The following is a 144,179-nucleotide window of genomic DNA, read 5'->3' on the forward strand; positions in this document are numbered from 1 at the left end:
TAGAATGGCAATCATTAAAAAATCAGGAGACAACAGATGCTGGAGAGGATGTGGAGAAATAGGAAAACTTTTATTACAGTGTTGGTGGGAGGGTAAATTAGTTCAACCATTGCAGAAGACAGTGTGGCAATTCCTCAAGGATCTAGAACTAGAAATGCCATTTGACCCAGCAATCCCATTACTAGGATATACCCAAAGGATTATAAGTCATTCTATTATAAAGACACATGCACACATATGTTTATTGTGGCACTGTTCACAATAGCAAAGACTTGGAACCAACCCAAATGTCCATCAATGATTGACTGGATAAGGAAAATGTGGTGCATGTATACCATGGAATACTAAGCAGCCATAAAAAAGGACGAGTTCATGTCCTTTGCAGGGACATGGATAAAGCTGGAAACTATCATTCTTAGCAAATTTTCGCAAGAACAGAAAACCAAACACCACATGTTCTCACTCATAAGTGGGAGTTGAACAATGAGAACACATGGACACAGGGAGGGAACATCAAACACCAGGGCCTGTCGGGGGTAGGGGGCTAGGGGAGAGATAGCATTAGGAGAAATACCTAATGTAGATGACAGGGTGATGGATGCAGCAAACCACCATGGCATGTGTATACCTATGTAACAAACCTGCATGTTCTGCACATGTACTCCAGAACTTAAAGTATAATAAAAAATAAAAATAAGTACTTTATTTCAGATTGCTTTCAGGAAGAGGAGTGGCCATCAGCCAGAAGCAGAGGCACTTTTTTCAAACAAAAATGATTTAGACCAGGTCTCCTACTCTCCTACCTAAAAGAAGCAGGTGAATCCTTGAAATCACAACTTCCTCAGAATCCTTAGGCAGGACTCCCTAGACTCCAGAGTCAGAGAGAGCAACAGGATAGTTTATTCCCTACTTGTCCTCGGCAAGCCACAGGAGCCTGGGGGAGAAAGATGTCTTCCTAGAACAGAAGCTCCTTGAGGGATGAATTTAATGTTGTATAGTATTTTTTGTTTAGTTAATTGTTTTGTTTTAGAACTTTGTCACATTTAATTTTTTTTATTTCAGTATGTTTTTGGGGAACACGTGGTGTTTGGTTACATGAATAAGTTCTTTAATGGTGATTGCTGAGATTTTGGTGCACCCATCACCTGAGCAGTGTACACTGTACCCGGTGTGTAGTCTTTTTTCCCTCACTCCCCTCCTATCCTTTCGCCCAAGTCCCCAAAGTCCATTGTATCATTCTTATATCTTTGCATCCTCATAGTCTAGCCACCACTTATGAGAGAGGACATACAAGGTTTGGTTTTCCATTCCTGAGTTACCTCACTTAATGTCTCCAGTGGTCTCCAAGTCCATCTGGGTTGCTGCAAATGCCATTATTGTGTTTCTTTTTATGGCTGAGTAGTATTCCATGGTATATACACTACATTTTCTTTATCCACTCATTGATTGATGGGCATTTGGGCTGGTTTTATATTTTTGCACTTGCAAATTGTGCTACTGTAAACATGCATGTGCAAGTATCTTTTTTGTATAATAATTTATTTCCTGCTGGGGAGATGCCTAGTAGTGGGATTGCTAGATTAGGTAGATCTATTTTTAGTTATTTATGGAATCTCCACACTTTTCTATAGTGGTTGTGCTAGTTTACATTCCTACCAACAGTGTAAAAGTATTCACTTCTCACTATGTCCATGCCAACATTTATTATTTTTAATTTTTTGTTTATGGTCATTCTTGCAAGAGGTATTGCATTGTGGTTTTGATTTGCATTTCCCTGATCATTACTGATGTTGAACATTTTTTCATATGCTTGTTGGCCATTTGTATATCTTACTTTGGGAATTGTCCATTCATGTCCTTAGCCCACTTTTTGATGCGATTGCTTTTTTCTTGCTGATTTAAGTTCTCTGTAGATTCTGGATATTAGTCCTTTGTTGGATGTATAGACTATGAAGATTTTCTCCCACTCTGTAGGTTGTCTGTTAACTCTGCTAATTATTTATTTTGCTGTGCAGAAGCTCTTCAGTTTAATTAAGTCCCATCTATTTATTTTTCTTTTTGTTGCATTTGTTTTCGGGTTCTTTGTTATGGAGTCTTTGCCTAAGCCAATATCTAGAGGGTTTTTCTAATGTTATCTTCTAGAATCTTTATGGTTTCAGGTCTTAGATATAAGTTGATTTTTTTGTATAAGGTGAGAAATGAGGATCCAGTCTTGTTCTTCTACATGTAGCTAGCCAATTATCCCACCACCATTTGTTAAGGTGTCCTTTTCCACTTTATGTTTTTGTTTGCTTTGTCGAAAATCAGTTGACTGTAAGTATTGGGCCTTATTTCTGGGCTCTCTATTCTGTTTGATTGGTCTATATGCTTGTTTTTATGTCAGTACCATGCTGTTTCGGTGACTGTGGCCTTATCATATAGTTTGGAGTCGGGTAATGTATGCCTCAGGATTTGTTCTTTCCGCTTAGTCTTGCTTTGGCTATGCAGGCTCTTTTTTTAGTTCCATATGAATTTTAGGATTGTTTTTTGTAGTTCTGTGAAGGATGATAGTGGTCTTTTGATGGGAATTGCATTGAATTTGTAGATTTCTTTTGGTGGTATCATCTTTTTCACAATATTGATTCTACCCATCCATGAGCATGGGATGTGTTTTCATTTGTTCGTGTCATCTGTGATTTCTTTCAGCAGTGTTTTACAGTTTTCCTTGTAGGGGTCTTTCACCTCCTTGGTTACGTATATTCCTAAATATTTTACTGGTTTTCTTTTTTTTGGGGGGGGAAGCTATTATAAAAGGGGCTGAATTCTTGATTTGATTATCAGCTTGGTCACTGTTGGTATGTAGCAGGGCTACTAATTTGTGCACATTAATTTTGTATTTAGAAACTTTGCTGAATTCATGTCCCAGTTCTATGAACTTTTTGGATGAGTCTTTAGGGGTTTTTAGGTATATGATCATGTCATCAGCAAACAGCGACAGTTTCATTTCCTCTTTACCAATTTGGATGCCCTTTCTTTCTTTCTCTTGTCTGATTGCTCTGGCTAGGACTTCCAGTACTATGTTGAATAGAAGTGGTGAAAGTGGGCATCCTTCTCTTGTTCCAGTTCTCAGGGGAAATACTTTCAACTTTTCTCTGTTCAGTAAAATGTTGGCAGTGGTTTGTCATAGATGGCTTTTATTACCTTAGGGTATGTCCCTTCTATGCTGATTTTGCTGAAGGTTTTAATCATAAGGGGATGCTGGATTTTGTCAAATGCTTTTTCTGCATCTATTGAGATGATCATGTGATTTTTGTTTTTAATTCTGTTTATATGGTGTATCACTTTATTGACTTGCAGGCGTCAAATCATCCCTGCATCCCTGGTATGAAACCAGAGATTTTGGTTTTTAATTTGGCTTATGTGGTATATCACATATTGACTTGTAGATGTTAAACCATCCCTGCATCCCTGGTATGAAACCCACTTGATCATGGTGGATTATCTTTTCGATATGCTGTTGCATTCTGTTAGCTAATATTTCGTGGATAATTTTTGTATCTGTGTTCATCAGGGATATTGTCTATAGTTTTCTTTTTTTATGTCCTCCCAGTTTTGGCATTAGGGTGATACTGGCTTCATAGAACGATTTAGGGAGGATTCCCTCCTCTATCTTTTGGAATAGTGTCAATAGGATTGTTACCAGTTCTTTGAATGTCTGGTAGAATTCAGCTGTGAATCCATCTGGTCCTGGATTCTCTTTTTTGTTGGTAACTTTTTAATTACCATTTCAATCTCACTGCTTCTTATTGGTCTGTTCGGAGTTTCTGTTTCTTCCTTGTCTAAACTAGGAGGGTTGTACATTTCCAGGAATTCATCTGTTTCCTCTAGGTTTTCTAGTTTATGCATGTAAAGGTGTTCATAGTAGCCTGAATGATCTTTTATATTTCTGTACTGGTTCTGCATTTTGTATTTCTTTTGTATCGATTGTAATATCTCCCATTTCATTTCTAATTAAGCTTATTTGGATCTTTTTTTTTTACCATTGGGTTTGCTTTTTGAGATAGAGTCTTACTCTGTTGCCAGGACTGGAGTTCAGTGGTGCAATCTCAGTTCATTGCAACCTTTGCCTCCAGGGTTCAAGTGGTTCTCCTGCCTCAACCTCCCAAGTAGCTGGGATTAGAGGCACATGCCACCATGCTGGGCTAATTTTTGTGTTTTTAGTAGAGATGGGGTTTCACCATGTTGGTCAGGCTGGTCTCAAACTCCTGACCCCATGATCCACCTGCCTTGTCCTCCCAAAATGCTGGGATTACAGGCATGACCCACCGAGCCCAGCCGGATCTTCTCTTTTCTTAATCTCACTATTAGTCTGTCTTTTTGAAGAGCCAGTTTTTTGTTTCATTTATCTTTTGTATTGTTTTTGTTTGTTTCATTAAGTTCTGCTCTGATCTTGGCTGTTTCTTTTCTTCTGTTGGTTTTGGGTTTGGTTTGTTCTTGTTTGTGTAGCTCCTTGAGGTGTGACCTTAGATTGTCTGTTTGTGCTCTTTCAGGCTTTTTGATGTAGGCATTTAATGCTATGAACTTTCTTCTTACCACCACCTTTGCTGTATCCCAGAGGTTTTGATAGGTTGTTTCACTATTATTGTCTTCAAATAATTTTTTAATTTCCATCTTGATTTCACTGTTGGCCCAATGATTATTCAGGAGCAGGCTATTTAATTTCCATGTATTGCATGGTTTTGAGGATTTCTTTTGGAGTTGATTTCCACTTTTATTTCACTGTGGTACCTGCTGTAATTTTGATTTTCTTAAATTTATTGAGACTTGTTTTGTGGCCCATCATATGGTCTGTCTTGGAGAATGTTCCATGTGCTGATGAGTAGAATGTATATTGTGCAGTTGAGTAGACTGTTCTGTAAATATCTAAGTCCATTTGTTCTAGAGTATAATTGTTAAGTCCATTGTTCCTTTGTTGATTTTCTGTCTTGATGACCTATCTAGAGCTGTCAGTGGAGTACTGAAGTCCCCCACTATTATTGTGTTGCTGTCTATCTCATTTCTTATGTCTAGGAGTAATTGTTTTATAAATTTGGGAGCTCCAGTGTTAGGTGCATATATATTTAAGATTGTGATATTTTCTGGTTGGGCCAGTTCTTTTATCATTATATAATGTCCCTCTTTGTTTTTTTTTTTTAACTGTTGTTGTTTTAAAGTTTGTTTTGTCTGATACAAGACTAGAATCCCTGCCTCACACCATGTTGTTCCTACACAAAAATCAAGCATAGTCAAGTCAACCATTCCTGGCTCCAGCTTTACCCAGGCTGTATAGGAGGGATGTCCAGTGCCAGCAATTCTGATGACTCACAGCCATCAGCACCCAGGGCAGCCCTTCTCACTTGGCCAGGAACAGGGCCCTGCTCTGGGGGGAAGGGTACATGGTAATCTCTTGTGCAGTGAGGGGATATAGCATTTAAAAAATCATAATGTTGTAATTATCAATTTTGTTTTACTCATAATGGTAATATTGAAATTTCAAATGACATTATAGAGGATATAGATATTTGCATTTATCAAAGGGCAATACAGTGTTCAGATGTAGGGAAAACTGCCCTGGGAAAGATTGTGAAGGTGATGGGAAACATTTATACTTTCTCTGTAGCCTGCCATTGTAGCTGCATTTCATAAGGATCTGTTTTAGCCTTGGTGATGGGCTTCGTATTTCTGAAGAATGGAACCAATCCCCTCTGCAGCCACCAGGGGTCCTTTGATGCCTGAGTGCCTCCTTTACCTTCCCAGGTGTGCAGAAAGTGGGTGCAGAGCTTCTCTTGGCAGAGAAGGAGCTCACCCTTTGGCAGCTGCTACTACTCATCCCACTTTCACTTTCCTTGTGGCCACTGACAGTGTTTTTTTAGATTAAAGGTGATTCTCCCTTTCTAGTTAAGAGTAATGTTTACTAAGTTGTGCTGAAACCCTGATTTGGGCAGTGGACTGTCTCCTGCATTTCATTTAGTAGGCTGCTTACCTCACCCTTTAACTTTCTAAACTGAATTTCTTTCTCAAGCCACAATGAAATTGTGTCCCCTCATATTCCGTGAGTCAGGACTCCAGTGGGAGGCTAGACACTGTATTACCTCCGACCACCAAGGAATCTTTCTCAGATCACCATCACTGTGCCACCCCAGCTAACACTTACCATGTTGTTCCTACACAAAGTCAAGCATAGTCAAGTCAACCATTATCCTTTTAGAGACTTTTTTACTTTGAGGGAGTTTATTTCTATTCTTTGGGCATTTAAGCTTTTGTGTCATGCCTTGATCTAACCAAACTGTCAAGGTTTCAGTTCTTGGATCTGTAAATGTCACCCAGCCATGGCTTACACTGAAGGAACCTGTGGGGGTTTCTTTGGAGCAGCCGCTTGTGCTTGGTGTCCACTGGCTTGGCCATGCCTTCTCTCCCAGCCTGAACCTGAGCCCTGGCTCTCTAGCTATCAACTTGGAACCTGCAGATAAAAGATGAGGGCTGGTTAGATGGGCATCTTGGCCTTGGATGGTCACAAACCTCTCTGGTTCTCATCTTCCAAGGGCCCCAGGTGACTTGTGTGACAACACAGGGGGCTCCCTGGCCTGTGAAAGAACAATGCTGCTTCACTTCTTGGCTCCAAGAGCTTCCGGACAGGAAAGTAGTTATTCCTGAAGGACTTGGCACCCTTCCTCTCTAGCAAGGAGGAGGGAGCGCCTTCCTGAAGAAGGAATGCTGTGGGCCCCGTGCAGGGGCTCACACCTGTGATCCCAGTGCTTTGGGATGCCGAGGCAGGCAGATCACTTGAACCAGGAGTTTAGGACATGCCTGGGCAACATAGTGAAATCCCAGCTACACAAAATATACAAAAAACTTAGCTGGGTGTGGTGGCACACTCCAGCCTCCCAGCTACTCATGAGACTGAGGTAGGAGGATCACCTGAGCCCGGGAGGTCGAGGCTGCAGTGAGCTGTGATGGTGCCACTGCTGTCCACTCCAGCTTGGGTGACAGAGTGAAACCCTGTCTCAAAAACAAGTAATTTCATTTTTTTTTTTTTAAAGAAGTGATGCAGTGTAAGTCTTGTCAAGGAAATATGTCCTCCAGACCAGTTGCTCTTGGTCATCTAGATGACCTGAACAATTGGGACAATGTCCTAGGAACATCACTGAATGTGTCAGTATCATAGGGCAGAGGATAATAAGAAGATTGTAGATCTTACTGGCTTCTGAAACAGCTCACTACCATATTGCAGCAAAACCTGGGTGGAAGATCTCCTCTTTGCACTTCTGTTTGCAAAGTAACATCACATTTGTAGATCTAGGTACAGTGAAACTAGAAAGAAGCCATGCAAAGTCATTTTTAAAAGAAACTTCGTTCTTTGCCCTATGATTTGGAGGCAAACTGATTACATGTTATTTTTACATTATTATTTGGAAAAATATGAAAATTTCCTCCCTTTCTCAGAATTGGTAACACCTTCATTTGTCTTCTTGGTCCTTCCATCTGGGGACATCACTCTGTGTCTTCCTCACTCTTTGTTGCTCTCTTACCTATGTTGCCATAATACACATAGTTGATGGTCATTCCAGAAGTAATTATATTATTTCCTTAAGATTAATCATAGTTTGCTTTCAATGTTAGGAACTTTGATTCCTTTTATTTACAATTACACCTCTACTTTACAAGTGTCAAAATACTGCCCCCATCTCAGCCTCAGGCCACTGATCTAGTCCCCTTGGTAGATGGCCCCAAGGTACCCCCAAGCCCACCGTTCTCCATGCTCATATCGGGATGTTTCGATAAACTGTCCATTCAATTCAGCCTTTTAAGTAACATCTGTTACCAGCTTTTTCTCTTCATCTAGTGGAGACATGGCTTATTTTAACCTTTCTTGTTCCTGAATAATTTATTAATGTTTCTGTTCCCTTTTATGTGTTTAGTAAACTGCAGTCCCTTGTAGATTGAGGTTTCTAATTCTCCTGTGCTCTTTGTTGGAGATGTTCTTCAGCAGCTCTCCATCACCAACAGTTGGTGACAAGAGGCCATCAGAACACATCTGAGGCACACACAGCACTGAACCACCAAGGGACTGTCTTTCCATTCTCTTTCTTCCAGGTCACACCTTTTAATGGGGTGCAATTAGTAATAAGTTGGATAATATTTAAAGCACATGCCTGTTTTTTATTTATTAAAAATATTGAATATGACAAAGTTCTAAAAACAAACAAAAACACTCAAACAAAAAATATTATACAGCATTAAATTTATCCCTCAAGGAACTTCTGTTCTAGGAAGACGCCCTTCTCCCCCAGGCTCCTGTAGCTTGCCGTGGACAAGTAGGGAATAAACTGTCCTGTTGCTCTCTCTGACTCTGGAGTCCAGGGAGTCCTGCCAGAGGATTCTGAGGAAGTTGTGATTTCAAGGATTCACCTGCTGCTTTTAGCTAGGAGAGTAGGAGACTTGGTCTAAATCATTTTTGTTTGAAGGAAGTGCCTAAGTTTCTGAGTTTCAGCTGCTCAAGCATTTGTGATTTTGCCAACTGTTTCACTACAGTTTCCACATTTTCTCATTCTTGTTCCCTTTAGAAGCCTTTCTTTGTGTGTGTGTATATATATATATATGTATACACGTATATATACACACACACAGATATGTATATATACACATATATACGCACACGTATATATACATGTATATGTATATACATATATGTGTATACATATATGTGTATATATGTGTGTGTGTATATATGTGTATACATATATATATACATACACACATACATATATATATATAATCAAGGACTTCTGGATATTTTTTAAAAATTGATTTTTTTTCTTGAGTCAGAGTTTCACTCTTGTCACCCAGGGCTGGAGTGCAATGGTGCATTCTTGGTTCACTGCAACCTCCTCCTCTCGGGTTCATGCAATTCTCCTGCCTCAGCCTCCTGAATAGCGGGGATTACAGGTGCCCATGCCTGGCTAACTTTTTTGTATTTTCAGTAGAAACGGGGCTTCACCATGTTGGCCAGGCTGGTCTTGAACTCCTGACCTCAGGTGATCCACCAACCTCAGCCTCCCAAAGTGCTGGGATTACAGGTGTGAGCCACCACCCCCGGCCAAAAAATTGATTCTTAAAGTTTTAAGCACTCTTTAATATCTTGCTAAGATGTGTGCATACAGATCAGGATAGGGTTAACCTGATGTATCTGGAGCCAGGCTGCCATGGTTTCAGAGATTTAGCAGAGACAGAAAATCTGAGCCAGGTGTAACAATTGGATACACACCAATAAGGCCAGGCGTGGTGGTTCAAGCCTGTAATCCCAGCACTTTGGGAGGCCGAGGCGGGTGGATCACAAGGTCAAGAGATCGAGACCATCCTGGTCAACATGGTGAAACCCCGTCTCTACTAAAGCTACAAAAAAAAATTAGCTGGGCATGGTGGCGCGTGCCTGTAATCCCAGCTACTCAGGAGGCTGAGGCAGGAGAATTGCCTGAACCCAGGAGGCGGAGGTTGCGGTGAGCCGAGATCGCGCCATTGCCCTCCGCCCTGGGAAACAAGGCAAAACCCCCGTCTCAAAAAAAAAAAAAAAAAAAAAAACAATTGGATACACACCAATAATTCAAATATACTTGCAAGACCTGATGGATGGGAAGTATGATCCAGTTGAATCTGAATCTCAAAGCACAGTCAACCCCAGTGGATAGTTGGGTGATATTATTATAGTACAAAAATGAAATGTCTAGATCCAACATCAGGGCAGGTCCAGGGCGGCCTGAAGGTTAGGAGCCAGCTCTGGAGCCAGACCTGCTATAACTTGGGGCAAGTTTCTCAACCTCTCTGTGCCTCTGTTTTTTCTTTAAAATGTAAGAGTATGTCTCTCATAGGGTACTTATAAGGAGTAAATCATATGTGCATAGTGTTTAGAACAGTGCCTGGCAGGCAATATGATATAAGTGTTGATCTCTATAAATTTAAACTACACACAGGTAATATAACAGATATGAAAAGTTATGTCAACAAAGGAGGTAAAAAGAGGTTTTTCTGTACAAGAGCAATTAGAAATGCAGGAAATGGGGAGGTAAGTAGCCAAGATTGGCATTAACCTGGCACCGGGAACCCTGGGAAGCATAGGACTGATGCCCAGACCCACAGGCCTGAGCCCCACAGCCTGGAGAAACCATCTAGATGGGTGCGTTCACTCCATGCTGAAGCCTGAGGGTTCTGCAGAAGAGTCTGTTAGATTAGTTGCTAGGTGATTTCGTGTATGTTTGGGGTATCCATAACTTGGAGAAAATATCAGTGCCCACTGATAGAACATGAAAGAACAGAGGTGACGAGCAGCCCTGATGAGGACTCACTGTCCCTGACCACGTTTTCCAGACCCAGGGAGGTGGGTCAGTTATGCTTGGTCATTTTGTATTAGCATCCAGCTCTTTCTGTCCATGTGTGGAACCTCATGGCCTGTAGCATTGGCAAGTGTGTGAGGATTCCAACAGCCCAGACTTGAGAGGCAGCTGTAGTTAATCAGACATGAGTGGCTTCCTGTTCCAGAAGCATCAGAACAAGTGTGTGCCTGAGCATGGCTGGAATGCAAGCCTCTGGCTTCTGTGGGATCTTCACTCTCCATGGGAAGTAATTTGCAGTCTCAAAATATCTACTTTCAAAGTCCTTTAACTTCTGTTTTGGGAAATTTTGCTCCGAAACCCAGATGTGCAGAGAAAGCAGGGCTCAAAGATCATTTGAGAAACAGACATTATACCTTTTTTTCCTCTTTTTGAACTGACATCCACCCACCCCAGGGTCAGCTCGTTCAGTTAATTAACTGTGTCATAGGCACCCGCACATGTCTCCTGTTGTGTGAGCAGGAGCCATTCTGGAGTGAGATTTGATTTTCTTGGAGGAGTCTTTGTTTCTAGCTGGGACCAAGCTGATAATTTGGCACCGTCCTCCTCCCACACGACTATAACTGCAGACCACCTTTCCCTTCACCAGAGCCACACCTGAGCATGCTAACCATCATTTCTGTCACACTCTTCCCCCACATCCCACCCCTGACCCCCACCCAGCTTGAGCTTGTTAACCATGATTTCTGCCACCCACCCCCACCAGCTTCTGAGTCAAAACCTTAGGCTGGGGCCCAATCTGCATTGTTACCAGGGCAGGTAGCTGTTGGGAACCCTGAAACCTGGTGCTTCTGGCATAAAGCCCATGCTACTGTTGTGTTTTCTATGATCCCATACATGGGATTGGCAAATTTGCAGGCCAGAGAGTGATGTTGACTTCAAGAACTTGACTATGTGTTACATGAGAAAAGAGACTTTTCTCTTTCATGAAAAAAGAGGCTTGACAAGTTCATCAGAATTACACTGAGGTAACTGGCTGAATTAGAAATATCTCTGGCTGCTACTGCAGATTGCAAGCTGGTCCGTCTTCCACGGCATTCATGGAGCACCAGCTCGGTGTCGGGCACTGTCATAGGCCCCAGGCTCTAGTCATGGCCCTACTCTCTGGAGATCACATAACAGGAAGGATAGAACATATAAGACAGAAAAAAAAATTGTAAAAAAAAAAAAAAAACAAAACAAAGAATAAAGCAAATGGTAATCAGAGGAGTACAAGAATTGAAATAGAGGGATGTGATGGTGACAGGGGAGGAGGAAATAGAGGGATGGGGAAGAGACAGGCTGAGGACTGAGTGGCAGAAAGCAGTTGCCAGCAAAACTTGGACAGGGCAGGCAAGCCTGGGTGGAGGGAGCTGGTGGCTGGAGCAGAACCAAGGCTAGAGTGAAGGGCAGCAGGGGACGAGGATGACAGACAAGAAGAGGTGAACTGCAGTCCACAGTGTGATGGGCACCTTTGAATGACATACTCAGCCCCCCATTTAAAACCCTGCTTGGACTGCTTTGGGACAAGAGTGGGACAGTCTGGGACGTGGTCTCAGTGCAGGCAGGGGCACAGGCTTGAGGAGGGAGGCAGGAGCACTGGGTGTATGACAGGTAGAGGGGCTGGGCCGGGGAAACAGAAATCTGCAGAGATGGCTGAAGTTTCCATGGTCTGAGATATTGGCTGGTGGTGGCACTGCTTCCTGAGGTGGGCACGACTGGGAGAAAGGCTGGCTGGGGCGGGAGGTGGGAGCAGGAGCAGTGGTACTTGTGGTTGCCGTCAAGTCTTACATTTTTACGTTTTGTCCAGTGTTAAAATGAAGCAACATCTTCAGAGGGAGAGGTAGGCATAACTCCTTCCAGGATTGGTTGACGGGCTGCCGCAGGTACCTTCCTGCCCCTCTACCCACTACTGTTGTGGCTGGTTAGAGCCATATGGCATCACCAAGGCCAGACAGACTTGGACTTTTTAATCATTATGATATTTTCGTAATGATTTAATCATTATGATATTACTGTTTCAGGTAAACTTTCCAATAGAGATAACAAATAAAAAGTCTTTGTGAAAATAGGTGCTTGAGAAGCCCCATTCTTTACTTTCCTTTTTCATCTGAATTGTCAGGTTGTTGCTTGATTTTTGCTCTGACTCTAACTGCATGTCCTCAATAAGCTGCTTATCCTTGTGAGTCCCCAGGGCCACGTCAGTGACACCTGTAGAGAAGCTCTTGCTTGTGGTTGCAAGGTGTAAATCAGGCGTGCTTACACAGCTTGAGTGGAGGAGGCTCGAAGTTAAGCCTCCCTTATTCCCCACCATTCCCCTTCTCAGGGAGACTTGGAGGATGGCTTCCTTTCAGGCAATGGCTCTCCACCTCAGCTGCATGTTAGAATCACTTGGGGAGCTTTGAAAAGTCCCTATGTCCAGGTCACATATAGATGCATTAAATCAGACATTGGGTGGGGGAGTAGGATCATGATGCTCTGTTCTCAGGCCTGCACACCCAAGGCTGAGGTGACTCAGGGGAGCCAGGTGCTGCTGTTGGGCTGAACTGGCCTGAGAACTCCATTCCTAGACATGCTGTGTGGCCTGCAGCCTCGTTCTATCCCAGCCACTGCACCCTGTACTCAGAGGACAGGAGCCTATGAGGCCACTAGTGAACGGTAACTGATGATGCATGGGATTTTCTATCCTTCAGCCAAGGGCTGTAGGTTGTGGTTTGAGAGTGGGGCAGGGGTGAGAAGGGAGTAGATTTCAAATTGAGCAGGAGATGTAATCTAATGGTAGTGGTTCCCTGAATACTATGAATGGAAGGATCCTAAAGTTGATTGTGGGCTCAGCCCAAAGGAGTCTCTGCTACAAGCCTAGGAGGGAGAAGGGGCCATTTGAGGTCCGTGGTGCCCACCATGGTTATCCAAAGTCTATGGAGTCCACCATGGCCATTCCAGGTCTGTGGGAAGCGTTACAATTCTCAGAAAATATTTCTGTACTTCTTCACAGAGAAAATGGGGTCTGGTCACACAGTCTTCCTCAGGTCAAGCTGTGCGTTTAGCCAACACAGTTAATGATTAGGTTCCTGTTATAACCGTTACTAATAATGATGCAAAAAATTTGTCAGTGTTTTTTAAAGAATAATTTGGAGCATGAGTGTTTTAATGAGTCACAAGTTAGGGGAAAATTCCATTCTCTCCATTTTGATACTTTTTTGGAGAAGTCGTCAGCTCTATTATCTTGCTTATATTTTTATGAAGGTTTTAATTTAAGTGTCCCCAAAGAAGCCAGGTTTTTTTAAGGGGATAATGTTGCTCCCTCCCACCCCACCCACCCTCCAGCCAGGTTTGTTAAAGAGAAGAAGCTGAAGAGCTGAGCTGCCAGAGGCAGACTTGTTCCTAGGGACTGTCCCAGCCCACTCAACCAGAGCCTGCAGTGTGGCCTGGGAGAAATCTGTTTCACCCCTTGTGGCCCCAGCTTGCTTATTTGTGAAACGTGACAGATGACAAATCAGACACTTGCAATCCTGGCGTGGCCAGTGGAAGAACTCAAGTGCTCGTTAAAAATTCAGCGAGTCTAGAACCCACTACAGGACCTGCATTTCACCAGGTCTCAGGATTCTTAAGTGGCCATCAGACTGACTGTTGGTCAAGGTTCCTTCCTAATCATAAATTCTGTGATCCTGACATCACTTCTGCTGTTGCTCACCACTTCCCCTTCGGGGAGGGTGTGGGAAGTGCCTTGGGCCAGGACTGTGGCTAGGGTACTTCACCAGGAGGGCAAGTTTGTGTAACAGTCACTACATGGAAGACAAATGGGATATTCTTGTTGCAAGTCACATGACCCCCATACTGAGGGTTGCAGACTCATGAGTGATAGATAGAAATTGGTTTACCTAAGAGAAGGCATCTTAGGGCCAGCCAGCCAGTAACAAGTATCTGTGGCTCCTGACTCCATTTGCAGCAAAGGGAGGTGGAGGCCTGCCCCATTTACACAGAAAAAGTGTAGATGTCAGCCACTGACTTCATGACAATTTAACTCACCTCAGTTTTTGCAGCTCATTTCCTCCAGATTGCTTGGGGGTTTTTTTTGGACTTTAGTTGCAGGTTTTAATGTCTGGTTCTGCCCTTGGCTCAGAGTCTCCCAGATGGGGATTGTGAGCACAGGCAACCCAGGGAGTCGAGCTGAGCCCCCTCCATACCATGGCCCTGGGAGGGAGAGTATCCTTGGAAAGAAATCACCTGGTCCACCACTGCCTTGTGGAGGCCCTGGAAGCACAGCCTTCCTGTGCCTGCTGCTCTCCTGGCTGCCAAGCTGGCCTTGAGACTCTCATATCCCTGGGCCAACTCAGGGATTACTGAACTCCAGTGAGGTTTGGTCATTCGTGGCTTTTAAAGAAGCTTTGCTCTAGGACAGGTGAAGGAAAGAGCAGAGATGTGCAAACGGCTCCTGCCTGGCCTGAGGCAAGGGAGTAATATAGGGTCCCTGGCCATTCTTTCTACCTTTACCACCAGCAGTGCGGTTCAGTGCAGATGACCTTGTGACCTCATGGACATCCTCAGGCTCTTAGGCGCTGCCCTGAGCAAGGCAGGCACTGCAGGTGGGAGGAGCCCAACCAAGTGAGCTCTGAGTTCCTTCCCTGAACTTGGGTGAAGCCCCCAACCCTGGGCCTGAGAGAAGGGGCTGTGGACACTGAAGAAGCCCCTCATGGGCACATTAGTTATAAGGACAAGTTGGGGGCTCCACAGAAGTAGCCCTGGGAAACGAGACAAAAGTCACGTCCGGCTTGTTCATTCGGAGGAGAAGGCCCATCCACTCTGGCTACTGTGGAGGAGGGGGCCCCTCCGAGAGAGCTGCTGGATGCTTCTGTGTCTGACTTCATGGGGCTTCCAGCCACACATGCCTTGAAAGGAGCCTCAGATGCTCTCATTTTGATTTTTTTCCTCATGTGTAATGACAGGGAAATGTGGCTTCAAGATTCCGTGACAAGCTGGGGAATGTTCTGTCTTCATTATTGTTTTAGTTTAAATTTACTGGGTGCAGTGGCTCGTGCTTGTAGTCTCAGCTACTCAAGAAACAGGTGGAAGGATCCCTTGAGCCCAGGAGTTTGAGGCTGCAGTGTGATCATGCCTCTGCACTCCAACCTGGGCAACAGGGCAACGGAGTGAGACCCTGTCTCTTAAAAAAAAAAAAAAAAAAGAGAGAGACACATTTTAAAAGTCCCGAAAGTATTAAATGATAACAGCTAGAAGAGTCTGCAGTGAACCTGGGCTGAAATATTACAGTTTTTATTTATGGTGATATTTTATATCTTTAGTTAACAGGCATCATGGGCTTGTGAGAAGACCTAAAATGTTAGTAATGGAAGAGGTAGCAGATGCAAAAAACTGGGGAGACTTTTACGGGATGTGGCAGTTCAGCCTCTCTAGGTTTGTGAGCTATATTTTTCCATCTCTAACATCCTGGCAGGATGAAGGTTATAGAAATCTTGCAGCTGTGGGTCAGTTGGACAGGGCATGTCCCTGGGCCAGTGTTAACGCCTGTGTCTACCCCCTACTCTGGGCCTGTTAAAATGTTGTGGCTCCTGCAGAAAGAACCCTCCCACCCCCACCACTGGTAAACTGATCACCTTGACTCTCCCTGTTCCCCTTTCTCATCAAAAGCCATCTCCTAAGCCTTGCTTAGACATGGATGAGCAAGGGCCAGGCAGCCCCCTCCCCAGGCCAAATGCAAAGAGCTCAGCTTCTAGGAGCCATCACTGGCTGCCCCATGGGAGACAGGTTAGGCTCAGAAAACATGAGAATGGTCAGGGGTTGACAGCACTTTCCTGAGGTACTTACAGATCTAAAAGATCCTTAGGAGGATAAATTAAAGCAGGAGACAAAGGCTGTTGATTGGCAGTCTATGAAAGGGGCTTCTCCACTGAAAGCCATAGGAAGCCATGGTATTGCTTCTAGCCCTGTGTGGCACTGGGGCTCTCAAGATGAGTAGCCAGGTACTGGGGGCCCCAGCTGTGTTTGTGCTCAGTTTTGTTTTTCCAGAAATGAATCTCTGTTATTGAAAATGTATTTGAAGCCAACTTCCACAGTATTATAGTTATTTATTTATTCAACAAATAGGACAGAGCTGTAGTGGTGTTTTCTAGCCACGAAACAAAAGTGGCTAGGAGCTTCGGGGCTGGGGTAGGGGAGGGTGAGAGCAGCAGGACTGCCCCACCACGCCACTGCCTGACTTGTGGGCACAGGCTCTCCCTTCTGACACCTCCCTGGAAGTGTTCCATCCTGTCCTCCAGGAGGCTGCCTCTATCTTGACGTCACCCTTGGGAGCCTTCATGGGTTGTTCTCAGTGAGGATGGGGGCAGAGGGGTGAGGGTAAGTCCTATGGCTGTCCTAATGACAAAAGTCTGGTGAGAAACATCTGATGATTTGAGGACATCTGTTCTGGGCCAGGAACTTCATGGACAACAATTCTTGCAGCTGCCCTGCAAAATAGGTACCATTGCTCTCACTGCAGATTTGGAAACTCTGGCTCAGTGAGGTCAAACTGCCAGGTCCGATCAGCGCACAGGGGCAAAGCAAATACTTGGTCCCAAGCCTGTGCCCTGTCCTCTCTGAGGCCCTGTCCCGCTATTCCCCTCAACCTGGCCATCCAGGGAGGAGGAGACACCAGCTGCTTCTCATTTCAGTGTCCTTAAAATCCCTGCTTGTCTGGGCTCACACAGTGAAACACTGCATTTCCATCCACACCAACGGTCTCCCATCTCCTCAGAGTCAGACCCAGGGACTTGCAGGAAGCTGCAGGCAGCATCAGAGAGCCACCACTTCCCTGGGGTCAAAACTGCTGCCCAGGCTTCCACAGAGAGCGGGGACCTCTGCCACTACTTAGGTGCTACTTCTCAGACTTGTGTGGCTCACCTGGTGTCCTATTTTCTCTTGACAGCAAATGAAGCTTGTGACCGAGAACCTGAAGGAGGAACCAAAGGAAAGCGGGAAGGAGAAGGCAACCTGAGTGCCCGGTGTGCCCAGCTGCCCCTGTTGACAGAGGCCTGTGTCTGTGCCACACCTGGCATGGTGGCATGGGGGGTACCCAGGGCGGCATCGTGACTCCTGAACCCAGACCCAATGCTTAGCCAAATGAAGTGGCTCCCATGTAGCAAGTGCCCTTCTCAGTGTTGCAGGGGCCCGGCTCAGTATCCCTGGCAAATCCTGGCAGTTCCCCCAGCCACGCTGTGTCTGCTCCTTCCCAGTTCCTTCCCAGGACCCACATGCTGCTCCAGCTGCCAACTTTGCTGAGAGCCACTGCTGCCCTTTAGCCTCTCACCATGAGTGAGCCACCAGCTCTCCATGTTCCCTTCACAGTAGTGTCACTCCTGACCCCGCCATGGCCCAGGGACCCATGGACAGGTTGAGGATGGTGTGTGTGCCCCCTGTACTCATCACAGGCGCCTCAGTTGAGAGTGAACAGGGCGCACCCACACTGAACCTCTTTTCTGGTTCTCTTTTGCAATATGTTAACAAACCCTTTATCAACATAAACAGTAGTAACTGAGCTATTAAAGGCAAACTCTCTGACTCCTACTGCCTGCAATGGGGACTGTGATGGGCTGCCCTGTTCTGAAACAAGCACTGGGTGAGGTCACTGAAGGTGGAGCAGTGAGATCAGTAGCCCAGGATGGGGGGCTTGGCTGGAGGCCAGGTACCAAAGCTTGTAGCTGAAGCCTAGGCCATTTTCAAGAACTGCTACTGCTGGTGGTGGTGCCCACCTACAGGGACACTAGGGCTGCTTTCACATGCACGATGTACCCATGGTGCCAAGCCAAGGGCTAGCAGCCACTCCCGGTGCCCTGGCCTGGGCTTGGGCTTGCAGAAAAAAGGGCCCTCCTTGCCCAGTGGTGCTACCCACCTCCCTAGCTGTGTCCATGGACTGTCCTGCATTCAAGGCACAAGAGTGCCATGTAGGCCAGGTCTGCCCATGGGGACAGCCCTTCCCACCAGTGTTGGCTGTTCTGATGTAGCCAAGATGCCACAGACCTGTGGGCACCTCCGCTCAGACAGCAGCAGATGCCCTGGCCCACCTGGAGAAGATGAAGAGCTGGGAGGGCCACCGTGCTTCCTAGTTGGCAGAGGTTTGTTTCCCTCAGCTCAGGAGCCAGGCACCTTGATCCGTCCCCCACCTCAGAGATGGGGCAGCCTCCTCACGCCAGCTCAAGTACCACTTGTCTTTGGAGGCCCCGACTCTCCCTGTCTGCTCCTTCTTGGTTGTTTGTGTCGGTCCTGTGAGCCCATCCTCTTTTCCAGAGTGGACATGTGTCAGTGAGCTTTGCCCCTGCCCTTACATGGGATGAGCCACTCCAGGGCCTTGTTATTCAGTGTGTGTTCAGTGTTTGACAGTTTCTAGTTATAGGCTCATGTTTTGAAATGTCAGTGAATGGCAGCCACCAATATAGGCCTAAGTCCTGAGACCCCAGGATCTTTCCTCCATTTCAGCCTGGGTGCGTGTGTTTTCTGGGAAAGGAGAAAGTTGAAACGGTGCCCTTGGCACCAGCTCTTGGTATCCCCCCAGCCCCCAGAGCCCAGCTTTGAGAGTCAGTCACATGAATGCAGTTGGTTGTGAACCAAATGGGTCTTGAGTACCTGGAACATGAAGCCACCAAATCACCTGCCACCTGTGGTGCCGCTGAGCCAGGCAGCCTCATCCCAGTACAGTGACTGTGCCCTTCCCAGAAGCCTCCCATCTGCCCTTCCTCAGCGTCTGATTGGGCACAACTACACCACTTAACTAAGCCTAAGTGAGTCACTGCACAGGGGAGAACGGGACCCTCCAATGGGGCCAGACCTCAGGCACAAGGCCACAGGGGAGGGTGGATATGGAACCAGTCGGGTTCTGTCAAGTGGGAGATTGGCAGGAGAGGGAGGTTGCAGCAGTTTGCTAGGCTCTAGCAGGCTGGAGCTGTGGTGAGTTCCTCACTGTATCCCCAGGGTTGTCGTGGTTGTTATCTAGCACACCGCAGGTGCTCAGGACTCAGTGGCACAGTTGAAATAGTAGGGGTAGAGGACAGCGTGTCTGCTGCTTCATATTCTGTAGCTCCCTCGTATCTAAGTTGGACTGAGAAAGACATCTAGGCCGATGCTGTCCCACTCACACCCTTGTCTCACACAGCCCTTCCCTGTGGTCATGGTCTCTGCCTGGAACTCTGGCGGGCCACCTCTCCCTGTACTTCACTTTATCCCCCAGCTCTTCTGGCCACTGACTCACCCACTGTTCTCTTGATGGCCTCACCTCAACCTCAAATCCAACCCAACCACACCCCACGAGCCTCTTGCGGTCCCCACTCTCCCTGGCGGTGCTGCCTTAAGGGCTCCTGGTGACTTTGCCCAAGAGAACCTACCCACTGTGCCCTGCCAGTTCCCCAAACACCCCTGAGGACTCCAGAGGGTGACCGCCCCACTCCCTATCGACGGATTCAGCCTGAAAGAGCTAGGAGGCACCTGCTCATGTGAGCAGACGTGGACACCAGAAGTGCCAGCCCCCAGCCTGGACAAGAAAAGTGCCCAGAGGCAAGGGCGTCAAGAGTCAGGAGGCCGACACTGCAGCTGCCCCTGAGGGACAGGCAGAGCCAGGTGGGAAAGGATTTGGAACCCCGGTCCAAACCTCTCATGACTCAGAGGAGGGAGGTCCACGCCAGGGAACCACAGGAGACTGAACCCAGGTCTTTGGACTTTAGGCCCAGAGCTCTCCCGGCAATGGACAGCTTCCAAGGAGGACAGCTGGAGAGCAGCTGTGGGGCAGGGCGTGAGACAAGAACCTCGGCCACCCAGGGGAGGCCCCAGTGAGGTAAGCGCAGGCCCCATTCTCACACAGAAGCCCATCCCACCTGCGACCTTGGAGAAGGGTTCCCAGGGAGGCCCGAAGCAAGTTGCTCAGACGGGCTCTGTGCACCCCACGGCTCCTGGGGTATCTGCACAGATGGCCCTGCCAGAGCATTCTTGCCTCACCTCAAAGGTGGCTAGGGACTGGTTTCTCTCACAATTGTTGCATGCGTCCCTGACTGCCTCTCTCAAGCCATGAGATACAAGCTGTCTCCAAGTCCCACAGATTGTCACTGGGACTTTACCCCAGTGGGAGTTTGGCCGCAGGCCCGAGCCGCTTCACAGCCCAACTCTCCTGTCTCACACAACTAACCCAGACCATGTTGAGCCCTGTGCCGTAACACTTCCTAGGTGCCCTCTCCATAGGTGAGGGCTGTCCCACTCCTCACAGGTGGCTCCTCTCACTCTCTGGGGCACAAAAGCCCCACACAGAGGCCAACAGAAACCCCACAGCATCCCAGGGCTGCAGCCTCAGGCAGGGGGATCAAGCGGTGGACCCTTCCCCCAATGGTGGCCACACTGCCCTAGTCCCCATCAGCAGCTCAAAAGCTCAGACTTGAGAACAAATCTTTATTTTAGCAGCTTCACTAGCAAATAAGAAGCGAATGTTCATGGCCAACCAGCTCTGCAGCAAAGCTGGACAGCCAAGAGCTCTCTGGGTGACAGTTGCCTCACATTGTCCCCATTTAATAGAAGAAGCTGAGGCCTCCAGGCTTCAAGTGATTTCTCCACAGCCCACGTCTACCCACATCTGTCCTTTGCCACCTGTGCCACGCCCTGTTACCCCAAAGTCTCTGCCCAGCACCTGAGACCTGTCTTCCCAGCCTTAAACCCTGCGGCTCCTGCCCTTTTTCCAGCAGGAAAGTAGCAACAGGAAGGAGGAAGGCTGAAGGCCACACACCGAGGATCGAAGGGTCCAGACTGGTCTTTACTAAGTTTTAAGAACCCTATGGCCCTGCAAGGTCAATGCCTGGCCAGTGCCTTGGTAAATAGCCAGATAATGTGGGCCTTGGTGAACTTCTTGCCATTAGCTGGGCCTGCAGAGCTGCCAGGCTCCAGGCCTCCCTGCATGCACTCCACACCCCATCCAAGGGACCTGACAGAAGCTGGAGCCTCCAGCACCTCCAGGAGCCCGAGGACATAGCCAGGGAAGCTATGTCCTCAGGCTTGGGAACACCCTTCTGTCCCGACCACAAAAGAGGCCATAGCCACTGCAGGGGAAGGAAGATACTTTCCTGGTCCTGGGAAGGGATCCAGTCAAGTAGGTACCAGGAAAGGGTGTGGGGAGCCGCTCATCCAAACTCTCTAAGAGTCAAAGTTAGGAGGTCTTATGAGCTCGCTCAGGACCCCAATCCCGGCCTGCACCAGGGTAGGCCAGGAGCCTGGAATCAGGGCCTCATGACTGGGGCCAGGCTCAGCAACAGGGCCTCACGTTCCTCTGAGTGTGGCCACAGACCCCTGATAAGCGTTGCCTAGACCTTGTTCTGTGCAGATGCCCATTGCCACTACCCAGGCCTGAGAAGCCACATGGTGATGGTTTGGCCCAGGAATCTATATCTTTGACAATGCCTGCATTGGATGCTGTTGTACACTGAAATCCAAGAACCACAGCAGAGTAAAGGGCCTTGCTGGTTTCTGCCCAGGAGCAGCTGATGCTAAAGGCCCCTGCAGAGCCAGCTTCCTTCCCTGCTGACTTGTCACCATGGGGACAGGTCTGGGTGCTTCTGTGGGCCTGCAAGGGATCTAGAGCCACAAACATCCTGGGCCTGAACAGGATCCAGGGCAGAGAGGAGCAACAAGGTATGGGACCCAAGAGACTTCAGTTTCCTTCCCACCTGGTGTTGGATGACCGACATCTCCCACCACCCTCTGTAAGCCTTGGAGATTCTTGGGCAGTTCAGAGGTGGCAGCATCCTCCACTCAGGAGGGAAGATACCCTTGGCTTCCTGCTGATTGGTATGTGGGGGCCTCACATAATACAGAAGAGAGATCTGATGAAGTTTGTCCCCTAAGTTTGTGGCACAGATCACCCTGATTGCATTTGGCTCAAGAAACGTGGCCTCCTCACTAGATCTTACCGTGCTGGTGAATTTCTTCAGTGAAAGGGGAAAACAATGGCACAGAGCATGTGGATTATGAGGCTCCTTCACTTGTATTATTCCCACCCACCTATTATTACTTCCTGGTTTTTCACCTGAGATTCCCACGGCCCAGTGGGTAGATAGATGCAGTCACTACAGGAAGTAAGGGCAGAGCTTCAATAAATCCAGCCCAGCTGACCCTCTGCAGGAGAAAGGAAAATGCACCCTCAAGTGTCCCAGGGCACAGGCCTGGGCAACCGGCTGAGGCGTGAAGAGCTTTTGTCCACATCATCAAAGTGTGCTCAATATAAGGAAAATCATTGCAAGTTTCTAAAAAAATAACCAGCAGGAGGTCAGGCACGGTGGCTCACACGTGTAATCCCAGCACTTTGGGAGGCTGATGCAGGTGGATCACGAGGTCAAGAGATCAAGACCATCCTGACCAACATGGTGAAACCCCATCTCTACTAAAAATACAAAAATTAGCCGGGCATGTTGAAAGATGCCTGTAGTCCCAGCTACTTAGGAGGCTGAGGCAGGAGAATTGCTTGAACCCGGGATGTGGAGGTTCCAGTGAGCCAAGATTGTGCCATTGCACCCCAGCCTGGCGACAGAGTGAGACTCTGTCTCAAAAAAAAAAAAAAAAAACCAGAAGGGCAACAGTAGGGTAGACATGGATATGCACCTCCCTTTACATAACTCTCTGGCTCAGAAAACAGAAACCAAAGGTATCTCCTCCCTAAGGGAGACTGAAGAGCCACTTACCATCACCTCTGCCTCCCTTTCGCAGAACACAGGCACAAACTGGCACCCAGAGTTGGTCCTTGCAAGTGGGGTCAATGAAGACAGGAAGGCCGATAGTGTGGCACAAACAACTGCTTTTTGGGACTTGCCTGCCACCTTCCTGGAATGCCCTGCCTGGTCATGGTGCTCTTGTAAGCCATTTGCTTCAGGAGCTGCTCTCCAGCTATAAATGGCTATGTAGCTGCTGCCATTTGCACCACAGCAGAAGGAAGGATGCAGGCTGGGATTTGCAGTAATAATCTGAATCAATCCAGTGATATGGCAGGCTTCCACCTAAAATATGTTCACCGGTGCAGGATTTTGCTGTGATTCTTGCACAAACATGTTGAAGACATTGATTCCTAATGGACAGAAGGCATCTTGAAGACCAAGAGACACTTCTTGCCTAGTCCCATTTTCCTCCCAGACAGCTGGTCCCAGGAAATGGCCATCCAGACCAGGGAAGCTTCCCAACGCTGGAATTCTTTGGGAAATGTTGTGAGTCCAGGTCTTAGCCCCTGAATCCAAATGGTCTCTCATCATGAGGTGTAAAAAGCAGCTTCACCTAATTTCATCTACACACCTACAATCTCTTAGGACCAGATATGTCATGGAATTTTGACTTGTTCAGGTATTAGAAAGGTAACAAGATGCATATACATCTGTTATGCAACAGCTTGAGCGTGGTATAAAGTGGACTCCTGTAGTCAACTGCCTTAATATTGCTTTGCTCAGCCCTCTTACTAAAAGGTCAAAGGAAAAGTTGAGATAGTGCCATCTTCCCACACCTCTCCCCGCCCACCCAGCTGGGCAGCCTGAAGAGTGGGCTGCCGGGTCAGGTTAACAGTGCATCCCTGGCCAAGACTCTTTCCCTTTCTGAGCCTCATTCCCCCCTGCAAATGAAATGCAAACAACACCCTGCCCTGACCATCCCTTTCTGTGGGAATCCATCAAAATAACATCCACATTCCCTGGCTTTTTAAGCCTCTGAATTCTGCCTTCGAGAAGAGGTTCACACCCCATGTCTCTTCTGCCTAAAGACTTTTTTTTTTTTTTTTCAGGCAGTCTTGCTCTGTCACCCAGGCTGGAGTGCAGTGGTGCAATCTCGGCTCACTGCAACCACCACCTCCCGGGTTCAAGCGATTCTTCTGCCTCAGCCTCCCAAGTAACTGGGTTTACATATTAGCCAGGCTGGTCTCAAAATCCTGCCCTCAAATGATCTGCCCACCTTGGCCTCCCAAAGTGCTGGGATTACAGGCGTGAGCTGCTGTGCCCAGCCCTCCCCAGAGACTCTTCATGGCACACAGGTCATGAGTCAGTGGAGAAGCAATGAGAATTTTGGGTTGAGAGCAATATGGGTCAGTTGGAGAGAGCTGTAGACAGGAAGGTGTCCAGGCAGAGCCAGGGGCAGGAGCAGGGTAGCCAAGAGGGAAATAATTCCCATTTCCCAGACTCTCCATTCCATTCTTGAGCACCCACCTGGGTTCTACCCCCGCTCCGTCCTCACACTTCCAGAGAGGCCCCCCCACAAGACCTACTTCTAGGGTTTTTTAAAATTTCCCTCAGCCTCAAGGTGATCTCTGGCTCACAGGCTGCAGAGCCTTTGTGAGAATTCTCAGGCTGACCTGCTGGTGTCCCACTCTCTGATCCTCTACTCCCATCCCCACATTTGAGTGGCCCCTGGGCTCCTGTCTCAGGCCTTTGCTGCCTTCTCTGGGGCTAAGCTCTCACCAAAATCTCCCATTCTCAAGGGTGGGAGCATTTCCTCCATACTTGCAGAGCACAGATTTACAAAGGAATGCCTCGGCCAGGTGCAGAAACCACAGGTGCAACATGAAACCACTAGGCCAATGTGGTGGCTCACACCTGTAATCCCAGTTGGGAGGGCCGAGGTAGTCCTCCTGGCCAGGAGTTCGAGACCAGCCTTGCCAACATGGTGAGGCCCCATCTCTAACAAAAGTTAGCTGGGTGTGGTGGCATACACCTGTAATCCCAGCTACTCAGGAGGCTGAGGTGGGAGAATCACTTGAGCCTGGGAGGTGGAGATTGCAGTGAGCTGAGATTGTGCCACCACACTCCAGCCTGGGAGACAGAATGAGACTCTGTATCAAAAAATAAAATTTTATTTTATTTTTTAACTTTTAAGGAGAGGTACATGTGCAGGTTTGTTATGTAGGTAAACTTGTGTTGTGGGGGTTTGTTGTATAGATTATTTCATCACCCAGGTTTTAAGCTTAGTACCTATTATTTTTCCTGTCCTCTCCCTCCTCCCACCCTTCACTTTTAGGTAGGTCTCAATGTCTGTTGTTCCCCTCTTTATGTGTTCTCATCATTTAGCTCCCACTTATAAGTAAGAACATGAAGTATTTGGTTTTCTGTTCCTCTGTTAGTTTGCTAAGGATAACAGCCTCCATCTCCACATTGCAGCAAAAGACATGATCTTGTTCCTTTTTATGGCTGTGTAGTATTCCATGGTGTATATGTACCACATTTTCTTTATCCAGTCTATCACTGATGGGCATTTAGGTTGATTCCATGTCTTTGCTATTGCGAATAGTGCTGCAGTGAACATAAATGTACATGTCTGTTTATGATAGAACAATTTATATTCCTTTGGGTACATACCCCTTGGTATGTTGGTAGTTCTGGTTTTAGCTCTTTGAGGAATTGAACTTTCCACAATGGCTGAAATAATTTACACATCCACCAACAGTGTATGAGTTCCTTTTTCTCCACAACCTCACCAGCCTCTGTTATTTTTTGACCTTTTAGTGATAGCCATTCTGACTGGCATGAGATGGTATTTCATTATGATTTTGATTTGAATTTCTCTAATAATAATGTTGAGCTTTTCTTTTATATGCTTTTTGGCCGCATGTATGTCTTCTTTTGAGATGTGTCTGTTCATGTCCTTTGCCCACTTTTTAATGCAGTTGTTTTCTTCTTATAAATTTAAGTTCCATATAGATGCTGGATATTAGACCTTTGTCAGATACAGAGTTTGCAAAAATTTTCTCCCATTCTGTAGGCTGTCTGTTTACTCTGTTGACAGTTTCTTTTGCTGTGTAGAAACTCTTCAGTTTAATTAGATCCCATTTGTCCATTTTTGTTTTTGTTGCAATTGCTTTTGGCATTTTTCTCATGGAATCTTTGCCCATTCCTATGTCAAGAATGGTGTTGCCTATGTTGTCTTCCAGAGTTTTCATAGTTTGTGGTTTTACATTTAAGTCTTTGACCTGTCTTGAGTTGATTTTTGTATATGGTGTAAGGTAGGGGTTCAGTTTCAGTCTGCATGTGGCTAACCAGTTATCCCAGCACCATTTGTTGAATAAGGAGTCCATTTCTATTGCTTGTTTTTGTCAACTTTTTCAAAGATCAGATTGTTGTAGACGTGTGGACTTATTTCTGGGATCTCTATTCTGTTCCATTGGTTTGTGTGTCTGTTTTTAGTACCACACCGTTTTGGTTACTGTAGCCTTGTAATAGAGTTTGAAATCAGGTAATGTGATGCCTCCAGCTTTGTTCTTTTTGCTTATAATTGCCTTGGCTATTCAGCCTCTTTTTTGGTTCCATGTGAATTTTAAAATAGTTTTTTCTAGTTCTGTGAAGAAGGTCATTGGTAGTTTGATAGGAATAGCATTGAACCTATAAATTGCTTTGGACGGTATGGTCATTTTAATGATATTGATTCTTCCTATCTATGAGCATGGAATGTTTTTCCACTTGTTGGAAAAACTCATTTCTTTGAACAGTGTTTTTGTTGTTGTTTGTTTGTTTGTTTTTTTGAGACGGCGTCTCGGTCTGTTGTCCAGGCTAGAGTGCAGTGGCACGATCTCGGCTCACTGAAACCTCTGAGCAGTGTTTTGTAGTTTTCATTGCAGAGATCTTTCACCTCCCTGGTTAGCTGTATTCCTAGGTATTTTATTCTTTTTGTGGTGATCGTGAATGGGATTGTCTTCCTGATTTGGCTCTTGGCTTGACTATTGTTGGTGTATAGGAATGCCAGTGATTCTTATGCATTGATTTTGTTTCTTGACACTGCTGAAGTTGTTCATCAGCTGAAGGAGCTTTTGGACCAAGACTATGGGGTTTTCTAGATATAGAATCATGTGTCTGCAAACAGGGATTGTTTGACTTTCTTCCTATTTGGATGTGCTTTATTTCTTTCTCTTGCCAGAAATTGCTCTGGCCAGGACCTCCAATACTATGTTGAATAGGAGTGGTTAGAGAGGACATCTTGTCTTCTGCCAGTTTTCAAGGGAAGTGCTCCAGCTTTTGTCCATTCAGTATGATATGGCTACAGGTTAGCCATAGATGGCTATTATTATTAGAGATAGAATCTCATTCTGTTGGCCAGGCTGGAGTGTAGTGGCATGATTTCTGCTCACTGCAACCTCTGCTTCCTGAGTTCAAGCAATTCTCCTGCTTCAGCCTCCTTAGTAGCTGGGACTACAGGCACGCACCACCACACCCAGCTACTTTTTGTATTTTTAGTAGAGATGGGGTTTTACCATGTTGGCCAGGCTGGTCTTGAACTCCTGACCTTGTGATCCACCTGCCTCAGTCACCCAAAGTGCTGGGATTACAGGCATGAGCCACCATGCCGTCAGATGGTACTTACTATTTTGAGGTATGTTCCTTCAATATGTAGTTTATTGAGAGTATTGAGCATGAAAGGATGTTGAATTTTGTTGAAAGCCTTTTCTATATCTATTGAGATAATCATGTGGTCTCTGTCATTAGTTCTGCTTATGTGATGAGTCACATTTATTGAGTTGCATATGTTGAACCAACCTTACATTCTGGGGATGAAGCCTACTTGATCGTGGCGGATAAGCTTTTTGATATGCTGCAGGATTTGGTTTGATAGTATTTTGTTGAGGATTTTTGCATCAGTGTTCATCAAGGATATTGACCTGAAGTTTTCTTGCTATCTGCTAGGTTTTGGTATCAGGATGATACTGGCCTCAAAGAATGAGTTAGGAAGGAGTCCTTCCTCCTCAATTTTTTGTAATAGTTTTAGTAGGAATGGTGCCAGCTCATCTTTGTACATCTGGTAGAATTCAGCTGTGAATCCGTCTGGTTCTGAGATTTTGGGTAGGCTATTTATTACTGATTCAATTTCAGAGCTCATTATTGGTCTGTTCAGGGAGTCAGTTTTTTCCTCATTCAGTCTTGGAAGGGTGTATGTATCCAGAAATTTATCCATTTCTTCTAGATTTTCTAGTTTGTGTGCATAGAGGTGTTCATAATATTCTCTGATGGTCATCTGTATTTCAGTGGGGTCAGTAGTAATATCCTCTTTGTTGCTTCTAATTGTGTTTATTTGGATCTTCTGTTTTTTGTTTATTATTAGTCTAGCAGCAGTCTATTGTATTAATGTTTTTTAAAAACCAACTCCTGGATTTGATCTTCTGAATGGTTTTTGTGTCTCATTCTCCTTCAATTCAGCTCTGATTTTGGTTATTTCTTGTTTTCTGGTAGCTTCAAGGTTGGTTTGCTCTTGGTTCTCTAGTTCCTTTAGTTGTGATGTTAGGTTGTTAAATTGAGATCGTTCTGACTTTTTGACAGGGGCGTTTAGTGCTGTAAATTTCCCCCTTAACATTGCCTTAGCTGTGTCCCAGAGATTCTGGTATGTTGTATCTTTGTTTTCATTAGTTTCAAAGAATTTCTTAATTTCTGCCTTAATTTCATTATTTACCCAAAAGTCATTCAGGAGCAGGTTATTTAATTTCCATATAATTGTATGGTTTTGAGCAATTTTCTTAGTCTTGATTTCTAATTTTATTGCACCATGATTTTTATTGCTATGATTTCAGTTCTTTTGTATTTGCTGACAATTGTTTTATGTCCAATTGCATGATTGATTTTAAAGTATGTGTCATGTGGCAATGAATTTTAGAACAACAGCAGAGCATCAAACCAAGTACGAGATTCTTCTAAGTGTGGTGCCCCCAAATGAGTATACAGTTTGTACACACACATGAAGCCAGCTCTGCCAGTAAGACATTGACTCAGTCTCATGCTGGAGTTCCCCTTAGTGACTGTTTCAACCAGTGCCCTCCACCCCACTCTTTTCACCTTCTAATCCAGAAACCTTGGAGTCCTTACAAAAGGATAAAGGATTCAAGAAGCAAAATGAATTATTCTCTCTCAGCAAAGCCCACTGCTACCTCCTGTGGTTCACACAGGGACCTCCAGATGATTGGAACCCTGCTCACGCTCTCTGCATTCTTCCTCCCTGCTTTGCCCTTCTTAGAATTCCCTGACCCTGACAGCATTGCTGTGCAGACACATCACTACGTCTGATCCATCATCTCATACTAATTTAAATGACTATTTTCTTCTCCAAAGGCATTATGAACTGGCAAGAACCATGATTCATTTTTTTCTCTTCTGATTTTCTAATCTGTAACACCTTACTCAGAATGAGGTGTCCAGCAAGTACTTAGTCCTGGATTCGGGGGTCCTGAAAGATACAGCTCCCTCCCTAGTAGCCACAATGTGCTTAGGCCCTTTTAGCTCAAAAAGGGCTACAGTCGTTCTCTCCCTGGATCCCAGAAGTCTTCTGAGAAGACTCTTCCCTGCTGAGCAGCTGTAGGGAGCAGAAGGGCCATGGATTAACAACCACCCAAAGTCTGATGTGTCCTATGTTTGGCCTGTTCAAAGATTAGCAAGGTTATTGCAACCAGAGCTTAATGAGCAAGTTGACAGGAGGAGATGTGATAATTGGGGCAGAGGACAGATTGGAGCCTTGTGGGCCACCACACAAGGAATAGACTTTTAAATCTGAGATGGGAAGCCATGGAAGGATTTTGAAGAGGGAGTGACCCACGATTTAGACTGCTGTTTCTGGCCATGATGAAATTAGAGGAATTTGATTGACCCTCTTGCCTTAAACAACTAGGAAACCAAACAAAATATATGACGCAATGGTTCTCAGACATTGAGCAACAGACAGCATAGGGCAGTCATCCCTGAGAGAAGAGAGGCAAATGAAGTGAGCCCTGTGAGTTGAATGCCCCAACTCACTGCCCAAAGGCAGTTACCAGAACACAGGGAGGGAGAGCCTAAATAGCCTGGTTGAGTTGAACAGGTAGTTTTAAGTTCAAGATCAATGTGCAGGGCAGAGAGGAGGGAGCCGCACAGATAATAATGAGCAAGCTCCAAAAGAAAATCTGTGTTTTTTGGTTAAGTACTGATCAGTACCTATGAGAAAACTACCTTAGGCTAGAGAAAGAACCACTGGAAAGCTGTAGGCTGAACAATGCTCAGAACTTACCCAAGGCTGGGAATAGTTCATGTTCCTACCAGCCAGAGTGGAAAAACCTCACTAGTGTCTCTAGAGAGGTATTGCCTCAGTAGTGGGCCAAATCGGCCCTAAACTGAAGACTGCTCAGGATCTGCCCTAACAGTTTAAAAGCGAGACATGAAGGATCCAATGACTTTAAGTAACTGCATTCCGAAATGAAATCTGACACTTCTTACATGAATACAAAAAATTCCAGCATTCAACAATGTAAAATTCAGTGTCCAGCATTGCAATAAAAATCAATTAAGAATTTTTATACCCAATGAGAATATCCTTCATAAAGGAAAAATAATTTTTCAGACAAGCAAGAGCTGACAGAATGTAATGCCAGCAGATCTGCATTATATAAAATGTTAGAGAATGTTCTACACACAGAAGAAAAACCAAAGCGTGGCTCTACACAAATAAGTGAACAGTGCTGCAAATGACAAATATGTAGCTAAAATACTCCCCCCCATGTTTAATCCCTTAAAAACTAGTTAAAACAATATTTATACATGTGCAAAAATAAAATCTATGACAACAATCATATAAAGAACAGGAAGAGGAAAATAGAGGCATACAGTTGTAAAGTTCTTATACTCTACATGAATGATATATTAAGATAGACTGTAATATAATACACATATTGCAAATCTTATAGCACCCACTGAAAAATAAGTGGTACAGCCAATAAGCCAATAGTGGAGATAAAATGGAATAACAAAAGGTGCTCAGTTAAACCAAAACGAGGTAGTAAAAGAGGGAAAAATGACAGACAAGACAAATAGAAAACTAGGTAGGTTTATACTCAACCATATTGACAATTACACTAAATTAATACATCTAAATAAAAGACATTTGCAGATGAGATTTTTTAAAAAAGCAAGTTCCAACTATATGCTATCTACAAAAAACAAACCTTAAACAAAATGACACAATAGGTTAACTGTAAAGAATAGAAAAAATATATACTCTCACAAGTCAAAGCTGGAGTGACTGTATCACTATCACATGGAGATTTCAGAACAAATAATTTACCAGGCATAAAGAGAGAACATTTCATAACGAGGAAAGGGATCAATTCATCAGTATGACATAACAATCTTAAATGCATAGGTACCAAACAACAGAGCTTCAAATTTTATACAATAACACTGCTAGAACTAAAAGGAGAAACAGACAAATCCACAACCATAGTTGGAGATTTCAACACTCCTCTCTCAATAATTAAGAAAGTCAGTAAGAATACAGAAAACTTGAACGTTCATTATCAACCAGCTTGAACTAACTGACATGTACAGGACACTCCACCAACAGCATTTTCCAATCACTCAGGAAACATTCACCAAGATAGGTCATATGCTGGGCCATGAAACAAGTTTCAATAATTTCAACAGATTTAAACTATACAAAGCATGCACTGATAAAAAATGATATTAAACTAGAAATTAGTTATAGAAACATGGAAATCCCCAAATATTTGGAAACTAAACACCTTTCAAAACGATATGATTTAGGCTTTAAAATGATCTCTCATACTTACTGCTGAATGGAAAATAAATGAGAAAGACAAGGGCAAATACAGGGAAACCCTTTAAGAGGCATTTACAGTTCAGATGAGTGTCATGGACTTGAGTGGTAGTGGTGGTGGCAATGAGAAGCAGTCAACTTTGAAAGGTAAGTTCCTAAGATTTGCTCATAGACCGAATGTTGGGATGAAAAGTGAAGGATGACACCAAGATTTCCAGCTTGTATCAAACTATTGAAGGCCAGAAGTTGCCATTTAAGATGGGTGCACTAGTAAAAAGATTTGAGGGGAAATATTAGAAGTTTTGAACTTGTAAAAATTGAGATGCTGTAGATACATCCAAGTAGAAAAGTCAAATAGGTAGTTGAAATCCAGTGTTCCTGGGATATTGGGCTAAATGTATTTTGGGCTTCTATCAGCATCTAGATATTAGACTAAATGAGATCATCAGGTGACTCACTGCAGATAAAGAAGGAGACCAGAATTGAAACTTGGGACATTAAAAGTTTAGAGATTGGGATAATGAGGAATGGTCAGTGGACTGAGGAGCAGCAAGGCAGAAGTGAGATACTTAAAGATGGGAGGTTTATACGGAAGAGAGAATTAGCAATTCATCAAATTCTAACATGGGACTGAAAATTGGTAACACGAAGTGGTTGCATGAGGCTGGAGTAAGGTGTGTGGAGGACAAAGGTAAACTGTGCCAAAGGGCACAAGATTTCTTTTTGGGGGTGGGTAAAAGTTGTTTATGGTAATGGTTGTGTGAGAACTGAGTAAGAGTAGCTGACTGACTTTGGAATCACAGTAACAGGAGGAAGGGCAGAGCACGTGAATACGTATTAAGGAAGGGAGGAAGGCGGAAGTGGGAACTTGTGGCAGTTCTCATTGCTTCTGTTTATTTAATTAGGCAGCAGAGTGACCAAAGTAGATGAAACAGACAAAGTGTACTTAATGGGCAGCCGTGGGCCCACCTGATATTTGTGGTCATGAGTTTAAAGTAAATGTAGTCATGACTGTACTTTTTCAGCCACATCTGGTGGTACAAGCACAGAACATGGTGGAGGCTGGGTCTAACTGAGGTGGGACCACGCAAAGCTGCACGCATGAGAAGCAATACAACAAGGGACACGGTTTATATTGCTGAACACCAATATGTCACTTTATTATTTGGATTTTTTCCCCATTTGTCACACACCTGTCAATGTTTACACAATGAGGGAAATCAACCAGCATTGGAAGCAACTGACCAAATCAGTTGTACCCTCTTAACACACAGCAATTTTCACTTGGTAGGGATATCTTTAATTCAATTCGGTCTCACAGCTATTCTTAAAATTGGTGTCAAGATTGTCACATCTTTAAATACAGATAGAATTGCCAGAAGTACATAATTATATATATACACACATACAGAAAAATACAGGACTGTTTTTCCACAATATGTAATTTATACACTACTGTAACTATATGCAACTTTTGAAGACAGGTTAAGGAGTACAAGTAATTGTTTAGAGCAAGTAAGTAGTTTGGTCCAATATTATCTTAACGTAATGGTCTTTTGCTCCCTCCCTTTTATGTGACGACATACTATGACATACAACACATGCACAATCATTCACTTATGAACAAAGGAGTAAGACACCACTCAGACTGACATTTGTATACCCAGAGGGTCAAACAACCACACACAACTAATAAGGCTATAATACAGCTATGCAGCATAAATGGTCAACACTGCTGATCCTAAAGTGAGCACCATATATACATCTGAATATAAAAAACCATTGAAAACCAAACACATATGGGTCAGTTAAAAGGTGCCATTCCAAGGCTATACATAATCACAGGAAAAAGTATTTACACTGCTTGGAAAACAGCTGCAACAAAGAGTTTATTGCCAATGCCCTTTATAAACTTCTCTCCTACGTTTAATACAGATGTTACGCTCACTATCTATGTGAACCACACATCTTATTTCTGGCCCTTTATAAGATCCCTGCTCAAGAATTTCAAGCAAATATGTTCTATGGCTTCACCCACACATCTATTCTCATAGCTTTCAAATTATAAATATCACAATGAACTAGAGCTGTAGCTTAAAACATATCTAGCCTAGGTCTAGAAAGTAAAATAAGTATTTTAAGTATCATTTTTACTTAGTTTAGTAAGTATACTGTGAAATTCAGAGTTCTCAGTAAAATATATTTATCCTAAAGTAGCAGAGTCAGTGTGTACTTGAAGAAACAGTGACCACAGCAGTGCAGTTCTTTGGTGATCTGCCCACTCTCCGAATTACATGACCAGATACGTCTCAGTCCGTCACCTCAGATATGATGGGGGGCTGAAGAGTGGGGAAGGGCCCTGGGTCCCAGCCACATTCTATCATCACCAATGTTGCTAAGCACTGCTTTTAAGACTCCCAGGGCACTGCATGAAAAACAGCAACTGGCCCCTTCCATAATTAGCAGTTTGCAATATACAGTGTCCTACAAGATAAAATGCCATGACAGATGATTATCTGGTCAAAAGCGGTCTTTGTACAGGAATAGGTTAAAGCAAGAGTTCTTTGATTATTGTTTTGGCAGGAAAAGGCAAAGTGAAAAACACTTCCAGAAAAAATGTTACAAAGCAGGCTTTGTGCATTTTTGTTTGCTGTATGTGTGAATTTTACCCTTGTATGTATATTTTTTGATCAGCCAATTTCATAGCTAGCTGAGCCAAAGGATATAACTCAATGAAAATAACAAGAGTTAATTTAATTACCAAACTCCTAAAAAACACATCCCAGTAAGTTTTGTTTTAATTCATGGGTTGTGACTTTGCCAACATTTGTGTGCACCTTCAGTACTAGGCTCTACACTTTTTCTATCTACATGGAAATCCTGTGGTGTGCCCTACAGGAAGGAATTTACACAGAGCATCTTTTTGTTCTGTTAGACAGACATACACTCTCTAAGTAGAGTTAAGACATCATCACTTCACATTACAAAATAAGATTGTCTGCTTGTAATTTATCACTACAGGGGAAGCTGCCTTATAAATCTAAGTACTTTATCTTACCTATTACAAAAACAAGGAAATCTTTTTCAGTTAAATTTTAAGAGCCCAAACTTGGTTTTATACTATAGCTTAAGACAAACAGGTGTGGGTATGTTCAAATTGTGGTTTTAAGGTTCTCAGTGCAGACACTCACTGTCCTCTGCTCTGCACAGGCCATGGACGGCTGGGCGGCACAAGGTCGCTAGCTGGCTCCAGGCCTGTGGGTATCACGTTATTGCTTTGGTTCTGTCTCAGACACCAGAGTGTGTCTCAGAGCACAGAGTTTCCACATCACAGAAGGTCAGGACAGGAATTCAGATTTTTCACAAAGAAAAGCATTTTTTCTCTCTCCAGGTTAAGTGCAGAACATCAAATTTCTAAGTGCTCCATTTATATTAGGTTCCAAATATACATCTTAATTTAATCCTGATCATCCACATTAAAATTATGAATGTAAAAATTACATAATAGGCTTTTCGGCTGGAAAAGAAAAGTGTCTAGCAGCATGCACAAAGACCATGCATTGTCACATCATCAGGCGAACAAATGGAAAGGTAATAAATAATTGCTCCTAACGCCCACTTTAAAATAGTAAAAACAAATGGGAACAGTGAAGTGAGCCGGTCTTCACTGCTCTGAGCAGGAAGCGTGCAAGCGGCCAGATTGGGCCACAGTCAGATGACGTGGCAACAGCTGGCTGGGCTGGACGCGCACAGCAGCCCCTCTTTAGGGTTCCGCTGGATGTTCACAGAGATGGTCTTTTCGCACAGAGGTAGCTGGAGCACGTTATTTTTCAGGTTCTTGCTCTTTATCCGTTCCAATTCAGTGGTGGTATCTGCCATGTGGTCAGAGAAAAACTTTATGCCACCCACTGCAGGGGCCTGCCCTGCATTCCCCGTGGAGCTGATGCACATTTTCCATGTAGATTTCTCTTGGACTTTCACACTGGAAAATGACAGGCCATTCTGTGGATCAATAATGTACTTCGTGCTCCCATGAAGCTGGGAGCCAAGGCAGAGGCTCATGAGTTTGAGGCTCTCAACGAGCTCCCCAGCACTGCGAGAGGCCAGCTGCATGGAGTTGCTGGGGCCGGCACAGCGGCGTGTGGTACCCGATGTATTGGTGGGGTTGCCACCCGAGCCGCTGGAGGGGCTGCCCCCACCAGCATTGTTCTCACTGGGGCTGGCCTTGTCCGCCCCTCCACTGCCATTGCTTGGCTTGCTTTGGCCCCCACCATCCCCCTCACTGCCAGGGGGCCCCTCGCTGCTATCCCGGCGGTGCCAGGAGTAGGTGAACCCACTATCTTTATCGAGCCGCCGCCGGCTTTCAGAATCATCATCACTGGTCTCCGAACTACTGCAGCTGGAGCCCCGGCCCTGACTTTTCCTCCGGTGGTACCGTTTGTGAACTGTACCCGGAGAAGCTATATTCATCTTTAACCTGCTCAACTTGGGAGGCAGATTCTCATCCATGTCAAATTCGTCATCAGATTCCCCTTCCTCAAAGATCTGGTTGAGGACAGGAGCACTCTTCCTAGATGTCAGGCGATTGGTCACAGATGGCTTACGGCGCAAAACCACTTGTGTTGAGAGGGACATGGGTTTCTTGTCCTCCTCATCTTCCTCTTCATCTTCTTCCACCCTGAACAGACACTTCCGCCCACTGGCTGTGGGTTTTAAGCTCGTGGGTGGCACTGTAGAGAGTGCTGGTCCAGCCAACTCGGGAAGGTCGTCTTTCTTAGCTGAATCACACAGGCCTTTGCTCCTATGGCCATTGAGGACACTGTCAGCAGCCCGAGCAGGAGACTGAGGGACAGTCGTGTGAGACAGAGGAGTGGCCGTGAGGTCATCCTCAAGGTCCTGGGGTACATCAATTTTAGTTGGCCATGACTGCCTATGTAACAGATTGAGGGGAAACAAAAGCCATATAATCATTATGCAGATGATAGTAAAGTATATCACACTGAACTTACTGGGACAAAATCTACAGACTTAAAGAAAAAAGCAGTAGCTTTGCGAAGCCATTCAACATCATGTAAACATCAGCAAGGACACCACGAGTGTAAATGTGGTTTTGAAACACGGTTCAGTTGGTGGCTTATTGGCCAAATGACAACTTCATCATAGCTGTCAGAAAAGAAAATGGGGCAAGAACTACTCCATCTTTTCTATACAAAAGCTTTATATTACAAGATTAACATTATTAAAAAGCACAATAGAGGTTATTGGCAAAGAAAAACCTGAACACCACACATGTCTTGTTCCTTTGGTTCTTAGATCATAACCTTTAAAGGTGAATTACTACAATAAAATTCACCTGAAATTTCCAGGGCTCCTGATTTTAACATGGGGTAAGAATTTGGTGTTTATTAAAAAAACAATGGAAACAGTTTAATGCATCTGGAGAGAAACAAAAGCTATATGTATAACACATATACATCATGCAAAATCATATAAAAATATCTTCTCCAATTAAAAAACTCACTAAGTTAAATATAAATATCTATCTTTTGAGACAGGGTCTCACTCTGTTACTCAGGCTGGACTGCAAGGGCATGAATGTGGCTCACTGCAGCCTCAATGCTCTGGGATCACGCAATTCTCCCACCTCAGCCTCTTGAGTAGCTGGGACTACAGGTGCACATCACCGTGCCAGCCTTAAATAAGCATATTTTAAAATGCCCATGAACAGCAAAACTTGCCACTATTTAAACTTTCATTTTACCTCCCAACCTGGAGTTGCCCAAGTAACAAGAATACTGCTTGGTAGCCAAAGATGATGAATTTTTAAAATGAGGCTCTCTAGCTGCTATTCTAAATAAACATCTCTGAATTGTCAACTATCCTCTCTCCCCAGGGGTACTGTGATATAGTTATAATAATAAAGCAGGAACAAAATTTTACCAGTGGCCACTGTATGTAGAGTATCTACTAGACTTGCTATGTGCAAGTTTTCTTTTGTTTTGCACAGGTTCTCCTTTAATAAAATAAACCTGTCATTAAAAAATTTAAATTTGAAGCTAAGAAGCAGTATTCCCTGAAGTGGTCATAACCACACAATGACTAACACTGTGTGGCCACATCCTGCTTCTGGGTTAACTTCTTGGTTTTCCATTCCAGAACTATCTGGCTGCAGTCCATCAGATGCCTGCCCTGCTATCTGGCTTCTCCCTAGACAGTTCCAACAGTGTGTCCTCGGCTCTCCAGGGCAGGCTGGAGGAAGAGTCTCTGCACTCTGCATACAGCCCTGGACACAATCAGTCATAAGAGTTCTCAATCTGAAATAAATCTAAATGCCTAGGCCCCTCTCTCAGATCTCATGTTCTTCCATACGAATGTACTGGGGCAGCCCTACATTTATTCATATTTTTAATGAAGTTAATGCTACTATATCTGAAACAGAATCTGTTCTAGAATTTTAAGAAACTTTAAGCTACTTGATTTGACAACTCCCATTACCACTCTAGCTTACTGCTGCAGGATCCTATCTGTACCAACACCACTCCTTTGAGCTAAGCCATATATTATACCTACATTTCTGAGATGGCATCTGGGTCTTCATTCTCTAGTGGAGTCCCTGTGTTCTTACTCAATTCCAGATCTAGGACTCTGCCTCTGGACTCCAGAACCTGCAGGCCAAATCCCTGTTTCTTTCTGCCTACCAATCTGCTTGCGAAAACACCCAGCCCAGCTAGGAGGCTGGATATCAGTCTCCTGTTAACCACCCATCTCAACCGGCCTGTCACCAATTCTTCTGGACAACCCACTGGCCACACAGCATGTATCTGTTCTTTGCGGCTGTGGCTTTCACTGGCCTGACCCTTCCTCCATCCTTGCCCAGCCGGCTGCCATTTTAAATACAGTCTCCTGACTCAGTTCGGGTTTCTACCTTCCAGCTCATTCTGACCACAAGGCATAGCCAGCAATGGAACCATGGGAGGTCCAGGGTCTTGTCAATAAAGTTACAGGGACAACAAAGAGAAGACAAGTCAGGAGACATCAATCTGCTAGTGGACCCTGTGCCATAGAAGAAAAGGCACTCATAGCTTCTCCACTCTAGAGTCCCTATGACCACAGCAAAAGGAAAACAGCTCAGAAAGTTCTGGTATTTAAAAAAAATTTTTAATTTTTGTAAAGAAAGAGTCTATGTTGCCCAGGCTAGTCATTAACTGCTAGGCTCAAGGGATCTTCCCGCCTTGGCCTCCCAAAGGGTTGAACCACTGTGCCTGGCCTAGTATTCCTTTATAGCTAATGCTGGTCTCATATATACGATCAGCTTTAGACTGAGTTCTGGTATGTTTCACTGAACAGAAGAGAGTTCAAATCTAAATATTCTCTCCTCCGGACGCCTGGTGGTAGCTCCAGTCTTGGTGCACCTGGCGAGTAGTGATGATCTGTGTTGGGGTTACTCTTTCTTGGCAGGGAGCTCAGGTCAAGACTAGGTTGACCATAACCTCTGAGCATCAGTCTATAGTTTATCTCATCCCCAAGAATCCCCTCACTCCCTGAGTTCAGTCCTTTTCTAAGCAGACACTAGACAGTGTGCCTAGTTTTTATTACAGAGGAATACATTCAAGATACGAATAAAGTTACTAAATTCATGTTCTAGTTAAATTAGACTTCCAAATCTTTACTCTTTGGTAAGCTGGGAATGTTCTCCTCTCTCTACTCTGCCACTCCACCCAAGCAACAAAGTGCACATGGCAAGCCAACTGCAAGTAACTTAAGATCGAAATGGCTTTCTTAATCTTTTACAATCATATTATTATTACAATAATATTCACACACATATATTCACATATATTTGAGGTACACACAAATTTACTCAGAATCAGGAGTACTCTTCTATTACTGAACTACAGTTCCATGGGTTACCTTATCTGAATGCATAAAGATAAATTAGAAATAAATTTCATAATGATAACGAAAAAAGTAAACCCTTTCCATGCTTTGATTTTAAGCGGAAAGTTACTCTTGCAGGAAAAAAAAACAAAGTGAGAAGGCTGGGGGAGGGCGGGGAAGGAGGAGAGAGGTGAGGAAGAAAAGGCCTGGAGAGCAGCAGGTTCGTGACTTTATTGGATGATGGTGGTAAAATATTCCCAGCAATGACAACAAACATACAGATCCCTGGTCTAAGTGCTTTACATGTATTAATTCATCATTCCTTTCCACAGCCCCACGAGGTAAATAGCATTGTTACTTTTGTTTTACAGATAGGGCAGCTAAGTCAGAGAGAGGTTAAGCAACCTCCCAAGGTCAAGCAGCTAATCAATCAACTAGCTAATGTGATTATCCAATCCCAGAAATGCTGAGAGAACACTGTGGCATAGCAATACTCTATTTAATTTAAAAAATTACTTCAGATAACTGAGGGAAAATTCAGTCTTGTTCCTAGAATGAAAACTAAAGAAAATAACAATTAATACATGTTGGATTTGGAAGAATTTAATGAAAATAACTGGCAAGACACTGGCTTAAGGCTGCTTCTCCAAACATGTTTTCCTGACCATGCCAACAGACACAGCCCCGTCCCCACTAAGCCCAGGAGGGGACGGCATCCCTGGTGATGAGGAACCCAGACCTTCTTATACACCCAAAGAGCCCATGTGTGGCCTCTCAAATGAGGCCGTCCTCACTGTTTATACTTTCTTGCCTCAAAGAGTTAGGAAGCATTAAAAAAAAAAAAATGTTCACTATTTCAAAATGTTAACTTACTAAAATCAGTGAAGATTTTTTTCTCACCTAAACTGGGCCTTGATGTTGCTCGGGCTTGCAGATCTGGTCTGTATTTCTTTCTCTTGCTTTTCTCTCAGGATCCTTTCAGCCAGCAGGAAGTATGTAGCTGTGATATGGTTATACCTGTTGGTTTCCAGGGCTCTGAGGAAAACAAGGTGAGAGCAAACGTCAGCCACATCAGGAGGTTTTTTACAAGAAGCAGAACTGATTTTTAAAAGTAAAGCAAGTTAAATTCAATGGCTGGAATCTTTAAAATTATGCAAAAATGCAAACCAGAAAAAAACCAAACTAGTAGTTATTTAGGTCACTCTTGAAATTCTAAAAACAACTGCATAAATATGTTCATATTTTTATGAACATTTTTCATAAATGAAAGAAAAATCCAAAATGCTAACAGCAGCTGAGTTAGACATCAGTTTTAGATCCATAATGCATGCACGCATTATTCAAAATGAATTTGTGTGTACAGTGTTTGTATTTGTTCACGTGGCTTACTTGCTTCCACTAGAAGTATGAAATGAAGACAAGGTACGTCTACGTTACATGAATGTGCAATGAAGTACTATTATCAGTAAAAAAAATTAGAAAATGTTTTTATTTTCACATTCCCTCTGCATTTACTGGCAATTTAGGCACTACAGAATTATTAAAGAAATTGAAAGCATGTCATCATCATCACTTTGAATAAAATCAATGTACTCATTCATCCATTTAAAAAGTAATGCTCACCAAGTACCTAGTCTGGCTAGGCACGGTGCTGGGACACAAGGCCCAACAAGGACCACAGCCCTGCCCACTCTTTTGTAGCTGGCCTGTCATGGGATATACTGGGAGCATGCTTTGGGGCAGATCCCACAAGGCCAGGAAATACATAACTACTGTTTTCAGAAACTTGCTATAGTTACTGAAAATACACAATGAACACTTAGGAAAGGAGCAACAGCAGAGACCTCATTTTTCAAAATGTACACTGGGGTCACAACTAATGGCGGCAGGGCAGGGCAGGCTGAGGCATGAGATTCCAAAGGACATTCCCAAGGTGAAATTCAAGGGTAGAATGATTTCTTAGAGCGGTTTCTTCAGCAAAGTACTGAATATAGGAGTTGGCTTCGGTTTAGAAATGTGTTGTAAGAGAAATGTGTGTTGGAACTCAGGAGTCACCCTCAGAACAAGCAGCTTCTCATGATGTGAGCAGCAAGCACAGAGTGAGGCTAGCCGAGGAGAGGGCAAGACTGGCTCCCCCAGCTCCCGATACACTTGGGAAACCAGCAAACTGGAAACCTGGAGTCACCTGAACCATTTAAACTGTACTACCTTTTGGATTTATAATTAAATAGTTCTAGATGACACTACTATATGTATATATGTATGCATTCAAGCTAAGAACATAAGGCCAATTTAGAGAGATATAAACAGCCTTTTACCCACTCAAAAGTGAAAAATCATTTTCTACACATTCCTAAAGTGAGTGTCTGCAGCAGAAACAGCAAGTGTTCCATCTTCTCCACATGTTTAGGTCATTTAAGTAGCTATGAGTGAATACTGTAAAGAATCATAATACACATGGAAGCTTACAGAAATCTGTACTTAAACCAAAGTTAAGAACCTGGGTTTATTTTTAGAAACCTTTCTTTCCAGTAATGTAAAACACCCTGAAGACATGTCCTTTATGCAGACACTGCCCTTCTCAAGGATCAGAGCCTCCCAGTGGGTGTGCGTGTGGCAGAGGACACATGGCAGGGATCTGCAAGTCCAGCCCACAGGCTTCTCTGTCCTCAAGTCAGGGAACTGGATCCAATCCTGAAAGGAACCTCCTGAGGGGAACCCCTATTTTGCCTCCTAGAGCATACTCTCTTTCCAACATACCCAAATGTTTCATTCAACACATTAACTTTTGGCCTTTAATTTGTAGAAATATTCCTTATTTTTACAGTCAGGACCTCTTATAGAAATTAATCATTATTAGAACAAGGCAAATGCATCTTTCCGCTGTATTATCTTTGATTCCAAACTGTTTATTAAAAACTGACTTTGGTTTCAAAGGATATAATTAACACCTTGTATGTAACTTGCAGGCTCCAGGTGGCTGCAGCAGGGGCTCTCAAGGGCCAGATAATAAATATTTCAGGCTTTGTGGGCCATGCGGTCTCTCCCGCAACCACTCTGCCATTACAGCACAATGCATCCATTGACAATACTTAACTGAATGGGCACGGCTGTGGCCCAATAAAACTTCATTTATAAAAATGTGTGGCTGGCACCATTTACCAACTCCTGATTTAGAGGACTCTAAGCATGTGGTACTGCCCTGTTCTCCTGACTCACTGTGGGGACCAGAAGGAGACAGAGGAATGAGAATAGTGCTACAGATAAGGTATATACTGGGATACAAAATAAGCTGTTTCATTCCACTCCTAGAGAAAGGGAAAAAGGCCACAACACTCACTGACACCACTCAGCAATGGCTTACTTGTTCGCTAGTATAAAAACCAAAACACCAAAAAAACAAAACAAAACAAAAACCTATGTGTCAGGCACTGGGCCAAGAACTTTAGCGATAAATGACACAACCCTTGCCAACTGGGAACTTTTTACACAGGTGTCGAAAGGCTGTGTTAAGTAGAGTGAGCTCATTCCAAGAATCCTAAACCTGTGGCCCTCTGTACTGCTGGACATTGACGTACTCTACAATGGCGTCTCGATCCGCTATGTCCCCAAGCACCATGCGCTGAATGATGCTGTTGTGCTCCTCTTCTGAGAGATTTTTGTATGACACGAGGGGAATGTTATACTTCGTGGCTGGTGAAGGGTCCACTCCCTGAAGCCAAGGATGATTTTCAATCTCTTCTAAAGAAGCCCTTCTCTTGGGATCTCTCTGTAGCATCCGTGTGATCAGGCTAGAAAGGAAAGTAAGTCCACTGTTAAAGCAAACTGCTTGCGAGGATTAGCAATGGTGGATCATTTTATTAATAAAAATGATTTTCTATACCTATACCATCAATTAAATTAGGTGTACTAGTGGTGGCAGTGGATCAGATGGGAATAATAGAAATTTAGTGCCGCTGTATTCACAAAATAAAAAATCATAACTTCCAGGTATACTGATAAGCCAAATGCAAAAGAGCTCCCTACCATCTGGATTTAACTATAGGTATCAACATCTGTTCTTAAATTAACTGCTGGCTTAGTGACATACCAGAATCAGATTCAATAATCAGCAATGACATACAGAATATACAAGCCCACTTCTGTTTCAGAAAAAAATGAATGATACTTCTGATGAAAACAACTAAAACACCATGTAATATATTTTTAGGAAAACATTTTATTTAAAGGCACCATGTTGGCAGAATAAATAACACTCAGCAACTAAAAATGAAGTAAAAGCAGAACACTTAAAAAGTGAATGACAAAGCTGGCCTTTGGCCTGTTTCTGCTTCAGCTTTACAGGCTATGTTGGGTGCATATAACAGAATATAATGTGTAAGGCCTAGTAGATAGTACAACTAGAGCCCTTGCAAAGACCTGGGACTCCAGCTTTGGTGTGAGGGTAAATGAAAAATGAGAAATGACTCAGAACTTCTAACTATAAGTCTGTGTTCCAAACGAATGATATCTGTGTGGTACACAAAGAGAAGTTACTTTACAGTGGTTTCAGCTGGAAGCACTCCTGGGCAACTAGTAAGGAAATAAATATACAAATTCTTCTTGTAGGAATGTAACTTAAAACCAGTCTCAAATGATTCCTCAAATAATATTACAAAGAGTATCAGTCAAAAACACAAAAGAAACAAGGTACCAACAACAAGACCTAGGAAACATAAGCAAAATCAGAATGCAAATAATTTAGATACTGAAATTTTCAGACACGAAATGCAACCGTGTTAAATATGTTTAAGACATGAAAGAGAAGCTTGAAAATAATATAACCAGAAAACTAAAGATCATACTATATACTATAAACAAAACCACTATACAAAAAATTACTAGGCAGTTTTGAGAAAAACTAGGGCTTGTAAAAATGAAAAATAATCTTTGTAACTACAAAACAAAATCAAACCAATTTTAAAAATTAGACACAGAATTAATGAAAGATAAAATTAAGGAAATAACTATATCAGTAGACTGAGATAGTAAATATAAAACAGGTGGTAAAAGAGGAGGACAGGGTGAAAATATCTAACATACATCTAATCATAATTACAGAGGGAAATGACAAAGTGAGGAAGAAACTCTATTTGAAAAGATAATGGCTGAGAATTTTCCAAATTCATCAAAAAGCACAAATCCTGAACCACTAAGCCTAACATATCCTAAACACAATAAACAGAAAATCTTAAAGCAGCCTAAGTGAAGACAGGACACCTATGTGGAGACAACATGATAATAACATGGACAGCTGATTTCTCAACAGCAATAACAGATGCCAGGAGACAGTGGAATAATATCTTCCGTGAGCTGAGAGAAAATAACTATCAATCTAGGATTCTATACTCAATGAAACTGTCTTTCAGGAGCATACATAACATGAAGACATTCCAAATAACTGTTATCACCAACACATGCTCATCAAAACAAATTCTAAAGAATTTAATTTTGACAGAATAGTGTGATACCACTTGGAAGGGCAAACAGTTTCTGTCAAGCACCTGGGTAAACATAAGCAGTTTTTAACCATGTAGAATGATAATTATATCTACTTTGTGGCATTTGAAAAAGTTATTAAAATATTGGATGGCAGTTAAAATATTCTAAAGATTTTGTGTTGTTTAAAAAGAGAATAAAGAGGTTGGGTGCAGAGGCTCATGCCTGTTATCACAGTACTTTGGAAGGCTGAGCCAGGAGGACTGCTTGAGCCCAGGAGTCTCAGACCAGCCTGGGCAACATAGTGAGAAGCCGTGTGACAGTCAAATGAAGGGAAAAAGAAAAACCTTGGCAGGGCGTGGTGGCTCATGCCTATAATCCCAGCACTTTTGAGAGGCAGAGGCTAGAGGATCTCTTGAGACCAGGAGTTCAAGAACAGCCTGGATAACATAGTGAGACCCAGTTCTACAAAAAGTTTAAAAATTAGCCAGGCATGGTGGCACTCACCTATAGTCTATAGTCCTAGCTACTCAGGAAGCTGAGGCAGGACAGTCACTTGAACCCAGGAGCTGGAGGCTGCAGTGAGCTATGTATGATTGTACCACTGTATTCTAGCCTAAGCAACAAAGCAATGCCCTGTCTAAGAAAAAAAAGAGAGGGAGGGAAGGAAGGAGGGAGGGAGGATAGAGGGAGGGAGTAAGGAGAAGGAGGGTAGAAGGTGGGGAGGAAATGGAGGAGGGAAGGGAGGGAGGGAGGGGGGTGAAGGGAGGGAAGGGAAGAAGGAAGGAAGAGAGAAGGGAGGGGAGGGGAGGAGAGAGGAAGCGGGGAGAGAGGAGAGGAGTGGAGAGGAGGAAAAGAGAAAAGGAATCCTCCATCCCACAAAAATTAGCTGGACGTGGTGGTGCGTGCCTATAGTCCTAGCTACTCGGGAGGCTCAGCAAGAAAATTGCTTGAACCCAAGAGGCGGAGGTTGCAGTGAGCTGAGATTGCACCACTGCACTCCAGCCTAGTGACAGAGCAAGACTCTGTTAAAAAAAAAAAAATCATTCTGTGCTGTCTAATTTTAGCCACACCAGTCTTCTTTTGGTTACCATTTGTGTGCTATATCATTTTCCTTTTTTTAACTTTAAACTTTCCATTGTTCTGGTTTTAAATACATCTTTTTACAACCAGCTGGAGCTGAGTTTTTCTTTAATCCCATCTGATCATTTTTGTGTTTTAATGGAGAGTTTATTCCATTTACATTTATTGTACTCACTGATAGATTGTAGATCTATTTATGGCCATCTTTTTATATGCTTTATGTTTGTCCTACTTCAGTTTTTTTTTTCTTTTTACCTTTTGTGCCCCAAAGTTCTGGGATTACAGGCGTGAGCCACTGCATCCAGCTCATTATTTTAAATAATTACTGGGGCCTGGCACAGTGGCTCATGCCTGTAATCCCAGCACTTTGGGAGGCTGAGGTGGGTGGATCACAAGGTCAGGAGTTTGAGAGCAGCCTGACCAACACAGTGAAATCCCATCTTTAATAAAAATACAAAAATTAGCTGGGTGTGGTGGCACGTGCCTGTAACCCCACCTACTCGAGAGGCTGAGGCAGGAGAAATGCTTGAGCCCAAGAGGTGAAGGTTGCGGTGAGCCAAGATCATGCCACTGCCCTTCAACCTGGGCAACGGAGCAACACTTTGTCTTAAAAAAAAAAAAAAAAAATCCTTTTAGGAGGGGGACACAGACAGCTACTAAGATACTAGGAGCTGTTCTATTAAGTTAGATAATGCATACATAGGTATTCATTTTATTACATATACATTATATACTTATTTGAATGATATATATCAATATAAAAATAAGCTTTTCTTTTCCGTAGAAGCTGTGGAAATATTCCTTGAATTACAACATGAATTACAAACATCCAACATGCAGACAACATATGCCCACAGACAATTGCCCAGCTTCCTGGAGTACAGAATAGTAACAGTAACATGATAAAAATAATCATCATCAATATTCAGTTTACTATGTGCTAATGACCAAGCTAAGAGCTTTACACATATTAATTCATTTAATTTTCACAATAACCCTATATGGTAGGTTCTACCACTCTGACATCATTAGTAAAGGGAGAAGTCAATATTTGAATCCAGAGTTTGAATACCTAAGTTCTTAAACATCCACCTGAGATGGAGCTATTTAGAGAAAACATTTCTCAAGCAATCGGATTTCCTTCTTATGAGTTGAGAGGAGAAACTGAAAACTGTTTCTACAGCAAAGTCCTTTAAATAATGGCTATAAGCTAAACTGAGCTCATTAAAAAATGTCACTTACAATGCCAATGAAATATTGAACTTCCAACAGTTCTATTCCATTACTATATTTGTCACTACACATATGATAGTACTATGTACTACTTTAAATTCCAAATAATCAACCTGCGTATACTTTTTGTTGCTGGCTTCCCATAGTCACATAAACCAAAACAGCTCTTTAGTCGACTGACAGGAGATGTGTGTGAACAAAATTATGAGACATACTATGTAAATCCTAAAATAGTGTGTTGATGGTCTATTCAGGAAGGAAAATGCCCCTAACTCTTCTCTGCAACTTAAAACAATTCCAGGTGGTCTTGCTTTTTGCTCATGCAGAGAAAGGTAGTTCCCATGGTATTTCTTCATTTCAAATGAAATAACCACCACTCCTGGAGGTTGAAGAGGCAGGTAATAGATTTCTTGAATAAGAAATAGATGAATACATTTTGTACTCCAATATTAAATTTCAGATCATATCTGGGGGCTAATCTCCTCCTCACCAAACACTCTTAAAACAGCAGAAATATTAAATTCAAAACTTAAAATGAACCCAGATGCTTGAATCTTTGAAGCAGAATCCTCTCAAATTTTCTTGACATATTAATGTAATTAAACACTTCTGGTTTTAATCTGAGTCCTTAAGGTTTCCACATATATATATATATTTTTTTACTTACTCTTTACACTCTTTTGACACATGGGATGGTACTGTATATTTGCAATCCATGATCATTGTCAGTGTTTCACTGTCATTGGCTTCTTGAAAGGGTGGCTGCCCACACACCAACATGAAAAGGATCACTCCCAGACTCCAAATATCTATAAATCAAAGACATACTTTTAAATATTGGACTAATTAGAAAACCAAAAACATTAAAAGTGGGCTAACAAAATTATTTCATCTTGAGCATTTAAAAGCATTTATATCTTAAAGTACAAACATACATGAAGGAAAAGAAGCCCCAGTATGGCAGGGAAGGTGTCTGTCTTCCTCACTGTTTTTATAGCAAGTGCTAGTACATAGTGAATGGTCAGTGCATGTTCAATAAAGATAAATTAATGACTTTGTTAATAGCAATAACATCAACTGAAAGTACCTATCCAGGTGCCCAAGCCAACGGACAACACATTGCTTGAAATAAAACTAAGATATTAATACTCCGAGACCTGAAAAGAATTTTGCTTAAGGTCACAATTATCTCAAGTTGTTCTTTACCCTTTAATGCTAGTGAGGTAACCAGGTGATGTAACTCATGGTCATTTTATAGACAAGAAAATTAAAACTCAAGGAGGAAAGAAACATGGCCATCAATATAGTCAATCAGGAAAAAGACTGGTTACATATTACTCCAGAGGATGAAACTAGGACCGAAGGTATACGTAACCAGGAGGCACACTTCTGCTTAGTAATGGGGACTACTCCATGGAGCCATTACAGTACTGGAAAAGGTAGTGAGTTATCCATCACTAAAAGTATTCCAGCAAAGGTGGGACAAACATCTGTCTAAAATTCTGCATAAGGCATTTCTGTACCAATGGTAAGACTAGCCTAGCTGATGTCTAAGGACCTCCCAACTCTACCATTAGACCAATTCTGACAGTAACAACTCCTTACCTCTTTCAGCATTAAATAAAAAGCAAACCTATCAATCATACAGGAAAATGATCTTCTGTTCAGACAAAAAGTTTTAAGATGAAAAGGACTTAGGAAGGGCATCACGAATCATTCATTCATTCCAGAAACTAAAGAACAGACATGATATTATAAACATTCACATAATAAGAAACCAATTCAAGAAGCATTCTAAACCACAAACGGCTTAAAAGAGAATGGAAGGGCAGGTCACATGGCCTTTGTCATCACATCTGTTAACACCCAACTGCTGTTTCCATTTAAACTTAAAACACCCAAAATAATGTAGGTTCCATATTATCTTCCAAGAGAATTAAAACTTAATAAAACATCTTTTTCTTGGTTCAAACTACACAAAGATTGGCAACGAAGGCAGAAACCCAAAAGTTACACACAATGTGATTTTTTTATATGTACAATAAATTTTACTAAGGATACTCTGATGGAAATTAAGGACACATCAAAAAAAAATAGGCTGAAATTAAACATTGACATAAATGAAGATGAAAGAGATCTAATGATCATTCAGTCCAAACCTTTGGCTCTGCAGTATCCCTAAGAGGTCTGACATTTCTTTTTGAATACATGCATTATCTGACCTATTACCCAGGAGAGCAAACTGACTCAGGAGTCCACTCCATTCACTGTCACTTCTTTGCCTTAACTTTGGAATCCAGAGGGCCATCCCCATTCAAAAACCAAACAATCTTACTAGTGGCGACTAGTCATATGTATTCTTTAAATAGCTAGTGAAAATAATTTACAACTCCAGTCCTAGTAGTACCTTAGTAAGATTTTTAAAGGAAATTTATACAGTTGATGTTTAACTTAAATCTTCTCTTTGTACCACTTGAATCTGCTATTTTAGGTCACTTGTCCCAACTCCCAACCCACCACTGTGAACAAGTAGCAATTACAATTATTCTCCCTTTATTACATGTGTCCTTCATTTACAAAAAGTTATGTTCTAGAAATTCACAGTAAATTCCACCTTTCCAACTATGTCCATTATAAAAAAAAGAAAAACCTACCAAGTTTTAAAAAATAATATATACTTGGCTATCCCCCCCATAGCAAAGAAAGGAGTGATTTTAAATGGCGTACAATGAAAATACATAAACAATAAAAATCCAGGTAGCCAAAAACTTTTTCTACTATTGTTCAAATATTGACAATATTTAATGTGACTACTTATAAACACGCCTAACCACTAATACATATATATCTGAAATGCAACAAATTTGTATCTTTCTATATAAGTCCTATAAAATATCAACTTTTATAAAATGAGTTTAACTACATTATTATCTCTTACTATAACTGTACATAAACGCGTTTCGTTTTTTACCTCTTGTCCACGCTAATAATGGCTATCTGAGAAAGCAATTATTCAAAATAATGTTTTAAAAATATAATGAATAATAGCAATGAACAATTACTCAACATTCTTATTTGACTAAAGAAAACTTTCTTTTTCTGTTAAAGATTAGCCTCACAAACAAGAAGAAGTCCAATTATTTGGAAATTTTCTCTTCAGGATGATTTGTCTAATCACCTTAACACACATTGCTTGTTATGATGTGACACATGATTAGAAGAATAAAAAAGAAAAGTAGCATAAATACACAGTCCCACAGTTTCCAGTTAGGGCTGAAATAATTTCTAAATATAGAAATGCCAAAAGGTTGAAAAACTTAGAAATACAATTCTATGTCAAGTAGTTGGCTAAGCTAAATGAACTAATTTGAAGCATTTAAACTAGAAAAGAACAGCAGGGTAACTAAGTTTCAGAGAGGGCAAATGACTCTCCTACTGAGACAATGATTATTCAAGGGGCCATTTATTCCATATATTTATTTTCAATACTTATTTCTCTTCTTACTTTACTTTTGTCTTTGAATTATTTTACTTTTTCATCCCAAGGGCCAAAGGAAAGAGATAAAAACAGGCCACTAAACAGAGTGCTATGACTTTAACCAAATCTTTTTAAAATGTGTTCCCCATCTTTAAAATGTGAGTACTAATAGTAATCCACTTCCTTGTAAAGCTTCTGTGGGCATTAAATGAATTAAAACAGAATCTATGCTAAGAATTCAGCACAAAGAAAACATTCAAAGGTGGCTGCTGCTGCCCTGCCCTGCTTCCTCTGTGGCAGGCACTGTTCCAGGCATAGCAGACAGAGATGAATGAGAGATGCCCTTGCCCTTACAGGCCTCCCATGCCAGTAGGGATGCTCCAGTGAAACAGATATGGGAAACAGACAATAGGTAAGTTCAAGGAAGCACAAGGCCAACAAGGTTTGAGATGGGAGAGAGAAGAAACAGGGAAAGCTTCTTATTCTTGGTAATTCAGGTTTAAAAGAAAGGTGATGATTCAGGATCTTGACATCCAGTATTATAGGACAAAGAATGGCATCAACAAAAATTACCCTCCATATTCCCCAACAAATGGGGATGGGAAGTGGTACCTGTCTTACTATAACATTCATTTTAAGCAGAACACAGTGGTGCATTCCTACAGTCCCAGCTACCAGGGAGACTGAGGTGGGAGGATCACTTGAATCCAGGAATTTGAGGCCACAGTGTGCTAAACCACATATCTGTGAATAGCCACTGTGCTCTAGCCTGGGCAACATGGCCAGATCCCATCTGTTAAAAAAAAAAAAAAGGAAAAGAAAACCATTTATTTTAGGGAATATTTTAAATTATCTTTTTCCGTAAGAAAATAAAACATGTTAATAAAACTACAAACCCCTAATGTATAGATCACATTCTCAGATTGAGATCCTAAGACTGCAAGGGACCACTGAAACCGTACATAGGGGATGGGGGTGTAAGGGAGTGAAACATAGAGGGGACCTTACGCTATTTTCATTTCTGAAAAATGTTAATGGAATTGTCTATTCATATTCAAGATCCACGGGTTAACAAACATCAACCATCTGAAACAAATTTCATATTATTTCATATTGATACTACTATCTGAAGTGTTATGTTTTGTTTCAGACACAGCTATGGCACTTGGTTAATAAAAATGAAAAAAGAAAACATTTAATAAATGTATTGGCTTGGTTTAAAAAAGAAAAAGAAAAAAAAAACTCAACTCATGGAACTGTGGAAGGTGTGGAGAGATAATGAAGTTTTTGATGATATAAGGGATGGGAGTTACTAGTCCCCCTTACTGGCTGCCTTCAATCTAGCTGGAAATAAGGTGGCAGAAATGAGCACTGAAATCTTATCTGGCTAACACTCAGCAGGTCTATATATAATAATATAATTGAATTATGCTATTTCTAGGGTTGTATAGAGTTTATATGAAAAAGTTCATTTTAGGTAGGCTAATAAAAGATGAAAACAAAACAGAATAAAAGAACATGTGAATCATTCGTTTGAGGAAAAGCAAATGCCAACAGGGTGGGGAGGGACTTCAAGACTACTGAGAGGTTTCCTAAAAAGTCATTTCTAAAGTGAATTATCTATACAGCAAAAGGGGAGGATTCAAAAATAATAAAAATGGGGAGACCAGAAGAAGGGTTTTGGGTAGAAACCTCTATTTGTTTCCTTTTATCAGTATAGCCGTAAGTCATGAAAGAAGCAACAGAACTAGAATGTTCTAAAACCAGCAGATAAAATGGGGGCAGCTTTTACAACACCAGTTACAGCTGCCAGGATTTATGCAATCACTTTTCAGTTCCAACAAGGGTCACAAGCCACTGACATATGACCTAATACTGATGTAGAAGGCAATGCTTTCTTAGAATAGCAAGTATTGTTCCAGAAGTGTGTAGGTCCCAGGAGGTCTATAATAAAACCTAGGACCTTTGTTTTTTGTAGGACACTCAGAAACCTAATTGCTCATGCTTATCCATCTGAATTCCTATTTACACAGAAGAACTACTTGTCTGCATTCAAAATCATGTAGAGCTCTGGTTACTACAGATTCTTTCTTGTTCCAAACAAGATCAGTGGTTAGTTTTAAGGAACATGACTAAGAAAGCATTCTGAAAGTAGAGAGCTGTCAGGTCATTTGGAGAGCGTAAGAAAGATGCAGAAAAGAAATGAAGAATTTGGACAAGTTTTTAAGATCTGTTTTCTGATATGTCTAGTATTCCTAGTTTTGTCAATACTCTAGTTAGAAGCAAGGCTTTATTATTTAACAGGGAAATGTTTTTTCCTTTAAAAAGAATGAATGCCATCATCTGATACCTATTTTAAAACACTCCTTTCCCAGACCTTAATTCATCTAAATGTCTCTTTGGGGCTCCAAAAATCAATGCTGCTAAATCTAAGCTCATCATTTTTTTCCCCTAAATTTATTTGTCCCCATCTACCCTGATCGGTACAATGCAAACTTAGGAGACATCCGAGAATCCCTACTTTGAGGGTCCTCTGACTTCCAGATCAAGGAGGCACTGCCAATTCTATCACATGCTTAAAATCCCCCAATGCCCCCACTGATGATCCTCATCTTCCCCAAGGTCTCCCCACACTGCCCTCCAAAACCTGGAAACCTGGCCTACCTAACAATTTCAGCATCATCACAATGAGCTGTGATTACAGATACTCTATTTCCCTCCATTACTCGGAGCTCCTTGAGTGCACAATAGGGCCTTCTGTTGATCAGGCCCTAGTCTACACTTAGCTAGGGCCTGCTCAACAGAAGTTTGCTGAATGAAAACCTGAAATTGGAAAGAGTTCTGCAAATATTGTGGGCGGCCCCTCAAAAGGCAGCTGAAGCAGTTTTAGGATAGAGAGGAAGGTGCTCGTTATTCCCAATCCTACAAAAAAAAAAAAAAAAAAAAGCTAAGAGAAAGAGAAACTAAGAAATGCTCAGAGCAGACTGTGGTGGGATAAATCATTGACAATAAGCTGCAGTTTACTTCAGTCAGCTGTTTAAGGCCCTGTGCAAACTTGTTTTTTCAAGTAAAACAGAAAAAGTTCAAGAAGTTAAAGTGTTATCAATCACATATTGTGAGATTGCACACATTCACAAAATCTAAATCAGACAACCAGCAGACATCCTTCCAACTCAGCATTCCTTCATAAATCACTTTACAAACCTGATATTGGTACCAGTCAGAAAGAATACTTTACAAATGAAAAGGGAAAGATAAGATGGTGAAAACATCATACTTGGACGATTTCTTTCAGCATGACCTAATGAAAATAGCATGCCTGGACTAAAGCTTCAGCAAGACCTGGTTCAAATCCTCTGATGGTTGCTTAGCTGAGTTTCAATATGGATACTCATCTAAGGTGGCACCCACTGGAGAACTGCTTCACTGGAGAACTGCTTCACCAGAGATACAGACTGACTTTTTAAATTTAGTTTCAAGCAGTGATTTCACATTTCAAATTTCCCACAAGATTATGACAAATGCAATGCAATTTTAGGCTTACATGCCTAAGTTCGAACTACAAAGTAGAAACATTTAAATTTAGTACCACACCTAAAACTGTCCAATTCTATTTGTCTAGTTAGTCAAATGCAACTAGATTAGAGAAATACATGGGTTAGCATTTTATAAATTTGGAGTGTATACCAACCAAATGTTTGAGTTTGATAGCTAATGGGGTATTTTGGTGTTAGGTGGATGTTAAAAACACAGTCTTTTTTTTTTTTTAATTGTACTTTAAGTCCCGGGGTACATGTGCAGATCTTGCAGGATTGTTGCATAGGTACACACATGCCATGGTGGTTTGCTGTCTCCATCCCTGTCACCTACATCAGCCACTTCTCCCAGTGTTATCCCTCCCCAACCTCCCTCCTCCCACTGTCCCTCCCCGGCCCCCCGCCCCGCAGCATACCCTTGTGTCTGATGTTCCCCTCCCTGTGTCCATGAAAAACACAGTCTTTTGCATGAGGCTGAGGTGTGCTAACATAAGATGAATATACAAGCTTTTAAAATACCAGTTGATAAAAATCAACACAAATGGCAGGCTAAGAAAATGGGTTCTCTTTCAAAAAGCAAAAAAAGTTTAATGAAACAAAGTTTTCTGGGCACTGGGATAAAAGTCAAGCAAGGTATGTCCTTTTACAAAATACACATTATGCTGGTTTCTCTAAAATGTTTAAGCTTGCCAGGAATCTTGTTCACTTGAGGATAAATAAAAATAAACTTTAAATAGCAAATTTAATATAGTAAATTTCATAATTCAAAATACTAGTTCTTGAAATGTTTGTTTTGGCTAGTTCTCCATGCACAACACCTAAATTGGACCTGTGGTTTTAAAATGTATGCAGCTTATTTTCCCATATTAAATCAGTATTATCTTTCTAGGAATTACAATAAATACACAACCTGGTTGATTCCATGTAGGATTATAACTTTCAGCTGGACCCCAGACAGTACATCTCTGCTGGGGGAAGGGTGTCCGCCATTACCGAGGCAGTCCGCCACGACCGAGGCAGTCCACCACATCCAAGGCAGTCCACCATTACTGAGGAAATCTGCCATTACTGAGGCATTCTGCCATTACAGAGGCAGTCCGCCATTACTGAGGCAGACCACAATTACTGAGGCAGTTCTAACTATATCTCTATAAACAAAACCACAAGGAAGTTCACACAGCAGCTGGGCAGAGCCCACAGAAGCTCAGCAATGCCTCTGCTGGCAGACTGTGACTAGGCTACCTCCTTTGCTGGGCAGGGCAGCTCTGAAAAAAAGGCAGCAGCACATCAGGAACTTGTAAATAAAGCCCCACCTTCCCAGGACAAAGCACCTGGGAAAAAAGGCAGTTATGAGTTCTGCTGCAGCAGACTTAAAACATACTTGCCCAGCAGCTCTGAACAGAACAACGGAGCTCACAGGTCAGCACTTGAGCTCCTATAAGGGACAGACTGTCTCCTCAGGCAGCTCCCTGACCTCCATATATCCAAATAGACACCTCATAAAGGAGAGCTCAGGCTGACATATGTTGGTTTCCTTCTGGGACAAAGATAAAAGGAGAAGAAACTGGCAGCAATCCTTACTGTTCTGTAGTCACTGCAGGTGATCCCCAGGCAAGCAGGGTCTGGAGTGGACCTCCAGCAGTCCTACAGCAGGAAGGCCTGACTGTTAGAAGGAAAACTAAAAAACAGAAATAAATAACTTCATCATCAACAAAAAGGATGTCCACTCAGAGACCCCATCCAAAAGTCACCAACTACAAAGACCACAGGTAGATAAAGCCACAAAGATGGGAAGAAACCAGCACAAAAAGGATGAAAACACCCAAAACCAGAATGCCTCTCCTCCTCCAACGGATCACAATTCATCACCAGCAAAGGAACAAAGCTGGATGGAGAATGAGTCTGATGAATTGACAGAAACAGGCTTCAGAAGATGGATAAACTTCTCTGAGCTAAAAGAACATCTTCTAACCCAATGCAAAGAAACTACAATCCTTGAAAAAAGGTTTGACGAAATGCTAGTAAGAATAAACAGCTTAGAGAAGAATATAAATGACTTAATGGAGCTGAAAAACACAACGTGAGAACTTCGTGAGCATACACAAGTTTCAATAGCTGAATCGACCAAGCAGAAGAAAGGATATCAGAGATTGAAGATCAACTCAATGAAATAAAACAAGAAGGCAAGAAGAGAAAACAAAGTGAAAAAAAAATGAACAAAGCCTCCAAGAAATATGGGATTATGTGAAAAGACCTAATCTACATTTGATAGGTGTACTTGAATGTGATGGAGAGAATGAATCCAAGCTGGAAAACACTCTTCAGGATATTATCCAGGAGAACTTCCCCAACCTAGCAAGGCAGGCCAATATTCAAGGCCAGGAAATACAGAGAATGCCACAAAGATATTCCTCAAGAAGAGCAACCCCAAGGCACATAATCGTCAGATTCACCAAGGTTGAAATGAAGGAAAAAATGCTAAGGGCAGCCAGAGAGAAAGATCAAGTTACTCACAAAGGGAAGCCCATCAGACTCACAGCGGATCTCTTGGCAGAAACCCTATAAGCCAGACGAGAGTGGGGGCCAATATTCAACATCCTTAAAGAAAAGAACTTTCAACCTAGAATTTCATATCCAGCCAAACTAGGCTTCATAAGTGAAGGAGAAATAAAACCCTTTATGAGCAAGCAATTGCTGAGAGATTTTGTCACCACCAGGCCTGATTCACAAGACCTCCTGAAAGGAGCACTAAACATAGAAAGGAACAACCAGTACCAGCCACTCCAAAAATGTACCAAACGTTAAAGAGCATTGATACAATTAAGAAACTGCATCAATTAATGGGCAAAACAACCAGCTAGTATCAAAATGGCATGATCAAATTCAAACATAACAATATTAACCTTCAATGTAAATGGACTAAATGCCCCAATCAAAAGACACAGACTGGAAAATTGAATAAAAAGTGAAAAAGCCTCTATGTGCTGTATCCAGGAAACCCATCTCACATGCAAGGACACACATAGGCTCAAAATAAAGGGATGGAGGAAGATTTACCAAGCAAATGGAGAGCAAAAAAAAAAAAAAAAAAAAAAAAAAAGCAGGAGTTGTAATCCCAATCTCTAAAAAAATAGACTTTAAACCTACAAAGATCAAAGTGACAAAGAAGGGCATTACTTAATGGTAAAAGGATCAATGCAACAAGAAGAGCTAACGATCCTAAATATATACGCACCCTAAATATATAATATATATATGCACCCAGATACATAAAGTAAGTTCTTAAGGACCTACAAAGAGACTCAGACTCCCACACAACAATAGGGGGAGACTTTAACACTCCACTGTCAATATTAGACAGATCAATGAGACAGAAAATTAACAAGGATATCCACGACTTGAACTCAGACCTGGACCAAGCAAACGTAATGGACATATACAGAACTCTCCACCCCAAATACATTCTTCTCAGCACTAGATCACACCTACTCTAAAATTAACCACATAATTGGAAGTAAACCACTCCTCAGCAAATGCAAAAGAACAGAAATTGTAACAAAGAGTCTCTCAGACTACAGTGCAATCAAATTAGAACTCAGAATTCAGAAACTAACTCAGACCCGCACAACTTCATGGAAACTGAACAACTGGCTCTTGAATGTTGACTGGATAAAAAATGAAATGAAGACAGAAATAAAGATGTTCTTTGAAACCAATGAGAACGAAGACACAACATACCAGAATCTCTGGGATACATTTAAAGCAGTGTCTAGATGAAAATTTATAGCAATAAATGCCCAAATGAGAGGCAAGGAAAGATCTAAAATCAACACCCTATCATCAAAATCGAAAGAAGTAAGATCGAAAAAATACAAAAGCTAGCAGAAGACAAGAAATAACTAAGATCAAAGCAGAACTGAAGGAGATAAAGACACCAAAAAAAATTCAAAAAAAATCAATAAATCCAGGAGCTGCTTTTTTGAAAAGATCAATAAAATAGACCACTAGCCAGATTAATAAAAAAGAAAAGAGAGAAGAATCAAATAGATGCAATAAAAAATAAAGGGGATATCACCACCAATTCCACAGAAAGACAAACTACCATCAAAGATTACTACAAACAATTCTATGCACATAAACCAGTAAACCTGAAAGAAATGGATAAAGTCCTAGACACTTGCACCCTCCTAAGCCTAAACCAGGAGAAGTCAAAACTCTGAATAGACCAAAAACAAGGGGTAAAGTTGAGGCAGCAATTAATCCTACCAACTAAAAAAAGCCCAGGTCCAGATGGGTTCATGGCCGAATTCTACCAGACATACAAAGAGGAGCTGGTACCACTCCTTATGAAACTATTCCAAACAATCCAAAAAGAGGGAATCCTTCCTAAATCATTTTATGAGACCAACATCATCCTGATGCCAACACCTGGCAGAGACTCAACAAAAAAAGAAAACTTCAGACCAATATCCATGATGAACATAGATGCAAAAATCTTCAAAAAAATACTGGCAAACCAACTGCAACAGCACATCAAAAAGCTTATCCATTACAATCAAGTAGGCTTCATCCTGGGAATGCAAGGCTGGTTCAACATAAGTCTATAAATGTAATCCATCACATAAACAGAACCAAAGACAAAAACCACGTGATTATCTCAATAGATGCAGAGAAGGCCTTCGACAAAATTCAACAGTCCTTTATGCTAAAAACTCTCAGTAAACTAGGTATTGATGGAATATATCTCAAAATAATAAAAGCTATTTATGACAAACCCACAGCCAGTATCATACTGAATGGGCAAGGCAAAAACTGGAAGCATTCCCTTCGAAATCTGGCACTAGACGAGGATGCCCTCTCTCACCACTCCTATTCAATATAGTATTAGAAATTCTAGCCAGAGCAATCAGGGAAGAAAAAGAAATAAAGGTATTCAATTAGGAAAAGAGGAACAGACGACATGATGTATATTTAGAAGACCCCATGATCTCAGCCCCAAATCTCCTGGAACTGACAAGCAACTTTGGCAAAGGCTCAGGATACAAAATCAATGTACAGAAATCACAAGCAATCCTATACACCAATAACAGACTTAAAGAGAGCCAAATCAAGAATGAACTGCTTCACAATTGCTACTAAGAGAATAAAATACCTAGGAATACAACTAACAAAGGATGTAACGGGCCTCTTCAAGGAGAACTACAAACCACTGCTCAATGAAATAAGAGAAGACACTGACAGACAGAAAAACATTCCATGCTCATGGTTAGGAAGAATCAATATTGTGAAAATGGCCATACTGCCCAAAGTAATTTACAGATTCAACACTAACCCCATCAAGCTACCTATGACCCTCTTCACAGAACTGGAAAAAACCACCTTAAACTTCATATGGAACCAAAAGAGAGCCTGCATAGCCAAGGTAATTCTAAGCAAAAAGAACAAAGCTGGAGGCATCACCCTACCTGACTTCAAACTATACTACAAGGCTACAGTAATCAACACAGCATGGTAATGGTACCAAAACAGAGATATAGACCAATGAAACAGAACAGAGGCCCTGTAGGCAACACCACACATCTACAACCATCTGATCTTTGAAAAACCTGACAAAAACAAGCAATGGGGAAAGGATTCCCTGTTTAACAAACGGTGTTGGGAAAACTGGCTAACAGTGTGTAGAAAGCAGAAACTGGACCCCTTCCTGACACCTTACACCAAAATTAACTCCAGATGGATTAAAGACTTAAACATAAGACCTAACACCATAACACCCTAGAAGAAAACCTAGGCAAAACCATTCAGGACATAGGCATAGGCAAGGACTTCATAACTAAAACACCAAAAGCACTGGCAAGAAAAGCCAAAATAGACAAATCAGACCTAATTAAACTCCAGAGCTTCTGTACAGCAAAAAAAAAAAACAAAAACAAAAACAAAAAAAAAACAATCATTAGCATGAACTGGCAACCAACAGAATGGGAAAAATTTTTGCAATCTACCCATCTGACAAAGGGCCAATATCCAGAATCTACAAAGAACTAAAACAGATTTACAAGAAAAAAACAGACAAACCCATCCAAAAGTGGGCGAAGGACATGAAGAGACACTTTTCAAAAGAAGACATTTATGAGGACAACAAGCATGATACAATGCTCATCATCATTGGTCATTAGACAAATGCAAATCAAAACCACACTGAGATACCACCTCATGCCAGTTAGAATAACAATCATTAAAAAATCTGGAGACAACAGATGCTGGAAAGGATGTGGAGAAATAGGAACACTTTGACACTGTTGGTGGGAGTGTAAATTAGTTCAACCGTTGTGGAAGACAGCGTGGTGATTCCTCAAGGACCTAGAAATAGAAATTCCATTTGACCTAGCAATCCCATTACTGGGTATATACCCAAAGGATTATAAATCATTCTACTATAAAGACACTGCAGCACTGTTTACAATAGCAAAGACCTGGAACCAACCCAAATGCCCATCGATGATAGACTGGACAAGGAAATTGTGGCATATATACACCATGGAATACTATGCAGCCATAAAAAATGATGAGTTCGTGTCCTTTGTAGGGGCATGGATGAAGCTGGAAACAATCATTCTCAGCAAACTGACACAGCAACAGAAAATCAAACACTGCATGTTCTCACTCATAGGCGGGTGTTGAACAATGAGAACACATGGGCATGGGAAGGGGAGCATCACACACACTGGGATCTGTTGTGGGGGAATAGGGGAGGGACAGCACAGGGTAGGGAGGTTGGGGAGGGATACATGGGGAGAAATGCCAGATATATGTGATGGGGGATGGAGGCAGCAAACCACATTGCCATGTATGTACCTATGTAACAATCCTGCATGTTTTGCACATGTACCCCATAACCTGATGTGCAAGAAAATATATTAAAAAAAGATGTAGAGCAGCTGTATTACCCCAAAATTTCCTTTGTGCCTCTTTATAGTCAACCTCTCCCCAAGCCCAGCCCCTGACAATCACAGCTATTCTATGTCCTTGTAAGTTTTGCCTAGAAATGGAGTCACAGAGTATGCAGTCTTTGCAATCCAGTTTTTTTCAATAATGCTTTTGAGATTCACTCGTTGTTGTACACATCAACAGGTCACCATTTTTCACTGCTGAGCAGTATTCCATTGTGTAGATGTTCCACAATGTATTTCAATTTGGGACAGTTATGAATAAAGTCATGAAAAATGTGTACAGGCTTTTGTGTAAACATAAAGTCTCATTTCTCTTGGGCAAGTGCCTAGGAGTGAGTATGCCGGGTCACTGCTGGATAAGTGTATGTTTATCTTTTTAGGAAACTGCCAAGTGATTTTTCTAACTGGTTATACAACTTTACATTCCTACCAGAAATGTATAGGCATTTCAGCTGCTCAAATCACACCCTTGCCAGCTCTTGCTACTGTCAGTTTTTAAAATTTTAGCTATTTTAACAGGTGTGGTTTTAACTTGCATTTCCATAATGACTAATGGTGTGAAACGTCTACGTGTGCTTATCTGCCATGTTATGTCTTTTTTGGTCCATTATTAGCATAAAAATTTTTTGCCCATTTTAAAATTTGGCTGCCTTTTAATTAGTTACTGAACTTTGAGAGTTTTTTAAAAATATATATACATTCTGTAAACAAGCTCTTTATCAGATATATGATTTGCAAGTATCTTCTAGTCTGTGGCTTAACGGCATCTTTCAAGGAGCAGGAGGTAATTTTGATAAAAATCCAGTTTACCAGATTTTTCTTTTTGGATTATGCTCTTTGTAGTATATCAAAATATCTTTGCCTAAGCTAGGGTTGCAAAGATCCCCTATATTTTCTTCTAGAAATTTTATACTTTTACATTTTTTATTTAGGTCTATGACACAGATTGAGTTTTTATAAATGACATGAGATACTGATCAAGTTCATTTTATTGCATATGGACATCCAACTGTTGCCACAGAATTCCTGAAAAACTGCCCTTTCTCCATTGAATTGCTTTAGCACCTTTGCTGAAAATCAACTGGCCACATTTGTGTAGGTTTATTTATGGACTTGTATTCTATTTCACTGATCTACCCATCTACCCTTTGCCAATACAGTCTTTATCATTGTAGCCTTTCTACTAAGTCCTGAATACTCTAATTTTAATTTGCAAGGTTAAACTTTTTCTTCTTCTACTGGCTAGTTATATAAATTACTTAATAAGTTCTCTTTTCATTTGTCTATAGTGGAGTTTGTCATTGATTGTAAGAACTCTTTTCTACATTAAGAATAGTAACCATTTCCTATATTACAAATATTGTCCCAATTTGTTTGCATTATAATTGTTTCAAATATGTGTACATCCATAAACTGTAATCAAAGCTATTACTCTTTTCCTTATGACTCTTGCTTAGAAAGGCCAAGATCATATAAATATTCGCTGTTTTATTAATTATTCATATATAAATCATTCATCTGGAATTTACTTTGACATATGACATATGTAGGAATCAATTATTTCTTCTCCAAATGTTGAATTTTTCCAGTCAATTTACTAATTCCTCTTGTGTAATCTAATAATGGAGGAATTTTAAATTAGCAGACCCTGTTCTTTTTTCTGTACCACTCAGAATGACCAGCTGAATAACCATACTAAGATACAGAGGTGCCCGTGAGGGCATCGGTCTCTAAGCCAAAAAGCCACAAAACAGACACTGATATGTATATTCAACAAATGTGCGGCAGCACTATTTACCAGGCACTGTGCTAGGTGCTGAGATGTCATCATAATGAAATCTAAAAGGTTGGCAACAAAGGGACAATCTATACATGAGACAGCATCACTGCACTTTGTGTCCTGGGCCTTGCCAAAATTCACCTCTGTTCTTTCACTCCTACAGAAAATAACAACCACCTGGCTTTAAAAGATGCCTCCATCTTATCTTCCATCAAAGATTCTCCTTTTAGAGCTGCTTCCATGGCAAGCAGGTGCCTCGCCTTACCTCCAGAAGTGCCCATAAGCACTGTTAAACACTTGGACTCCAGGTGGCAAGGAGAGGTCCACTCCGTGTGTTATAAGTTTTCGATTATAATTTCATGATTCTTTCTCATCTTGCTGCTATCAATCAGGGCACCTGACTTTAGGAGGTCCTTATGTTACCTATCAGCTGACAGCTGGAAATTTACTGAACTTGCTAGAATTTTATGTAAAATTAACTAAGTAAGGGTCTGAGTAAGACCCTGAATGACAGCTACAAGCAAAATACAGGACAGTCCATTTCATCTACAAGGAGTCTTTATTTGCTTGCTTCCTGATGCTCTGATGTGTTTAGGACAACTCAAAAACTGGTAAGTGATCAACAGTCCTCTAATTGATGAGATTTATTGATAGCTAAGGATTCTGAAGATCATTTATCTTACATAAAGTAACACAAAAACAATTTTGGAAAGTCTCCTTACCATGTGAAAAGCTGCTCCATTTACCCCCTTACAACAGCTGGAAGAGTCCAAGGTTATAAAGGCAGGGGACACTCAAGTTCTCTATTCTTGCCTCTACTAATTAATAAATTCATTTTGAAACTGAAGCTAGATGGTAAATCCAAGAAATTCGTATCAAGTTTTTTACTGATATTGATAATACAGCCTTGTATGGGATAGAGAGCAAGGTACCTCATCTCACAAACTGATAAGTGAGTACAAAACTAGAACTAATCTAAAACCAAGGGAATCTTTTGCCTCCAGGTAGAATATAATGGGTTTCAGCCAAATGAAAATTCTGCTATAATAACTTATAAAAAAAATTTGAAAAAATTATATTTGTAAAGCTTTGGGAGTAACAGGAATACATGAGCTAAAATTCAAAGTCATGAAGAGCCCTTTCTAGAACTAAAGCAAAAATCCATATAAGAATCTTAAAGTATGACCTCAGGAGTTTCAGTGGATCATGAATGTTCCTAAAAACGATCAAACCTAATCAACTTATGTTATACACTAATAAAACAGGCTTTTTTTGGTAAAATATCTTATTAAAACTCTGAAAATAGGTAAAACTTGGGGGAAAAAAACCCCAGCTACTCTGATACAAGAATGCAAGCTTGCTGTTGACAAATATTTAGTATGTCTCACTATAAATCAACTGATTGGTATTCTAGTATATACATTAGTGTATACACAAGACGCTTTGCTAAACCAGTTTCAGTCCTCTGGAAACTAATCACTACTGAATACAAAACTGAGAATCACAACCTGAAACACGGTGATGAATCACAGTCACACCATCTGAGGGGCTTCCTTCCACTGGAGCTCCCAATCCATGTTAAGTCTCTTTTAAACTCTTAACAAGGGCCTCCAAATGTCAGTGAAGAGTTGATACACACAAACTCTGATAATACTACAAAATGGGTTTTTAAGAAAATCATATAAAATATGCCAAACATCTCCAAGTCTATTTGACTTTAGGAAATAAAAACATTATGGTACCCAATGACTTGGTGTCTCCTCTGGAAACAGCCCCATCTATAACTTTATCTCCAATTTTCCACTGCAATCTCCTATTCAAGTCATACCTATGAAATTTACAACGAGGGAAAATAGGAGATCTAGCATATAAAACAACAATGAAAGAATCAAGTATCCAAAGGTACAAAAATAAGAACACATTTTACACTTGTATTTTATGTTCCAAAGTTTATTTCAAAACTGTTTGTGCTTATCAAAATAGTTATAGGTCCACTTTTTACTCAACCTCATCAACTTGCAAGATCAGATCCAAGAAAGGGCTTCATAGTGGTCAATAAACACCTCTGAAACCAACCCAAAACATATGTTTGTATCTTTCTGAAGACAGGAACCACAGCTTTCACTGGGTCCTCTAAGAGTGTAGGACTCATTAAATATGACATATACAAGGCAAGGGAAAGGAATTACGACATGAGCAAAGAGATCAGGAAGAGCCACAGAGGGTTACCACAATTAATGTAATCTTCATTTCCTTGGTTCATCTCTGTAACATTTATTAATCTAAATAAATATTGTTTGCCAGGCGACAGGACACTGACAAAATATAAACAAACACACAGTCCCCTCTCTCAAGGACCTCTCTCAAGGACCTTACTATTGAGCAAGGGGGACAAGTGAGCCATCTGGAGTGAGACAGACTTGGCATTGCCCCATCCAATTCCAAAGAGAAAGGGCAGTCAGGGCACGTGCTCCCCCAACTTCATCATCTTCCTTTTTTAGCCATCCACAGGCCCTCTTTTATTTTTATCCAGCAAAATAATATGCCTATTCTGTGCCTGGCTGCATCCCAGGTGCCAAGATTTAGGTATCTCTATAAAGAGGGTCTCACTCTAAAAGGTCTTGTTTTCCTACTCACCAGACATAGTATTACAAATGCTGAAAACCTACATTTTTTTTATTGGGTTTCAGAGTTTAAAATAATTCTGAACTAAAATTTAAAAATATCAAATTAGGCACTGCTTATACTACAATGGAAATAATTTATTACACTTCTATAAGGCTAATAGATCAACACCACACATACAACTTCTTGATGTGCCAGGACAGGCATTCCCCAGGAACTGAGACCAGTCACTAACTAGTCTCACATGGCCCCTCTCAGTGAGCACAAGAGAGTGATCAAGCATAGCAGCCTGAGTGTAAACAAACAAGCTGATTCTCTTTTTTTTGAGACAGATTCTCGCTTTGTCGCCCAGGCTGGAGTGCAGTGGCAGGATCTCAGCTCACTGCACCCTCTCCCTCCCAGGTTCAAGCGATTCTCCTGCCTCAGCCTCCCGAGTAGCTAGCAGTACAGGCACGTACCACCATTGCTGGCTAATTTTTGTATTTTTAGTAGAGACGGGGTTTCATCTGGTTGGCCAGGCTAATCTTGAACTCCTGGCTTCATGTGATCCACCCGCCTCGGCCTCCCAAAGTGCTGGGATTAAAGGTGTGCGTCACCGTGCCTGGCTCGATTCTTTAGTATATTTTAAAACACTAAAATACCTTTTAGAGTTCAGTCTGTTCCGCAATATGTAATGCAAATAACAGGAGTCCAAATTTATTATGTTTGCTCTAACTGCTGATTTTTTGTTTTGCAAACTTATCTTTCTTCAACAGGCATACATTTCTTACCTCAAAAAGCTTTAAAAAAAAAAAAAAAGAAAAGAAAAGAAAAAGAAAATGTAATATTTTAAACTCCCTAAAGGTTTCCTATGTTATGACCTAAGGTGAATGTAAGTTGTTTCAGTTTCCATATGTATTTCTGTACTAAAAGCTACTGTTTTGAGTGGTTTGAAAGCCCTTTTGAAATTCTAAGAAACTAAACTGCTATCAAATAAACACCAAGACTTTCATTTCTTTTTTTTATCAACATTTTAAAAAAGAAAGAATAATCCCTACTTTAGAAGTTAACCTATTCCCTAAACATAAATAACCTAACACTCTAAAACCTAAATACAACTAAAAACAACATAGGAGAAAAACACAAGAGCAAAGGTCCTAGGCCTGCCCTTCCTCCCCATTTTCCCATGGCAGCCAACATTTCAGAAATTCCCCTGAGGACAAATTTACAAAAGGAACAAGGGCACTTCAGCTGCTCTTCCTCCCACATTGAAAAGGAGGCAGGAAAGGAAAATGAGGCTAGGCTCTAATGTTAAGGGTCTCTCTGGGACCACAGCAGCAATGCCATAGAAACATAAAGCATCCTCTGATGTTTCCCAAAGCAGCAGCACTGAGACAGTAACATCTGATGACTGAAGGCTAATTTTGTGTCTGGTGTTATGCTAAGTACTTTACATGTATTCAGTCATCTAATCCCCTCAACAATCCTAAACGCAGGAACTATGAACCCCATTTCACAAATGGAGGTAACAGAGCCCAGAGATGCAAGTGAAGTGGGGAAGGAGAATAGGCAGTGCTGGGGCCCTACACCTCTGGAGAGGAAGCTGAGGCCTTGTTGAGGGGTGACATGGGGGCAAGAGTGGTTAGGCAGAGGAGGTAGATGGCCCTGGGGCAGGACCGGACCTGGAGTGTGCCTAACAGCAAGGAGGTGGCATGGCTAGAGCTAAGGGAGCAACTGGGAAGGTAGTGACAGGAAGTCTGGGAATAATGGGATGCCAATCTTTTGGGCTGTGTTGGCCAAGGTGAGGATGCTGGTTTTGATTCAGAGTGAAATAGAAGGTCTCTAAATAAGTCTTCAGCAGAGGAATGACATGATCCAACTTAAATTGTACAAAGAGTAAAACATTGTTTTCCTTATGAGTGGGGGTTACCTGAAACTGCCACCTCAGTCTGCTGACCCAAGAATTCTCTCCTTACAGCTGCTCCCCACTGCAATTCTCGACTTACTCTTGCCCAAACCTCAGATCCTCCTCTCATCTGGAACTTTCCACATCAGAGAACTGTGGTAGAAGAAACAAAAGAAAGAAAACCTGCCTCTAAAATCCCTCCTTTCTCTTGCTTTCTAAAATACGCACACTCATGCCAGTCAGCCCCATTAACACACTCAGACAAAATACCCAGACTCAGTGCCACAGTTCTGCTTTGAAATTTATATAAATATTAAATTTGGTTTTTGTTCAGATACTAGAACTTACAATGATCAATTGTGCACACCTTTGTCATTCTACACAGGATTTTAGAGGAAGGGAATAGGAGGCACTAAGGGCTCATTTAAAACAAATAAACAAAAAATCCCTTTCTAGTTAAAAGCACTAAGAGCCCTTAGCAAACTGCAAAGGTTCCGTGTACCCAAGAAAATGAGTTGGAATAAGGCAGTGAGGCAATCTGACATGCAGAGGACCAGGGGCACTAATCAGAAGCTCCAGGGAATGGCAGTGGAAAGGAAGCAGGCAGGACAGTCTCCTCTGGGGTCCTCAGAGGAGAGGAAAGGACAAGCAGTCAATGCAGAGGAGTCCCCAACGGGGGTCTAGCTTGAAGTTCCAGACATTGGTTCTGAGGACACACATCAGAAAAAATTTCCAAGGGGTCTAAAATGTGGTTTTCACTTATCTCTACATGAGCAGAGAGTGTGATTAAAAATGGGAGGCAGAGAAGAAAAAAAATTAAACTCTAATTATCAACGTCAAAAAAGAAATAGTCCCATTTACTCTTTAAACTTAAAGAAGTTAAAAACAATTTTTAAAGAACATCAGAATTTAAAATGTTGAAAATATCTTTTTCTGCTAATATCTAAAAATATTTGATTCTATAGGTTAAAATCAGCAGTAAACAAGGCTGGATGCATATTAGAATCCTATGGAAGCTTCTGAATGTGAGCTTAAACCAAGTCAATCTGAATCACAATCTCTGAGAGTGGGGCCCAGACAACATAGGTATTTTTTAAAATCTGCCCCAGGTGAAACTGATGGATGGTGACCACTGAGAGCCACCAGTTTAAATCTTACCCTACCACTATTACAGTAGAATAAATTATACTTGTCAAAATAGTACCAACATCTATTTCATTTGATCTGAGCCTTATAGCACAGTGAGAACAATAAGCACCACAGCTAAAAATGCTGTCGGGAAAATCAAAAACAGATAAAGGATTTCTATCATATTTCTCAGGCCTCTAAAACACTTTTAAATGACTGAAAAACCCACCTATATGGTACGTATAGACTACCTCCCATAAACATTTCATGCTCAACAATCTTTACTAATTCTAAATAGTCTTTTTATTTACAGAGGGTTTATGCCAGATCAATTTTTAATTGTGATTTCTGAAATATTTGTTACTTACAGGTGTGTGAAATTTCAGGAAGCTTAGGAAAAGATTTTCATTTTTTCCTTCTGGTTTTACATGACAAGTGTAACATTATAGATGTATAAAGCATCTTTCAGAGTACATGACATTTCATTTGGCAGCTGGGTTATGGAAGGTGTATGCTCCATTTCTACGGATAAGGCTCCTTCATGCTATCTTACAGGCACACCACCTACCACCTTCTCTAATTCTGCTACCAATCTATTGTCCATTTTTACGGTTTCGTTATCTTAAGAGAATTTTATAAATGGAACTATATACCATATAAACTGAGTTGAGTGATTTTGCCCCTTGAGGTCCATCCAAGTTGTTATCAATAGTTTATTCCTTTTTATTGTTGCATAGTATTCCATGGTATGAATACACCACAGTATAACAATTCACGTGTTGAAGGATAACACCTGGACTATTTCAAGTTCATGGCTATTATAAATAAAACTACTGTGAACATCCATGTACAGATTTTTGTGAATGCAGGTATTCATTTCTCTGGGACAGACACCCAGGAATGCAATTGCAGGATTATATGCTAAGAGCATATGTAGTTTTATAAGAAACTGTCAAACTATTTTCCAGAGTATTTGCAGTAGTGATTTCTCTGTTACTGTCTTCATAATTGTTTTAGTTATTCTAGGTTCTTTGCCTTTCCATACAAATTTTAGAATAATGCTGTCTATGTCTATAAAACCCTTGCAGAATTTTGATAGAAATTATGTTAAACCTATAGGTCTATTTGGGAAAGACTGGCATCTATACTATGTTGTATTTCAATTCAGGAACATATGTTTCTCTATTTATTTAGGCCTTCTTTAATTTCTATTTAGTATTTTTTTTGTTGTTAGATGTGTTTTGTTAGATATGTACCTAGGTATTTCACTTTCTTTGGCATGACTGTAAATTTTGGTATCTACATGCTCATGATCAGTATTATAGAAATGCAATTGATTTTGTATTGATCTTATATCCTGTGATCCTGCAGAATTCATTTTAGTTCCAGGAATTTTTCTGTAGATTCCATGAGATTGTCTATGTAGACATTCACGTCATCTGAAAGCAGAGACAGTTTTATTTCTTCTTTTCCTATCTTTGTATAACTTTCAGTACTATGCTGAGTAAAAGTGATTATGTGTATATCCTTGCCTTGTTTCTCAACATAGGACAAAAGCATTCAGTCTTTCACCATTAGGTAGGATGTTACCTGTGGGTTTTTTGTAGATTCTCTTTATAAAGTTGAGGATGTTCCTCTCTTATTCCTTGTTTACTTAGAGCAGGCAAAGAGTAATATTTTAATGTAGGACAAAATACAGATTTATTTAAAAAAAGACCTCTAGTTTTTTACACACCAACATGTGTGAGGACACACCCCACGACTCTAAACAATTTCCTTTAAATGCTGAACTGCAAATGAGAAATACTGTAGAATGTGTATACAGGCTTTTTGTTTATATTCAAGACTTAATCTAAATCCAAACATTTGCACTGTATCCATATGGAGCCATGTTTCAAGTAACTCAGCTTTCATTGATATGGCATAACTGGTAGTAAGAATTAATGCAGAGACTAAATATTTCATCTTTGAAATAGTCTATCAACTAGGAAACACCTAAAATAAGGATTTTTGAGATCCAGAGCTGTAACATCCTAGAAGCCTCCAAACCTTAGGTGAGATGACAAAGTACTCAATACTTTAATGCATTTTAACTTGAAAATAAGGATTTTTAGGAAAACAGAAAAAAAGTCATAAATAATGTCAGGGTTTTAAAAATATTAAAAAATTGTGAATCTGTGATTCAAGAAACAATTTTCCCATTTTAGAGTTTCTATAATGAAGACATTTTTAAAGTATCATCTTTTTAAGAGTAAGTTCTTTCCTAATGCTGTTCTGCTAAAATCTTTACTTACCAAGAAATTCACTTGGAGCCTCACTACAAGCAGGCCACCCCACAGGGCAAGCAGCCAGGCATTCAACAGTTTCAGCAGAACCTGGTCGCTCAGAGCAAAGGCATTAGGCCTGTCTTAGCCCAGCAGCCACAAGTTCATTGCCCTGTCTGTTCTTCCACTGGGTAAACTGATATGACAAGCAGCAATGAGCTCTCCACACCGTACACCACTGCACTGCACTGCACTGCATTCCCTACCACAGGAATTTCAGAGACTGCAATGAGAGATTCCAGAATTTTTCACACAGATCCTTTTCCCCCCATCCTTTCTAGCTCTGTGAAATCAACTTAATATACATTCTTAAAAGCCCACAGATCTGACTGAATCAATAGTGCCTGAGCATGATCTAGCTACCCTTCCTCTTCCCAAATCCCTAGATATGATAGAAATGGCAGAAGGCAAGTAGGATCAGACTGCAAGAGGAAACTAGAGCCCCAAAACACAGCTGGGGGATGAGGAGAGCCTTCTGTGGTGCTCCTTCCAAAAGGTGATGCACACTGGAAACAGGAAAGAACTGCACCCAGACAACCATTAGAAGGATTAACTGTGGACTAATTTCCTACCTCATAATGCTACACCAGCACCAAGCATGTCCAAGCAGATGTGTTCCAAGAATGTCCAAGCAGACATGTGTTCTAGGGTTTTTATAGATTCTCTTTATCAAGTTGCGTATGCTCCTCTCTATTGTGGACATTAGGAACAGAGAGAGAGGGATGGTGTCTAAGAGGTATATTAACAACCTAACAAATAGTAAGACCAGATAGCAGGGCTTCCCAGTTAGCTGTATGACCCTGCTCCTCTCCCATATCTACTAGAGTACTCAGACATCATATTCACAGACAAGTATCTGGGAATCTCAATAACAAAGATGAACAAACAACTAACATCCCTAAGAATGCAGGAAAAATGAGTACAATGAAAGACAGGAATCAAGTTCATCAAACAGAAGCAGCAGCACCCAAGAAAACCTGCTTAATGAAGCACTTTCAGAAGTGTTAAAATATAAAAAACAAAATATGCTCCACAGAATCAATGAAATGTAGTTCTAGAAAGAAAATTACTCTTGCATCAGACTTCTCACTGACAACTTTAAAAGCAAAAAGATGACAGAAAAATATCTGTGAAAACATATCTTCAAAGTTGGGAGAAAAATGACTTTGAATATATATTTCTATATCCAGCCAAACTATCATTCAAATGTGAAGACATCTGTAGACACATAAGGACTTGAATTTTTTTGCAAATCCTCTCTGAAAGGGTTACAAACAAAACAAAGCAAAATAAAAATAATCCAAGAAAAGGATGGAGAGTCCAAGAAATTCATAAAATTAAGTAAAAAGTATTTATCCAGATAAACACAGGCAATTAAGAATGTTATTAACCAAAAAAGAAGTAAAAGCAAACTGATTCTTATCTGTAGGGTAGGAGAAATAATATGGATACTGTCTGACTCTAGACATTAAAGGTGGACACCAACACAAAGAGAAACAGATTACACAACATGAAAACCGCTGAGGGGGAAAGAGCAAAGAAAGCTTGAATAATCTAACAAAATATGGGAAAAGGTAATAAATAATACGGCAAATGAAAACCACAAAATAAGATAGAACAAGGAAGTCCAAACATTCCAGTAATAATAAATATAAACAAAATAAAATTCACCTATTCAAAGACTGATTCATAGATTAGATACAAAATATAACTACATACAGGCATACCTCAGAGATACTGTGGGTTCAGTTCCAGACCACTGAAATAAAGTGAATGTTGCAATAATGCGACACACACAAGTATTTTGTTTCCTAGTGCATAAAAAGTTATGTTTATACCATACTGTAGTCTATTAAATGTGCAATAGCATTATGTCTAAAACAGATAATGCACATAGCTTAATTTAAAAATACTTTAAGAGGGGCACATGTTCTCAGAATCTCCTGGAGCTGTGTCACAGGCAAAAAATTAAAAAAAAACAAAATAAACAAAAAAAACTTTATCAAGACCAGCCCAGGCAACATAGTAAGACCCTATCTTTACAAAACTTTAAAACTCTAGATATGGTGGTGCATGCCTGTAGTCCCAGTTACTCAGGAGACTGAAGTGTAAGGAATGCTTGAGCTCAGGAGTTCAAGTCTGTAGTCAACTACGATCATGCCACTAGACTCCAGCCTCGGCTACAGAGTGAGTTCCTATCTCAAAGAAGAAAAAAAAACTTAATTCTAAAAAAATGTTAACAATAATCTGAACCTTCAGTGAGTCGAGGCATGTATCTTTTTGCTAGTGGAAGTTCCTGCCTTGATGATGGCTGCTTACTAATCAGGGTGGTGGCATGGCTGTGGTTATTTCTTAAAATAAGACAACAATGAAGTTTGCTGCATCATTTGATTCTCCCTTTCATGAAAGATTTATCTGTGGCATGAAATGCTGTTTGACAGCATTTTACCCACAGCAGAACTGCAGAACCTCTTTCAAAACTGAAGTGAATTCTCTCAAACCCTGCTACTGCTTTACTAAACTTACTACGTAAGTTTATGTAATAGTCTGAATCCTTTATTGTCATTTCAAAAATAATCACCACACCTTCACTAGAAGAATCCATCTCAAGAAGCTACTTTCTTCACCTGCGTTCATGGATTTAAAAAAATTAAGAAACCACATTCTTTGCTCACCCCTAAGAAGCCACTCCTCATCCATGCAAGTTTTATCATGAGACTGTAGCAATTCAGTCATATCTTCAGGTTCTCTTTCTATTTCTCTTCCTGTTTCCACCACATATGCAATTATTTCCTCCACTGAAAATCAGAACCCCTGAAAGTCATCCATGAGGGCTGGAATCAACTTCTTCCAAACTACTCTTAATGCTGATATTCTGACCTCCTCCCATGAGCCATGATGTTCTTAGTAGTGCATCCTTTCCAGAAAGTTTTCAATCTTTGCCCAGATGAATCAGAGGAAATTACTACCTATGGCAGCAATAGCCTTACAAGATGCATTTCTTAAATAAGACGACTTGAAAAATCGAAATTACTCCTTGATCCATGGGCTGCAGAATGAATGCTGTGTTATCTGCATGAAAACATCATCAATCTCCTTGTACATCTCCATCAGAGCTCTTAGGCGACCAGATGCACTGTCAATGAGTGGTAGGGCTTTAAAAGGAATCTTTTTTTCTGAGTAAACTATGCTGTAAACAGACGTGTTGTCATCCAGGCTTTGTTGTTCCATTTATAGAGAACAGGTAGAATATATTTGGCTTAATTTCTTTTTTTAATTGTACTTTAGGATCTGGGGTCCATGTGCAGATCATGCAGGACTGTCGCACAGATACATACATGACAAGGTGGTTTGCTGCCTCCATTGCCCCATCACCTATACCTGGCATTTCTTCCCATGTTATCCCTCCCCAACCTCCCCACCCACTTGGCTTAATTCTTAATAGCCCTAGGATTTTTCTGAATAGTCAATGAGCAGGGCTTCAATTTTAAGTCACCAGCTGAATTTACCCATAACAAAAGCGCCAGCCTGCCTTTTGAGGCTTTGAAACCAGGCACTGACTTCGCCTCTCTAGCCATTAAAGTCCTAGATGGGATCTTCTTCCAATAGAGGGCTGTTTTAGTTACATCAAACATCTGTGTTCAGTGGAGCCACCTTCTTCAATTGTCTTAGCTAGATCTTCTGGCTAACTTGATACAGCTTCTCCACTAGCACTTGCTGTTTCATCTTGTACCTTTTATGCTATAGAGATGACTTCTTTCTTTAAACCTCATGAATCAAACTGCTAGTTTCAAACTTTTCCTCTGCAACTTCCTCCCCTCTCTTAGCCCTCAGGGAACTGAAGAGAGTTAGGGCCTTGCTCTGGATTAAGCTACCGCTTAAGGGAATAGTGTGGCTGGTTGGATCTTCTACCCACACCACTAAAACTTTCTTCATATCAACAATAAGGCTGTTTCACTTTCTTACCATTCATGTGTTCATTGGAGTGGCACTTTTAATTTCCTTCAAGAACTTTTGTTTTGCATTCATAACTTGGCTAACGGTTAGGTGCATGAAGCCTAGCTTTCAGCCTATCTTGGCTCACTATGTCTTCCTCACTAAGCTTAATCATTTCCAGCTTTTGACTTAAAGTGAGAGACGTACCACTCTTCCTTTCACTTGAACACCTAGTGGCCACTGTAATTAATCGGCCTAATTTCAATGTTATTGTGTCTCAGAGAACAGGGAAGCCCAAGGAGAGAGAGAGATGGGAGGATGGCTGGTAGGTGGAACAGTCAGAACACCTAGAACATTTATCAGGTAAGTTTGCTGTCTTATATGGGTGCTGTGTCTGGCACCCCAAAACATTTACAATAGTAACATCAAAGATCACTCATCACAGATCACCATAAAAGATAAATAATGACAAAGTTTAAGATCTTTTGAGAACTACCAAAATGTGACAGACAGACATGATGTGAGCATATGTTGTGGGAAAAACGGTGCAAGAGACTTGCTTGATAAAAGGTTGCCACAACCTTCAATTTGTAAATAAACAAAAAACCCCGAAGATCTGAGACATGCAATAAAGTGCAATAAAATGAAATATACCTTTATTGTTTAAGAGGAATAAATCTAAAGCAATAACAAAACAGAATTTAAGGAATATGTATCAAATAGGTATACTTTCTTTCCTTTTTTTTTTTTTAACTGAACTTTAGGTTCGGGGTACATGTGCAGATCATGCAGGATTGTTGCATAGGTACACACAGGGCAATGTGGTTTGCTGCCTCCATCCTCCCGTCACCTACATCTGGCATTTCTCCCCATGTTATCCCTCCCCAACTTCCCCACCTACCCCACTGTCCCTTCCTTGGCCACCCCCCAACAGACCCCAGTGTGTGATGCTCCCCTCCCCATGTCCATCTGTTCACATTGTTCAACACCCGCCTATGAGTGAGAACATGTGGTGCTTGATTTTCTGTTCTTGTGTCAGTTTGGTGAGAATGATGGTTTCCAGATTCACGGAATGAATGGTTTCCAGGACATGTGTCCATGTCCCTACAAAGGACACGAACTCATCCTTTTTTATGGCTGTATAGTATTCCATGGTGTATATGTGCCACATTTTCCTTATCCAGTCTATCGTTGATGGGCATTTGGGTTGGTTCCAGGTTTTTGCTACTGTAAACAATGTTGCTGTGAACATATGTGTGCATGTGTCTTTATAATAGAATGATTTATAATCCTTTGGGTATATACCAAGTAATGGGATTGCTGGGTCAAATGGAATTTCTATTTCTAGGTCCTTGAGGAAGTGCCACACTGTCTTCCACAATGGTTGAACTAGTTTACACTCCCACCAATAGTGTAAAAGTGTTCCTATTTCTCCACATTTTCTCCAGCATCTGTTGTCTCCAGATTTTTTAATGATCGTCATTCTAACTGGCATGAGGTGGTATCTCAATGTGGTTTTGATTTGCATTTCTCTAATAATCAGAGATGATGAGCATTTTTTCATGTGTTTGTTGGCCTTATATATGTCTTCTTTTGAAAAGTGTCTGTTCATATGCTTTGCCCACTTTTGGACCGGATTGTTTTCTTCTTGTAAATCTGTTTTAGTTCTTTGCAGATTCTGGATATTTGTCCTTTGTCAGATGGGTAGCTTGCAAAAATTTTTTCCCATTCTGCTGGTTGCTGGTTCACTCTAATTATTGTTTCTTTTGCTGTACAGAAGCTCTGGAGTTTAATTAGGTCCCATTTGTCTATTTTGGCTTTTGTTGCCAATGCTTTTGGTGTTTTAGTCCTTGCCTATGCCTATGTCCTGAATGATTCTGCCTAGGTTTTCTTCTAGGGTTTTTATGGTGTTAGGTCTTATGTTTAAGTCTTTAATCCATTTGGAGTTAATTTTAGTGTAAGATGTCAGGAAGGGGTCCAGTTTCTGCTTTCTGCACATGGCTAGCCAGTTTTCCCAACACCATTTGTTAAACAGGGAATCCTTTCCCCATTGCTTGTTTTTTGCCAGGTTTGTCAAAGATCAGATGGTTGTAGATGCGTGGCACTACCTACAGGGCTGCTGTTCTGTTCCATTGGTCTGTATCTCTGTTTTGGTGCCAGTACCATGCTGTGTTGATTACTGTACTTTTGTATTATAGTTTGAAATCAGGTAGCATGATGCCTCCGGCTTTGTTCTTTTTGCTTAGGGCTGTCTTGGCTATGTGGGCTCTCTTTTGGTTCCATATGTTAAGGTAGTTTTTTCTAGTTCTGTGAAGAAGGTCATTGATAGCTTGATGGGGATAGCACTGAATCTGCAAATTACTTTGGGAAGTATGGCCATTTTCACTATACTGATTCTTCCTAACCATGAGCATGGAATGTTTCTCCATCTGCTTGTGTCCTCTCTCATTTCCTTGGGCCGTGGTTTGTAGTTCTCCTTGAAGAGGTCCTTTACATCCTTTGTTAGTTGTATTCCTAGGTATTTTATTCTCTTTGTAGCAATTGTGAATGGGAGTTTGCTCATAATTTGGCTCTCTTTAAGTCTGTTATCGGTATATAGGAATGCCTGTGATTTCTGCACATTGATTATGTATCCTGAGACTTTGCTGAAGTTGCTTATCAGTTTAAGGAGATTTTGGGCTGAGATGATTGGGTGCTCTAAATATACAACCATGTCATCTGCAAAGAGAGACGATTTGACTTCCTGCTTTCCTAAATGAATACCCTTTTTTTTTTCTTGCCTAATTGCTGTGGCTAGAACGTCCAATATATATTGAATAGGAGTGGTGACACAGGGCATCCTTGTCTAATGCCAGATTTCAAAAGGAATGCTTCCAGTTTTTGCCCATTCAGTATGTTATTGGCTGTAGGTTTGTTGTAAATAGCTTTTATTTTTTTGAGATATGTTCCTTCCATATCTAATTTATTTAGAGTTTTTAGCATAAAGAGCTGTTGAATTTTGTCAAAGGCCTTCTCTGCATCAATTGAGATAATCATGTGGTTTTTGTCTTTGGTTCTGTTTATGTGGTGGATTAAGCTTACAGACTTGCGTATGTTGAACCAGCCCTGCATCCCCAGAATAAGCCTAATTGATCATGATGGATAAGCTTTTTGATGTGCTGTTGCAATCGGTTTGCCAGTATTTTATTGAAGATTTTTGCATCTATGTTCATCATGGATATTGGCTTGAAGTTTTCTTTGTTGAGTCTCTGCCGGGTTTTGATATCAGGATGATGTTGGTCTCATAAAATGATTTGGGAAGGATTCCCTCTTTTTGTGTCATTTGGAATAGTTTCAGAAAGAGTGGTACCAGCTCCTCTTTGTACGTCTGGTAGAATTCAGCTGTAAACCCATCTGGACCTGGACTTTTTTTGGTTGGTGGGCTATTAATTGCTGCCTCAACTTCAGCCCTTGTTATTGGTGTGTTCAAGGTTTCAACTTCTTCCTGGTTTAGGCTGGGGAGGGCGCAAGTGTCCAGGAATTTATCCAATTCTTCCAGGTTTACTGTTTTATGTGCACAGAGCTGTTTGTAGTAATCTCTGATTGTAATTTGTATTTTTGTGGAGTCAGTGGTGATATCCCCTTTATCATTTTTTATTACATCTATTTGATTCTTCTCCCTTTTCTTTTTTATTAATCTGGCTAGCGGTCTATTTTGTTGATCTTTTCAAAAAAATAGCTCCTGGATTTGTTGACTTTTTGAAAGATTTTTTGTATCTCTATCTCCTTCAGTTCTGCTCTGATCTTATTTCTTGTCTTCTGCTAACTTTTGAGTTTGTTTGATCTTTTTCCTCTAGCTCTTTCAATTTTGACAATAGGGTGTCGATTTTAGACCATTCCTCGCTTCTCATGTGGGCATTTATTTCCATAAGTTTCCCTCTAGACACTGCTTTAAATGTGTTCCAGAGATTCTGGTATGTTGTGTCTCCATTCTTGTTGGTTTTGAAGAACATCTTTATGTCTGCCTTCATTTCATTGTTTATCCAGTCAATATTCAAGAGCCAGTTGTTCAGTTTCCATGAAGTTGTGCGGTCCTCAGTTAGCTTTTTAATTCTGAGTTCTAATTTGATTGCACTGTGATCTGAGAGACTGTTATGATTTCTGTTCTTTTGCTTTTGCTGAGGAGTGATTTACTTCCAATTATGTGGTCAATTTTAGAGTAGGTGCCATGTGGTGCTGAGAAGAAGGTATATTCTGTGGATTTGGGGTAGAGATTTCTGTAGATGCCTATTAGGTCCACTTGGTCCAGACCTGAGTTCAAGTCAGGGATATCCTTGTTAATTTTCTCTCTCGTTGATCTAATATTGACAGTGGAGTGTTAAAGTCTCCCACTATGATTGTGTGGGAGTCTAAGTCTCTTTGTAGGTCATTAAGAACTTGCTTTATGTACCTGGGTACTCCTGTATTGGGTGTGTTTATACTTAGGATCATTAGTTCTTCTCAATGCATTGATCCTTTTACCATTATGTAATGCCCTTGTCTCTTATGATCTTTGTTGGTTTAAAGTCTATTTTATCAGACACTGGGATTGCAACTCCTGCGTTTTTTTGCTCTCCAATTCAATTGCTTGATAAATCTTCTTCCATCCCTTTATTTTTGGCCTATGTGTGTCCCTGCACGTGAGATGGGTTCCCTGAATATACGACAACAATGGGTTTTGACTTTTTATCCAATTTGCCAGTCTGTGTCTTTTGTTTGGGGCATTTAGTCCATTTACATTTAAGGTTAATATTGCTATGTGTAAATGTGATCCTGCCACTTTGATGCTAGCTGGATGTTTTGCCCGTTAGTTGATACATTTTCTTCATTTTGCTGATGATCTTTACCATTTGGTATGTTTTTGGAGTGGCTGGTACTGATTGTTCCTTTCCTTGTTTAGTGCTTCTTTCAGGAGGTCTTGTAAGGCAGGCTGTTGGTCATGAAATCTCTCAGCAACTGCTTTTCCATAAAGGATATTCTTTCTCCTTCGCTTATGAAGCTTAGTTTGGCTGGATATGAAATTCTAGGTTGAAAGTTCTTTTCTTTAAGGATGTTGAATATTGGCCCCTACTCTATTCTGGCTTGTAGGGTTTCTGCTGAGAGATCCGCTGTGAGTCTGATGGGCTTCCCTTTGTGAGTAATCTGACCTTTTTCTCTTGCTGCCTTTAGCATGTTTTCCTTCATTTCAACCCTAGTGAATCTGACAATTATGTGCCTTGGGGTTGCTCTTCTTGAGGAATATCTTCGTGGTGTTCTCTGTATTTCCTGGGCTTGAATGGTGCCTTGCCTTGCCAGGTTGAGGAAGTTTTCCTGGATAATATACAGAAGAGTGTTTCCAGCTTGGATTCATTCTCTCCATCACATTCAGGTACACCTATCAAACATAGATAAGGTCTTTTCATATAAACCTATATTTCTTGGAGGCTTTGTTCATTTCTTTTCACTCTTTTTTTTCTCTATTCTTGCCTTCTCATTTTATTTCACTGAGATGATCTTCAATCTCTGATACCCTTTCTTCTGCTTGGTCAATTTGGCTATTGAAACTTGTGTATGCTTCGCGAAGTTCTCGTGTTGTTTTTCAGCTCCATCAAGTCGTTTATATTCTTCTCTAGGCTGTTTATTCTTGTTAGCATCTCATCTAACCTTTTTTCTAGGTTCTTAGTTTCTTTGCATTGGGTTAGCACATGTTCTTTTAGCTCTGAGAAGTTTGTTATTTACCCACCTTCTGAATCCTGTTTCTGTCAATTCATCAGATTCATTCTCCATCCATCTTTGATCCCTAGCTGGTGATAAGTTGTGATACCTTGGACAAGGAGAGGTGTTCTGGTTTTTGGTGCTTTCATCCTTTTTGCGCTGGTTTCTTCCCATCTTAGTTGTTTTATCTACGTGTGGTCTTTGTAGTTGGTGACTTTTGGATAGGGTCTCTGAGTGGACACCCTTTTTGTTGATGTTGAAGCGATTTCTCTCTGTTTCTTAGTTTTCCTTCCAGCAGTCAGGCCCCTCTGCTGCAGAACCGCTGGAGGTCCACTCCAGACCCTGCTCACCCGGGGAACGCCCGTGGGGGCTGCAGAACAGCAAGGGTTGCTGCCAGTTTCTTCCTCTGCTATCCTTGTCCTAGGAGGGTACCCACCAGATGTCGGCCTGAGCTCTCCTTTATGAGGTGTCTCTTTGGGTATACAGGGGTTGGGGAGTTGCTTGAGGAGACAGTCTGTCCCTTATAGGAGCTCAAGTACTGTACTGGGAACTCCACTGTTCTGTGCAGAGCTGCTGGGCAGGTACCTTTAAGTCTGCTGCAGCAGAAATCGTAGCTGCCTCTTTTCCCAGGTGCTGTGTCCTAGGAAGGTCGGCTTTATTTATAAGTTCCTGTCATGCTGCTGCCTTTTTTCATAGATACCCTATTCGGCACGAAGTAGTCTAGTCACAGTCTGCCAGCAGAGGTGTTGCTGAGCTGTCGCAGGCTCTCCCCAGCTGCTGTGTGAACTGCCTCGGTAGTGGCAGACTGCCTCGGTAGTAGGGGACGTCCTTCCCCCCACTGAGCTGGATGATCCTGGGTCCAGCTGCACTTGCTGCGAACCTCTCAATCCAGAGTGTTTCAGATTGCTTGTTTTGTGGGGGTGGTACACATCGAGCCAGATCACCTGGCTCCCTGTCTCAGCCCCCTTCCTTTCAGTTGATGGGTGGCTCTGTCTCCCAGGCATTCTGGGCACCAGTAGAATGGCCGCCCAGACTTGTGTGAGTTCCTGTGCACTGTTGTGGCACTGGCTGAAACTGCCGCACTGAAAACTCATGGCACTTTTCGGCCCAGGAATCTCCTGGTCTATGGGCAGTGAAAAATTGTTTGGAAATGCGGTGAGCACTCACCCTCTGTGCTGTTCTTGCTGGGACTGCACTCTGGAGATGTTTTTATTCAGTCATCTTCTAAGTATACTTTCATACTGATAAATCGGTATAACTCATCATGTAAAATATATTAGAAATTTGTAATATCTTTATTGTCAATCATAGCTTGACAATACTATGTATAAAGCAAAAATCTATTAAAATACAAAATTCAGAGATCAGAATAGGAGACTAGCATCCTCTCAGAAAATGACAGGTTAGAATAAAAACATGTAAGGGTACAAAGGAACAAACTGCATAATGCTTAACCTTAATTATGTATAAAAACTCTAAATATACAATTATTTTAATTACATAAAGATTAGTCACCATGGTATGAATTAACATGTATCAAGCCAAAAAGAAAATCTACAAATAGTATCTGAAGCAGAAACCAATTGGGCATATTTATTAACTTCAATGTACTAAAATTAGAAGTTAAAAACCAGACAAGTAAAGAAAAAATAAATCTATCCATTTTGAATTTTTAAAAAAGAACACCTTTCTAAATAACTTTTCAGTTAAATAAGAAACCAAAGATAAATTTAGCAATAAATAACAACTGCAGAGTAAAACCCCTAGGATGTCATCAGATATCGTGGGAGAGGGCATCATATAGCATTAAATCCTTTTGTTAGAAATCAAAACACTAAAGAAATAAGCTTTTGATACATGATGGTATTAAAAGATAGGAAACCTCAAAGATACTAGAAAGAATAAAGATGAAAGAAAAAAACAATGATATAGAAAACAAAAAGTACAGTTTATAAGTAAAATCAAAATCTGATTTTTTGAAAAGAATAATAAAACAGACAATTCCTCAGCTAAATCTCAATGCTGAGGACCAGTATACTATAAAATACTTATTAATTTTTTTATTTAGTAACTCTACAATTTAATATGACAGATTTTTAATTTCTGTGTATGCTCATTTTGCTAAACAAAAATCACTAATTTTGGCATGATAAACTAATCATATATTAACAGAAAGATACTTGTCCTTTTTTTTAAAAAAAAGCAATTCTATATTTATTTCAATCACACATCACACAATATGAATTGAAATAATTATAAATAATGAAAATAAAAAAGTTACCCATGAACTCCACCCAAGCCTACCTCACCAACACACAGTAATCATTTATCAGACTGGTGAACATCTTCCCAAGTGGTTTCTTTTCCTTTTTAAATGGCTTTTTAAAAGTTTTATTATGTAATATTTAAGATATAAGGGGGAAAACAGGAACATTGCAATGAACCCCTGTGTACCCATCACCCAACTTAGAAAATAAACATCACCAATACAGCTGAAACCCTAGATATGCTTGCCCCTCAGAAGTAACCTATCTTGCTCTCATGGATTCTTCAGAGTTTACTATAGGTACTACATGTGCCACATGTACACATACTCCTAAACAACAAATAACACTGCTTTGTATGTCTTAAAATTTTGTATGTTATATGTACTCTTCATCAAATTGCTTTTTTCCCCTTCAACAGTATGCTTGTGAGATCCAATCATGTTAGCAAAAATGTTTCATTAATTTTCACCATGTATAGAATTCAATAAGAATACTGAACAAATTATTCCCCTGATACATACCCAACAATGCTGTTAAAAGGGTTCTTCGAAAATTTCTTGTATGCCTAAGTGAGAGCTACCCAGGGTGCATATGTAGGAGAGAACTGCTGGGTCACCAGATGTGTACATCTTTAACTTTACAAGATACTGTCAAATCGTCTTCTAAATAGTACAAGAGTTCCTGATATCCTATAGTCTTACCAACACTTAGTTTTGCCTGACTTTAGTTTTTACCAATGTGAAAAGTATGAAAGAGTGTCTTATTTTTAATTTATTAAATTTGTACTAATGAGGCTGAAGATTTTTTCATGTTCAAGAGAAAACATTTGTGTTTCCTCTTCTGGAAATTCCTGGCTTCATTTTCTGATTAGAATGGCTCCACTAATTAAAAATCTCTGCTCAAATATTCCAGTGAAAGATTTCAGTGAAGTCTGGTTATCTGCAGTAGGCAGAAACTACTCATTAACCCTTTCTTTTCTATAATAGTCTTAACATGAAAATCAGTGTCTTGGGGTATAGAGTATTTAATACAATATCAGCACTCTTCCATGTTAAGTGCACCTTTGACATTAATCCTTTAACCTGCATTTCAAATTGTCACAAATGCAAACAGAATACTCTTATGTATGAATCTGACATCATGTGCATGTAATATTAGTGCATTTTTCCCAAGTTTAAACTAACAAATTAAAAAGCTGACCATAACTTCAGATCAACAAATCCTCAAAACAATTAAGAACAAATTCCTACATATCTTCAAAACAAATACAATCGCAAGGAGACAAAGTTGACACAAACTGAAAGGCAGTAAATATTTCCATCACAAATAGATAAATCTTGACAAGAGCATAAGTGTATAAGAAGGTAGTTGGAAATGCCAGAGGTACCACAATTCCAGAATCCACCAGACAGAAGGCCTCTGCAAGTCAGTTTTCTATTCTGAACAATGAGATGGACAATAACAACCACACACGTCACTGTGAAAAGTAAGCAAGATAATATGGGAGTGCTATACCCGTACCTAATTTAATTCTATATTATGGATAAAAAATGAAGCAGAGTAGTCAAGCACTTGTTCAAGTTCACAGTTAATAAATGACTCCAATACCCAAATTATTTACATTGCTCTGTAATAGTCACAGTACCTTTCCAATGTGGGTCTCTAATGATTGTCAAAGGAGATGGCTAAAGAAGAAAAATCTAAGATAGGAAAAGCATTCACACCTTTAAAAAAAAATTACAATGAACAGAAAAGAGATTACCTTAAATGATAACTTACTCATTTTCCTTTGTACTCACAAATATACTTTAGACATTTGCCATCTAAAGGTTGAAATAAACAAATTGCCAGCTTTAGGAATATATGGCATTTATAAAACCCAATTTACCAGTTAGAATCAATATAACAGACATTCTCTAGAAATCATTTTTAGATAAACAATCGATTTGACTAACTCTAGCTGACAGAATTCAAATGGGCAAATACTGGACAGAGGTTACCTACCTACTGCAGGTGCATCATATTCATCACCAAGCAGAATTTCTGGAGCAGAATATGCAAGAGATCCACAGCTTGTAGTGAGCTTCTTCCCTGGTTGAAATTTGTTGCTGAACCCAAAGTCTGTCAACTTTACAAGACCTTGTTTTTCAAAGAAGACTACATTCTCTGGTTTTAAGTCTCTGTGAACCACATGGAGTTTATGGCAATAAGATATAGCATGAACTATCTGCGCAAAGTACTTCTTGGCCAAGTCTTCGTTAAGACCCTCCTCATGTTTCATTATATAATCAAACATATCTCCTCCATCCCCAAGTTCTAAAATAAGATATAGTTTGGTCTGGGTGTCAATAACTTCATAAAGGCGGACAATGTTAGGATGCTGCACTAGTTTCATGCATCTCACTTCCTGGAAAAGATGACCGGTAGCTAGAGTGTCCAGTTTTGTCTTGTCAATAACTTTTACTGCCACCTTTTCACCTGTAAAGACATGCCTGGCAAGTTTAACCACAGCAAAATGACCTCGACCCAAGGTTTTATCCAGGTCATATAATCCAGCAATCTTTCCATCATACCCTCTCTTAAATCCTGCCATGCTGGTCCAACAGAAGAAAAAATATTTAGACAGTTTGAAATAGATCTTCTCATATAAGAATATCTGGCGAATACAAAAAAATCATTTTCAATGTCGTCATGGATATCTACAAAATAAGAGGAGAAACAAAATTAAGTTTCTGTGACTCTTCTTCACCTACTTTAAAATCTTTTTTTTTTTTTTTTTTTTTTTTTCATTTTAAGAGAAACTTGAAGAAAACAAATTGAGATATAAAATGAGTCAGGGTCATTCATAACAACCTATTTCTATATTTAGTTTATGTTATAAAGGCTGAGAATTTAAATAACATATTAAATTTTTACAAACTGAAAAAAAATTAATTGGAAGCAACTTTTTGGTGATGTCAGAAAAAAGAAAATTTTATAAGCATGTTTAAAAAACAAACATTTTCCAAAAGTAATTTTAATTAGTATCTTAAAAAAATAAGGCAAGAGCTGACAAGGGAAAACACAAAGAACAAACATTTGGACAGAAACCCAACAACTTTTCGGTTTCTCCAAGACCAACATTTCCTTTAAGTGCAAAAAACGTCCATTCTGTGAAGCTTTCTCCAATTCTCCCAGCTGGGATCACCTTCTCTCCTCAACATTTCCAGAGCACCCTGAGATACCTCCATCTTGTGTGGCTTATTCTACAGGTATTTGGGTACACTGTCTCCTCCATTCTAGCAGTAGAAGGTTCTTGGGGATTTTCTATTCTAAGGCTCTACTTTTTCTTCTACTTTCCCCCAAACACCTAGTACAGTGCTCACAAATAGCATGTAATCAAAACTGTTTTATTAAATTTTGAAATGCAACTTTTTCCAAAAGGTTTAGGAGGTAATTGTTTGCTCTTGGATCACTACTGTCTAGGATAAGCACCTGGCACATAGTAGGTACTTAACACATAGTAAACATATTAACATTGACTTTTTGAACTTAATAAATTTTTTGAGGAGGTTCTAGGTATGTGGTAGTAGGTACTTAATAAATGTTTGCTAATTTACTGGTACTTATCAATTATGCTGATTTTTAATGATCGTTTTCCAACTCTCAATCACAACCCACCACAACGTGATGATATTCCAAGAGTAAACAGGCATGCATTCTTAGAGATGATTTAAGTCTTAGACCATTAGGTTTTTAAGAACCACATTTCATACTGTACTTAAAATTTTCAACTTTTATAATGAATGAATATAAATGACACTGACTCAGAAAAACAAACAAACATATAAAATTACACAAGTTTACAACGCAACTTTAAATCTCACAGGCTGAACCCTCACTTTTTTCTGACCATCATTTAATAGAACTGAGTAACAAAATCCAACGAGGAATATAGTAACCTCCTAAGGCTACCTCTGTCTCCTGTGAATCAATATCTATCCCTTTGGTGAAGTTTTTTCTAATGCTCTCAATATACAGTTTCACATTTTCAGTTACATATTAAGAGCATTAATTATTGAGTCCACTTAGATAAAACTAGCCCCCAAAAATGAAATTTGACATACAATAGGTAAGCTTTTTTAATTTTTAAAAACTGTTATTTATTTTTATTAGAGACCTGTTATGTTGCTCAGGCTGGTCTTGAACTCCTGGCCTCATGCAATTCTCCTGCCTTGGCCTCCCAAAGTGCAAGGATTACAGGCTTGAGCCACTATGCCTGGCCAGTCAGCACTGGTCTCATTTTTATAGCCAAGGCAATAGACTGTTCCAGGTACAAAATGACACTAACTACAAAAGCTAGGATTCATGCCTAATTCATAAATTTCAAAGCCCACACTCTTTATATACATTTGGCCCCTCTAATCAGTAATGCCCCATTTAGGATAATATAATCTTAAGAGTTAAAATACCAACTATAAAAGAAGCATAAAGTCATTATTACATTTATACCACTTCAGAAATGATCTGAATTACATATGACCTCACAAAATTTATACAAGTTCAACTATAAGTTTAAAAAGTCACTGTTAACATGTTTACTAATAGTCTTTTGCTTTTTAGTAATTATTATAATAATAAATAGCACTATACTACCATTTACTGAATGAGTATTACACATCAGTCACATACCAAATGCTTCACATCATCCTATTCAATCCTCACAATTTCCCTCAGAGACAGCAATTTTTAGCCCCATTTTGAGGCACAGTAACTTGGCCTAGGCTACATGGCCAGTATGTAAAAGAGCTGGATTGAAACCCAGGTCTGCCTGACACCAAAGTCTGTGCTTTAAAACTCTATACTAACTGTGCCTGCAAATTGATTTCAGAACCAAAACTAAACTATTAATCCTGCTATTAAGATTTTCAAACTTTTAAGATTTTTAAATAAGAAACCAATACAATGCCTAGGTGTCGGGGAGGGGGGAAGCAAATTTCTTCTATATGTATATTATCCCTGTCATCTGAGCTAATAATTTTAATGACAGGATTAACAAGACAATCCAAATCAAAAAACCTTGCTTTATTCGGACAGTAGTTCCCCAAAAAAACCTTTAATTTGAGTATATTTAATTTTCAAATATAAAAACTCTAGGGGGACAGGAAACTATCTTTAAATATTTAGCTTCAATTAATTACAAGGGCAACAATTATGCTTAAAATTCTACCCAAGTCTGTCTATGTTTCTATTCCATAAGCTTTCAAATGCCGCTTTAGCTTTCAAAACACATTCCTTCAGGATGCCCCCAAGTTATGTAACTTTGTTCTTTTCATCTATCATTTTAGTTAGATGTGTTCCTGGAAAGTGACATATAAATCAGATTTTATAAATGAATCTGATTTTTAAAAATAAAACTGTTTTATTACAAAAACACATGAAAACGTTTCTTTTTCAGAGCCTCACACACCCAGAGATAACTACTATTAAACCGTGATGTGGCCGGGCGCAGCAGCTCACGCCTGGGATCCCAGCACTTTGGGAGGCCGAGGCAGGCGGATCACAAGGTCAAGAAATCAAGACCATCCTGGCCAACACAGTGAAACCCCGTCTCTACTAAAAATACAAAAAAATTAGCCGGGCGAGGTGGCACGCGCCTGTGGTTCCAGCTACTCGGGAGGCTAAGGCGGAAGAATTGCTTGAACCCAGGAGGCGGAGGTTGCAGTGAGCCGAGACTGCGCCAATGCACTCCAGTCTGGTGACCCATTTCAAAAAAAAAAACCTTGATATTTCTCTTCCCAAACCTGTGCCAACAAGAGGGCACAGTGAAATAACTTCTAATCTATAGCAAGCTCATGGAAAAGAATCTGATTGGTCTCTTCACAATGACAGTACTTTATAGTGAAACATTCACTCATACTATCAAATAATTCAGTTTTGTATGAGCACCCCTTTTCCAGAGTCTATGAAACCACAATTAAATTGTAAGCTAAGAACAGGACATTACGATTAACTGAAAGTTGAGACAAAAAATATCCTTGTTAGTGAACATGTTTTTAAATACTAATCTACTGTCTAATCCTACTATCAAGTACATTTTGATTAAGAGTACAAAGTAACTAAATCGTTTTTTTGATCTTTAAGGATCTTTCAGTTCCCAAAAGTCATTCTGAACATCAATGCCGAATGTTAAAATGTGGCTTATGTAAAGTAAAGGTGAATTTGTACTGTCTCCAAGACATACCCTGCAAACTGCATACTGAATAATCCTTGTTATCACAGTGTTTTCTTAGTTGCTTCTTTTTCCTAAAAGAAAATACAGAAAAAGATTTACGTTTAGTTCTATTTGTTTGAATTTTGCTTAAAATCAAAATATATACTCTAAAGCTGGATCTAGACAAATGTATAAAAATAGTAAATTTGTTTTTAGTAACCCAGTCTCCCACTATTATCCTTCTGCCTTCTGGGAATTACAACTCCTTTAAGCAACCTTTGGTTAACAGGGATTTCAGGGTGAACAGAGATTTTTCCAGGTAGACAGGCCAGAAAAATTATTCCATTGGAAAGAAGAAATAATAATGAACAACAATACAACTGCCATTTTTTAAATGCCTCCTGGGTAACAGGCCCTAAACTCACATTTCACTGAATCCTCCCCATGAAACTGCATGGTAGGTACAATGAGGCTCGACTTGCCTAAGAAGCAGCAGTCTCTAGCTCCAATCATGCTCAGCCTGGAGTCAAAGCCACCCCATCTCTAGGAACCCCTACAGACTCATGAAACACTCAACTACAGCAGCCAAGGAGGCCAACCTTTACAACACACTGTCCTCTAGAAGGCAAGTAGAAATCACTTATGATGCCAGCATCAGGGATCACACAAAACACCTTCACCATCAGAGGCCTGCCACTTGATAGTAACAAAGAAACTATCACCACAAACAAAAAGGATGTGAGCAAATTACTTACATACAACTTTGTGGCAGAATGAGGGAATACTAGCCAAGGTAGACTTGCAGGTCTTTCCATGAAAATGAACTATTACATGAATAGCAGAAAGGCCTACACGTTCACATTACATCAACATAATTTACACTATACACTAAGGGTGAGAGGTGTTCAGGTAAAGTTACAATGCACTTGGAAGAAAAGGAATGCAAGGGAATGGGGGAAACAAGATAAGAAAGGTGAAAGGAGGAGGAAAGGTGGTTGACCTCTGGAATTGAAAGCAAGTATCCTACCAGGAATGAGGGAACAAGGAGCAACAGTTCTGCAGTACACACAGGGCTGACAAAGCCATGGGCACAGGCCCTTATCTATTGACAGATGAAGTCTGGGATGCCTACCTGACTGGTCCTTCAGCTCCAAGAGGGATATGGTAGCTCCTTCCACTATCCTTGCATGCAGGGGCTTTTTCCAACAGCCCGTTTCATCCCTAGTCTCTGTGGCAAAGCGGCGTGGTAGTACAGTGATAAGTACTGGTTCTAAAGACCAAGGACTGCATTTGAATCCCCGCTCACCAATCACTAGCCAAGAAACTCAGTAAGTTACCTTGACCTCTCTGTATGGTCAGTTTCTTCATTAGAAAATATTAGAATAAGAATACAATCTCATAGGATGCAGTGAGGATCAAATGAGCTGATATAGCTAAAGAGTTTAGAATAGTACCTGGCACAGAATAAGGATTCTGTAAATACCAGCCGCCACCACCACCATCATTGTTAGTGATGTTTCTGTCATCCAAGCAGCAATTCCTTCAGTTGTTTACCCTACTTCAAGAGAATGAATTTACCAAACTATTATCTCTCTTTTGCTTTCATAAGAGAGAACAATTCAGAAACTGAACTGTTGTTCAATTTCCTAAAATAAATTAAATTGAAAATGAGTGCTGTAAGATGTAGGAAATAATGTCTCTAGTTAGGCATCAAAGTCTGGGGTTTATCAATAAAACATCTCATAAAATCTAAGTATTTGCTTTTAAAATATTAAGATAATTTCCTATCAAATTTAGTCTTACAAAAAGGATTTAATACTCCTTTACCTTTTTTCACATCAAATATATTCTTATAGAAAATCTCAAAAACTATTATGAAAAAAAAAATCTGTTTAGTTCAAGAGAAAAATACAATTAGAATATAAAGATTGGCAAAAAACGGGGTGGGGGAATTCTGAAAAAAACATCCGATCTTTTAAGATAGCATCTGTTCACATTTTGGTATACATTCTTCCTAATCATTTTCTATTTATAATATATGCCCAGACACAATTTAAAAAAAAAAATAAAATGGGATAATACTTAGGGGCTTGGGGGATGTCAGAGTAAAAACAGATTTGTGGCCATGCACGGTGGCTCACACCTGCAATTCCAGCACTTTCAGAGGCTGAGGCAGATGGATTTTGAGATGAGGAGTTTGAGGCCAGCCTGACCAATATGGTAAAACCCCTTCTCTACCAAAAATCCAAAAACTACCCGGGCGTGGTGGTGTGTGCTTGTACTCCCAACTACTTGGGAGGCTGAGGCAGAACCTGGGAGATAGAGGTTGCTGTAAGCCGAAATCATAGCACTGCACTTCAACCTTGGGGACAGAGCAATGGTCCATCTCAAACAAAAAAAAGAAAAAAAAAAAAAAAAAAGTAACTATTTTCACAATACTTCTCTCCAAAGAGCAAGTTGGAAAAGTTAATACAAGTTCACTTTAGAAACTTTAGTAATTACAAAAAAGCACAAAAAAAGAAAATAAAAATCACCTATAATCTTATCTAGGATGATTTCTCTTCAAGTCTGAGTGTACATCCTTTATACTTATGGTTCTTTACAAAGCTAAGATTTTGGACATGAAATTTGATCATTACTTTTTCCTCTACTTTATAAAGCGAACATTTTCCCATGCACTAAATTCTTCTAAATCAGTATTTTTAATGACTATATAGCTAAGATAACATGTTTTTAAACAGCAACCACTAAAACAGGCCATTCTAAAGCAACCTTCTTATTTAGCACAGGTACTAGGCTGGACCTAAATGAAACAGGCCAACTTGCCAAGAGTGCTCATAATATAAAAACTTGTGTCTGAGAAACAAGCACCATTAAGTGTCGCAAGAATATACTGATGTTCTCCCACTAAAGAGAACAGAAGCAACTGAAGCATGTGGGTGTGGCTGGAGAAGAGGAAGGAAGTGTGGGTGGCCCTACACACGTTTTGCAAGCTGCTGAAAACAGTTGTAGAACCAGCTTCTGCTAAACCTACTATCAATTTGGAATTCACCCTGTTATTCCTGTTAAAACTCACTTTTAGCGTTTCATCAACATCATCACCATTGCAGTCTCATCTGTACATCAAACAAATGCCTCTTCCTCACACCTCTTAGAAAGGGGTAGGGACAAAAGAGTATGCTAAACAAAGGCAGCTCTGCTCGGATACCACTCTGAACCAATCCATGGCATGAGAAAGTACAGGAGTTGAACAAAAAGGGCTGTGTACAAAAATTCTACTACTTCTACAGTTTATCTATAGTAATACACATTTTGTTTAGAGTGTAAGTTTTCCTCCAAAATCAGACAACCAATATTCCTCTCCAACATACTAACTGCTTAAAAAAAAAAAAAAAAAAAAAAAAAAAACTATGCCAGTATCTCCATCTCATACAGACGACCAAAAGCTGAGTTTTTACAAAGTTACACTAAAACTGCATTTAAGCTTCTTATACATAGAAATTATCTGGTATCTTTTACAAATACCAAAAACGAAAACTGTAATCTTTACTCCTGAGAAATAGCAGACTAAACTGTATATCTATAGAAACGCCAACATAAGTAGAGGAACCAACACTCTCTCAATGATATTACCAACCTAATCTTACTGCTAAAATTTTAAAAATGGTACAGGCTTAAAGGAAGACAGTAAACTAAGTCTTCCAGGAATAACCTTTAAGTCAAGCAAATAAACACAACCCTGTCATGCAGTCACCACTGCTGTTTTCTTTATTCAAAGTAAATAGTATTTCTGCCAGGTGTAGTGGCTCACACCTGTAATCCCAGCACTCTGGGAAGCCAAGGCAGGTGCATCACTTGAGGTCAGGAGTTTGAGACCAGCCTGGCCAACACGGTAAAGCACCATCTCTATTAAAAATACAAAAATTAGCCAGGCGTGGTGGCACGGGCCTGTAGTCCCAGCTACTTGGGAGGCTGAGGCAGGAGAATCGTTTGACCCCAGGGGGTGGAGGTTGCAGTGAGTCGAGATCACACCACTGCACTCCAGCCTGGGCAACAGAGCGAGACTCAGTCTCAAAAAAAAAAAAAAAAAAAGTAAACAATATTTCACTTTTTAAGGATAGCAGGCCTCCTCTTAGGAGTCATTAATATAAGTTATACATCAAAAATGAGAACCATAAACAGGTCAATAGGTCCCAGGTTGTAGAAGAATTCAGAGTTTTTCACTGGATTGGTTGAATATTACAATGTGGTTATGCAGTTATCAGTCTGCAATCACTAGATGAAATCAAGATGGGAACTACAAATTAAAAGATTAAAATCATTTATTATTAGAAATGTTCTTTTGGGCAATTAGTACTCCTAAGTCTCTAAGAAAGCATTTTCCAAGACAAGGTAACTGCCTACTAAAGTATGTTCTTCATTTTCATCAATGTTAATGGACTAGGGGCCGCTGAGGGACTAGGAATGTCATAATGAGAAGCCTGTTCCAGTTTCTTGAGGCAATGATTTGGTTGCCAACGCAGAATCCTTGAAGTACTGGTTTAAGTAATCTTTATTTCCTCTAGATAAAACAAACTATGGTCCAGCATATATCAAGGAATTTGAATGTATTCAGGAGTTAGGCAAATTATTAACTGATGTATAGTACCTAGTAATTTGTAGAGAGGAAGAGATTAACATCCACCCCACAAGACCTGGACCCGCAACATAGATAATAAGTTGAAATTCCTAAACAGATTCTGCCTTTTGTTAAAAAGCGATGAAAAATGCTAAGCATTTCATTATTTCTACCTATGGTTAAGTAGGACTTAAAAATTAGTATGGTGACAACTCCAGCACACATAACAAGTTATGACATAAACAAAAGCTGGGTGTGTAGAAGTTCCTCCAAAATAAATAAATCCAACCCACAATTACTTATTGTTCCCAGGAAAACAGAACATTAAGTTGGAAGTTATGGAAAATTTTTAAAAATACTCTAAATCTCCTCTGATCCAAAGCTTTTATTAACACTGTGAAAACTCATTTTAACTCCCTATCATCTTTTTTCCCTCCTGTTAGTATTTTCATAAAGACGGTCATTAAAAAATAGTCAAAAAAGAATCGAGAAACAGAAAAAAAACCTCATCAATAAACCAAAATACTGGTATCTAACATTTCACTGACTTTGACTCAAAGACAGGCTCATTCAGGGATTCTCTTACACTGGTGGGACTACAAGCAAGCTACCTTTTTGAAAAACAATTTGGCAATATGTGTACAGGCTGAGCATCCCAAAACTGAAAATATGAAATCCAAAATGCTCCAAAATCTGAAACTTCTAGTGCCGACAAGACACCGCAAGTAAAATACCCTCATATGACCAATAACAGTTCTATTAGTTTTTGAGAGGAAACGCAGTCAGAACTTTGTTTCATGCACAAAATTATTAAAAATAGGGTATAAAATTATAGGTGTAAATGAAACAGAAATTAATTTCAGGTTTAGACTTGGGTCTCATCATTAAATATATGCAAATGTTACAAAATCTGACAAAATCCGAAACACTTCTGGTGCTAAGCATTTTAGACAAGAGATACTCGACCTGCCTCTAGAGCCTTAAAATAAAATCCTTGGCAATAATTTAACTACTAGATTCATGTCTCGAAGAAAGATGTGGACAAATATTTATATTCAACAATGTTCAGTGATATTTGTACGTGCAAAAAAAAAAATCAAATAATCTAAAGTTCTACAATAAGGAAATGGTTAAATAAAACACAATATATCCAATGTTAACAGTATGCCACTGTATTTTGAGGCTATTTCATTTCATGGGGAAGTCTCACGACATAATGTTAAGTAAAAAAATATGGTGGCATACTGTTAACATTGGGTTAACAGACAGAGCCTCACTATGTCGCCCAGGCTGGAGTGTAGCCCAGGTTTTGGCTCACTGCAACCTTTCTGCCTCCTGGGTTCAAGCAATTGAACCCTGCCTAAACCTCCCGAGTAGCTGGGATTAAAGGTACATACCACCATGCCCAGCTAATTTTTGTATTTTTGTTAGCAGAGACAGGGTTTTGCCATATTGGCCAAGCTGGTCTCGAACTCCTGACCTCAAGTGATTCACCTGCCTTGGCCTCCCAAAGTTCTGGGATTAACAAGGCGTGAGCCACCACACCCGGCCTGTCCCAGTCTTTTTTAAAAAGGCATATAATCTGTATGAATGTATATATTTTAAAAACCTAAAATGTTAAATTAATAAGATTAAAGGATATTTTTTCTCTTTATGCTTTTCTGCTCTTTAAATTTTTGACAGTGAATATGTGCTGCTTTAATAGTCCAGGAAAGGCAGAGGCTACTAAAATTTTGACTTTCTGTACATAATTATTCATTCCATTTACTTTTCCATTAAGAGATCTATGAAATACATCAATTTTTCCGAAAATACACTGTGTACTATACTAACTAATGCCTATTTTTTGTAATGTTAATAAACAAGACATGTTCAACGAAATATTTACTTCCTCTGAGAAGTAAATATTTCACACTTATAACCACAGCACTTTGGGGGACTGAAGCAAGCTAATCGCTAGAGCTCACGAGTCCAAGCTGCAGTGAGCTGAGATCAGTCACTGCACTCCATCCTGGGGGACAAAGCGAGACACTATCTCAAAAAAAAGAGAAAAAAAAAACAAACAAATTTTAAAAAGAAAGGTATGCAACTGCTTCACTCTGAATAACAGAAACATTAAATTATTTTCATTAACAAATAATTTGAGCCTTAACTATACAGGACACAACATAGTCCCTGTCCATTCGAATCTTAAAAGTGATTTAAGAAAATAGGATCTACAGTGCAGCAAACCACCACGGCACACGTATGTCTATGTAACAAACCTGCACATTCTCTACATGTATCCCAAAACTTAAAGTAAAATAATAAAAAAAAAAAAAGCAAAAATAGGATGCACATATAAAATGAAAAATAATTATACAAGTGAGTCCAGGTGAGGTATGTCAGAGGTATGCAGAGAATATTACATAAGGGCAGGCTCACCAAGGACAAGGGGAGCCCACAGACCAGAGCTTATCCTTCAACAGGCGTAGAGAGGAACGCCATTCCTGAAAGTGGGGTAAACAAGAAACAAAGTAAGAGTGCCCACAGCTGGCTGGCTTAGGAAAGAGAAATGCGTTTGGGTGAAGTGATTACTCGGGGTAGAAGTGAGATAAATTCAGTAAACTTAAGAGAGGTAGCTGATTCTGAAGAATACCTAATGGCTCATCATTTGAGCAACTGTGCTGGACAAAACGAATGGAAAACTGGCCATACTAAATAATTCACCAAATAACTATGTTTGAATTATACTTAAGTTTAATCAAAGTGTCATTAAAGAATTAAAAATGCACAATAAAGAGCTTCTCTTCAAAGATGCTCAATGCAAGAGGAAAATTCTTTACGTATTAACATGAAAGCAACATAGAAAACTTATCAGAGAACTTAAACAAAATTTTGGAAGTTCATTGTTCACTACAAACTTCCATAAACACTAAATTTTTGTTATGACTTAATAGCTCTCTCTCATTATTATCCATATATATACTACTAAAAATCTGCTAACCTAAACAGGTTTATACAGAAATGAGTAAAGCAAAACCACAGATTTTTCTTACATTATCTTATTTCTAATTTTTAAAATGTCTTTTGCTGCCACAGTTGCCCAATAGAATTCCAGTTTTGTTTGAATGCAGGTCTCAAAATGTAGAAACAGATTTTAATTACTAGGAGTCTCTGTACGTACTGCATTTTTTACATTTATTATATCATTTATTTCCTCAAGAGTGATAACCATTTTACAAATGAAAGGGCAGGGCCAATGAGGTTAAGAACTCACTTTGTCCAGGACCTACACCAGTTAAGAGTTGCCTGGATTGGATTCTAGCCTTCACTGACCCCTGGTCCTTGCATTTTTTTCCCTTAAACAATATGAAGCTTTTACCTACTCCTAATTCACAGAAAAACAAAGGCAGTAAAATTAATCTATTTTGACATTTTTGGTGTTCCTCCAATTCTGATATCCTATGCAAGTTACCCGCTGCAGGTGTCTTCAGGGGAAGAAACTCCCTAGGGCCACTAAAGGCTCATCTAATAAACATTATGAACAAATAATTCCATTTAAAACTTTTTGAAATGTTCAAAAACTGCATCTTAAGTTGAGAAAGGAAGTTACAGGATAATAGCCATTCATAAAACAGGCTGAGGTAATATTGGTCATCTAAAAATGGTCATCTTGAAAATAACTTCGCACAATTGTATGCATACAATTTTGTGACAGCAAGACTCCTCCCCAGCCAACACCAAGTAAATAATTCAGGTAAAATTTAAGCAGATTTTATTTTCTCCTTAAAAACATTATCCTTTATCCTTTCCCAAACTAATTTTGGTGTACTTTGCAAATTATATTCTTTCCATTTGTGAAAAAATTTTCCTCACAAGAAGATTAGCAAATACTCAGAAAATAGAAAGGCAAAGGACAAAACAAAGCCCTGAAACTGTAGTCTGAATACTCTCAATCCAAATTTCTTTAGTACCATTCATAATACTTTATGCCAATTAAGAGGGAAGTGTTTAACATGCAACAAATAAGGTAAAATAGAAAGCTAAACTTGATCTACATATACACTGTAGAAAGATTCAATTAAGCTAACGAGCATATCCTTCACCTCACCAACTTATCATATTTGTGTGGTGAGGATATTAAGGATCTACTCTTTCAGCAATTTAAAGATGTACAATACATTATTGTTGACTATGATCACCAGGCAGTGCAACAAATCACAAAAACTTACTTCTTTTTAAGTTACACACCAATTAAATATTTTAACAGTTTCTGAAAAAAATGTAATCACTCTGTTTTTGTCCACTGTGAAATAAAAAGGCTGTATAATATTATGGCTATTTCAAAAAGAGATCCATGAATACATAGTATACTCTAGCCTAATAATCCATCTATGAGTATTTGTTAGCATATTATCCTAAATCTAAAATGAACTTTATATGAAAGTCATAGAGTAAAACTTATATTAAAATATCTATAATATAATGTCTGTAATATAGGAGAAGCAACATAGCTAGGTATTAAAACAAATTTGATTATTATTCCCCTAGCTATGCAATAGAGTAAAAGACAATATAATAACCTAAGTGTGTGTGTGTACATACGGCGGTGAGGGGACATCAGAGAAGGAGCTAGGATAACAGTCCTAAGATTCCACATTTCAAAGTACCACAGAGTAAATTTTTCTTATTATCTTCACCACAGAGGTACACTTTAGGAATGATCAAAATTCATTCATTCAGCAAATATGCAGAATGGTATGACAGCACAGTGGAAAGAGTACTACAGGATCTACAGCCCAACAAGTTACTCAACTTCTACGAACAGGCATGTCTTGATAAAACAAAGATAATCACCACCTCGGACAGTTATTGTGAAAGCTAAATGGGATAATATATATTAGCAGGGTGTGAGTAGAATACAAATCCCCTAAGGATTCTATCCCCCTAACTTCAGAATTGGCCTCCCTCCTACAAGGTTACAGTATTAGAGAGAGGCTGTATATATAGTTCTCCATTTCATTTTCTTATTAGTAACCTCATCTCCAGTTGGCCCAACAAACTGGCCCCTAAACACCTGTACTGGATACTAGGAAGGTCCGTGTCTCAAGTTGTTCACATACAGTCTCTTATGAGAACAGACATGCAAAAAGAGGTATTCTTTTCCCCTAAATCTGCCTTGCGGAATACCACAGATGGCATTCTGGAGACATAAAAATTTTTGTGTATTTGAGCTAAGAATTGAAATTGGCAATGGAAGGGAAGAGGCTTTTCAGCTAAGAGACCCGAGGAAGTTTGGTGTGACTCAGACAATATATGCAGGAGGTAGGAGACAAGGTCAGGCAGGTAGGTAAGAGCCAGATACCCAAAGGGTCTTGTAGTCCATAAAATTAATCAGTTTCTACTTCTTAAGTCTAGGCTAGCCCTTACCCATGCTCTAGGGTCCAGCTTAAAGGATGACTTGCTGACCATCCCCTTCCCCTCCTCAAATCCCTGCACATACTAGCTCCCTATACCCACTCACAGCACCGTGTCCTTTGGCATTATGACCCTTATCACAACTGTGGGGTCATATAATTATTTGTGTGACTGTGTGATTAATAATCTGTGTCCCTCGCTAAACTAAATGATAGGCTCAGTTCAGGTAAGGACCATGTTCATTTCATTCAGCTCTGTATCCAGGGCCTGCCAAGTATACAGATACAATTTATTAAATGAACAAATGAAGGCCAGCATAAAGAGCCAAAGAAAAATCCTGAGCAGGATAACAGCAATCAGAGACGACGGTTTAACAAATTACTCTAGCAGCAAAGGGAAGAACAGACTGAAAGAGCAAGAATAGAGAGCTAGAAGACAAGTAAGAAGACAACTGAAAACATCTCCAGGTAAATGACTACTTAGACTTAAAAATGAGGGCAGCTGGTACACAGACAGTGATGATAAGGATGTTGTGGAGGAGACACATTTTGGAAGTAGAATCCAAGAACTCAATGCACAGGAGGCTAAGCAAAGAGAGCAATCTAGAATGACTCCAGTGGAGAATGGTAGCCAGTGATGCTGTTCTCTCAGACTGGACTTTCAGGACAGGAGCATCTACAACATGCTAGCAGAGAGTGGATTTCCTTCTAGTTCTATTATTGTTTGACTGGAAAAACAATTCAAATTCAACCCAGCTTTATTAGAAAGGGTGTGGTTTCTATAACAGGCAGATAAAATCAACAAACTAAAGATTAGATTTTTTAAGCGTCTTCATCAAGGCACTTCTTGGTACAAACTATGTACCAGGTATTACTTGGGTCTGATAACGTAGAGATCAAAGAAGTAGTCTCTGCCTTCAAAGAGCTGACAGTCTTGTGGGTTTAAGAAACGTTGTAAACAACTAAGACATTGAGGTCCAGTGAGGCTGTGATTTGACCATTATGTTGTGTAATCCAGGCTCCTGGGGCATTCTGTCATAACCTACGTTAAACGGCCCAGGCAAATATGTAGTCAAGAGGGTATGTGTTTAGATATATAGACAGACCTAATCTTGCTTTGGGCCTGAAGATACTCCAAAACTTAAAAACATGTCAAATGAACAACTAATGCCCTCTGAATTTGAAGTAACTGCTGAGTAGCTACATGGCAGCAGACTAGGGGGCATAATAGCAAAAGGAAAGGTAAAGAGACCTGATTTGCCATGGAAGAGCCTAACTGAGCAGAGGCCAAATGCTGAGGATGCCAAAGCAGACTCTCAGGAGGCTCTGGAAGTGACAGCAGAGAAATAAATGTTCAGAGAGGGCAAAGCAGGAATCCTCTTTAGACAGGTTTCTCTCCTGCCACCAGCAAGAAATGGTTTCCCATAGGACACAGAGCCACAACCCAAAGCAGATGTGCAGAAAAGCAGATGAGGATCAATGATATATCTCTGGATTATCCAGAGCAGACAACACACTTCCAGTGCTCAGTCACGAGGTCGTTAAATCTGAGGAATTTTATACCAGCTCTTCCCAATGTTAAAACAAAACACAAGCACCGCACCAAAAACCTTCTCCTCCATTCCCCAAAGCAACTGCCCCATTTCTCTCCTTCCTTTTCAAAGGCTTTAAGCAAAGAACAGCTGCACTGTCTCGGCCTTCTCCACTCCCTTTCACCTACTTGGATTTACGTTCTTTTCCCACCACTTGACCTTGTCTCTTCTCACCCTCCCTGAACCTTCTGAGTCTTTTCCCTTTTTCTCTGCCTGGGAATTCTTATCCTTCAAGACCAGTTTAACCATCACCTCCTCTGTGAAGCATTTCCATGTCAGACTGTTCACTGCCGCCATCCCTGTGCTTCTGCAAGCTTTTCCCCTATGCCTTACCACAGTTCATCTGTACTCTTACTAGTTTTTCCTTGGTGTTTCCCAATAGCTTCTAGACAACTAAAGTCAGGAACTGATTTTTATTCACCTTTTTACTGCTGCCCTCCCTCTACCCTAGGGCCCTCAAAAGAGACACAAAAACGTTCCATCAATAAATGATCAAAGGTTAAGTTTATCTTCAGAACTGCTAGGATCCAGTCAACTTTTCCACCTAAGTCGATCTAAGTTTACCTGCACATACATACACACTTGGAAATACCTAAATTCTGAATAACAGTTTTCTTACTAAAGTATCTTGGCTGTAAACACTCTTTCTTTTGGTTGTTAAGCAAACGACTGGGATGCAGTTAAATTAAGTACATAGTTTCTCATCTACGTTTAATTCTGGCCTATGGAAAGTTCATTTATACCCTTTTCTTCCTGGGCAGTGTAAAGAGCTCTCAGGATTAGACAATCTGCTACAGGGAAGAAATCATGTCTTCTTTATACCAGTGCTTAGAACCATGGCTGTTCAGTATCTCCAGAAATAAATATTTTTCTATTTAGTTTCACTTTCTATATGAGTAAAGTACTCACAGTAAAGTTTAGATGAACAGTATTTCCTGTGACCAGTATAAATATCATGAAAGCCCTTCAATTTTAATAAGGACATTTAAAAGCTTTTCTTTTAGGATTATGTGATTAAATCTAAACTATAAAGTCCCAAGCTACACTTCTGGTCTGGAAAAATAAAAGTTAGTACAACTTTTGAGTTCTAGCATGTTTTAAACTAATGGATCTTATTGCAATAATACAGAAAAATTTACTCAGAATTATAGTTTTTAAAAAAAGGGGCGAGACTAATTTTTGTGCACATAACAAACAATTAAAAACTGATTATACAAATTTAAAAAAAAATTGAAAGGTGGCACTGAAAGCTTCCTGCCTGAAAAGCCTTGAAGATGAGAGTATTACAAAAAGTTAGCACCATACACTTGATTTTCTACACTGCTTCAATATGTGTCCTTGGGAATGTCATGTAATTTCTCTCATTTCTAGTTCTGTAAAATAGGAATGTCACCTGTTCTCACAGGGACAAGGACACATATAATCACATTAAAAAAATTGGTATTTGGTGTTCTTTAAAAAAAGAAACTTGTCTAATTAGTATGCTTTAATCATCACTTGTACAGTACATTCCTCTTCAGGAATCCAAGTCCAAGAGAAATATTTAAGCAGACGTTGAGGGCAGATTTCCTTAAGGGAATTATTCTATAAATCTGGAAAGCAATATAATGAGATTATAAATTAACAAACTGATTACATAAGCCTTGACAACCGGGGCTTTAAAGTACACTGCTATACATATTCTGATAAGTTAAAGACTGGTTTGGGACATAGTGCTCCAACCCCACACAAGGAACCCAAACTGAGGCATTTCATGTTTGATAGGAATTCGGTGGACATTCAACAGTATGCCCAACACTTGCAAGCCACCCTTCACCTTAAAACCTGACAACATGTTTAACGCATTAAGTTAACTTTACCACTGCTGCTAAGACTTTGAGAATGCACATAATTACAGGGAAGTGGGGGGGAGTAACATGACAGTTTGAAAGGTCCCATATCCTCAAACCTCTACAGATTTAGGAACTCCACTGCTAAATTCTTCCCAAATCCTGAAACTGGCTATGAAGCTGCTGGATTGTATGTGATCCAACTGTTAGAAATAGCACAGCTCTAAGAACCCCGAAGATAAAAGGTTGCCACTTTCCTGCAACCCAAGTCCAAGTAAGACGCAGGAAGGTTCCTGTAAAATGGTCCGGAAAGAGATCAACAGGCGATGACTGTGGAAAAGAACGTAGGTTTCCCAGTCTCCCAGTCCGAAAAATTCCAGCTCTCCCTCGGGAATGGCATTGCTCCTCCTTCCTTACCCCGTTGCCCTTTCTCTACAGACAACAACATCCCCACTCTATTGTAAAGCAGTTGGACCGAGGAACCCCTTTGCTGCAGCCAGATTTTTACAGTCGTCGGAAAGGGGAAAACGCATTCAAAGAACACACACCCAACCGGGCGCCCCGGGCGCCCCGGGCGCGGGGTGCCGCACTCGGCCCGCTCCGGGGCGGGGCGCGGAGATGCGGGCGCCTTCCGAGGTGCCGCAATCCCGCCGCGGCCGCAAGGGCAGGGCCTCCGGGCGCCCGCGGCCGCCGCCGCAGTGACTGCTCCCTCCGGGCCCCGTCGCCGCCCCGCCGCCAGGCCGCGCCGCGAGGTCCGGACCACCGCAGCCCGGGCCCCACGTCCTCCCGGGCCGCGCGCTGCGGCCAGCGCCGAAAGCGCAACTTACTTTCCGCCTGCGGCGAGCGCCCCGGCCCGGGAGCCCAGTCCGGCAACGGCGGAGGCTACTGAGGTAGCGGAGGCCGGCCGCGCAGCCTGCCCGCAACCGCAGCGCCCCGCCGCGCCCCGCGCTCGCCCCTACCTTAGCCGGCAGGCGGGCGTCCGTCCGCAGCGGCCGCGGCGCCGACAACTCCCTCCCGGCCGCCGAAACCCCGCACCCAGCGCTAATCATAATACCGAGCGGGGCTGCCGGCCGCGGGGAGGGGGTACGGGCGAGCTGCGCCTGCGCGGGCTGCGCGTCACTGTGACGTCAGCCCTGGGGCGGGGCCGCGGGAAGGGCAGGGCGGGGCGCTGCGCACCTGCGGTCGGCGCGCGGGCTGCTGGAGGGCATCCTGTCGGCATTCTGACCCGGGCTGGTCGGTACTGCGGCGGCTGGCGGGACAAAGCGGGCGAGGTGCCCAAGGAGGATGGAGGACGAGGGAGGAGGAAGCACCAGGGACACGGAACAATGGCCGGGAAAAGTAGCGCGAGCTGTCGGGGGAAATCGGCGAGAAGGGACCGCGTCTGTACAGGACTGCGTCTTGGTGGCTGGGGGCAGGGAGCCGCACACGCTTTACTCCTTGGTTCCCTCCCAGGTTTAAACAAGGATTAAAAAAAAATTTTTTTTCATGTATATATACATACATACACATAAGTATATACATATATATACATAATATTTTTTTCTCTGTAGTTTATTCTCCCTGGGAATCTAATTTGAAAACATTATGTTGATTTTGTTATTTAAGCAAAATTGGAAAAGCCCAACATCTGAATGTAGTCCTGGCCTTAAAGGTCAGCGGGAGACACAGCCCTGGGTAGGCAGCCTCTGGCAACAGCATGGAAAAGTAAACGGTCGTGGTGACATATCAAAGCATAGCAAGTCAGAGATTCAAAGCACGCCGGGCATTAACCATAGCCCTGGATGGTTCAGTGGTGTGGTCGCCAGGTCGGGTTGCTCCGGAAGAGAGCTTAGGGATGGCCGGAGAGGGTGGGAGGGGACTCCGGATTCCCACCCCTGGAAGCATGGCACCCAGTAGAGATCAGCTCTTCGGGGTTCCTGGAAGGGAGCACCAACAAGCCAGACGCCAGATTTCTCCAAGCTGCTTTTCCCCTTCTGCTCCCACGTTGTGTCCACCCTTCCCCAAGAAAGGACCCCTAGCAAAGGACACAAGCCTTCAGAAGAGCTGCTTAGATGCTGCAAGCTTGATTGAATTGACTGGAGTGCGAAGAGAAATCTAGAGGTTTTTAGCAAATCTCTGTTGACCTGCAAATGTCAAAAGCCTTTTCTTTCTGTTTCTGTGGCATCAACTTTGCATGTCGGAAGATGGTTGGGAAGCAGGAGTGGATTCTTGGGAGGTGCAAACAGTTTGATTCTCAGGGTAATACCATAGGGTTTTCTGATCGAGGGGAACTCCCAGTTACCCCTAATGCCCTTGCATCCGTTGGTGAAAGAGTACCAAGGAAAGTCTCAGATTAGGCCCCTGCGCCTTAGGCTGCCACCTGGGATCACTCTGACTTGAAAAGACCGCGAAAGAATCATCTCATTTTGACGTGGAAATCGTAACTGTAGCAGCATATTAAGCTTGAGACCCTAACTTGGATTTGTAGAATTTGTTACTTTGTTGCTAGAAAGCAGGAAGGTCATGTACCTTTCTTCTCAGGGAGATACCACTATTCAGGGAACTCTAGCCAACTAAAGGGAGAAAATACCACTGTAATGGTTTCCCAAAGGATTTCCAGTGGTCGAAGGCCTCCACCCCCCCCCCCCCCCGGGGTCTGTAGTCCCTGAGATATATCAATAACTACAGAATAATGACAATAATATATAAGCTCTTGAAAAATAGAGTATATTGCTGCCGTTTAGGTTTTGAATAAATTTTCTAAGGAAAACAAGGCATAAGAATAGCAAAACTAATGAAAAAGGAAAAAATAATAAATTGATTTAAATGAAGTTAGGTGGCTCCAACACTCTTCCAGAGAGGGATGCAGTACTGGCCACATGGTAAATCATTTATTCATCCCCAGTATTTCTTGGGTAGCGGAAGTGCTGCTGGCAAGAACGTGACCCATTTTTGGTTCCACACCATAAATGTGGTAACATGATCTGATTATGCTTGGGCAGTATTTAAAAATATTCAAGTACAAATTAATATATTATTACTCAACTTTCAATTTAAGCAAATGTGCTTACAGTTAATGAAGAAACCCCTTTTCCAATCTGCCCTGGGGCTTTCTCTAACACACTGCTTTTTTGATGTTGGGTCTTTTTATGGACCTGTAAGAAGCTTTAATTAGATGTACAGCATTCTACAAAACGACAAGATGAAGCATGCATGCTTGTATTACAGTCTCTGTGATTCAGATCTCAAAAATAACATAATGCCACCAGTTTAAGGAAGATGTTGTTTATTGGAAGGAAACCAGAGAGGTGCTACAAATTAGATTAAAATGTGAAAATTGAGCAGATTGATGAAAGAATTGTCATTTTCATCTTCAGACCTCCAAAAGCAGCGTATGTAACAAGCTTATCTTCTCTGGATATTGTTAGTTTTTGAAATTTATTTCAAAATTTAAAATAAATGTATTTAAAACGACAGACATTGAGTAGTCATATACAGTTCAATTTTGAATTGTGACATTTTATTTAATAACATTTCCTTTTACCTATTTAATTAGTTATTTTCCAACGTTTATACTTATGCATTTCTAGATCCTGGCTTCATCCCAGTAGGATCAAAATAATGCTTAATTGGAATGACCTAAGGGTTCCTCAAAGATTCCTTCACCCTCCTATTGGCATCAGTTAACATCTTCTACTATTTTATCTCAGATGTCAGTTAAGGTCCTGTGTGTGTGTGTGTGTGTGTGTGTGTGTGTGTGTGTGTGTTATTTTTGATAGTTGCAAACAAGAATTGGAAATGCCAGTCCTTACCTCTGCTTGTTTGCAAAATGAGAATGACAGTGATGATAATAATGCCTTTCTTATAAATTTGATGTAAAGCAGTGGTTCTCAAAGTGTGCTCCCTGGACTAGCAGCGTCAGCTTCTCCCAGGAACTGGATTGAAATGCAGATTTTCCAGTTCCACCTCAGACCTACTGAATCAGAAACTGATTTATCTGTTTTAAGACTTGCAGATGATTCTGAGACAGGTTAGAGTCTGAGAACCACTGTTGATGAGATTGAGTTTATAGAAAGTGTTAGAACCATCCCACTCATAATATCATACAGTTTTGTAATTTTATTGCAATATTTTCTCCCTTTGAATCTTAAACTCCGGGGGGACACGGATTGTATTTTATTCAAATTTCTATTCCTGCCACCTAGCCCTGAGGCTGCAAACAGGCAGTCCCAGGGCGTTTCACCCACAGACTCCTAGCATTGCTTTTCCCCACATAGGTTCTTCAAGAATTGAAATTAGTTGAGAACATTTTCAAATTAGGAGATTTAATACTTTTAACAGTTTTATTTAAGTATAATCTGTGTGCCATAAAATTCACCAGTAATATGTGGATAATTCAATGATTTTTAGTAAATTTATAAAGTTATGCCACCATCACCCTAATCCACTTTTGAAATATTTTCATCTGGGTTGGGAGAAGTGGCTCATCCTGTAATCCCAAAACTCTGGGAGGCAGAGTTGAGAGAATCACTTGAGGTCAGGAGTTCAAAACCAACTTGGGAGACACAGAGACCCCATCTTCACAAAAATAATGAAAAATATTAGTTGGGAGTGGTGGCATGCACCTTGGTCCCAGCTACTTGAGAAGCTAAAGTGGGAGGATCACCTGAGCCCAGGAGGGCAAGGCTGTAGTGAGCTGTAATCACACCACTGCATTCCAGCCTGGGCATCAGAGTGAGACCCTATCTCCAAAAAAAAATTTTTTTATCAATGCCAAAAGGCCTCTCCTGTGCACATGCAATCAATCTCACTCCAACTTCCAGCCCCCAACACATATGATCTGTTATTTTTCTCTATAGATTTGTGTTTTCTAGAAATATCATACAAATGGAATCATACCATATGCATTCTTTTGTATCTGACTTCTTTCATGTAGCATAACATTTTTCCATCTAGCATATATCAGTAGTTCATTCCTTTTTGTTCCTGAACAGTATTCCTTTATATGGATATATTAGATTTTTAAAATCCATTTAAATGATAAACATTTCATTTATTTCCAGATTTTTGCTATTATGGATACTGTTGCTTTGACTATTAAACTCTTAGTGGTGACATGTTTTCATTTCTCTTGGGTATATTGCTGAGTGGAATTTTTGGGTCATGCAATAACTCTATGCTTAACATTTTAAGAAACTGACAAATTATTTCTGAAATAACTGTACCATTTTACATTCCCACCAACAATGTATGAGGGTTCTAATTTTTCCACATCCTTGCCAACACTTGGCATTGTTAGACTTTTGGATTATTACCATTCTAATGCGTGTATAGTGGTATCTCGTGATTTTCATTTTCATTTCCTTAATGGCTAATGATGTTCATTAACTTTTCATGTACTTTTTGGTCATTCATGCATCTTCTTTGATAAAAGGCCTTTTCAAATCTTTGGTGCATTTTTAATTACATTGTTTGTCTTATTGAGTTGCAAGAATTTTTTATACTTTTTGAATATAAGTCCTAATTCAATATGTGATTTACAAATATTTCTCCCAGGCTGTGGCCTGTCTTTTCATTTTTAAAATGACGTCTTTAAAAGTTAAAAAGTTTTTAATTTTGATGAATTCCAATTTGTCAAATTTTTCTTTTATGAATCATGGTTTGGTGTCATATCTAAGAAATTCTGCTTAAGCAAAGGTCAAAAAGATTTTCTCCTCTGGTCTTTTCAAGTTTTGTAGTTTTCAGTTTGCCATTTAAGTCTATGATTCACTTTGAATTTATTTTTATTCATGATGTGAGGTTTAGAGCTTTTTTTTAAATTTGATTTTTGCTTATGCATATTCAATCATCCCAGAATCATTTGTTGAAAACAGTATCCTTTCCTAATTAAATTGCCTTGGCAATTTGTTGACAGTCAACTTAATGTAAAGATTCTGTATTCATTTTTGTTGATCTATACGGCTATTCTTACACAATTATGGTCCAGTCTTGACTATTATCGTTTTATAGTAAGTTTTGAAAATGAGTAGAGTAAGTCTTCCATCTATAGTGTTCTTTTTAAAATTGTTTTACTATTCTAGGTTTGTTGCATTTTCATGTAAACTATAGGATCATCTTGTGAATTTCTACAAAAAAATTTTTGACTTTTAGAAATTTTAATTAACATTGTGTTGAATGAATAGATCGATGTGGGGAGAATTTTGTCTTAACAATAATGAGTCTTTTAATTTATGCATTTGATATGTAAAGTCACTTTCTTTTCTTTCTTTCTTTTTTTTCTTTGAGATGGTGTTTCACTCTTGTTGCTCAGGCTGGAGTGCAATGGCACAATTTCGGCTCACTGCAACCTCTACCTCCTGGGTTCTAAGGATTCTCCTGACTCGGCCTTCTGAGTAGCTGGGATTACAGGTATGTGCCACCACACCCAGCTAATTTTTTGTATTTTTGGTAGAGATTCGGTTTCACCATGTTGGCCAGGCTGGTCTCAAATTCCTGACCTCAGTAGGTCCCATTTTAAGAAACCACTTATTTACTCATCCATAAGAAGTAATTCTATTCAAGTTTTATCTTGAGATTACAGCAATTCAGTCACTTCTTCAGGCTCCACTTCTGATTCTAATTCTCTTGCCATTTCCAACATATCTTTGGAGACTTCCTCCACTGAAGTCTTGAACCCCTCAAAGTCATCCACAAGGGTTGGAATTGACTTCTTCCAAACTCCTGTTATTGTCTATATTTTGACCTCCTCCAATGAATCATGAATGTTCTTTTTGTTTTATTTCGTTTATTTTGTTTTTGATACAGAGTCTCTCTTTGGTCACCCAGGCTGGAGTGCCTTGGTGCAAACCGGGCTCACTGTAGCCTTGACCTCTTACGCTCAAATGATCCTCCTGCTTTAGCCTTTTGAGTAGCTGGAACCACAGGCTCAGGCCACCACATCTTGCAATTAAAAAAAAAAAAATCTGTAGCAATGGGGTCTTGCCATGTTTCCCAGGCTGGTCTCAAACTCCTGGCCTCAAGTGATCCTCCCTCCTTGGCCTCCAAAATGCTAGGATTACAGGCATGAGCCACTGTTCCTGGCCATATGAATGTTTTTAATAAGATCTAAAACAGTGAATCCTTTCTAGAAGGTTTTCAATTTGCTTTGTTGAGATCCACCAGAGGAATCACTATCTATGGCAGCTATAGCCTTACAAAATATACTTCTTTTCTTTCTTCTTTTTCTTTTTCTTTGGTTGGGGGGAGGGAGACAGAGTCTTGCTCTGTCACCCAGGCTGGAGTACAGTGGTATAATCATGGCTCACTGCAGCCTCGACCTCCCAGGCTTAAGAGATCCTCCTGCCTCAGCCTCCTGAATAGCACGTGCCACCATGCCTGGCTAATTTATTTTTATATTTTGTAGGGATGGGGTCTCCCTATATTGCCCAGGCTACATAATCTACTTCTTAAACAATAAGACCTGAAAGTAAAAATTACTCCCTGATTCATGGACTGCAGAATGGATGATGTCTATGGTAACTTCTTCCAATGAAAGCCTGTCTCTTCTACATTGCAAATCTGTTGTTAAAGTAGCCAGCTTCATCAATGATCTTTGCTAGATCTTCTGGCTAACTTGCTGTAGCTTCTCCATCATCACGTATACTTTTATGTTATGGAGATGTCTTAAAAACAAAAAAACTCATGAACCAACTTCTGCTAGCTTCAAACTTCCTTTTGCAGCTTCATTACGTGTCTCAGCCTTCATAGAATTGAAGAGAGTTAGGACCTTGCTCTAAATTAAGCTTATTTGTGGAACCAGGGAATATTGTGGCTGGTTTGATCTTCTATCCAGACCACTAAAACTTTGACCATGTCAGCAATAAGGCTGTTTCACTTTCTTAACATGCATGCATTTTCTGGAGTACCACTTTTAGTTTCCTTCAAGACCTTTTCCTTTGCAGTCACAACTTGGCTAATTGTTAGGCACAAGAAGTCTAGCTTTCAGCCTGTCTTAACTTGATATGCCTTCCTCACTAAGCTTAATGATTTCCAGCTTTTGATTTAAAGTGAGAGATGTCCCACTCTTTCTTTCACTTGAACACTTAGGAGACTACGGTAGGGTTTTTAATTGGCCTAACTTCAGTATGGTTGTTTCTCAGGGAGTAGGGAAGCCTGAGGAAAGGGAGAGAGATCACGGAATGGTTAGTAAGTAGAGCAATCAGAAGACACACATTTATTGCTTAAGTTTGCTGTCTACGAAATAAAGATATTCTTCAAAACCAACAAGAATGAAGACACAACATACCAGAATCTCTGGGACACATTTAAAGCAGTCTCTAGAGGAAAATATATAGCAATAAGTGCCCACATGAGAAGCAAGGAGAGATCAAAAATTGACACCCTATCTTCAAAACTGAAAGAGCTAGAGGAGCAAGATCAAAAAACCTCAAAGTCTAGCAGAAGACAAGAAATAGCTAAGATCAGAGTAGTACTGAATGAGATAGAGACACAAAAAACCCTTCAAAAAATCAATAAATCCAGGAGCTGGTTTTTGGAAAAGATCAACAAAATAGACAGACCACTAGCCAGATTAATAAAAAAGAAAAGAGAGAATAACCAAATTGATGCAATAAAAAACGATAAAGGGGATATCACCATGGATTCCACAGAAATTCAAACCATCATCAGAGATTATTACAAACAACTCTATGCACATAAACTAATAAACCTGGAAGAAATGGATAAATTCCTGGACACTTGCCTCCTCCCAAGCCTAAATCAGGAAGAAGCCAAAACCCTGAACAGACCCATAACAAGGTCTGAAGTTGAGGCAGCAATTAAGAGCTTACCACCCAAAAAAAGCCCAGGTCCAGACAGGTTCATAGCCGAATTCTACCAGACATACAAAGAGGAGCTGGTACCATTCCTTCTGAAACTATTCCAAACAATACAAAAAGAGGGAATTCTTCCCAAATCATTTTATGAGACCAACATCATCCTGATATCAAAACCCGGCAGAGACTCAACAAAGAAAACTTCAAGCCATTATCCATGATGAACATAGATGCAAAAATCTTCAATAAAATACTGACAAACCGATTGCAACAGCACATCAAAAAGCTTATCCATCATGATCAATTAGGCTTATTCTGGGGATGCAGGGCTGGTTCAACATACGCAAGTCTGTAAGCTTAATCCACCACATAAACAGAACCAAAGACAAAAACCACATGATTATCTCAATTGATGCAGAGAAGGCCTTTGACAAAATTCAACAGCCCTTTATGCTAAAAACCCTCAATAAGCTAGGTATTGATGGAACGTATCTCAAAATAATAAAAGCTATTTATGACAAACAAACAGCCAATATCATACTGAATGGGCAAAAACTGGAAGCATTCCCCTTGAAATGTGGCACTAGACAAGGATGCCCTCTCTCACCACTGCTATTCAATATAGTATTAGAAGTTCTAGCCAGAGCAATCAGGCAAGAAAAAGAAATAAAGGGCATTCAAATAGGAAAGGAGGAAGTCAAATTGTCTCTATTTGCAGATGACATGATTGTATATCTAGAAGACCCCATCGTCTCAGCCCCAAATCTCCTGAAACTGATAAGCAACTTCAGCAAAGTCTCAGGATACAAAAGCAATGTGCAAAAATCACATGCATTCCTGTACACCAATGACAAACTTAAAGAGAGCCAAATCAAGAACAAACTTCCATTCACAATTGCCACAAAGAGAATAAAATACCTAGGAATATAACTAACAAGGAACGTAAAGGACCTCTTCAAGGAGAACTACAAGCCACTGCTCAACGAAATCAGAGAGGCACAAACAGATGGAGAAACGTTCCATGTTCATGGTTAGGAAGAATTAATATCGTGAAAATGGCCATACTGCCCAAAGTAATTTACAGATTCAATGCTATCCCCATCAAGCTACCAATGACCTTCTTCGCAGAACTGGAAAAAACCACCTTAAACTTCATATGGAACCAAAAGAGAGCCCGCATAGCCAAGTCAATTCTAAGCAAAAAGAACAAAGTGGGAGGCATCACACTACCGGACTTCAAACTATACTACAGGCCTACAGTAATCAAAACAGCATGGTACTGGTACCAAAACAGAGATATAGACCAATGGAACAGAACAGAGGTCTCGGAGGCAACACAACATATCTACAACCATCTGATCTTTGACAAACCAGACAAAAACAAGCAATGGGGAAAGGATTCCCTGTTCAATAAATGGTGTTGGGAAAGCTAGCTAGCCATGTGCAGAAAGCAGAAACTGGACCCCTTCCTGACACCTTACACTAAAATTAACTCCAGATGGATTAAAGACTTAAACATAAGACCTAACACCATAAAAACCCTAGAAGAAAATCTAGGCAAAACCATTCAGGACATAGGTGTAGGCAAGGACTTCATGACCAAAGCACCAAAAGCATTGACAACAAAAGCCAAAATAGACAAATCGGACCTAATCAAACTCCACAGCTTCTGCACAGCAAAAGAAACAGTCATTAGAGTGAATCGGCAACCAACAGAATGGGAAAAAATTTCTGCAGTTTACCCATCTGACAAAGGGCTGATATCCAGAATTTACAAAGAACTAAAACAGATTTACAAGAAAACTAACAAGCCCATTCAAAAGTGGGCAAAGGATATGAACAGACACTTTACAAAAGAAGACATACATGAGGCCAACAAACATATGAAAAAATGCTCATCATCACTGGTCATCACTGGTCATCAGAGAAATCAAAACAACATTGAGATACCATCTCACGCCAGTTAGAATGGCGATCATTAAAAAATCTGGAGACAACAGATGTTGGAGAGGATGTGGAGAAATAGGAACAGTTTTGCACTGTTGGTGGGAGTGTAAACTAGTTCAACCATTGTGGAAGACAGTGTGGCGATTCCTCAAGGACCTAGAAATAGAAATTCCATTTGACCCAGCAATCCCATTACTGGGTATATATCCAAAGGATTACAAATCGTCCTACTATAAGGACACGTGCACACGAATGTTCATTGCAGCACTGTTTACAATAGCAAAGACCTGGAACCAACCCAAATGCCCATCGATGATAGACTGGACAGGGAAAATGTGGCACATATACACCATGGAATATTATGCAGCCATCGAAAACGATGAGTTTGGGTCCTTTGTAGGGACATGGATGAACCTGGAAACCATCATTCTCAGCAAACAGACAGAAAAGCAGAAGATCAAACACCACATGTTCTCACTCATAGGCGGGTGTTGAACAATGAGAACACATGGACACAGGGAGGGGAGCACTACACACTGGGGTCAGTTGGGGGGAAATAGGGGAGGGACGGTGGGGGGTGGGGAGCTGGGGAGAGACAGCAAGGGGAGAAATGCCAGATGTAGGTGATGGGGAGGAAGGCAGCAAATCACACTGCCACGTGTGTACCTATGCAACAATTTTGCATGTTCTTCACATGTACCCCCAAACCTAAAATGCAGTAAAATAAATAAATGGGAAAAAAAAAAGTTTGCTGTCTACTATGGGCACTGTGTGTGGTGTCCCCAAACAATTACAATAGCAACATCAAGATCACTGACCACAGATCACCATAAAAGATAAAGTAATAATGGCAAAGTTTGAAATATTGTGAGAATTACCAAAACACGACACAGAGACACAGGTAAGCAGGTGCGATTGGAAAAATGATGCCAACAGACTTGGTCGATTCAGGGATGCCACAAACCTTCAACTTGTAAAAACCCTATCATAGGTTGCCACAATATTCAATTTATAGGAAACCTGCTGTCTGTGAAGTGCAATCAAGTGAAACACAATAAAATGAGGTATGCGTGTATTTTATAGCAAAAGAGAGATTATCTGATGGGCCTAATATAATCATGTGAGCTCTTTAGAAGCAGGGCATTTCTCCTGCAGGTGGGAAGAAGCAGGGAAGTTAGAGATTCAAAGCATAAGAATTCAATGTTCCATGGCTGGCTTTGAAGATGGAGGACCAAATACAAAGGACCAGAGTGCAGCTTCTAGAAGGATTCCCAGCCAGCAGCCAGGAAACAGGACATCCATCCTACAGCTGCAAGGAATGGAATTCTTCCAATAGCCTGAATGAAGCAGTTTCTTTCTCAGAACCTTCAGATAAGAGACCAGTCTGGCCAACACTTTGATTTCAGTCTTGTGAAGCACTAAGCAGAGGACCCAGTTGAGTCTACCTGGACTTCTGGCCTACAGAAAAATGAGGTAATGAATGTGTGTTATTGCAGCTGCTAAGTTTGTTGTAATCTGTTATGCAGCAATAGAAAACTAATATGACAACTTTGTCCAGTTTGACTCTGCCATCGCTAGAAGTCCTACCTCCTGGCAGAGTTCATTTTGAAAAATAAAATCAAGATTTCTGACTTCTCTTGAAAAATTGGAATATCTTGCAACTTGAGATTTGAATTTCTAACATCTGCTAGAGCTGAACAGCACTCTCACTGTGCTCCTTGCAGCGTCTACAGCCTCCAGTTCACTTACTTTTGTCCTTCACTGCAGGCCTGCATCTCCAATTATAGGCCTGGCTGATATGGTTTGGATTTGTGTCCCTGCCCATACCCAATTCTCATGTCGAACTGTAATCCCCAAAGGTGGAAGAGGGGCCTGGTAGGAGGTGTTTGGATCATGGGGGTGGTTTCTGATGGTTTAACACCATCCCCCTAGTGCTATTCTTGTGACAGAGTTCACAAGAGATCTGGCTGTTTAAAAGTGTGTAGCACCTCCCCCCTCTTCCTCTTGCTCTGGCCATGTAAGACATGCCTGCCTCCCCTTCGCCTTCTACCATGATTGAAAGTTTCCTGAGGCCTCGCCAGAAGCCATCATGCTTCCTGTACAGCTGCCAGAACTGTGAGCCAATGAAACCTCTTTTCTTTATAAATTTCCCAGTCTCTGGCATTTCTTGATAGCAGTGTGAGAATAGACTAATGCACCAGCTTTGGAACATCTGAATCTAACACCTGATCAGCACAGCCCAACTGGTAGTAAGTGCTCAGTATTTGGTGAATGAGTGAACAGGCAACTCGTGGGAGATTTTTACACATGAGCACATGAATGTACATTTGGGATGACCATTTTTATACACGAGCATGTGAATGTACATTTGGGATGACCAAGGCTGATGGCAATGTATCCTTTAGTGCACTTAGGGAAGGGTGAAGGACACTGGCCACAAAGCTTGTCCATCTGAAGATTTCCTGGAAGTTCCATCAAGAACTTTTACTTACATCTCATTGGCCAAAGTGTGTCAAATGACCAGCTCTAGCTCCAAAGAAGACTGGGAAATACGCTTTTCAGCTCATCACATGCCACCCCAGCTCCAACAAGGAAATCAGGGTTCTGATAGAAAGGAGAAAAGAGGAGAGTGATATTGGATTAAGTGACTATCAGTCTCTACACTCAGATCACAAAAAAATGAGCAAAACCAGCACCCAAAAAGCCTTCTTGTGTTTCCTTCTTATGAGTATCCCAGCAAGGGGAACCACTACCTGATTTCTTATAACACAGATTAGTGCTGCCTCTTTCAGCTTCATATACATGGGATCATACACGTAGGTTTTGTGTCTGACTTTTTTTACTTGCAGCAGAAATATTAAAGGAAAAAAAACAGTATCTGAGCTGCTCAAATTCTCTAATACAAAATTTATGAATTAGCTTTGAGGAAACCAAGACCATCAGTGATGAAATTATCCACCTCCATTCCTTGAGTTAGTTATCATTACCCATTTGTCCTTGAGACAGGGAAGGTCAAGAGAAATGACAGGAAAGAATAGTGGCATGTGTTCTTTCTCATGGAAAGTATTCAAGACACTTTAAAAATTGTAACCATATGACCTCTAAATGGATGGACACAGAGTGGATGGCCCTAGCGCTTGCTGGAGTAGGGTCGTAGGGCCCCTGCTGGACCAGGCCTTCACCCTTAGTTGTTGGATTGGGAGGAGGTCTTGTCTGGAGTTCCAAGAGGAGCCAGGATAACCAAGGCAGTAGGACTTGGGGGCTCCAGGCAGAGGCCATTTATCAGTTGATGCAGAACAAGCTTAGTGTTTAAACATCAGTACTGAGTGCTGCTGAACATTTGCCCTGCCTTTACCAAAACAGTGTGAAGGCTGGACAGCCTCTGGTGAAACTGTGGCCATGAGGTATTCCATCATCACAGGAGATCACTGTAGCTCAAATGAAGTGTGTGTCTTGATGAGGGGGAGATGGATCCCCTTTATAGACAGGCAGAAACGGGAGACTGGACAGTGCAGAGCCTGCCATTGGACTTGGCATCTGATAACTGAACAGAGCTGAGCTGAACCATTGGGGCACGGAGGCCAAAACAGCTGAAGCTTACTTCCTTAGGCAGTCTTGAAAATAAAGCTTTACTCATTTACAGCTCACAATTCTCTTTAACTTTTCTACTCTGCTTCAAAATCAGGCAGTGTTAGACATGTAACGTTGACAATAATAATAACAGGGTAAGGCAAGTTGATTCAGGACCAAGACTATTACCCCAGAAACAGCAGCCCTATATTGACTTCCAAACTCCACTCCCTTGCCTGGACTCTAAAGACCAGCAAAACTAATTGCTTACTTTCCTAGGCTTTTTTTTGCAAATGGGGGTGGCCATAGAATCTGTTTCTAGCCAACAGATCCAGATGGAATTCAACTGTGGAGCGAGGGAAAGGGTTTGCAGAAAGCTTTTGTTTTTCTCGTACAAAGGGACAGCTGCAGCTGGTTCTGGCCTTCCCCTGTCCTCCTACCCTGATGGTGGGCATGATGCCTGGAATAGGAGCTGCCATGTTGAAGCCATGAAGGAGTGGCTGGGAGAATCACAGCCACACTGGCTCTGGACCTCATGAGCTGCTGAACTAATGCTAACAGCTGCCTGCTTCAGACATTTTACTCTGTGAATAAATGGAGAACTCTGTTTGTTCATTACACTTCCTTATTATAGCTGAAAGCATTCCTAATGGATACAACTAATATAAACCATTACTTGTCATGGATAGACAAAAGGGTGGGGGTAGGGAACACAGCAAGGGTTTTCCAAGTCTAGTTAATGCCTCAGAAAGAAGCTGTGGATGCTTGCAGTTCCTGAAAGCACTAGAGGTATCAGAGACTATTGGGGTCAGATCAAAACAGCCCAGAAGCCAACTTGAAGGGCCTTCCATTGCCCAAGGAGATGATAATCTAGGCATTAAAAAAAACACTACAATGAATTAAAATTCATTGAAAATGAATAAATAAAGGGAAAGATCAAGCACTTCTCCTGCCTTTCCTTTATGAACTGTATTTCAGAGTTGCCAAAGAGATGATAAGGAGTTCTTTTTTTTTCTTTTAATTGTACTTTAGGTTCTGGGGTGCATGTGCAGATTATGCAGGATTGCTGCATAGGTACACACATGGCAATGTGGTTTGCTACCTCCATCCCCCCGTCACCTACATCTGGCATTTCTCCCCATGTTATCCCTCCCCGACCTCCCCACCGCCCCCTGCTGTCCCTCCCTTCCCCCCGCCAACAGACCCCAGTGCGTGATGTTCACCTTCCTATGTCCATGTGTTCTCATTGTTCAGCACTCACCTATGAGTGAGAATATGTGGTGTTTGATTGTCTGTTCTTGTGTCAGTTTGCTGAGAATGATGGTTTTCAGATACACCCATGTCCCTACAAAGGACACGAACTCATCATTTTTTATGGCTGCATAGTATTCCATGGTGTATATGTGCCACATTTTCCTTGTCCAGTCTATTGTCGATGGGTGTTTGGGTTGGTTCCAGGTCTTTGCTATTGTAAACAGTGCCCCTATGAACATATGTCTGCATGTGTCTTTATAACAGAATGATTTATAATCCTTTGGGTATATATCCAATAATGGGATTGCTGGGTCAAATGGAATTTTTATTTCTAGGTCCTTGAGGAATCGCCACACTGTCTTCCACAATGATTGAACTAGTTTACACTCCCACCAACAGTGTAAAAGTGTTCCTGTTTCTCCACATACTCTCCAGCATCTGTTGTCTCCAGATTTTTTAATGATTGCCATTCTAACTGGCGTGAGGTGGTATCTCAATGTGGTTTTGATTTGCATTTCTCTAATAATCAGTGATGATGAGCATTTTTTCATATGTTTGTTGGCCTCATGTATGTCTTCTTTTGAAAAGTGTCTGTTCATGTCCTTCTCCCACTTTTGGATGGGTTTGTTGGTTTTCTTCCTGTAAATCTATTTTAGTTCTTTGTAGATTCTGGATATTAGCCCTTTGTCAGATGGGTAGATTGCAAAAATTTTTTCCCATTCTGTTGGTTGCTGGTTCACTCTAATTAGTTTCTTTTGCTGTACAGAAGCTCTGGAGTTTAATTAGGTCCCATTTGTCTATTTTGGCTTTTGTTGCCAATGCTTTTGGTGTTTTAGTCATGAAGTCCTTGCCTATGCCTATGTCCTGAATGGTTTTGCCTAGGTTTTCTTCTAGGGTGTTATGGTGTTAGGTCTTATGTTAGTCTTTAATCCATCTGGAGTTAATTTTGGTGTAAGGTGTCAGGAAGGGGTCCAGTTTCTGCTTTCTGCACACTGTTAGCCAGTTTTCCCAACACCATTTGTTAAACAGGGAATCCTTTCCCCATTGCTTGTTTTTGTCATGTTTGTCAAGAATCCGATGGTTGTAGACATGTGGTGTTGCCGCCAGGGCCTCTGTTCTGTTCCATTGGTCTGTATCTCTGTTTTGGGTTTCCTGAATACAGCACACTGATGGGTCTTGACTTTTTATCCACTTTGCCAGTTTGTGTATTTTGATTGGGGTATTTAGCCCATTTACATTGAAGGTTAATATTGCTATGTGTGAATTTGATCCTGCCGTTTTGATGCTAGCTGGATATTTTACCCATTAATTGACACATTTTTTTCATTGTGTTGATGGTCTTTACCATTTGTTACGTTTTTGGAGTGGCTGGTACTGATTGTTCCTTTCCTTGTTTAATGCTTCTTTCAGGAGCTCTCGTAAGGCAGGCCTGATGGTGACAAAATCTCTCAGCAATTGCTTGTCCATAAAGGATATTTTTTCTCCCTCACTTATGAAGCTTAGTTTGGCTGGATATGAAATTCTAGGTTGAAAGTTCTTTTCTTTAAGGATGTTGAATATTGGCCCCCACTCTCTTCTTGCTTTTGGGTTTCTGCCAAGAGATCCACCGTGAGTCTGATGGGCTTCCCTTTGTGAGTAACTCGATCTTTCTCTCTGGCTGCCCTTTGCATATTTCCTTCATTTCAACCCTGGTGAATCTGACGATTATGTGCCTTGGGGATGCTCTTCTTGAGGAATATCTTTGTGGTGTTCTCTGTATTCCCTGGACTTGAATGGTGCCCTGCCTTGCTAGGTTGGGGAAGTTTTCCTGGATAATATACAGAAGAGTGTTTTCCAGCTTGGATTCATTTTCTCCATCACAGTCAGGTACACCTATCAAACATAGATTAGGTCTTTTCACATAATCCCATATTTCTTGGAGGATTTGTTAATTTCTTTTCACTCTTTTTTTCCCTATTCTTACCTTCTCATTTTATTTCATTGAGTTGATCTTCAATCTCTGATATCCTTTCTTCTGCTTGGTCGAGTCAGCTATTGAAATTTGGCTATGCTTCATGAAGTTCTCATGCTGTGTTTTTCATCTCCATCAAGTCATTTATATTCTTCTCTAGGCTGTTTATTCTAGTGAGCATCTCATCTAACCTTTTTTCTAGATTCTTAGTTTCTTTGCATTGGGTTAGCACATGTTCTTTTAGCTCTGAGAAGTTTGTTATTACCCACCTTCTGAATCCTATTTCTGTCAATTCATCAGATTCGTTCTCCATCCATCTTTGATCCCTAGCTGTTGAGGAGTTGTGTTCCTTTGGAGGAAGAAAGGCGTTATGATTTTTGGTGTTTTCATCCTTTTTGTGCTGGTTTCTTCCCATCTTAGTGGCTTTATCTACCTGTGGTCTTTGTAGTTGATGACTTTTGGATGGGGTCTCTGAATGGACATCCTTTTTGTTGATGATGAAGTTATTTCTTTCTGTTTCTTAGTTTTCCTTCTAACAGGCCCCTCTGCTACAGGATCATTGGAGGTCCACTTCAGACACTGCTTGCCTGGGGATCACCTGTGGGGGCTGCAGAACAGCAAGGGTTGCTGCAGCTTTCATCTTCTGTTATCTTCGTCCCCAAAGGGTACCTGCCAGATGTTGGCCTGAGCTCTCCTTTATGAGGTGTCTCTTTGAGTATACAGGGGTTGGGGAGCTGCTTGAGGAGATAGTCTCTCCCTTATAGGAGCTCAGGTGCTGTGTTGGGAGCTCTGCTGTTCATTGCAGAGTTGCTAGGCAAGTACTTTTAAGTCTGCTGCAGTGGAACTCATAACCGCCTCTTTTCCCAGGTGCTCTGTCCTAGGAAGATCGGCTTTATTTGTAAGTTCCTATCATGCTGCTGCCTTTTTTCATAGATGCCCTGCCCTGCATGGAGTAGTCTAGTCACAGTCTGCCAGCAGAGGCGTTAATGAGATGCTGCAGGCTCTGCCCAAGCTGCTCTGTGAACTGCCTTAGTAGTGGTTGTCGCCCTTCCCTGCACTGAGCTGGACTGTCCTGGGTCCAGCTGCACTTGCTGTGAAACTCTCAATCTAGAGCATTTCAGATTGCTTGTTTTGTGGGGGTGGTACCCGCTGAGGCATATCACCCGGCTTCCTGTCTCAGCCCCCTGCCTTTCAGTTGAATAGTCGGCTCTGTCTCCCAGGCATTTCAGGCACCAGTTGAAATGGCCGCCTAGATTTATATGAGTTTAGTGTGCCAACCAGCATCGGCTGAAACTGTCATGCTGAAAACCCATGGTGCTTTTTGGCCCAGGAATCTCCTGGTCTGTGGGCAATGAAAATTTGTTGGGAAATGCAGTGGGAACTCACACTCTGCATTGTTCTTGCTGGGAACTGCACTTCGGAACTGTTCCTTTTCGGCCATCTTGGATCCTCCTCAGTAAGGAGTTCTTTAAAGAAGGATCCCAGCTTATAAAGACAGAAGGAATTATAGAACTAGAAAATCACCACTTCACAGCATGTAATGAAATCATGAATCTAGTCAATAACCATCAATAACTATTAGGTAAAAGGATGACAGAGAACTGTTAATAATGGATAGATCAGGCTAAGAACACTTGAACTCATTGCTCAATTTTTACATTTCTAAACGTGGAATAATTAGACATGTTTAGAATGTAATACATCAGAAGGTACTCACCATCTCCTATGAAGTTTTCTAGCCAAAAAACTGTTTTAAGAAGAATTGAATCCAGTTTACCAGAAATGGATGATCAAGTTAAATGACTGCAAGAAGAAACAATCAGGTAAATCTAGCATGTGAGATATTCTATAGGAAAAATGACTCCTTTCTCTCCTCCTCATGTGAATGGCATTAAAAGAGGGAAGGTGGAAGGTGAAAAACTTGTAAAATAAAAGAGACTTAAGAATCCTTTCAATAAAATATCTTGTTTATTGGGTACACATAGACACAAAGATGGGAACAATGAACAATGAGTATTCCTAAAGGAGGAGGGAAGGAGGGAAGACAGGATTGAAACAGTCTATTGGGTACTATGTTCGCTCCTTGGGAGATGGGATCATTAGAAGCCCAAACCTCAGCATTATGCAATATACCCATGTAACAAACTTACACATGTACCCCCTCGATCTAAAATTTAAAAAGAAGCCAGGTTCAGTGGCTCGAGCCTGTAATCCCAGCATTTCAGGAGTCCAAGCAGGAGAATTGCTTATGTTCAGGAGATCCAGATCAACCTGTACAACATGGCAAAACCCTGTCTCTACAAAAAACACATAAATTAGGCTAGGTGTGGTGGCTCACACCTATAATCTCAGCACTTTTGGAGGCCAAGATGGGCGGATCATTTGAGGTCAGGAGTTTGAGATCAGCGTGGCCAATATGGCAGAACCCCATCTCTACTAAAAATACAAAAAACTTAACCCAACCTGGTGTTGTGCACCTGTAGTTCTAGCTACTCTGGGTGCTGAGGCAGAAGAATTGCTTGAACCTGGGAGGCAGAGGTTGCGGCGAGCTAAGATTGCACTACTGCATTTCAGCCTGGCCAACAGAACGAGACTTCATCTAAAAAACAAAAACAAAAACAAAAAATTAGCCAGGCATGGTGATGCGTTCCTGTAGTCGCAGCTACTGGGGAGGCTGAGGTGGGAGAATCAACTAAGCACGGGAGGTTGAGGCTGCAGTGAGCCATAATTGTGCCACTGCACTCCAGCCTGGGTGACCAAGTGCAACCCTATTCTCAAAAAATGAGAGAATAGGCCAGGTGCAGTGGCTCACGCCTATAATCTCAGCACTTTGGGAGGCCAAGGTGGGTGGGTCTCTTGAGTTCAGGAGTTCAAGACCAGCCTGGGCAACATGGCAAAACCCCATCTCTACAAAGAATTTAAAAAAAATTAGCCAGGTGTGTGGTACAGACCTGTAGTCCCACCTACTTGGGAGGCTGAGATAGAAGGATTGCTTGAACCTGGGAGGTTGAGGCTGCAGTGAGCTGAGATTGCACCACTGCACTCCAACCTGGGTGACAGCATGAGGCCCTGTCTCAAAAGAAAAGAAAAAATAAATAAAAATAAAAATAAAATACCATGTTTAGATCTCATTTAGATATTGATTTGAACAAAAATATTATGTGAGCGAATTAGGACAATTTTAATAAGTTCTGGTATTACATCACATAATAATGGTAGTGTATTTATGTTTTTACAAAGTTATTCTCTGATAGAGATACTTACTTAAATATTTATGGATGAAATGAAATGATTCCTGGAATTTGCTTTAAAATATTTCAGCAAATGTGTGTGGTAGTGTAAGGAGGAAACTAAATTGGGTGACACAAAAAGGGGTTTATTATAATTTTTCTCCACTTTTATACATAGTTGAACATTTCATATAAAAAGTTTAAGTGGTGATTATTTTATTTTCCTGTATTCTAGATGATAATAGCAGCAAAATGAAAAAGCAATTTAAAAATCTTGTCAAAGCCCCTGGATTGTATTTCCTTTCTTCATAGTGTTATTTTCATAAAAGCTAAAACAAATGCTACATTCCCAAAATGAGGATATAAAGCAATACCATGTATCTGTAAAGCATAGGATTGTAGGAGTCCTGCCCAGCATAAATTCCACGTTCTTTTCTGCCTGTGGGACTCACCAGGACGGTTCTCTCCTCTGCTCCATGTGTTCCCAAGAGCACTTTGCTCTTCCCATGTACAATTTTTTTTTTTTTTTGAGATGAAGTCTCGCTCTGTTGCCCAGGGTGGAGTGCAGTGGCATGAAGTTGGCTCACTGAAGCCTCTGCTTCCTGGATTCAAGCAATTCTCCTGCCTCAGCCTCCTGAGTAGCTGGGATTACAAGCATGCACCACCATGCCTGGCTAGTTGTTGTATTTTTAGTAGAAGCAAGACATGTTGGCCAGGCTGGTCTCGAACTCCTGGCCTCGAGTGATCAGCCTGCCTCAGTCTCCCAAAGTGCTGGGATTACAGGTGTGAGCCACCAGGACTGGCCGTCCCATTGACTTCTAACAACTTATTCATCCTCTTCCACCAGGCTGTGACCCATCCCCCATATCTCCTACCAAAGACCAAGAATCAATTACTGTAATTCTCTGCATTCCCCACATCTAGGGTGGTGTTAACACATAGCAAGTGCTCAATACATATTTGGGAAATATATAAACAGAACCCAATTCATTATATTTTATATCTGTAGAGATTAAGACCCTAAAGGGTTAAGTTCCTGAGCTAGGATGCAACTCATCAGAATGAGAACCATTCCTGAGAACTGTAACTCTTGGTTCCTAATTCAGCGCTACTTTTGAATCTTATTTCTGATTCTAGAAGTCGTCTTCTTTATGGGAGTAGCCTTCCTCTACCAGTGCCAAATGTGTCATTTTTAATGCTTTCCACCCCAGCCCCAATTCTCACAACAAACTCAGTGTTCTCTGCCATGATAGTGTTGGATCCTTCTAGAATACATTACCGAAATTGTTTTAGGCAGGGAAGATTATAAGTAGTTGCATACCACAGACAACATGATGTTTCTTTTAATAATAATAAAAATAAAATCCTTAGCACTCGCGGTTTCAGAACCATTAACTCTTCCTTTATTGCTGCTCTAGCTTTGAATTTGCTGAGCCAAGGAATAGAAACCAAGAAATTACAGGTATTGATCGACTTACTACCTATGCAACTTAACGACCATTTGACTTTACGACCACAATCGCTAGCCACGACTGCTCCGCGTCTGGCAGCGCAAACGTTGCCCAGCTGGGCGTATGACAGTGCGGACCAGCTTCCGGCAGCACTACCATCTCCGCGTGCACCATTTCAACTGTACATATAGCCTACTCAACTTATGACCAAATTGTGTTACGACCAGTCCGGGGGCCCAACAGTGGTCGTAAGTCGAGCACTAGCTGATACCTGGTTTCTTGCTTCTTGACTTTTAGCCCACAAATCATGGCCATACCACTGTTTACCTGACAATCCACTCCTGACTGAAAACAACCTTGGTTTTCTCCAAGCCTTGCTGGTTACTTCAAGCCAGGCTATGGTCAGAGGTCATACTCGGCTACTCCATCCAGCCCACTTTCCGGAAAGATCTGTCTTTTTTGTGATGCCCCCTAAGTTACAAGCCACAGTTTTGTAGCTCTCTGAAATTGCATATCCAGACATCCATTTGCTACCTTCATTGCTTACATTTTAGCTTCGGTGTCACATCCTCTCCTCTTCTATCTGGATTGGGTGGCCTACTTTCTACCTTCTGTTCCCATAACACATCGTAAGTCATCTGTCACGGATCTTCCAATGCGCTATTATAATAATCTCTTAATTTCACACTAACTGGTCAGCTCTTCTCCAATACAGGGACTGAAAGTCTTTCAACATTGTATCCCCAGTGACTTACACATGGTAGCTACTCAATAAACACTTTTCAGTGAATATACCAAGTAGTTGAATGAATGACTTTCAAGTTTCAAGAGTCTAGTAGTTAAGACCTTAAATTTAGACTATCCTACTTGTTAAGGTATTTAAAAAACACACAAAAACCCCTTTTGTCCACAAGGTTTAACTTAATAATGTTGAAAGGGAGGAACTGTAGTCTTGAGAAAGTGGTAAAAAGATTTGGTAAAAGAAGTGGAATGAGTTATACAGGCATCCATCCTCCTCCTTTTTTCCTTTTAAGAAGCCACCTTCTCTGGAATAACTGGAGGAGGTCATTTGACTTGTCCTCCTCATTGAATCCCCATCTGCCTCTTTTAACAGAGGAAAATTGAGGGGTGTGGAGAGTGGGGAAAGGAACAAAGGTTGCTGGCAGGAGCTGAGCTCATCTTTTCTGAGACTTACACACTCCTGATGCTACATGGGAGCCTGACTCATCCAGAAAATGACTAAACTCAGATCCCTAATCTGGACTGGGGCCCCACCCAACAAGGGCATATTCTCTGTACTGATGCTAATCACTAGATCTCAATCTGCAATAAAGAGGATGGGTGTGGATTAATCATGACAATCCCCATACTTCCCAAAAGTAAACTCTCAGTTATTCAAGGTGGTGGAGTTTTTATGGAAGCTCAGAGCCAAGTAAAGGGCCAGAAAAATACCTGAATCTTAACTGAGAGTGAAAACTGGATAATTCCTTATAACCAGTGAGGCATATCTAACCCTACTCTAAATGAAATCAACCAAAGGGCCTAATTCAGCTTTCTGGAGTTGCTAATCCTGGTCATAAACAAGGGGGGAATATCACTAGACTAAACCAATTGAGGTTTAATGAACATAAAATGTACTGTTTGCAAATGTCTATAAACTCAAGACTGAATCATTCAAATCATTAATATTGTTTAAAGTATCTTCTTAACAGATTTACCCATTGTTAGTACTGGAAGGAAATGTCAGCTCCATAATCATCATCATCATTTTATTCAATATTCCCAATAACCTGCCCCAGCTGAAAGGCCGTTGGAAAAGGAGAAAGCCTAGGGACCCTTGGCTATGTTCAGGGCTCAGACCCAGCTACCCCATCAACCTAAACACCGGCAACATGAAAACTCTAAGCCGTATCTTGCTTTCAAGGAGGTTGCTGCTCATTTGCTGCCAAGGAATTGTAGAATAAGTGCCAATACACTGTGTAGACATGCAAGAGCTTTAGATTTAAGATATAGAGGAAAAAAGAAGTCTCTGTAAGCAGATACATGTGTTGCGTTTGACTGGTACAGAGTTTTTGCCTCTGTAATGCTTCTATAGCTCTGCAATTTAAATTCTACGAGGACAGGAACCTCATGTATTTTGTTCACCATTGCAGCTCCAGCCCCTTCCTTCCTTCCTTCCTCCCTTCCTTCCTTTCTTTTCTCTCTCTCTCTCTCTCTCTCTCTCTTTCTTTCTTTCTTTCTTCCTTTTTAAATTATACTTTAAGTTCTGGGGCACATGTGCAGATCTTGCAGGATTGTTACATAGGTATACAGAAGCCATGGTGGTTTGCTGCCTCCATCCCCTGTCACCTACATTAGGTATTTCTCCTAATGCTATCCCTCCCGAGCTTCCCCACCCCCTGCTATCACTCCCTTAGCCCCCAACCCCAAAAGGCCCCAGTGTGTGATGTTCCCCTCCCTGTGTCCCTGTGTTCTTACTGTTCAACACCCACTTATGAGTGAGAACATGTAGTGTTTGGTTTTCTGTTCTTGTGTAAGTTTGCTAAGAATGATGGTTTCCAGATTCATCCATGTCCCTGCAAAGGACATGAGCTCATCCTTTCTTGTAGCTGCATAGTATTCCATGGTGTATTTGTGCCACGTTTTCTTTATCCAGTCTATTATTGATGGACATTTGGGTTGGTTCCAAGTTTTTGCTATTGTAAACAGTGGCTCAGTGAACATACATGTGCATGTGTCTTTATAATAGAATGATTTATAATCCTTTGGGTATATATCCAATAATGGGATTGCTGGGAAAACTGGTTAACCATTTGCAGAAAGCTGAAACTGGACCCATTCCTTACACCTTTTTCAAAAATTAATTCTGGATGGATTAAAGATTTAAACATAAGATCTAACACCATGAAAACCCCAGAAGAAAACATACATAATACCATTCAGGATATAGGCACAGGCAAGGACTTCATGACTAAAACACCAAAAGCAACAGCAACAAAAGCCAAAATAGACAAATGGGATCTAATTAAACTGAAGAGTTTCTGCACAGCAAAAGAAACAATCATTAGAGTGAACTGGCAACCAACAGAATGGGAAAAAATTTTTGCAAGCTACCCATCTGACAGAGGGCTAATATCCGGAATCTACAAAGAACTAAAAAAACTTTACAAGAAAAAAATAACCCCATCAAAAAGTGGGCAAAGGATATGAATGGACACTTTTCAAAAGAAGACAATTATGAGGCCAACAACCATAGGAAAAAATGCTTATCGTCACTGGTCGTTACAGAAATGCAAGTCAAAACCACATTGAGATACTATCTCATGCCAGTTAGAATGGGGATCATTAAAAAATCTGGAGACAACAGATGCTGGAGAGGATGTGGAGAAATAGGAACGCTTTTGCACTGTTGATGGGAGTGTAAATTAGTGCAATCATTGTGGAAGACAGTGTGGTGATTCCCCAAGAATCTAGAAATAGAAATACCATTTGCTCCAGCCCCTTTCATTGATGCAAGGCACAGAGTAAGGGCTCCATAAATATTTATTATATGACTGAACCAATGTCGTGTATACTGGTATGAATGAATGACACAAATTTGTGTCATGTATTATTTATTTTGGGAAAGAAAACTGAGAAACAAAGAAGTGAATTGATTAATTTGATGTGGGGGTCACCAGCCCAGCACGTAGCTCATGGCACTCATTATGCTTAGTTGTTCATAAAACACAGCTGAACTCCTGTTCCTCTGTCCCAGTGTTCCTCTAATATTTTCTAGAAGGTATGAAAATATAGAAACACATGACCGAATGACATATACATATCAAACTAAAAAGAAAACAATTCAGTGTTCAAAAAGCAACTGTTACTATTCACAAAATTACAGACACAAAGAACATTTCATGGGAGGGGTCGAAGCAGGACGTAGGACATGGATTTTGATATTTTCAATGATGAAGGTACAATCTCCCAGTTTCTCCTGCAATTCCACGCTGCTTCCTTGATCTGTAGCCACAGTATATGTCAGTTACTTTTTTTTATATTAGTAGACAACATAATAAGGAATTTATATAGGTCACAGAATATTTTAAAATTCCAAAGAGGAGAGCTGTTAATGAATTTAGTTTGGGGTGTCTTGCCACCAGAAAAATGACAGACCTTTCCTAAACACCTTTGGCTGTTTGCTCATCAAAAAAGTCACACATTTCTGTCTGTAAAAAGTGTCAAAGAAAAAAAAAAAGACTGATTGCAGTTGCATCCTGATGCACTGAGTGCTGGGACTGTTTTTAAATTCAATGCATATTGAATTGAATGGAACTCCAGAGAATCATGAGAAAGCTCCACTCAGAAAAGGTAGATGAGGTCAGCTTTTTTTTTTTTTTTTTTTGAGACGGAGTTTCGCTCTTGTTACCCAGGCTGGAGTGCAATGGCGCCATCTCGGCTCACCGCAACCTGCGTCTCCTGGGTTCAAGCAATTCTCCTGCCTCAGCCTCCCGAGTAGCTGGGACTACAGGCGTGCACCACCATGCCCAGCTAATTTTTGTATTTTTAGTAGAGACGGGGTTTCACCATTTTGACCAGGATGGTCTCGATCTCTTGACCTCGTGATCCACCCGCCTCAGCCTCCCAAAGTGCTGGGATTACAAGCATGAGCCACCGCGCCCGGCCCAGCTTCTTTTTGTTTCATGTCAGAGAAACTTCACAAGGTGAACATTGAAATGCTGAGGCCTGGGCACATTCTTACCCATGGAGAGAAAATGTTTGCTGACGTTTTGTTCTGTTTTCAATAGCGCTTATGACGACTTCTCAGAAATTTCTGTCTCTGCCACTGCAACCTCTATTAGACCTTCCATAAGCCCTGGATAAAGCTCTGATGTACGTATTTTAAACATATGACAGGACTGACACAGTGCAAATCCTACTGGTAATTTCCTGCGATAAGTCCATTATAAATATGTGGACTCAAACCAACATTTGAAGATTCCTCAGTCTGATCAGGTCCCTGGCTTACTGAGCACTCTGAAGAGCAAACAAGGGAGAGCAGCAGACACTGACTTTGAATCTTGGGTTATTATTTCATTGCTGTCCAAACTTGGTCAAGGCCTCAGGCTGGCATCTGTATCCTGAGGGTAATGCAAATACCCTCAAATATTTCAAAGGGCTGTTGAGGTGGAGGATTAAATGAGTGAAGTCATGAGCAGTGCTTAGAAAGGTTAGTAAATGTCAGCTGTTATCAGTAGTGTGAGGAAGTGAGTTTGAACATCTTTGGGGCAGAAGTTCTGATGCCAAAACATAACGTTTAATTCCAGACTTAGTGTGAATCAACCCCCAAACAAAGGGATTAAATTTGAAGGTGCAAAGGATCGCAGGGCTGCAGCTTTGCTGGCATGAGCTGTTAACATTCAAAATGCTCATCCCTTTGTTACCAGCAATTTCACTTTCCAGCGTGTCATGGTTTCTCCTCTGAAGAAACCCGCATGCCTTGGCATAAGGAGGTATGTTTGAGCATGTTCACTGCAGTGTTACTTGTGCAAGCAGAAAGATTGTCAATAACCTAGGTGTCCATTAATAGCTTAAACAATGTATATCCATGCAATGAAACACCGTGCAGCTAAAAATGATGAGGTAACCGTCTACTTTCTGTCCTAGACAGCTCTTCAAGCACATTGTTGAGTGAGAAAAATAAAACTGCAGAATGATACAAAAAGTAACATAATGTGAAAACCCCAATGCAAAATAATTGTATTTCATTCTCTGGAAATATATGTATGTGTGTGTGTGAAAGATGTTCTGGGGATAAGACAGCTACAGGTTAGAGTGGTCAAATAAGAAATCAACCATCTCAGAAACGTTTTGCTGTTTTCCAATGTGTTTCAAGTGCAAAGTAAAAATCATCACATGTAATAGTTACTAACGTATATTTACATACAATATCTATATAGCAATGTATAATAATTTATAATCAATGTTATACAATTTATTATTGAAGTAATTTATTAAGTAGGCTTATAAATTATAGCAATTTATGATTTTTATGTGTGCAATTTATAATTTGTATATGAAATTCAAAAGAATCACTTTGGGATATCTGGTAAACATGTAGATTCCTGGGTTTCACACCCAGATATTTTAATTCCTGCAGGTTTGGGGTGTGACCCAGGAGCCTGCATTTTCAGCAAGGAGATTCTGCTACTGATGGCCCAAGGCCCACACTTTGAGAACATTTCATTTTAAAAACTGCCCCTCCCATTGTAGGGTGCACACGAATCACCCAGGGGGCTAACTGAAGCACAATCCTGCTGCTGCAGTTCTGAGGTGGGGCCCAGGATTCTGTCTGTAGCAAGCTGATGCTGCTGGTCCCCTTCTGTGAAGCTTAACTTGAGTCAGGTTTTGAAATGGGTAGAAATTCATGGGTCCAGGAAAGACATTGGAAGAGGAGGAGCAGACGTGAGGAGGTGGAAATCAGGGAGTTGTACCAAGTGACATCAGGGGAACTGGCCTGATGGAAGAAGCAGCAGAGAGCCTGGTGGGAACCTTGATGCCAGGCCAAGGACCTGGCGCTTGGCCCATCAGCAACTGCTGCTGGTTTTAGGTGGGAGCCCAGTGCCCCAGTAGCATGGGGAATCGGGAGGAGCAAGGTCATGGTCCCAGACACAGGTGTTCAAGGAGCAGCCAATGATCTTGAGTTGAGCCTGGTCCAAGGTCAGGGTTCTCTGGCAAGCCAGGCCTCCACCACCCCAAGCAGGGAATGTGTCGTTCTGGTCCCTCTCCTGGGACAGAGGTGTAATCGTAAATTGCAAGGATGCTGCAGGGCCACTTATATTCTGCAGTGGACAAAGGGCTGCTTTCCACATTTAAGGGACCAGGCTAGTGTCTTTGAACAGGCAAGGCAAGTGTCACTTTTCTTTGTGGGAAATGGTAGTTTTTTTTTTTTTTCCAAGTTGGTAAAAGAAGAAAGCTTTCATTTAACAGGATTTGGACTTGCTCACGCAACCGCTGAGAGGTGTTCAAGAGAACGTTACTCAGGTCAAGATAAGCGTATAGGATGGGGGAGGACTAGGCAGGGACAGAGCGTTGCAAAACCCCAGGATTCCTGGTTCCTGTTTGATGCTCAAGAAGGCTGTTTGACTTTGAATAATTAACTTAATTCTCTGCTTCACTTTGCAAGAGGAGATGAAGCCACCCATTTTTTTTTCTCCCAAAACTTCTATCTAGAAGGACATCAGAGCAACAGACTCCCATTAGTGCCCATTTTGCATGTCCAGCTCTAGAGGGCTCTCAGACAGCTTCTTCCACTCCCAGTAGGTAGCTAGATTGGTGTCTAGCTATTGGTGTCCTTCAGGTTCGTGTCACATGGGTGTGCTCTAGGACACGATGGCAAGGGAGGCATGACCCCCCAGACCCCTATCTGACCCCGCTCCCTGTACTCATGGCAAGAGCAGGAGGTCTTGAAGGGGCCAAAAGGACTGAGCATGGCATCTTCAGAACCTCTGCATACTTGTTCTATATGAGCAGCTGCACATTTTGAGTAATTATCATTTGGATATCACTGTACAGTCTATTTTAATTGCATCTGAAGGAAATTCAAGCAGGCACCTGTGTTAGAATGATAGCCAGTGACGACTGCAGCTTAGAATTATGTTTGCATGTGAACAGTTACATGCAAAACTGAGAAACCAGTTCTGCTGTGGTAGTAATATTATGGGCTATTACATCTTTCACAGTTTGTTCTTAATGATGTCATTGTCTTTTCAATTAAAAACACAACTTAGCACACACACTTGAACATCTTCTAAGTCAAGCTATTTAATTATTTTTAATAAAAATACTTTTCTAATTTGAAAAGCAATACATGTTATTATTGTATAAAGTAGAGAAAGTGTGATAAAGACAGTAAAAATCACCCATCATTTCTCCACCCAGAAATTTATATCTTGCAGCTCTTTAAAGAAGAAATGAAATGAACTCTTTTCTTAAGTTTTCCCTTTACACAAAAGCTGCAAACATGATGCAAAGTTCTCGTATACCCTTCACCTACCTTCCCCTAATGTCAGTATCAAACAGAGCTCTGGAGCATTTGTCGAAACTCAGAAATTAACATGGGTACAATACTGTTAGATAAGTCACAGAGTCTCTTCAACTTTTGCCAGTTTTTACACTAATGTCCCTTGTGTGTCTAGGATCCTATTCAGGGTATACATTGGGTGGACATAGTGCTCAGTTTTTTTTAAGTCTTCGTTCTCCTCAGGTGTAATGTGCAAAATACTAATAAGGAAATATTGTCTTTATGTTATTTGATGTTTGAGCTTCATAATAAAACACTGGATACCTACAACTCCTGGAAGGTGGGAATTTATTTTGAATGGTCTTTGTCCAGGACCCTAGGGAGCACACCCTACAGAGGACCTGGTGTGAAGTTGAGGAGGACAGCAGGGACACAGCAGTGGTACCCTGCTTGGTAGGGTGCAGAGTCCCAGGGCTTTGAGTGCTTGGCCTAGAGAGGCCACTTATTATTTCCTCTTTTAAGAGTAAGGAGCATATGTGGGGACAAGTAACATACTGTGGGCACACAGAGGGCCAAGAGGGAATGCTGCAGTCTTCCCTTCTTTTCTCCCTCTCTTATTCCCTCCTTCCTTCTTCCCTCCCTCCCTCCCTCCCTTCCTTCCTTCCCTCCCTCCTTCCCTTTTTTCCTTCCTCCCTCCCTCCCTTCTTCCTCCCTCCTTCCCTTCCTTCTCTCCTTCCTTCCTTCCTTCCTTCCTTCCTTCCTTCCTTCCTTCCTTCCTCCTTTGTTTAATCGCTCAGCAAATGTTTGAGTGTTAGGCTCTGTGCTATGAGGTGCCGAGGATGCATCTGTTAACAGGACAGGCACCATCCCTGCCCTCATGGAGCCTGCCACCTAGCAAGGAGGAGAGGCTTTCTTCAAATGACCCCACTAATAACTACACAACTGCAGCTCTAGTAAGTGCTATGAAGTGAGCTACCAGGAGACTTAATCCAGTCCAGTTGATCTAATCTGGGAGTCAAGGAAGGTTTCTGTAGGGCGGTAACATTTAAGCTGAGTGTGAATAATGGGTAGGAGCTGCTCAGAGCAAAAGCAAAAGCTGCTCAAGGCAAAAAGAGCAATCCAGGCAGACGACAAAACTTGGGCAAAGGTCCGGAGGTGGGAAAGAGTGCTGGCATCCATGATCCCTCGTGCAGAGGAAGAGGCTTTTCACAAACTTTGTTGAACAGATGAACGAAGCTCTCAGTTCACAATTGCATTTGAAGGTACGTTTATTTAAGAGACTAGAAACCAAACCAAAATTACTTGCCAATAGAACTCCAGATCCCCACCATGACCCCCAGTCTCCCAATTCCTATCAAAACAATCTTTCAGCATTATTTGGGACCTCCAAGGTAACCTCCCTCAGCCCAAACTGTGGCCCAGCATGTAGTCACCCAGCTACCCCAGCCCCTCTGGCTGGAGTGGATGGTGCTCTGCCCAGAGTGGATGGTGCTCTGCCCTGCTGGTATGCACCAGGCCCCTGGCATCGTCAGTTTCATCTCCCTCCAGTTTCAGGTGGGTCCTCCCCAGCCCGCTGGGGGTCTTTTGCTCTAGCTTTGACTGCAGCTGTGTGCATTGTAACAGCTCACCCCGTCATCCATTGAGTCTCCTTACAGGGGGACACATCCTCCCCTCCTACAGGACCCTGTTGACCCAGAATCTTTATCTGCATAACTGCTGCTAAAGGTCACTCAGTAGCTAACTACCAGGAGGTAGCTGACTGTTTCAAGGAATCTTTGGAAGGCCATCAGGGCATGTTTGACAAGAGACTGGAGACCCAATCTTGGGGCTGCTGGCAAACTGGGCAACAGAAATGCTAAGGCCCAGATGTGCTACCACTTGCCCTGGTATTACTTCATCCCTCATGGTTTCATCAGTCCTTGGAATAAGTGGCTGTGGCAGTGAGAGGAGGATCCTCTTTTTGACTTCCCTTAACTCCCAAGGCCACACATAAAGAGATGTCCCAGGGTGTCCCAGAGGTAGAATAAGGTAGGAAGTTGGACTCAAGACAGCCTAAACTGTGACATATGTCTGCTATGATAATTTTGTTTATTTCTTCAGTCACCATCCAATGAATGCCTGATATGACTAAAATCAATCCTAGGCAGTGGATACCCAAAGGCGAATAGACACAGGATCGTCTCTCCAGGAGACGGCCTTTACCCTTGGAGGGGGCAGGTGAGAGACACATCAGTGCTGTAAGTGCTGGAAGAGCCCCTAAGCATTTCTGTGCTGGATGCACAAAGGTGTGATTAATTCTGTTTGGGGAGATGGGCAGGGGTGGTTGGTAAACCTTGATAGTAGAGGTAACCTGGAGTTACTTATTGAAGGAGGGTTGTTCAAACAGGCAGCTTGCGAGTTTAGGCAAGGTATGAGAACATTCCAGGCAGAGAGAACAGCAGATGCAAATGCATGGAGGTGTGAAGTAGGCACAATGTTTAGGGAGTTGTAAGCCATTTGTTAGGGCTGGAATTCCCAAATTGAATTAATTCTGGCAGAAAATTTAGGCCGCTCAGATAAGAGAACTGGGTTGTGCCTGAGACTTCGGATTTTATTCTCTAGACCTGTGCAGTTTAATGTGGTAGCCATATGTGGCAATTTAAATGGACTGAAATAAAATACAATTAAAAATCCAATTCTTCAAACACATTACCCACATTTCAAGCGCTCAGTAGCCACTTGTGGCTAAGGGTTCTATATCTGCTCTGTCCAGTCACCAAATGGTCACCCAGTTGTCCAATATGGCTGTTGGACAGAGTAGATATAGAACATTTCTACCATCGTAGGAAGTCCTATTGAACAGTGTTGGTCTAGACCACAGGAGGGTGATCATGAGATAATTTCATGCAAGGGAATGACATATCCATATTTGTATTTCACAGAGTTCTCTGTGTGGCCACTTGAGGATGGCTCAGAAGGGGCATAACAGAAGGCTACAGATCAGTTAGAAGATGATTGAAACTGCCAAGCCAAGAGGTTGTGGTCATAACGGAGGAATTGTCCCCCTTAGTTTTGTGCAAAGCTGAGTGGAGAATATTCAGGGTGACTAATGTTTCACCTCAGTCCCGATGTCCTCCCAGCCCAATTTGGGAGATAAGAGTCCCCTCAAAACCATAAACTAGCGAATCTGGGCATCCCACCTAGTAGGAATGAATCTTATTTCATCTCTGGTATGTCCTAGAGCTTGTTATGTAAACATTGTGTGTTCACAAGACCCAGGATCTCCAACTCCTAAGAGTCACATGCCCAAGAACCACCTCATTCACACCAGGTGGGGAAGAAGATTCAAATTTTGACACCATGAATGTCAGGTCAGATGTTCAACTGAATCCCCAGTTGCCTATTGTCCTTAAATACCAAAGCAGCCAGAAGTTGGGAGGCTAAGAAGGCAGGAATAGCACATGAACACTGATAAAAGTGCCACAGGCTTCTGTTCCGTTCCCCAGCTGTTGGCAGCTGCAGACGCAGGGTATGGGAACATTGACACATCCTTGCTCTGAGTATAATTAATGACAATGTGCCCAGTGTGCCACTGACTCAGAGGGAGCACCTGACAGGGATTCCGCTTGAGGCTTCTGTGTTCTGAGGGCCTGGCTGTGCCCACGTGAACCACTCTGGAGTTTGTGAACATCACCCTGCTGTTCCTGGCTGAGTCAGAGTGGATCATGGAGTCAGAAGCCCTGATTCAAGGCCTAGCCTTGCCGGTCAGCTCAAGACAGTTTTGTTTGTAATACTTACTCCACAGACTCAGAGTCCTCACTACAGGCCAGGCCCTGTCCTGGCTCCCTAGATATATTCGTTTGCTTCTCATAACAACTTATAAAGTCAGCTCTATTATTACCTGAACTTTATAGAGAGGAAACTAAGGCATGGAGGTCAAGCCACTCGCTCATGCTTACACAGCTGCCGGTATTCAAAGCCAGCTCCCCCGGCTCCAACACCTGCACACTGTGTGCCACTGAGAACGCACAGTGCAGGCCAAAGCCCCGTGGCACCCTCCATCACTACTTCAGTTTGGAAGCTTTCTGTTGTCAGTTCTGTGATCACTACAAGGATGGAGATCCTGTGAGGAAAACATGAGCTTCCTTGGGAAGGGGCTGGTACAATCACCCTAAGCACACACCAAGTTCCACACCTTTGATTATGACCCCAAACAGGGAGGTCTTGCTGCCTCCATCACTGGATGCTGCTGCTATCAGACTCCTTTCCTGGGGCCTCCCGTGTCCTTCGTGGCTGCATCACCAGCTTCCATTGAACTTCCCATGGAGAAACACTTCTTCGAGAAGTGGTTGTAGTGCACAGTGTGCTGTCACAGAGATGGCAAATCACACCTGCTGCTTTTCCCAGAGCTAAGCTGGGCACCGCCTGCCTGTGCACCTTCCCACTTCAATGAGCAGAGCCTGCCCTGTGTCCTTACCACTAGCTGCAGCAGGCCAGCATGCCTGTGTCTGAGGATGTCTTTAACAAATGAACACACTGCCCAAAGGGGCAGTTGCTGCAGAGGACCTACTTCCTCTGAAAAACATCACCAGCCAAACTCTGGCCTTGGTGTCAAGGTAATGATTTGAGAACTTGGCACTACAGAGCTTGTTTATTTCTATTGTTTTGTTGGATGATCTCAGCAACTTGTATAGGAAGTCACATGCACTGGAAAAATCGGGAGTAATTTGCTGGCTTCAGGTCTAGATTGCTCCAGGGGCTGAGAGTACCACCAGGACTTGTTTTCTCTTGGTCTCTCAGCTATGCTGTTCTTGAACTCCATGTTGTGGCTCCCTCCATGTTGAAGGCTAGATGGCTGCAGAACGAATGACTAGCTTCAGGCTTGAGCTCAGTAGGAAAGAGTAAAAATCTCAGGGCATCCACAGAAATTTCCAAGATTCATTCTTATTGGACTGGCATAGGGCATGTGCCCATCCCTGAACCAATCCTTGTTGTCCATGGGATGAGCTTCTCTCCTGGAGAATGAAGACAGGGAAGATCCCCAAACAAAAATCAAAGGTCTTACTGGACAAAGAGGGAGCAGATGCTGAGGAGTCAAACCATTCTCCATGAGGCTCAGAGACAAGAAGTGTTGCCTCCAGGGCCACCCAACAGGAAAGTGGCAGCTGTGAGTCTGAAACCCAGTCCTTCCATCTTTAAGGTCCTTTCTGAACCTGTGACCTGACCTAACCCTGGGTGTCATATTTGTGGCTAGAATGTCAACAGGAAACCCGGAGGCTTTGCAAAGTTATGTACATGCAGAGACTGTCCTTGGGGACCACTTTTATGCTATGACAAAACCTGTTGCCTGCTGCTCACTGCCCTTGGTGTCCTGCTCCTTCAGCTCTTGTCTCTCTTCTGTAATAGATTATAGCAACAGCCTCTGACTCTCAGCCTGCCTCTAGCTCTGCAATCTTTGACCCATTGCAGGAAGGATTATTTCAATTTCTATTGTTTTGTTGGATGATCTCAGCAACTTGTATAGGAAGTCACATGCACTGGAAAAATCAGGAGTATTTTGCTGGCAGGGAGGATTCTTTCCGTTTCTCCCCTCCTGGAGAGGCTTAACACTGAGCACCCTTCAGGAGTGGCCTTGCTGACCTCTTCAGGCTCTTCTTTTGCCATACCCAACTCATGCTATGCATCCAGCCCAAGGAGATGCTGATGTCCCCTGTTCCCAGGCCTCATTAGCTGAGGTTGCATCATTACCTGAATCAACTGAATTACTCCTGTAAGAATAAGGAACCATGTAAAATGGGGAAATATGTTCTTCACAATTTCCAAAACTGCTCCAGGCTCTCCAGCATCTGGCCACTGGCAGTGTGCTCTGTCCAGAGCACTCCTCAGCTACCTCCTCCCCTCTACTGGCTCAGCTCATGCTGATCTTTAACATCACAGCTTAGATCTTGGCTCCCCCAGGAAATCTTTTCATTCACATTCTCAGCACCTCAATTTCCTTGTGGGGAATCCACCAGGGTATGTGGTCTTTTTAGGACGGTAACTCCAATAGAGCCCCACCGCCCACAATGTGGGAGGCTGACCCCTCCTGTGATCATCCCCATGCAGCCAAGGACAGACGTGTAGCCTATGCTTAGCCACTGTGATGCTTTCTTCTGGGACATACCAGATGGAAGAAATGGCTGCTGGCCTTTCATGCTGTTAGCACTGACCACACCTGCTCTCAGACCATTCCTGTGGTCCCTTCTTCTTAGCCCCTCCACCTTGATCTGCCTTATTTCCTGCCTGTTTCCAAGTTGGTTCTACAACTTTCTTGTAATTCTGTGGCTCATTGCTGCTGTTAGACAAAATCTGTTTCTGCTTCTTGCAATCAAAGGTCCTTGACTGATACTCTCTACTTCCCTCATTGCTCTCCAGGGTCCCCAGCCACCTCCCAGTACCTCGCACAAATGGGGAATGAGCAGCTGTTGCATGGATGCCCATGAGCCACGTCCTTCCCCTGGGCTTTTCTCTGCTGGCACTCCTGCCTCACACCTCAGTGAGGCCAACTCAGTCACCTGGCCAAGCTCAGCTCCCTACCTCCTTGTCCCCTCCCCACCGCACTGAGGACATGCCCTCCGTTCTAACAGAGCCTCACCCCACACAGAGGCAGGAGCTGCTGTGTTTTGGATCAGTTTCAGTAGATCCAATGCCTTTCAGAGTTTCTTCTCAGTTATATATCCTGTTCCTCAAATTCTCCTTCCCCTTCATTTAATCTAAAGCCACATTAAGGACTATCAACATTGGGTAGTTTAAGATAATCAGAATGTCCTGTGGCTTAGTAACAAATAGTTGGGGCTCCATTTTTTTTTTCACTCTATCCTTATTTGAGATTTGGTTACTTTCAGTTAACAGCCAAATTCTGGCAGAAAATAATATACATATAGAGAGATAAATTCTCCTGGAGTATAGATTTTATTGTAGGCCCAACGAAACTTACTGAATTTTCTGGACTGACTTTCCAAAATGAAAGTCGTTAAATGCAGGACCGTCACTTCATTTGGAAGAGGCATGGGTGTTTGTTTTTTATTTTTAAATTTAAAATATTTTAATCATAGTAACCCAAGCACCTGGTAATGAATTAAAGTCAGAGGGGAAGCTTATGGTGAAAAGCAACACTCTCGTACCCCAGTTCTGCCTCTTCAAGGCAATCTCTCTTATCAACATCTACTTAGCTTTTCTCTGATTATGTCTATTACTCCGTAATATACCTTTTTCATGAGCCTAATGTTTCCCAGTGTCTTAGATTAGGTTGTCCAGAAGTAGAGCCTGAGAAGGATTCAGGTGCATCTGATTTATTGAGGCAGAGGCAGAGGAGGTCAGGAGCCGGAAGCAGGCTGCGGCAGGGAAGGAGCTACAGAAGGATGTGGCCTTAGCTGGAGATGGCTTTGGCCTGTCCACATGCGGAGCTCTGGACTGAAATTGCACCAAAGTTGATCCTAAACTTTAGTCAGTCATCAGCTATGGGCTGCCCATGGTGGGTAGTCGGGAAGGGCATGTAAATTCCTACAGAGAAGGGATCAGCTGAGCACAGTTTGCAACCAACACTCAGAGGGGGGCTAATGGGGCATCAACAGGATCCACTACAGACTCCTTTGATGACTTCTTTGGAATATGTTTCAAGAAATGGGATTATTAGATAAAATGGTGGAACCTGTATATAACTCTTAGAACATTTTTTGGTGCAGGAAATTTAGGCATTAGTCTGGGCATTAATACTTCATTATGGGTTAATTGATCAGACATGAGCCAGCTGAGGCAGGCCACCAGCTGAAGGAACGGAATATGGTGTGGGCAACTGCATAAGTCCTTTTGTATTGCTGTAAAGGAATATCCGAGGCTGGGTAATTTATAAAGAAAAGAAATTTATTTGCTCACAGTTCTGCAGGTTGTACAAGCATGGCACCAGCATCTATTCAGCTTCTGGTGAGGCCCAGGAAGTTTTTACTCACGGTGGATGGTAAGAGGGAGCAGGTGTGTCATGTGGCGAGAATGGGAACATGAGAAAGAGGGAGGAGGAGCTATACTCTTTTCAAACAACTAGATGTTGCATGAACTCAGAGTGAGAACACGTAATCTCGAGGAGTGGACCAAGTCATTCATGAGGGATGCACTTCCGATGACGCAAGCACATCCTGGGAGGCCCCACCCCCAACAATGGGTACGACATTTCAACATGAGATTTGGAGGGGACAAACATCCAAACCATATCAGCAAGTCTGGGGAGGATAAGAGCACTATCTCCCAGGCCTGACAAACCAAGGTTTCTTGCAGAGGACTGCAAAGAGGGGAGGAAAAGAGAGGACGATAGCCAACCAGAGGGAAGCTGCCAGTGGGAGGAAGGCATTTCATACCTGTCTGGGATGAGGTATGAGCAACTGAAGGAAAGGTGGGGGAGTCTGGAGGTAAATGTCTTCACATTTGCAAAGAAACCAACATTATACTTTGTTCCTGTGTTTCATTTATAAAATATTTTTATTTTCATAAAGAATTACAAACAATTCCAAAAGGTGCAAGACAGAAAGAAGGACATCACCATTTACTCTCCACCACAAGTTCATCTGCCAGTAGCAGCCACTGTTAATAGTTCAGTAATAGTCACTGTTCTTTTGTTTTGCTTGCATTTTTGAAGGGCAAGTGTTGTTCCTCCTCCTCCCGGCTTACAGGTGTTTTCAACTTCCAGACTCCATAGAGTGCAAGCAATAATAGAGACCAAGGACTCACATCCTACGCAAAGTGTTCCTACCAGGCAACGGGGCCCCTTGAGGTGCAGGCAAGAGCCTCAGTTCTCGTGGTTACTGTCATGGGACCTGGTGCTTTGGGGTCCTGTTCAGCTGCTCTGCTTCCCACATTTCCCTCTATATCCTCAGGTCCCTTTTCAGAGCAAAGAGGCAGGTTTGCTAGGATTTCTCAACCACTTCTTTCTCTACCATGGGTCACCCAAGAGGCACCAAGATTGTCTCTACAGTTTCCGTTTTTCAAAATGCAAATGTCAGAGACACTGCTCTGTTTTCATTCAAACTGAAATAATATACCAACTTGTTTAATCTGAGAGAGCCAAAAGGAAATGCCTGTTTGCCCAAAATCCAAATAAGGAAGCTCAGAAAGCCAGATGATGTTCTGCATGTCGCTCCTTTGAGTAAGAGATAGATAAAATGGAAATAGTTCGAATAGAGGAATTAATTCCCAAAGCAATTTTCAGTTCAGTCTGCAGTCTTGCTTCTAGTCCTTGACACTCCAACATTTACAGGACCACATGAGATGTTCAAACCATTAATAAGAAAAGCTTCCAGGTACTGCCAGGCTCTGGCCTAGTGGAGTTCATGATACTTTTGTGTCATGCAGGCAGTTTGGTAAGTAGATACATTAATTTATTGAATTTATTGAACATTGCTAAGCAAGTCGTTGAACATGGTTAAGCATTCACTTATTGAATTCATTGAACAGTGCTAAGCACTCTGCAGGATCCCACATAAAATAGTCCAGCTGTTTGCTTTTGAGGTTACACTCTACATGTTAAAACTCAGCACAATTAACCATCACGCAGAGCAGCATAATGGCAAAGAGGTAGAGTAGAAGATACGCTCCAAGTGGAGGAGCTACCTGCAGGTGTTGCAGCTTCGAAGGGGTTATCTGGAGGCCTTCTTGGAGGAAGAGGAGCATTTGCATTGAGTCCAGGATGGGTGATAATTTGGTAGGTGGATATGGGGACCGCCTGGGATAGAGGGGACAGACATTTTGGGAGAGAGAAGTCAGAAGCAAAGATGAATGTGCTTAAATTATAGCTCTACGCAATGTGGTGGAACTTCACACACACAGTTGAGTGAAAGATGCCAGTGGTTGAAGAGGATCTATTGATTGTAGAATTCCATTTTATAAAGTTTTTTTTTTTTTTTTTTTTTTTTTTTTGAGTTGGAGTTTCGCTCTTGTTACCCAGGCTGGAGTGCAATGGCACTATCTTGGCTCACTGTAACCTCTGCCTCCTGGGTTCAGGCAATTCTCCTGCCTCAGCCTCCTGAGTAGCTGGGATTACAGGCACGCACCACCATGCCCAGCTGATTTTTTGTATTTTTAGTAGAGATGGGGTTTCACCATGTTGAACAGGATGGTCTCGATCTCTTGACCTCATGATCCACCCGCCTTGGCCTCCCAAAGTGCTGGGATTACAGGCTTGAGCCACCGCACCAGGCTATAAAGTTTTAAAGAAGACAAATTGAGCTGCAGTGATTAGAGACTCACATTTAGCAGTAAAAGGGTAAAAAGAAGCAAGGCATCTTTACCATAAAGACCAGCAAACAGTTCCCCTTAGTAGAGAGGAGGAACGGTGGGACCCGTCTCCTGACCTGGGTGGTGATTATATAGGTATTTGATCTCCAATAATTCATGAAGCTTTGTAGGCCTGTTCTATGCACTTTTATATGTTTATATCTTACGCTGGCCCACAGCTACCTCTTCCTTCCATGCTCTGCCAAAGGTGAAACAATTCTTGTGTCTGATATCTCCTTGAAGGGGTTTGTCATCTTTGGAATTTAGTTCGCTTGGTTTCCTTGTGACCTTAGCTCTCTAATGAGTTCAAGAAAATTTAGATTTTTGTAGAGATCTAGCTTTTCACACGACTAGAGTATGAATGATGTTCTCTTTTGACTTTCTACATCCTAAATGGAATTTTGATCTCATAACAAAACATGTTTTTTTATGAAAAAGAGAAAAAAGCCAATGTTGGCCAGAAAGAATAAGGCTAGACAAGAGGGTGTCTGAAGGATTGTCAGAGAAATCAGGTTGAGGGCTGAGCTGGAAGGAGGAAGGCTTGGAATGTCAGACAGGGGTTGTCAGAATGTGGTTTAGTTTGGAAGGCAATGAGGAACAGCTATAAGTTTGTCAGCAGCAGCAGAGAGAGGCTGGGGCACAAGGCTACCCACTCAGGGGCCAGGGCAAGGGTCCAGCAGAGCCCACACAAAAGCCTGGCCAGTGGAAGAGAGGAGAAATGGTAGAGAAAGGGATGGATGTGAGTGGCAAGGAGGGCTAAGAGCCTCAGTGGTGAAAGTCCCTGTAACCGGGTCCTGGGCAGGAAGCATGCTGAGATAGTGTCAGTCAAGAGATGATGGTTGGGGTTTC

At 41.2% G+C, this 144,179-nt stretch overlaps 2 protein-coding genes across 10 annotated transcripts in view; one reads left to right on the top strand and one right to left on the bottom strand.

Moving 5' to 3' along the window:
• ANO10 (anoctamin 10) overlaps positions 1-17,945 on the top strand; it is a 233,691-nt gene extending 215,746 nt beyond the window's left edge. For 7 of the 8 annotated variants that reach the window (XM_032298102.1, XM_032298109.1, XM_032298112.1 and 4 more), the window contains one exon: positions 17,308-17,945. In XM_032298102.1, coding sequence (XP_032153993.1) covers positions 17,308-17,376 — 69 coding nt within the window. In that variant the 3' untranslated portion in view covers positions 17,377-17,945. Of the gene's footprint in view, positions 1-15,685; positions 15,798-17,307 lie in introns of all 8 variants that reach the window. The other variant, XR_004275084.1, reaches the window with a different exon arrangement.
• Positions 17,946-33,054: 15,109 nt separating this feature from the next.
• On the bottom strand, positions 33,055-103,973 carry SNRK (SNF related kinase). Of its 2 annotated transcripts, XM_032298116.1 has the most exons (7): positions 103,809-103,945; positions 89,442-89,503; positions 85,223-85,917; positions 48,265-48,406; positions 43,382-43,594; positions 40,704-40,838; positions 33,055-36,855 (listed from the first exon to the last, which is right to left on the bottom strand). In XM_032298116.1, the coding sequence occupies exons 3-7, from the start codon at positions 85,809-85,811 to the stop codon at positions 35,637-35,639; spliced, it is 2,298 nt and encodes a 765-aa protein (XP_032154007.1). In that variant the 5' UTR covers positions 85,812-85,917; positions 89,442-89,503; positions 103,809-103,945; the 3' UTR covers positions 33,055-35,636. The 2 variants fall into 2 exon arrangements, with proteins under 2 accessions (XP_032154007.1, XP_032154008.1); XM_032298117.1 differs by lacking the exon at positions 89,442-89,503 and having other exon boundaries at positions 103,809-103,973.
• Positions 103,974-144,179: the final 40,206 nt, after the last annotated feature.

Source organism: Sapajus apella, unplaced genomic scaffold (genome assembly GCF_009761245.1).
Source record: "Sapajus apella isolate SASKATOON/1434 unplaced genomic scaffold, GSC_monkey_1.0 scaffold38, whole genome shotgun sequence".
NCBI lineage: Eukaryota > Metazoa > Chordata > Mammalia > Primates > Cebidae > Sapajus > Sapajus apella.

Coding starts and splice junctions, on each gene's coding strand:
- SNRK (XM_032298117.1), bottom strand. CDS start 85,811: ATGGCAGGATTTAAGAGAGGGTATGATGGAAAGATTGCTGGATTATAT. Junction 48,407..85,222: donor ATATGATGCACCTGCAGTAG/GTAGGTAACCTC, acceptor TTTGATTTATAG/ATATTTGGAGTCTGGGAGTG. Junction 40,839..43,381: donor GATCGAGACGCCATTGTAGA/GTACGTCAATGT, acceptor TGTTTTCCTCAG/AGCCCTGGAAACCAACAGGT.